Source organism: Pleurodeles waltl, chromosome 7, assembly GCF_031143425.1.
Source record: "Pleurodeles waltl isolate 20211129_DDA chromosome 7, aPleWal1.hap1.20221129, whole genome shotgun sequence".
NCBI classification, from domain to species: domain Eukaryota; kingdom Metazoa; phylum Chordata; class Amphibia; order Caudata; family Salamandridae; genus Pleurodeles; species Pleurodeles waltl.
Genome location: NC_090446.1, coordinates 522,911,873 through 523,056,051, shown reverse-complemented (window position 1 = coordinate 523,056,051; position 144,179 = coordinate 522,911,873).

Below are 144,179 nucleotides of genomic sequence, written 5' to 3'. Positions count from 1 at the left end.
AACAACACCTCATCTACAAAGATCTCCCTGAACATCACACTGCAGTCCGACCAAATAAATTACCCACAATACCAAGTCTGGAAGCACACTTTGTGATGTAGAATACCTACTCATCAACACAAATCCTTGGTGATCGATGTAAACTACCAATGGTGGGTCTCCCAAATGGTGGATACTTACCAAGTTAGCACAGGGGTAGCTGCCATGTTAAACCTCCATTTTCTGTGGTGTGTAGCATAGGACACAAATGTCATAGAAAAACATTCACCTACACTGATGTCAAGGCCATGATCAAGTAGCAGTTAACGCATAATGCAAAGGGTTAACTATATGTTTATTCCTATGTATTCACACCAGAGGCAACTAAGGGAAAAGTCATACCTACACTAATCTAACCTGACTACTCCTAACCTCCAACTGTCCCTAACTAACCTAAGCTAAACTTACTCTACACATATAACGAATCGATCTAAACATCAATCCCCCACCCACCATTATGAGACAGGACACATGCAGGACAACACATACTAACCTGCACACATACTATACTATCCTAAACAATCATATATTTTTTTGTTATTCTTTTTTTTTTTTTTTTTTTTTTTTAAATAACAAACAGGAATCCCAACATTGACCCCCACCCACCCACACAAAAATGAAAAATAGAAAGAATAAGGACCCCCCACCCTCCTCCCTAACACTAACTAAGCTAACAACCTACACTAACCTAACACTAATCCCCAAAACCCAACTATCAGTACAAAAAGGAAAGAGGAGAGAGGGGAGGGGTAAATGTAAAACATGCAATAAAGTCCTAGAGGTTGGCCCTCCGTAGGGTCCGCCTGATGGACTGAACCCTTTTCTTAATATATGCCACATCCTAGCTTAGCTTGTCCACCTTTGAAATAAATTCGTCCATTTTACGGTTTAATGCCAGGAATGCCGCTGGGTCAATAGGAGGGGCTGCTGCAGTCTGTGTGCTGGCCGAGGTGGACGGTGTGGCAGTAGTTGTTTGCCCACTGGACTGTCCTGCGTGTTGGAAATTGCTGGGTCCAGGTCGTGCTGACGAGGCAGGGTCAACTGTCCCCGCCTTTGCTGGGGCCACTTGGGGAGACCTGGTGGATGTGGTGGTGGTGGCTGTTGTGGGCAATGTAGGGCCACCCTGTGGTGAGGCCCACCATGCCCCAGAGGCCCGATCGGCTTGGTATTTTCGGGCCATCCTCCTGAACCCCGACTGCACCTGCAGGATGTGCCGGTATCTCATTGCACGCCGTTCAAACTGATGTCTCTCTGCGGCACTCATGTTTGCAGCTGTGATGAGATATGGCAACTATTTACCATAGGAAATGCATTGGGTGGAATTGCACAATGGGTCAATTGCACATTACTTGTACTGTATTTGTTACAGCGATTGTCACAACATAGTTCATTGAAAGTCTCAGAGGAAGTACATGTGAAGCCTGCATACAAAAGGGCATCTCACACCTAGCATATCCATGTCTCAACATGATGGGTGACATCAGCCTAAACTTCTCATCCAAATAATGGGTGATGCAGCTGACATTATGGTTGAACCTCTTCCGCATACTGACTTCACTACATATGTCACTCTATGTGATAACTATCACAACCCTCACTCAATGCCATTTGTAAATGTTTTTTGCAAATATTGAACTCATGTGCCATAACCGAATGTGTACACTAGGTTCTAAACAAAGTTGCAAAAGGTCACAAGTATGTGTAACATACTGGTTTCTACAGTCCTAGGTACCCTATTCCCAATCACATGGCAGTCTTTGAGGGTGGGTTGGGAAGAACAACCAACAATCCCAGATTCAATGCACACCCAGGAGTGTATAGAAAGGTCAACAAGTATTTGCCTCCACACACAACACCAATGAAGGGCTAGCAACAAGTTGGAGTCAGCCAAACCTTGTCCTATCCAAGGTCCACACATGTCAAAATGCACTGACTTAGGCCAACATCACATACTACCAGTGAGGCATATTTTAACACACACACAGAGGAGCAAGAACACCCATGATCATGAGTAGAATGAACACCTAGGCCATTGCACTCTAGTCCCACACACTTCTAGTTCAACTTGTGGAAGTACATGCCCCCGGAAGATCCAACCTACAGTGTACTCAGTCCATCCTCAACTAGGGAAGCTGCATATTTAAGACAAGCCTTTTGCAGAAGCTATCTGGGAGAATGTCAGTCTGAAATGCAGACTCAGTCCAAGCCAAGTCCCAGAGCAACTTTTACATTAACCAGTGTATTCCACATGACTCATCCCACTCCCCATAGCGGGGCCGACTGGAATGTCCTACAGCCCCTAAATCTGAGAGATGGATAAGCATTGTTCTACTGAAACTGAAGTGATATTTGAAATCCCACTAATGCAACAATACCAATGAATGGGCAGCGCATCAAACCTTGAATTCTGTTGTACACACAGTAGTCCATCATGCATCACTAGCAAACAATAAAAATAGCACTCATGCCACACTCACTGTAGGTGTCGGGGTCCTCAAAATGAGCCACCTCTCCCACGGTGTACGGTGCAGGTCCACCTGTAAAGCATGGAAGGAAGAATATACTCAGACTCCGTGCACTGACAAACAATTGCAGTTACAATGACAATGTGAGAATATGACAGGCGTAATGAAACACTTTCACACATGCTCATACTGCATGGAAGAATTCTTAACCAACATTTACATTGGATGAGTCTCCTGTTACAGTTACACACCCTACTACACACATGCAGTGTCCAGGACAGTCATGTGGTGTCAAAGATACACCTCCATTAGTATGCCCCAACAATATCGGGGTGCATTCATCTCATCATGTGCATCCCAGAGAGACATCCAAAAGCTGGTTACTTGAGGACTGCATGACCCCTCAAACTCAAACAGGCTATGTGGTCATTTTCAACACACACCAACCAGACACACATGTGACATATGTGTGGACAACATAGCTAACTTCAATTGACTTGAAGGCACCACTCATTTATAGCATCATATTGGGTTTACAAATTTCTGTCTAGCTATGGCGTCTACATATGTAGGTATGATGTTTCAACATCCATTTTTCACTGGCTATTATGACCTGTAGAGTTCAAATAGAGGCATTAACGTGTCGCTTGTCTGACACAAAGGCAACACTACATTACACACAGCTACAGGCATCCGGTATGTGTAGAAAACATGAGCTATCTGACTGCTAGCATTTGTCTTCCTACACATTGTGCAACAATCACCCAGTAGGTTTGCCTAGCATTACACACAGTCAGTTACTTATCTAGCAGATTGGGTAACAATCATCACATGTCCCCACACAGCTTTCAATTATTCACATGTAATTGATTTTTACTCACCAACATGGCCACCAATCCTGATTCCCAGGTGGTCCAGCAGATCCTGCTCCCTGGATATCAGATCAGCCCAGCGGTGCTTGAGTTGATGGTCATTCCTCAGGCTACCGTAGACCCGGACCAAGTGATGGCGCACCTTCCCCCACCGGACTTTACGTGCCTCCGTGTGATACCCCTGTATCACACGGCCCCCAGCCTCCAGCATGAGTGGGAGGAAATGGCAAACAAGCCATATAAAACCCCCCAATTCCTCCTCACCCATCCTGGCAAGCCGTGGCCTACCTGACATCTCTGCACTTATAAAGGTGAAAAAGTTGGAACAAAAAGGAAAAGGGGGAAATGGGGAAAGGTAGAGTAGTGAAAAAAAAAGAAAACTTAAGAATAAGAGCCCAACTAACCCCAAATTTAAACTACCCAGAACAGACTCCCACAGACAATAAAAGAAACTCTGGACTTGACAAAAGTATACAAAACAGACTCAGACAATATTCAACAACAAAACAATGATCACAAAAGCACAATAGAGAAGGTACACTGGACACAAAAGCACTAAAACACAGGACAACACTTTCCACACAGCCACGCAGTCTAGAATAATCTGAGACTGCAAAGTGAAAGTGAAAGTACACCCACAGTACAGAATCTATAAACAGGATATCCTATTACATCACATCCTGCATAAAATGGCCGCCGTTTTTATTTTCCGTTATGCGTCATATTTTCACGCATACAGATTGTGCGTCATATTTTTTGACGCATAACAGTGCACATAATGCAGAGTCAAATAATTTTTCGACATTGTTCCCTTATATTTGTGTGAGGCTTATTTTACAGTTCTAGAGTTGAAATTTATGCCGCTGGCAAATATGATGACCAGATATGAAAATTAATTTTGACTCTGCATTATGTGCACTCCTGTATGTCAAAAAATTATGACGCCCAAGCTGTATGCGTGGAAATATGACGCATCATCGAAAATATGGTGGCCATGTAATTCTGCTTATTAATATATTAATTTCTAAATTATATTTTTTGACTCTCCATTATGTGCACTCCTGTACGTCAAAAAATTATGACGCCCAAGCGGTATGCGTGGAAATATGACGCATCATAGAAAATATGGTGGTCATGTAATTCTGCTTATTAATATATTAATTTCTAAATGATATTTTTTGACTCTCCATTATGTGCACTCCTGTACGTCAAAAAATTATGACGCCCAAGCGGTATGCGTGGAAATATGACGCATCATAGAAAATATGGTGCCCATGTAATTCTGCTTATTAATATATTAATTTCTAAATGATATTTTTTGACTCTCCATTATGTGCACTCCTGTGCGTCAAAAAATTATGACGCCCAAGCTGTATGCGTGGAAATATGACGCATCATAGAAAATATGGTGGCCATGTAATTCTGCTTATTAATATATTAATTTCTAAATGATATTTTTTGACTCTCCATTATGTGCACTCCTGTACGTCAAAAAATTATGACGCCCAAGCGGTATGCGTGGAAATATGACGCATCATAGAAAATATGGTGGCCATGTAATTCTGCTTATTAATATATTAATTTCTAAATAATATTTTTTGACTCTCCATTATGTGCACTCCTGTGTGTCAAAAAATTATGACGCCCAAGCTGTATGCGTGGAAATATGACGCATCATAGAAAATATGGTGGCCATGTAATTCTGCTTATTAATATATTAATTTCTAAATGATATTTTTTGACTCTGCATTATGTGCACTCCTGTACGTCAAAAAATTATGACGCCCAAGCTGTATGTTGAAATATGACGCATCATAGAAAATATGGTGGCCATGTAATTCTGCTTATTAATATATTAATTTCTAAATGATATTTTTTGACTCTCCATTATGTGCACTCCTGTACGTCAAAAAATTATGACGCCCAAGCTGTATGCGTGGAAATATGATGCATTTTGAGAAATATGTCTTAAATTTGTCAGATTGTGAAAGGAATTTTGTCATGACCAAACGGTGCTAAGTGATACACATTTGGGTTTAGCTATGACACATGTCCCATATAGGATGTATAGAAGGCATTCACAGTGTAATAGTAATGATTGCTCAAAATGGTTATTACCCATAATTGTACACATATTTTGGGTAATTGCTGATGGCTAATTTCACATGATGAATGGGATACCAGGATGTATTCCTTAGCAACAATGTGTCCACATTTATCACGGTAATCCAATTATCTATAGTCCAAATAGGTTGTGCAATTGTCACTTACACTTTTTATGGGGGTAACCATGTCCTTATTTTGAATTTGTGTATCTTTTTATATGTGTTTTACTTTTGACATGTATGCCACACATGCGCCTTATGCATGTGTGTACTTCACATGTGCATATTTCATGTATATTTGGGGGGCGGTATAGGTGGACTTAGGCCCCCAGCACCCTAGGGTTTGCCCTTCCAGATTTGCTAATTTATCCAAGGGTTTCATTTATTCAGTAATGCTAAACCTGCAGCAGCAGGCTCATGGAAGGCCATAGGGTATTATTCACTGTTTGCCATTCAATAATCCCATTTGCACATTTGACGTTTGCCCTATTGATTATTTGGAGCAATCTGACATACCATTTTGCATTGAAATGTTTTTCTAAATCTCGGCGTTCCTCATGTGCTGATGACAAATAGGTTGTTGATGTATGTGGCCCTTTATGCATTACCTGGTTTAGTGGCATGTTTCATTCTTCCTGCTAGGTTCCAACTGGGACACTACTGTGATCGGCTGCTTGCAAATATTTGGTTGATTGGATGGCACATGTTTATATGTGTGGTCCTATGTAGATCCACTATCAACTGTCTGGGTGTATGTTGTCACTGTAACTTCCAGGTCTCCTCATGAGTTAGTGGCAGCTAATCTTGTTCCAATTGGGCATTGTTTGTAGCAAAAATGGAGAGAAGCCATTGAGGACATCGTCACCTACACATGGATGGTCCCACCCTGTCACTGAACACGTGTAATGAGACTTTCAAATGAGCTACATTTTTGTGCTGAGTGAGAGAATGTCTCAGGTGTCTGGATCAGGCACGTGTCATTGCCACATTTGTACTCCTGTTGGCCTCTGTGGATGGTAATGTATCATGTAACATCATAGCCTCTGTGCAGACATTTGTGGTGTATATTTTTTGTGTGATGAGTGTTATGTCATTATTGCTCAATGAGACGACATTCTTCTTCAGCAATTTCAAACTAAAGGTGGGCAGAAATTAATAGGCCAAACCATGATGTGGTGTTTGTTATCTGTGTTTATTTACAATTGTGCATTAAATGGTGATATAAGAAATTATGAAAAGAAATGATTTACAATCTGTTGGCGCCTACGCAGTCCAGCAGCCGTGTTTGGTTGTTCCCCCTCCTGTTTCAGGCCAGCATCCTCCTCTTTGTCGTCTTCAGGCATGTCTGGGTCTGGTTCAAGGAGGGGAATGTTCCTTTTTACACAAATGTTGTGCAATATGGCACAAGTGAGTATGATCCTACAGACCATCTCTGGGGAATATAGCAGGCTACCGCCAGCGATGTCAAGGCAGCGGAACCTTGACTTTAGGATCCCAAAGGTCCGCTCAACAATGCTGCGTGTCCTCTTATGGGCGTCATTGTATGCCCGCTCTGCAGCAGTAGTCGGGTTCCCAAATGGTGTCATTAGCCAAGGCTGGATGCCATACCCCTGATCAGCTGAAAGAAAAACACAGAATGGGATCATGTAGATGTAGGAGGCACTCTTGTAAAGACCTTTAATGGCAGTAGTTGTCTTGTGTTGTCTGTGACTCTTTTGTGTACTAATGTGACAACCTATACTTGTAGGCTAAAACTTTTGCATTGTGTTTTTTCCTTGGCTGAGCAAGTGTTTGTTAGCTAACCGTTTGTCAGCAGTATGTTTTGGGAATTGCAATAGAGTGTGTCCTCCCTAGCATTGTGACTTGTGATACAGGTGTCCGTGTGTCTTCACTGGGGGTGACATGATAGTTCCATGCAGAGTTAAAATTGAAAGTGTCGTTAACACGTTCATATGAAAGTACCCTGGACATCCCACACCTTTAGACTTATGCAATGTATTGATGTACAGGTTATTGTGACACTTCCAATTTGCAAGGTGACATTTAGGCAACCACACTCATTAATGTCTTCACATTAAGCTGTACAGTAAATTCCAATGTGTGACAGGTTCAATGGTGACTTAAGAAACATGGCTAGTGATGTGAGGACCTCAGTGTGTTCCTGTCGACATGTTGCTGTTGTGGTGTATGTGTTGTGTGTCCTAGAGGGTTGCTGTGCAGTGTGTATATAAGTAGATTTCTGTACTTACCAACAAGTATTCCATTGCCATACCGTCCATCCTGGAAGTGTTGGTTGATGGTAGAGAGACGGAAGATGAAGGAGTCATGTACACTCCCAGGATATTTAGCCACGATGTTGCTGATCAATCCTTGGTGATCGACTATGGCCTGCACGTTGATGGAATGTGTGTGCTTCCTGTTGCGGTAGAGGTGTTCTGTTGCAGCAGGTGGCACAAGGCGTACGTGTGTGCAGTCGATTGCACCAAGGACGTGTGGGAAGCCACTGATGGCGTAGAACCCCTGTTTTGTTTCCTGCTGCTTCTGCAGTGTGTTAGGGAAGCAGATGTGGAGGGGTGTCAGGCGAATGATGGCATCCAGTACTTTTGGCAGAAATGCAGAGAATGATGGTTGTGATATTCCGCCAACCAGGGCACGAGTTGTCTGAAACGAGCCACTTGCCAGCAGGTGAAGTACGGCAAGCAGCTTTGTTTCTGTTGGTATGGTGTGGGGTGTCACTAAAGTGGGGGCCAACTGCTGTTCAATATTTCTCAGCAGCTGCTGGATGGCCTGCCAGTTCAACCGGTACCTCTGTATGATGTCGTGTTCTCTGAGGCCATGCAGGGTTGTTCTTGGGCGGAATATCCTCTTCTGCCTTCTGCGCTGCCTTTGGGGTCCCTGCTGTTGTTGTTGTAGCTGCTGTTGTTGCTGCAGGGCTCTGCGTCTACATGCACGCTGGATAAAAATCACCTCCATGTCTCCCTGTTGCTGCTCTGCTGCTCTGTTGTTTGTTCTGTGTGTTCTGATTAAATACAGGTGTGTTTGCCCCATTTTAACGCCTGCCCTGACCCAGGCGTTAAATTTTGACGCACATCGGGCTTTGCGTCATTTTTTTGCTCCGCCTCCCGGCCGAGAGTCATTTTTGCCCGGAAGCATAAATACGACGCACGCCCGTGTGCGTTGTTTTTTGGACGGGAACGCCTACCCTGCATATCATTAACGCAGGGCGGGTTATCGCATCCAGAAAATGACGCACACTGCGGATTTTTATCGTCCGCGGGCTCGGGCGTCAGGGTTTAAATATGGGGCAACGTTTGCGCTGATTGTGCGTCAAAAATGTTGACGCACATTCGGCACAAACGGAGTATAAATATGCCCCATAGGGTTTTCACTATGAGCATTGGGTGCTGGCTAGCAGGATCCCAGTGAGGCAGTGAAAACACCTGACATATACTCACAAACAGACCTAAAGTGGGGGTAACAAGGCTAGAAAGAGGCTACTTTCTCATAGGCGCCGCCTTGTATGGAGCAGGAGAGCCCAACGAAAATGGTAACGGACCTGTGGGACCAGCCGGTGCACCAGCAGGGGCCATCGTATTGAACATCGAGAACATTTCATTAAAAAATGCCGCTGGATCCGCTCCCGGAGTTGGGAAGACAGGATGCCGCTGATCTCCAGGTTGCACCTGTGCTTGCTGAGCATCGGAATCACGAGCAGGGGGTGAAAATCGAGGACTGTCTGGAGGTGCCACTACCTCGAAGACCGACGGCGCCGGAGAAGCCTCAGGGCTCTGAGGCTGCAGGGTCACCGTCGAAGTCACCTTGCACGTCTCATGGCACCGTCGTGATGGAGACCTTGATCTTGACCGGATCCGAGCCGAACAATGCCGAGAGTCAGGACAACTCAGTTTCTTATGTCTCTTCAAAGAATCGTGGGAAGAGGATCCACAATGGCTCTTGTGCCCCTTCTTCGCCTTGGCCAAAAAGAGTTTGGCCTCTCTTTCCTTCAAAGCCTTAGGATTCATGCTTTGGCAAAAGACACACTCCTCGACGTCATGCTCAGAGCTCAGACATCAAAGGCAATCGTCATGAGGGTCAGTAACTGACATGCGACCCCCGCACTCTCGACATGGCTCAAAACCCGACTTCCTGGGAGAAGACATTGTAACTAGAAACCAATGGAAACTAGCAACAAGATGGAAGATCTCCAACAGTAGCAAGAGCTAGGAGAAAACCGTTAGCGTTGAAGGCACAGAAAAATGGGAACTGAGGTCAGCACGCCGGCGAGGACTTCTTATTGGCACGGTGACATCACACAGAGTCGCGTAGAGCCGTGCAATTGTGACGTCCTCGTCGACGTGGAGAGCTGGGAAGAAGATTTTCCGTCGGATGCTGGCCCATAGGTGAATTCATAAGGTGAGGAATCCACGGTAGTTGTATCCATCAGAAAGGTTACTTACCTTCGATAATACCTCATCTGGTAGAAACAATATCTAGCTCCAGATTCCTTACCATTGAATTCTCCTCAGGCGTCAGACTGAATCCGGAAGATTTTTGGTGAGTACCCTATGCGTCATTCGGTGGCATTCACCTGTGCCTGAAGTGACCTCTGCTTCATCTATAGGCACCACTTCGGCAGTCTGACATCAGTTCTTTTTTTTCTGCGCAGCCTTTTTGCAACTTTTTATTTACACTTTTTGAGGTTATCCTTCTGGTGTGTGAGAATGTCAATGAAGAAGACAGGTTTTAAACTCTGTGGTGCCTGTGATTGATGGACTCACACCGCATGTGTCTTTGGTCCCTGGAGGGCAACCATGACTGCCAGTCGTGCTCAGACTGCTGGGCTATGGGGCCGAAGTATTTGAGGGAGAGGTCCCTAAAGCTGCTAGCAGCCTAGCAGGCGACTCTGCTTCGTGCGACTTCTTGGAGGTATTGGACCTGGTTGAGAGGAAGGTCCTTGGATCAAGTTCTCTGTAGGAAAGTACCATCTTGCCTGGCATGTTACCCCCATTTTTCACTGTATATATGTTGTTTTAGTTGTAGGTGTCACTGGGACCCTGGTAACCCAGGGCCCCAGTGCTCATAAGTGTGCCTGAATGTGTTACCTGTGTAGTGACTAACTGTCTCACTGAGGCTCTGCTAATCAGAACCTCAGTGGTTATGCTCTCTCATTTCTTTCCAAATTGTCACTAACAGGCTAGTGACCATTTTACCAATTTACATTGGCTTACTGGAACACCCTTATAATTCCCTAGTATATGGTACTGAGGTACCCAGGGTATTGGGGTTCCAGGAGATCCCTATGGGCTGCAGCATTTCTTTTGCCACCCATAGGGAGCTCTGACAATTCTTACACAGGCCTGCCACTGCAGCCTGAGTGAAATAACGTCCACGTTATTTCACAGCCATTTTACACTGCACTTAAGTAACTTATAAGTCACCTATATGTCTAACCTTTACCTGGTAAAGGTTAGGTGCAAAGTTACTTAGTGTGAGGGCACCCTGGCACTAGCCAAGGTGCCCCCACATTGTTCAGAGCCAATTCCCTGAACTTTGTGAGTGCGGGGACACCATTACACGCGTGCACTACATATAGGTCACTACCTATATGTAGCTTCACAATGGTAACTCCGAATATGGCCATGTAACATGTCTATGATCATGGAATTGCCCCCTCTATGCCATCCTGGCATAGTTGGCACAATCCCATGATCCCAGTGGTCTGTAGCACAGACCCTGGTACTGCCAAACTGCCCTTCCTGGGGTTTCACTGCAGCTGCTGCTGCTGCCAACCCCTCAGACAGGCATCTGCCCTCCTGGGGTCCAGCCAGGCCTGGCCCAGGATGGCAGAACAAAGAACTTCCTCTGAGAGAGGGTGTGACACCCTCTCCCTTTGGAAAATGGTGTGAAGGCAGGGGAGGAGTAGCCTCCTCCAGCCTCTGGAAATGCTTTGTTGGGCACAGATGTGCCCAATTCTGCATAAGCCAGTCTACACCGGTTCAGGGGACCCCTTAGCCCTGCTCTGGCGTGAAACTGGACAAAGGAAAGGGGAGTGACCACTCCCCTGACCTGCACCTCCCCTGGGAGGTGTCCAGAGCTCCTCCAGTGTGCTCCAAACCTCTGCCATCTTGGAAACAGAGGTGCTGCTGGCACACTGGACTGCTCTGAGTGGCCAGTGCCACCAGGTGACGTCAGAGACTCCCTGTGATAGGCTCCTTCAGGTGTTGCTAGCCTATCCTCTCTCCTAAGTAGCCAAACCCTCTTTTCTGGCTATTTAGGGTCTCTGTCTCTGGGGAAACTTTAGATAACGAATGCAAGAGCTCATTCGAGTTCCTCTGCATCTCTCTCTTCACCTTCTGCCAAGGAATCGACTGCTGACCGCGCTGGAAGCCTGCAACACTGCAACAAAGTAGCAAAGACGACTACTGCAACTCTGTAACGCTGATCCTGCCGCCTTCTCGACTGTTTTCCTGGTGGTGCATGCTGTGGGGGTAGTCTGCCTCCTCTCTGCACTAGAAGCTCCGAAGAAATCTCCCGTGGGTCTACGGAATCTTCCCCCTGCAACCGCAGGCACCAAAAAGCTGCATTACCGGTCCCTGGGGTCTCCTCTCAGCACGACGAGCGAGGTCCCTCGAATCCAGCAACTCTGTCCAAGTGGCCACCACAGTCCAGTGACTCTTCAGTCCAAGTTTGGTGGAGGTAAGTCCTTGCCTCACCTCGCTAGACTGCATTGCTGGGAACCGCGACTTTTGCAACTACTCCGGCCTCCGTGCACTTCCGGCGGAAATCCTTTGTGCACAGTCCAGCCTGGGTCCACGGCACTCTAACCTGCATTGCACGACCTCCTAAGTTGTTCTCCGGCGACGTGGGACTTCTTTGTGCAACTTCGGGTGAGCACCGTTTTATGCATCCTCGTAGTGCCTGTTTCTGGCACTTCTCCGGGTGCTACCAGCTGCTAAGAGGGCTCCTTGTCTTGCTCGACGTCCCCTCTCTCTCCTGGTCCAATTTGCGACCTCCTGGTCCCTCCTGGGCCACAGCAGTATCCAAAAACGCTAACCGCACGATTTGAAGCTAGCAAGGCTTGTTGGCATTCTTTCGGCGGGAAAACACTTTTGCTCGACTCTCCATGGCGAGATGGATCCGTCCACTAAAGGGGAAGTCTCTAGCCCTTTTCGTTCCTGCAGAAACCTCAGCTTCTTATGTCCAGTAGAAGCTTCTTTGCACCCACAGCTGGCATTTCCTGGGCATCTGCCCATCTCCGACTTCCTTGTGACTTTTGGACTTGGTCCCTTTGTTCCACAGGTACCCTAGATTGGAAATCCACAGTTGTTCCATTGTTGGTTTGTGTCTTTCCTGCATTATTCCTCTAACACGACTTCTTTGTCCTTAGGGGAACTTTAGTGCACTTTGCACTCACTTTTCAGGGTCTTGGGGAGGGTTATTTTTCTAACTCTCACTATTTTCTAATAGTCCCAGCGACCCTCTACAAGGTCACATAGGTTTGGGGTCCATTCGTGGTTCGCATTCCACTTTTGGAGTATATGGTTTGTGTTGCCCCTATCCCTATGTTTCCCCATTGCATCCTATTGTAACTATACATTGTGTGCACTTTTTTCTAAGACTATACTGCATATTTTTGCTATTGTGTATATATATCTTGTGTATATTTCCTATCCTCTCACTGAGGGTACACTCTAAGATACTTTGGCATATTGTCATAAAAATAAAGTACCTTTATTTTTAGTATAACTGTGTATTGTGTTTTCCTATGATATTGTGCATATGACACTAGGTGGTACTGTAGTAGCTTCACACGTCTCCTAGTTCAGCCTAAGCTGCTCTGCTAAGCTACCATTATCTATCAGCCTAAGCTGCTAGACACCCTATACACTAATAAGGGATAACTGGGCCTGGTGCAAGGTGCAAGTACCCCTTGGTACTCACTACAAGCCAGTCCAGCCTCCTACATTGGTTGTGCAGTGGTGGGATAAGTGCTTTGAGACTACTTACCACTCTTGTCATTGTACTTTTCATAAGAGAAAAATATACAAAACAAGTTCAGTGTATATACACATAGCCAAAAAGTTTTGCATTTCCTCTTTTCACTCTTTTCTAAGTGCTGAAAAGTACTTCTAAACTTTCTAAAAAGTTCTAAAAAGTTGTAAAAGTTTTTTTCTCTGTCTTTCTAAAAGCTCTGACAAACTTTTTTTCTCTTTTGCTATCACTTTAACTCTCTCTAAAAATGTCTGGCACAGGCCAAAATGTTGATCTGTCCAAACTTGCATATGATCACCTTAGCTGGAAAGGAGCAAGGAGTCTCTGCATAGAGAGAGGTTTGAGTGTAGGGAAGAATCCTTCCTTGGAACTGTTACTTAACATGCTTAGAGAACAAGATAAGGCTAAAAGTGCCCCATCTGTTGAAAAAGTAGCTAATGGTTCTCAATCTGATCCAGGGACTCCCCCAGGTAAATGTTCAGGAAAGAAACTTCTTAGCCTTCCCATTACAAGACAGTCTAGCATAGGTGGTAATGATGAAGAGCCACACCATATAAATAGTTTTGTCTCACATCATAGCAAAAGCATTTATTCACACCACAGTGGTACTGATGTTTCTGTTAGCCAAGCTGCTAGGGTGCCCTCTGTAAGGGACAGGTCTCCTTCTGTTCATTCCCATCATACATCTGTATCTAGAAATGTCCCTCCCACCAACCCTGATGACAGATTGTTAGAAAGGGAACTCAATAAGTTGAGGGTGGAACAAACCAGACTGAAGCTTAAAAAGCAACAGCTGGATTTGGATAGACAGTCTTTAGAATTAGAGAAGGAAAGACAGAAGTTGGGTTTAGAAACCCATGGTGGCAGCAGCAGTATTCCCCATAGTCATCCTGCAAAAGAGCATGATTCCAGGAATCTGCACAAGATAGTTCCCCCTTATAAGGAGGGGGATGACATTAACAAGTGGTTTGCTGCACTTGAGAGGGCCTGTGTTGTACAGGATGTCCCTCAAAGGCAGTGGGCTGCTATCCTATGGCTATCATTTAGTGGAAAAGGTAGGGATAGGCTCCTTACTGTGAAAGAAAGTGAAGCCAATGATTTCAAAATTCTTAAGAATGCACTCCTGGATGGTTATGGCTTAACCACTGAACAATACAGGATAAAGTTCAGAGAGACCAAAAAGGAGTCTTCACAAGACTGGGTTGATTTCATTGACCATTCAGTGAAGGCCTTGGAGGGGTGGTTACATGGCAGTAAAGTTACTGATTATGACAGCCTGTATAACTTGATCCTGAGAGAGCATATTCTTAATAATTGTGTGTCTGATTTGTTGCACCAGTACTTGGTGGACTCTGATCTGACCTCTCCCCAAGAATTGGGAAAGAAGGCAGACAAATGGGTCAGAACAAGGGTGAACAGAAAAGTTCATACAGGGGGTGACAAAGATGGCAACAAAAAGAAGGATGGTAAGTCTTCTGACAAGGGTGGGGACAAATCTAAAAATGAGTCTTCATCAGGCCAACAAAAACACTCTGGTGGGGGTGGTGGGTCCAAATCCTCCTTTAATCAAAACAAAGGAAAGAAACCATGGTGCTATTTATGTAAAGTAAAAGGCCATTGGACAACAGATCCCAGTTGTCCAAAGAAAATCACCAAGCCTCCTACCACTACAACCCCTACTGCTACCCCTAGTGTCCCTACTAATAGCAGTGGTGGTGGGAGCAAACCTACTAATAGCCAATCCAAGGGAGTAGCTGGGCTCACTATTGGTAATTTAGTTGGGGTTGGCCTTGTTAGGGAGGCCACAGAGGCTGTGTTAGTCTCTGAGGGGGCTATTGATTTAGCCACCTTAGTTGCTTGTCCCCTTAATATGGATAAGTACAAGCAGCTACCCCTAATAAATGGTGTTGAGGTTCAGGCCTACAGGGACACTGGAGCCAGTGTGACTATGGTCATAGAGAAACTGGTCCACCCTGAACAACACCTACTTGGTCACCAGTACCAAGTAACCGATGCTCACAACAACACACTTAGCCACCCCATGGCTGTTGTTAATCTCAACTGGGGGGGGGTTACTGGTCCAAAGAAAGTTGTGGTAGCCACAGATTTACCTGTAGACTGTCTACTAGGAAATGATTTGGAGACATCAGCTTGGTCAGATGTGGAGTTGGAGGCCCATGCAGCAATGCTGGGCATCCCAGGGCATATTTTTGCTTTGACAAGGGCTCAGGCCAAAAAGCAAAAAGGTCAGGGAAGCTTGGATCCTGGAACAATGGTCCAAGTGCTCCCTAAAGCTAGGGCTAGTAGAAGCAAACCACTTCCTACTATCCCTCCCTCTACAGTGGATTCAACTTCTGAGGAAGAAGAATTCCCTCCCTGTGCAGAACCTACACCAGAGGAGCTGGAAGCAGACACTGCTGAGCTTTTGGGTGAAGGGGGGCCTGCCAGGGAGGAGCTGAGTGTGGCACAGCAAACCTGTCCCACATTAGAGGGTCTAAGACAGCAAGCTGTCAAACAGGCTAATGGGGATGTCAGTGACTCTCACAGAGTTTACTGGGAGGACAACCTCTTGTACACTGAGCATAGGGATCCTAAACCTGGAGCTGCCAGGAGATTAGTGATTCCTCAGGAGTACAGAAAGTTCCTCCTAACTCTTGCCCACGACATTCCCCTAGCTGGGCACCTGGGTCAAATGAAAACTTGGGACAGACTTGTTCCCTTGTTTCATTGGCCTAGGATGTCTGAGGACACAAAAGATCTTTGTAAGTCCTGTGAAACCTGTCAAGCCAGTGGCAAGACAGGTGGCACCCCAAAGGCACCCCTTATTCCACTGCCCGTGGTTGGGGTTCCCTTTGAAAGGGTAGGGGTTGACATAGTTGGCCCCCTTGACCCTCCTACTGCTTCAGGCAATAGGTTTATCTTGGTGGTAGTGGACCATGCCACAAGATACCCTGAAGCAATCCCTTTAAGGACCACTACAGCACCTGCAGTGGAAAAGGCCCTCCTGGGAATATTTTCCAGAGTGGGCTTCCCAAAGGAAGTAGTATCAGACAGGGGAAGCAATTTCATGTCTGCATACTTAAAGGCCATGTGGAAGGAGTGTGGTGTAACTTACAAGTTCACTACACCCTATCATCCACAAACAAATGGACTGGTGGAGAGATTTAATAAAACTCTCAAAGGCATGATTATGGGTCTCCCTGAAAAACTCCGCAGGAGATGGGATATCCTTCTACCATGCCTCCTTTTTGCCTACAGGGAGGTACCCCAGAAAGGAGTGGGCTTCAGCCCCTTTGAACTTCTTTTTGGACACCCTGTTAGGGGTCCACTCACACTTGTAAAGGAGGGTTGGGAACAACCTTTAAAAGCTCCTAAACAGGATATTGTGGATTATGTACTTGGCCTCAGATCAAGGATGGCTGAGTACATGAAAAAGGCCAGCAAAAACCTTCAGGCCAGCCAAGAGCTCCAGAAGCAATGGCATGATCAGAAGGCTGTTTTGGTTCAGTACAAACCAGGGCAGAAAGTGTGGGTCTTGGAGCCTGTGGCCCCAAGAGCACTCCAAGATAAATGGAGTGGACCCCACACAATTGTTGAAAAGAAGGGAGAAGTCACCTATTTAGTTGACTTAGGCACTGCCAGGAGTCCCCTTAGGGTGCTCCATGTCAACCGCCTGAAACCCTACTATGACAGGGCTGATCTCACCCTGCTCATGGCAACTGATGAGGGACAGGAAGAAGACAGTGATCCTCTACCTGATCTCTTCTCTTCCACAGAACAAGATGCTCGTGTGGAAGGTATAGTTTTGGCTGATTGTCTTACTGCTGAGCAGAAAGACCATTGCATAAATCTCCTAGATCAATTCTCTGAACTCTTCTCTACTGTGCCAGGTACCACTTCTTGGTGTGAGCACACTATAGATACTGGAGACAGTTTACCTGTCAAAAGTAAGATCTATAGGCAGCCTGACCATGTCAGGGACTGCATAAAGCAAGAGGTGCAGAAAATGTTAGAACTAGGAGTGGTTGAGCACTCTGAAAGTCCATGGGCTTCTCCTGTGGTACTTGTACCAAAACCCCATTCCAAAGATGGAAAGAAGGAAATGCGGTTTTGTGTAGACTATAGAGGTCTCAACTTGGTAACCAAAACTGATGCTCACCCTATACCCAGGGCAGATGAGCTCATAGTTACACTGGCATCTGCCAAGTATCTAAGCACTTTTGATTTGACTGCAGGGTATTGGCAGATCAAATTGTCAGAAGATGCTAAACCTAAAACTGCATTTTCAACCATTGGAGGACATTACCAGTTTTCTGTAATGCCTTTTGGTTTGAAAAATGCACCTGCCACTTTTCAAAGGTTGGTGAACACAGTCCTGCAAGGGCTGGAAGCTTTCAGTGCAGCATATTTGGACGATATAGCTGTCTTTAGCTCCAGCTGGGATGATCACCTGGTCCACCTATGGAAAGTTTTGGAGGCCCTGCAGAAGGCAGGCCTCACTATCAAGGCTTCAAAGTGCCAGATAGGGCAGGGGAAGGTGGTTTATCTGGGACACCTTGTTGGTGGGGAACAGATTGCACCACTTCAGGGGAAAATCCAAACAATTATTTATTGGGTTCCCCCTAACACTCAGACTCAGGTGAGAGCCTTCCTAGGCCTCACTGGGTATTAAGGAGGTTCATTAAGAACTATGGCTCCATTGCAGCCCCTCTTAATGACCTCACATCCAAGAAAATGCCTAAAAAGGTATTATGGACAGCAAACTGTCAGAAAGCTTTTGAGGAGCTGAAGCAGGCCATGTGCTCTGCACCTGTCCTGAAAAGCCCTTGTTACTCTAAAAAATTCTATGTCCAAACTGATGCATCTGAATTAGGAGTAGGGGCAGTCCTATCACAACTTAATTCTGAGGGCCAGGATCAACCTGTTGCTTTTATTAGTAGGAGGTTGACCCCTAGAGAAAAGCGTTGGTCTGCCATTGAGAGGGAGGCCTTTGCTGTGGTCTGGGCTCTGAAGAAGTTGAGGCCATACCTGTTTGGCACTCACTTCATTGTTCAGACAGACCACAAACCTCTACTTTGGCTAAAACAAATGAAAGGTGAAAATCCTAAATTTTTGAGGTGGTCCATATCCCTACAGGGAATGGACTATACAGTGGAACATAGACCTGGGAGTAGCCACTCCAATGCAGATGGACTCTCCAGATATTTCCACTTAGACAATGAAGACTCATCAGGTCATGGCTAGTCTTATTGTCCTTCGTTTGGGGGGGGGGTTGTGTAGGAAAGTACCATCTTGCCTGGCATGTTACCCCCATTTTTCACTGTATATATGTTGTTTTAGTTGTATGTGTCACTGGGACCCTGGTAACCCAGGGCCCCAGTGCTCATAAGTGTGCCTGAATGTGTTACCTGTGTAGTGACTAACTGTCTCACTGAGGCTCTGCTAATCAGAACCTCAGTGGTTATGCTCTCTCATTTCTTTCCAAATTGTCACTAACAGGCTAGTGACCATTTTACCAATTTACATTGGCTTACTGGAACACCCTTATAATTCCCTAGTATATGGTACTGAGGTACCCAGGGTATTGGGGTTCCAGGAGATCCCTATGGGCTGCAGCATTTCTTTTGCCACCCATAGGGAGCTCTGACAATTCTTACACAGGCCTGCCACTGCAGCCTGAGTGAAATAACATCCACGTTATTTCACAGCCATTTTACACTGCACTTAAGTAACTTATAAGTCACCTATATGTCTAACCTTTACCTGGTAAAGGTTAGGTGCAAAGTTACTTAGTGTGAGGGCACCCTGGCACTAGCCAAGGTGCCCCCACATTGTTCAGAGCCAATTCCCTGAACTTTGTGAGTGTGGGGACACCATTACACGCGTGCACTACATATAGGTCACTACCTATATGTAGCTTCACAATGGTAACTCCGAATATGGCCATGTAACATGTCTATGATCATGGAATTGCCCCCTCTATGCCATCCTGGCATAGTTGGCACAATCCCCTGATCCCAGTGGTCTGTAGCACAGACCCTGGTACTGCCAAACTGCCCTTCCTGGGGTTTCACTGCAGCTGCTGCTGCTGCCAACCCCTCAGACAGGCATCTGCCCTCCTGGGGTCCAGCCAGGCATGGCCCAGGATGGCAGAACAAAGAACTTCCTCTGAGAGAGGGTGTGACACCCTCTCCCTTTGGAAAATGGTGTGAAGGCAGGGGAGGAGTAGCCTCCCCCAGCCTCTGGAAATGCTTTGTTGGGCACAGATGTGCCCAATTCTGCATAAGCCAGTCTACACCGGTTCAGGGGACCCCTTAGCCCTGCTCTGGCGCGAAACTGGACAAAGGAAAGGGGAGTGACCACTCCCCTGACCTGCACCTCCCCTGGGAGGTGTCCAGAGCTCCTCCAGTGTGCTCCAGACCTCTGCCATCTTGAAAACAGAGGTGCTGCTGGCACCGTGGACTGCTCTGAGTGGCCAGTGCCACCAGGTGACGTCAGAGACTCCCTGTGATAGGCTCCTTCAGGTGTTGCTAGCCTATCCTCTCTCCTAAGTAGCAAACCCTCTTTTCTGGCTATTTAGGGTCTCTGTCTCTGGGGAAACTTTAGATAACGAATGCAAGAGCTCATCCGAGTTCCTCTGCATCTCTCTCTTCACCTTCTGCCAAGGAATCGACTGCTGACCGCGCTGGAAGCCTGCAACACTGCAACAAAGTAGCAAATACGACTACTGCAACTCTGTAACGCTGATCCTGCCGCCTTCTCGACTGTTTTCCTGGTGGTGCATGCTGTGGGGGTAGTCTGCCTCCTCTCTGCACTAGAAGCTCCGAAGAAATCTCCTGTGGGTCGACGGAATCTTCCCCCTGCAACCGCAGGCACCAAAAAGCTGCATTACCGGTCCCTTGGGTCTCCTCTCAGCACGACGAGCGAGGTCCCTCGAATCCAGCAACTCTGTCCAAGTGGCCCCCACAGTCCAGTGACTCTTCAGTCCAAGTTTGGTGGAGGTAAGTCCTTGCCTCATCTCGCTAGACTGCATTGCTGGGAACCGCGACTTTTGCAGCTACTCCGGCCTCCGTGCACTTCCGGCAGAAATCCTTTGTGCACAGTCCAGCCTGGGTCCACGGCACTCTAACCTGCATTGCACGACCTCCTAAGTTGTTCTCCGGCGACGTGGGACTTCTTTGTGCGACTTCGGGTGAGCACTGTTTCACGCATCCTCGTAGTGCCTGTTTCTGGCACTTCTCCGGGTGCTACCTGCTGCTAAGAGGGCTCCTTGTCTTGCTCGACGTCCCCTCTCTCTCCTGGTCCAATTTGCGACCTCCTGGTCCTTCCTGGGCCACAGCAGCATCCAAAAACGCTAACCGCATGATTTGCAGCTAGCAAGGATGTTGGCATTCTTTTGGCGGGAAAACACTTCTGCTCCACTCTCCACGGCAATTGGAATCTGTCCACCAAAGGGGAAGTCTTTAGTCTTTTTCGTTCCTGCAGAAACCTCAGCTTCTTCTGTCCAGTAGAAGCTTCTTTGCACCCACAGCTGGCATTTCCTGGGCATCTGCCCATCTCCGACTTGCTTGTGACTTTTGGACTTGGTCCACTTGTTCCACAGGTACCCTAGATTGGAAATCCACAGTTGTTGCATTGTTGGTTTGTGTCTTTCCTGCATTATTCCTCTAACACGACTTCTTTGTCCTTAGGGGAACTTTAGTGCACTTTGCACTCACTTTTCAGGGTCTTGGGGAGGGTTATTTTTCTAACTCTCACTATTTTCTAATAGTCCCAGCGACCCTCTACAAGGTCACATAGGTTTGGGGTCCATTCGTGGTTCGCATTCCACTTTTGGAGTATATGGTTTGTGTTGCCCCTATCCCTATGTTTCCCCATTGGATCCTATTGTAACTATACATTGTTTGCACTGTTTTCTAAGACTATACTGCATATTTTTGCTATTGTGTATATATATCTTGTGTATATTTCCTATCCTCTCACTGAGGGTACACTCTAAGATACTTTGGCATATTGTCATAAAAATAAAGTACCTTTATTTTTAGTATAACTGTGTATTGTGTTTTCTTATGATATTGTGCATATGACACTAGGTGGTACTGTAGTAGCTTCACCCGTCTCCTAGTTCAGCCTAAGCTGCTCTGCTAAGCTACCATTATCTATCAGCCTAAGCTGCTAGACACCCTATACACTAATAAGGGATAACTGGGCCTGGTGCAAGGTGCAAGTACCCCTTGGTACTCACTACAAGCCAGTCCAGCCTCCTACATTCTCTTTGTCCCATTCCAAGGCATCAAAACAATCAGGTAAGAGGCACAAAACCACAAGAAGTCGAAGCGCGATTCGACTGCTCCTCGTCTATCGGCTGATGCAATGAAGGAACATTGGTGTTCGAGGCATGGGTCTTCGGAGCCCACGTCAGGGCTGATGCCACACCTCCCTACCTTTCCAGGAGCCAAATGTACCTTTTGATATACTTTATATACATCATTTCCCCAGGGTATTGAGGTTCCAGAAGATTCCTATGGGCTGCAGCATTTCTTTTGCCACCCATAGGGAACTCAGACAATTCTTACACAGGACTGCCACTGCAGCCTGAGTGAAATAACGTCCACGTTATTTCACAGCCATTTTACACTGCACTTAAGTAACTTATAAGTCACCTATATGTCTAACCCTCACTTAGTGAAGGTTAGGTGCAAAGATACTTAGTGTGAGGGCACCCTGGCACTAGCCAAGATGCCCCCACATTGTTCAGGGCTATTTCCCCGGACTTTGTGAGTGCAGGGACACCATTACACGTGTGCACTACATATAGGTCAATACCTATATGTAGCGTCACCATGGTAACTCTGAACATGGCCATGTAACATGTCTAGGATCATGGAATTGTCACCCCAATAGTGGGGACAATTCCATGCATCCCCGGGTCTCCAGCATAGAGCCCGGGTACTGCCAAACTAACTTTCCAGGGTTTCTCTGCAGCTACTGCTGCTGCCAACCCTCAGACAGGTTTCTGCCCCCCTGGGGCCTGGGCAGCCCAGTCCCAGGAAGGCAGAACAAAGGATTTCCTCTGAGAGAGGGTGTTACACCTTCTCCCTCTGGAAATAGGTGTGAAGGGCCTGGGAGGAGTAGCCTCTCCTGGCCTCTGGAAATGCTATGAAGGGCACAGATGGTGCCCTCCTTGCATAAGCTAGTCTACACCCGTTCAGGGATCACCCCAGCCCTGCTCTGGCACGAAACTGAACAAAGCAAAGGGGCCAGTGCCAGCAAGTGATGTCAGAGACCCCTCCTGACAGGTGTTTACCTTTCTCTGTAGCCAATCCTCCTCTGTGGGCTATTTAGTGTCTCTCCTGTGGGTATCTCACCGGATAACGAATGCAAGAGCTCACCAGAGTTCCCCTGCACTTCCCTCTTCGACTTCTGCCAAGGATCGACCGCTGACTACTCCAGGATGCCTGCATAACCGCAACAAAGTAGCAAGACGACTACCAGCAACATTGTAGCACCTCATCCTGCTGGCTTTCTCGACTGTTTCCTGTGGTGCATGATCTGAGGGCTGTCTCCCTTCAATCTGCACTGGAAGCCAAGAAGTAATCTCCCGTGGGTCGACGGAATCTTCCCCCTGCTAACGCAGGCACCAAACATCTGCATCACCGGTCCTCTGGGTCTCCTCTCATCCTGACGAGCGTGGTCCAAGTGTCTTTGACAGACCAGTGTCCCTTCTGTCCAAATTTGGTGGAGGTAAGTCCTTGCCTCCCCACACCAGACAGTAATCCTGTGTATGCGTGAACTGCAGCTGCTCGGGCTTCTGTGCACTTCTGCAAGACTTCCTTTGTTCACAGCCTAGCCCAGGTCCCCAGCATTCTGTCCCGCATTGCCCAACTCGCTGAGTTGGACTCCGACGTCGTCGGGCCCTCCTTTGTTGCTCTGAGTCGACCGTCATCCTCAGATCTTCTATGTGCCTGTTCAGGTGCTTCTGCGGGTGCTGCCTGCTTCTGCATTGGCTCTCCGTATTGCTGAGCACCCCCTCTGTCTCCTCCCCCAAGGGGCGACATCCTGGTCCTTCCTGGGCCCTAGAGCACCCAAAATCCTCAACCCTGACTCTTGCAGCTAGCAAGGCTTGTTTGTGGTGTTTCTGAGTGGAAACAACTCTGCATCCTCCAGCACGCCATGGGACATCTTCTGACCAAAGGAGAAGTTCCTGGCACCTTCCGTTCTTGCATAATCTTTGGCTTCTTCCACCCAGAGGCAGCCCTTTTGCACCTTCATCTGGGGTTTAGTGGGCTCCTGCCCCCCCTGAACACTTCAGTGACTTTTGGACTTGGTCCCCTTTCTTTACAGGTCCTCAGGTCCAGGAATCCGTCTTCAGTGCTTTGCAGTCAGTTGTTGTCCTTGCAGAATCCCCTATCTCGACTTTACTGTCTTTCTGGGGTAGTAGGGTAACTTTACTCCTACTTTTCAGGGTCTTGGGGTGGGGTATCTTGGACACCCTTAGTGTTTTCTTACACTCCCAGCGACCCTCTACACACTACACTAGGCCTGGGGTCCATTAGCAGTTCGCATTCCACTTTTGGATTATATGGTTTCTGTAGCCCCTAGGCCTATTTCTCCCTATTGCATTCTATTGTGTTCTACAGTGTTTGCACTACTTTACTAACTGTTTACTTACCTGATTTGGTTTGTGTGTGTATATTTTGTGTATATTACTTACCTCCTAAGGGAGTATATCCTCTGAGATACTTTTTGCATAATGTCACTAAAATAAAGTACCTTTATTTTTTGTAACTCTGAGTATTGTGTTTTCTTATGATATAGTACTAAGTGTTACAAGTGGTATAGTAGGAGCTTTGCATGTCTCCTAGTTCAACCTAAGCCGCTCTGCTATAGCTACCTCTATCAGCCTAAGCTGCTAGAACACCTCTAACCTGCTAATAAGGGATAACTGGACCTGGCACAAGGTGTAAGTACCACAAGGTACCCACTATAAGCCAGGTCAGCATCCTACACTAACCAATTCCAGATCATTTGTGCTTCCATAGATAGAGGTCTGAATCTTGCACCTCCTTGCTTGTTGAGATAATGCATGGTTGTTATACTGTCTGTTTGACTCAAAAAGGAGTTTGTCCTGAAGGACAAGAGGAAAGCTTTGATAGCTAGGAGCACTGCTCTTAACTTCAGTAGGTTGATGTGGTAAGACTGTTCCTTTGAAAACCAGCTGCCTTGAACTTGAGGATGGTCCATGTGAGCATCCCAACCTGAGAGGGGAGAATCTGCTTCTATCATTTGTGGGGGATGTATTGATGGAAATTCATGCCTCTCAGAATGTTCTCTGAGCAACACCACCAGTTGAGTGATTATTTTACATGGGTCGGATCACTTTGTCCTCCCATCTCCCTGATAGTTGATCCCATTGATCTTCCAGAAACTGGTGCCGTGGCCTCATGTGGAGGGGTGCCCACGGAACCAGAAAGTGCATGCTGCTATTGATCCTACAAGAGAGAATATTAGCCTTACCATAGGACGGGCCGTTGTCTTCAGTACAATATTTCTGACAGACAGATAATCGTCTCTACTCTGAATGAAACACTCTTGTGTGCATTGTGTCTAGGACTGGACCCAGCCCTAGACGAATGAGGGTCAAGACCGTTGTTTGATAATGTTGACTTGCTCTTGATACAAAGATGCCTTGATGAGCCATTCATTGAGTTATAGATAGACAAACCACTTCATTTTCCTGAGTTGAGCTGCCACAACCATCAAACATTTGGAAAATGTATGAGGGGCAGATTTGTGACCTAAAAGAAGAACCTTGTATCGGTAATAGTCTCTTCCTACTGTGAACCTCTAGAATATTCAATGTTTTTTGGCTATCGATATGTGAATATAGGCATATTGCAATTCTACTGAACATAGCCAGTCCCACTGATAAAGTTCATGGTAGATTTGATGAAGCACCAACATTCTGAACTTTTCTTTGCAAATCCACTTGTTTGGTTTTTTTTCAGGATCAAAATGGGTCTGTATTCATTTTTGGTCCCTTCTTCTTGACCAGAAAGTAACAGGAATACATTTCCATGCCTTTGAGAGGAGTGGGGACCTTGTCCACTGCATGTTTTTGCAAGAGGATGGAGACTTGTTGCAGTTGTCCTGATCAAACAGGGATGATTTCATCAGTGAAATGGATAGTGGATCTGAGACAATATCCATGTTCTACAATATTTAGCACCTGTTTTCAATAGTTTTTTTCCCCACTCTTCTAGGAAAGATTTTATGGTTCCCCCTACCTCAGTGGGTAATGAAGAAGGGGAAAGAAGGCACTCATTGCTTGCCACTGGCAGTTGGTTTAGTGGCTTGTGCAGATGCTCACTTCCTCTGCGCCTTGACACACATATGTGCTGTTCATGTTGTTGTGGCTATTGGTGTTGCTGTTGCCCCTGGAGCCAATGTGGGGTCTGAGCCCTCTGATGGAAGTATCGGTGGTCATAGGGCCTAAAGGAATGCTTCTTATATTTCTTAATTTTCTCCAATTCAACAGCTCTTAAAAAGCTGAGTTCAGTATTCATGCAAAATATCTCATCATCAGAATAAGAACTAAATAAAGTAGTCCCTGAAAAAAAGGAGATCTAAAATTCAGTGTTGAGCTTTGGGTTTCAACCCTGTGAGACTGAGCCAAGAAGTGTGACAGAGAGCTAGACCATGACAATATCCATATGCTGTTTCCATGTGCTGCTATTGTGGAGTTATTAGCTTCAGAACTGATGATCTGATTTGACACCATCATGCCCTCATTGACGATTACCTGAAAGTCTTGACTTCCGTCTCTAGGAAGGTCCTTTATGAATTGCTGAATAGAGTCCCAAAGAGATATAGCATATTGCCCCGTAACAGCAGAAGTGATAGCAGCCTTCATAGTGATGGCAGAAGTACCACACACTTTTCTTCCCACAGAATGCAACTTTTTACTTTCCTTCTCAGGAGGAACAGTAGATGAAGGGGCTGTGGTATGCAATTTCGGGTAGCCGAAATGATGATGGAGACTGGGGTGTAGAATCCATGCAAAGAAAAGAGGGGTCCTGATCTTCTGATCTGGAGGTTTGTGTTTGTTGCTGTAGGAGGAATGAAGCAGCCTTAACAGATGCCAGTGTAAAAAATGGTTCTATAACTGTTTTTACAAGACCTGGTACTAAAGGTAGCAATGGTCTAGAGGTGGATCTTTGATGAAGTCGTTGAAAGATTATCAACGTGGTGGCCGTTGTAGTCGGCAACTCAATATTCAAATTGTTGGCACCCTTGATATGAACTTCCTGGAAGGTGTTGATATCATCTATAGGAGATATTCTCACAGGGCATGAGTATGATAAAGTAGGCGAATACAGATCTGAAAAGGAAGTCCTATGATTAGATTATGAGGATCTCGATCAGGATGAAGAGCCCACCTTTGCTGTCAGTATAATTGCCTTGGAGATCTTGAATGAAGATTATGATGGCAAGATCTTGATCTTGTCCTTGACCTAAACCTGTTGCTTTGAGGTCTAGTATGAGGTCTAGTATGACAGAGCACTATCTATGACGTCTTGGTGGAGATATCACTGGTACAGGAGACTGAGGTGGTACAGAAGGAGTGGCTGGCGGAATTGATGGCAGAATGCCTGCTGGAGGAGGTGTAGAACAAGGAGACTCAGTTGGACCCTGAGGAGCCATTGCTGAATCCAAAATGATGCCTGCAGAAGCCGGTCTGAGCGGCGAGTAGGCTTTGGTCTGAAAGTTTCCATGTGGGAAAGCCATTCCATTGTCTTAGTCTGGGAAGTAGAATAATGTCTCATTGTCGAACAATGTCTAGAAACTCAAATCCTCAATGTTGATGGGTGTCTCAACATCGAAGTTTTTCTTGACATTGATGCTGCCCTCCTTCTCAACATTGTGTAGAGTAATTGAAGATGAACTGGCCCTTGATGGCTAGCAAGTAGGTACTTTACCTCTTCTCGACGTTGATCTCCTCCTTTTGGATCTCCTATGGAACAGTCATTCCTCGCTCTTCAGAGGTCTGTTCAGCCATAGATTCTTACCTTTTCCAGTGCTCTACTTAGCCATGCAGGCAAATCTTCTCTCTCCCTCTCAAAGTTCATCTGTAGAGGGTCTTGCAGTGGCAACATGTCTTAGGGTTACGAGAGTATGGCAAACAAAGGATACAGATCCTGTGTGGGTATGTTTTTGCCATTTATCTACCACATTCTGAGCATTTTGCAAAAAGAGATGGCAATTAAAAAAAAAATATGTATTTTCTGTCAGAATACTCTTCTCCATAAAGGATGTTGAGTGAATTACTTTTGGTAAGAAAAAAGGAAACATTTTGAGTGAAAAAGCCTTAAAAAGGCAGCACGGTGCCCCAGGATCCTGTCAGTAGGAGCTGTAAAAAAGAAGTGCCTAAACTGAAATCTACAGGGCATGATGGGATGATGGGATGATGGGTCAGAGGGCCGTTAAAGATGCAGCATTGTTTTCTAAGGGCCATATGTACCAACAAATTTTCCCATAGACACAGAATGGGTAAAACCGTTTGATACATCTGGCCCTAAGTGTTTTCACTTCTGCAAACTTTCCAGCTACATTGCCCTATTCTTTGTCCCATTAACTTTGAAAGAATGTGAAAAGACTTGGTGACATTTTAAAATGGCACAGTTTTTATTTTTAGGGACTTTTTGAAGGCTGAAGGTATTTTTTCTCCATCTTTTAAAGCAAATTAAAGGAATTTGGCAAAATAGCCCACCTTAAGGCTGCAAATTGTACACTTTGTCACATATACCTACTTCCCTACCTGATGTAATGTGAGGATATGGTAAGAATGTGACTTTGAAAGAACCGCTGCGGGATCCCCGCACGTCGATCAAACTATTTAGTGCTTATAATTATCATTGGAAATCCCCTGAAACAGAATTGGTATGAAACACTATCCAAAAGCTGACATATATTACAATACAATATAACACTCTGAGCTGGTCTTTAACCCCCTGAAGTAGGCCAGCACTCTGTCCCTCTCTCCAGCACATTAGGGGTAGAAGTGCGCATCAACAGGCTTTTATCTCCCATTACCTGCTACAAACACTGTTGGGTTAGAAAGTTGTCATAGTAGGCATTGACCTACACTGTTGAATTCTTCTGCCTGTGCTACACCTGTTCTGATTGTGAGGTAAGCATGTACTGCTGCTGCCTATGCTGTGGCTGTTTTGTGTGTGAGTGAAGCTAGATCTCCTGCTACCTCTGCTGTTCCTTGTGTGTGCCTGAACTAAAACTCATATTAGTTCTGCCAGTACCGCGTCTGTTCTTTGTGTGTTACGGAAACTTCTACTCTGCTGTCATGTGGTTGTGCATGCTTCTTGGAACATCTTGTTCTTTGTGATATTTTTTCATTTTAGCTCCAAACACCACTACCTTCTAACACTCTATCCAGGCAGTATTCAACATTCACTTTTAATGATTTTAGAAAAATTAGCTGCTCCCACGTTTTCAAAGGGATTAGTGACAAATAGAAAAGGTCTCTTTGGGCTGTAGATTTTCTCCTGAGGGGGACTAGTACTTAAGACAACATTCTGAACTGATGAGTGTAGGAAAGTACCCTCTTGCCTGGCATGTTACCCCCATATTTCACTGTATATATGTTGTTTTAGTTGTATGTGTCACTGGGACCCTGCCAGCCAGGGCCCCAGTGCTCATAAGTGTGCCCTGTATGTGTTACCTGTGTTATGACTAACTGTCTCACTGAGGCTCTGCTATCCAGAACCTCAGTGGTTATGCTCTCTCACTTCTTTCCAAATTGTCACTAACAGGCTAGTGACCAATTTCACCAATTTACATTGGCATACTGGAACACCCTTATAATTCCCTAGTATATGGTACTGAGGTACCCAGGGTATTGGGGTTCCAGGAGATCCCTATGGGCTGCAGCATTTCTTTTGCCACCCATAGGGAGCTCTGACAATTCTTACACAGGCCTGCCACTGCAGCCTGAGTGAAATAACGTCCACGTTATTTCACAGCCATTTACCACTGCACTTAAGTAACTTATAAGTCACCTATATGTCTAACCTTTACCTGGTAAAGGTTGGGTGCTAAGTTACTTAGTGTGAGGGCACCCTGGCACTAGCCAAGGTGCCCCCACATTGTTCAGGGCAAATTCCCCTGACTTTGTGAGTGCGGGGACACCATTACACGCGTGCACTACACATAGGTCACTACCTATGTGTAGCTTCACAATGGTAACTCCGAATATGGCCATGTAACATGTCTAAGATCATGGAATTGCCCCCTCTATGCCATCCTGGCATTGTTGGCACAATCCCATGATCCCACGGGTCCCTAGCACAGACCCGGGTACTGCTAGCACAGACCCGGGTACTGCCAAACTGCCTTTTTAGGGGTTTCACTGCAGCTGCTGCTGCTGCCAACCCCTCAGACAGGTTTCTGCCCTCCTGGGGTCCAGCCAGGCTTGGCCCAGGAAGGCAGAACAAAGGACTTCCTCAGAGAGAGGGTGTTCCACCCTCTCCCTTTGGAAAAAGGTGTTAAGGCAGGGGAGGAGTAGCCTCCCACAAGCCTCTGGAAATGCTTTCATGGGCCCAGATGGTGCCCATTTCTGCATAAGCCAGTCTACACCGGTTCAGGGACCCCTCAGCCCTGCTCTGGCGCGAAACTGGACAAAGGAAAGGGGAGTGACCACTCCCCTGACCTGCACCTCCCCTGGGAGGTGCCCAGAGCTGCTCCAGTGTGCTCCAGACCTCTGCCATCTTGGAAACAGAGGTGCTGCTGGCACACTGGACTGCTCTGAGTGGCCAGGGCCAGCAGGTGACGTCAGAGACTCCTTCTAATAGGCTCCTTCAGGTGTTGCTAGCCTATCCTCTCTCCTAAGTAGCCAAACCATCTTTTCTGGCTATTTAGGGTCTCTGCTTTGGGGAATTCCTTAGATAACGAATGCAAGAGCTCATCAGAGTTCCTCTGCATCTCTCTCTTCACCTTCTGCCAAGGAATCGACTGCTGACCGTGCTGGAAGCCTGCAAAACTGCAACAAAGTAGCAAAGTCGACTACTGCGACACTGTAACGCCGATCCAGCCGCCTTCTCGACTGTTTTCCTGGTGGTGCATGCTGTGGGGGTAGTCTGCCTCCTCTCTGCACTAGAAGCTCCGAAGAAATCTCCTGTGGGTCGACGGAATCTTCCCCCTGCAACCGCAGGCACCAAAGAACTGCATTACCGGTCCTCTGGGTGTCCTCTCAGCACGACGAGCGAGGTCCCTTGAACTCAGCAACTCTGTCCAAGTGACTCCCACAGTCCTGTGACTCTTCAGTCCAAGTTTGGTGGAGGTAATTCCTTGCCTCCCAACGCCAGACTGCATTGCTGGGAACCGCGTCTTTTGCAGCTACTCCGGCTCCTGTGCACTTTTCCAGGATTTCCTTTGTGCACAGCCAAGCCTGGGTCCACGGCACTCTAACCTGCAATGCACGACCTCCTGAGCTGTCCTCCGGCGGCGTGGGACTCTCTTGTGCAACTTCGGGTGAGCACCGTTTCACGCCACTTTGTAGTGCCTGTTCCGGCACTTCTGCGGGTGCTGCCTGCTTGTAAAAGGGCTCCTTGTCTTGATGGACACCCCCTCTGTCCCCTCACACAATTGACAATATTCTGGTCCCTTCTGGGCCACAGCAGCATCCAAAAACCCTAAACTGCAAGCTTGCAACTAGCAAGGCTTGTTTGCGGTCTTTCGGCGAGAAAACACTTCTGCACGACTCTTCACGATGTGGGACATCCATCCTCCAAAGGGTAAGTTTCTAGCCCTTGTCGTTCCTGCTGAATCCTCAGCTTCTACCTCCTAGTAGCAGCTTCTTTGCACCCACAGCTGGCATTTCCTGGGCATCAGCCCACTCTCGACTTGATCTTGACTTTTGGACTTGGTCCCCTTGTTCCACAGGTACTCTAGTCTGGAAATCCATCGTTGTTGCATTGCTGGTGTTGGTCTTTCCTGCAGAATTCCCCTATCACGACTTCTGTGCTCTTTGGGGAACTTCAGTGCACTTTGCACTCACTTTTCAGGGTCTTGGGGTGGGCTATTTTTCTAACCCTCACTGTTTTCTTACAGTCCCAGCGACTCTCTACAAGGTCACATAGGTTTGGGGTCCATTCGTGGTTCGCATTCCACTTTTGGAGTATATGGTTTGTGTTGCCCCTATCCCTATGTGTCCCCATTGCATCCTATTGTAACTATACATTGTTTGCACTGTTTTCTATTGCTATACTGCATATTTTTGGTATTGTGTACATATATCTTGTGTATATTTGCTATCCTCATACTGAGGGTACTCACTGAGATACTTTGGCATATTGTCATAAAAATAAAGTACCTTTATTTTTAGTATATCTGTGTATTGTGTTTTCTTATGATATTGTGCAAGAGACACTAGTGGTACTGTAGGAGCTTCACTCGTCTCCTAGTTCAGCCTAAGCTGCTCTGCTAAGCTACCATTATCTATCAGCCTAAGCTGCTAGACACCCTATACACTAATAAGGGATACCTGGGCCTGGTGCAAAGTGTAAGTACCCCTTGGTACTCACTACAAGCCAGTCCAGCCTCCTACAATGAGACACCAGAATAATTGGAAACAGCATTTCAAAGTATACCTCCAGTGTCCCTAGAATCATTCCTCCATAGTTAGATACCTAAGATTGTGGCAACATCTCAATGGAGAAAAAGAGCTTGCTCTTTCCGCCCAGGGCCTGATTTAGAGTTGAGTGGATCGGTTACTCTGTTTGCCTTTTTACAAGTGCATATATCCTATGGCACTTGTAATAAGTGAAACAGGACATCTGTCACATTTGTGATCGAGTCACCCGGCCATTAAACTCTAAATCAGGCCTATAGTGCCTTCCTCACATTTTGTATGTTCACTGAGATCCTAACTGTTTAGAGTTTTTTTGTGAGAGAAGAGAAATTATGGGAAAACATTTACAGTAGACTATTTTACCTCATAGTTATAGCCATAGCACACACACTGAGGTCATAATATTACAGTTGAAATATTAATCTGCAACAATATTGAATCCAAAGTATCGACTAACAAGTTATGATGAAGGTAAGCAGATATGGAGTTAAGAGTGGTAAATCAATATTTCCCTATGCATACCTAACATGACAATATAGTTGTAGTCGACAAGTTAGATGCAACATTTGTGCTAGTCAATATTATTTACCTTGATATTGTGACATATACTATGACACACAACCAATTAGCGCTTTAATCTTTATGTCGATGTCATATTGTTCATAATTTTAAAATATCCACATGCTAGTCTTAACTGAAATGTCATTTTTTTCATGTACTGGCTTCTAAAATTCAATTGAAAGATTTCTGAGAATTCACAAAATGCCACATCCTATTATACCTTCCAATATAAAGCAGCCAAAAATGATCCCCCAAAACTCTCTTCCCTGACAGCACTACTTCCAGTACTCACTGAAAGCAGCTGGCCGCTGAGACAACCCATCTCTGTGAGATCAGAGTCCCTCCGCACATGTGGACTTCATAGTACTGTAGACTGACCTCCCAAGGCCACTTTCCTGGGTGGACACCTCTTCTGCTATCTTTCAATTCAGGAACACCACAGACTGAAAATAGAAAAAGATAATGCAGGTAAGATGAGGCCTTATTGGAGATTAAATAAAATCTTAATAAAAAGTTGTGCAGAGATTGTTATCTGAAAGGCTTGAATCTTGTGTCTGTTGGGTTTAGTCATCACTCGTGTGTGGTGCTTGTGCCTGGGTAGATAAAGAGTAGCAAGCTAGGAAAGCATATTTCAACCAAGCTGCACTGATAAAAATCCTATACTTCCTGAAGATACTCAGGGGCATATTTATACTCCATTTGCGCCGGAATTGCGTCGTTTTTTTTTTACGCAATTCCGACGCAAAACTAACTCCATATTTATACTTTGGCGTTAGACGCGTCTAGCGCCAAAGTCCATGGAGTTTGCGTCATTTTTTAGCGTGGACACCTACTTTGCGTTAATGATATGCAAGGTAGGCTTACCGTCTAAAAAATTGACTCCGAGGCATGTGCGCCGTATTTACACTCCCGGGCAAAATTCACGCCCGGGAGTGGGCGGGTCAAAAAAAATGACGTCCGGCCGCTTTTGCGCCGTTTTTTAGCGCCTGGAAAAGGCAGGCGTTAAGGGACCTGTGGGCTCTGAAGGAGCCCAGAGGTGCCCTCCCATGCCCCCAGGGACACCCCCTGTCACCCTTGCTCACCCCAGGAGGACACCCAAGGCTGGAGGGACCCATCCCAGGGACATTAAGGTAAGTTCAGGTAAGTCATTTTTATTTTTTATTTTTTGTGGCATAGGGGGGCCTGATTTGTGCCCCCCTACATGCCACTATGCCCAATGACCATGCCCAGGGGACAGAAGTCCCCTGGGCATGGCCATTGGGCAAGGGGGCATGACTCCTGTCTTTGCTAAGACAGGAGTCATTTCTATGGGGGTTGGGAGTCGAAAAAAATGGCGCAAATCGGGTTGAGGCGAAAAATTTGCCTCAGCCTGACTTGCCCCATTTTTTGGCACCCAAGCTCCATATCCCCCTACGCCGCCGCTGCCTGGTGTACGTCGTTTTTTTCCACGCACACCAGGCAGCGCCGGCGGCTAACGCCGGCTAACGTCATTGATTAAATACGGCGCCCGCATGGCGTTTCAGAATGGCGTTAGCCGGCGCTAATTTTGTTGACGCAAAACTGCGTTAGCGCAGTTTTGCGTCAAAAAGTATAAATTTGGCCCTCAATGTTTTATGTCTGTGCAATTTTCAGGGAAATAATTTAAGCAAAAATTGATTTTATCCAGATCTGTTTCCAAACAAAATAATTGTATTGCTGCTTAATCGCAAATGCTACTTTTGTTTCCTTTTCAATTGTTTTCAGGAGTTTAACTCATAAGATTATCACTATCTGGTTTCCAAATAGCTTGTGCAACGTTCTCATCAACTTCTTAAAACATTTTAAAAGTTCAAAAAACACTTTCAAGAACGAACTGGTTGTATTTTTTTACATTTCTAAACACATTTCCTAATCTTGAAATGACCAGTCCTTAACAACATATTTTGCTTTATAACTAGTAATCTCAGCTTGTAAAACATTCCTGCAAAATCTTTAATAAACCATTTCAACATGTCAACGCTTCGAAACCTTTAACATTTACTTATGAACAATTTAAACGTTTTCATGGCTATAACTCTAAATAACTTGTTTTACTTTTTACCACATAATTATGAGTGGAGTAGAGTGGTAAACATTTTGAAAACTCTACAATGCAACAAAACGGCTATATTGTTATTTCTGTATTTAATAGATATTGGCTACAGACAGCTTTAGCAGTCTGTTGGCAGGCCTACTGTATCCAGAACAGGACACATACTGTAGTGAATCCTAGTTTGTTTTAATGGGATAACAGGAGTTAGCTTAGCCTTTGGCTTGCAGACTCATGCCCCCATCACCTAGTAACTTTTAACCTACTTAGCTTGCTCTGTCTTAGCCCATTTATTTAATTAATTCTTCTAAGATGGCTGCATTGTTTATAGTTAGGCCATTTGTTTAAGTTTATGTTATCAGTGCCACCGCGCTAAGGCGTCAAAACAAGCGACAAAGACAAATAAACTGTAGGTGTTCACATTAGGCGCTTTCCCTCTTCACGTTTTTGAAGGGAATGTTTATATTAATTACCGTCCCAAGCATGCTGTGTTATCTATTGTTTGGGAACAACTTACGTCAGGGGTCCAAGTAGATCTGTATAAATACACTTCACTTTAGACAGATAATCAGAGGGATTCCGACAAGATACCATCGCAACTATTGATGCTGCACGTCGCCTTGATGCTGACCCGGACTTCGTGTTCCTACGGAGTCTGAGCTAGAGACCTCATTCCAAGGTAATAAGGGTTGGGGGCTCTTCTCAGGGACATGGCATTGGCAGATTAGGTTTAACATACCCAGCTGTCCTTTGGGTAGAAGGTTAGTTAATAGGACATATTATGCACTCTATGGTGGTCATTACGACCCTGGTGGACGGTGTTAAAGCTGCGGAAATACCGCAAACAGGCCGGCGGACAAAAAAAGGGAATTACGACCCTAGCGGTAACCGCCAACAAAGACAGCCACTTTAACACTTCGCCCGCCTTTGGTGCAAAGTGTAAGTACCCCTTGGTACTCACTACAAGCCAGTCCAGCCTCCTACATTGGTTGTGCAGTGGTGGGATAAGTGCTTGAGACTACTTACCACTCTTGTCATTGTACTTTTCATAAGAGAAAAATATACAAAACAAGGTCAGTGTATATACACATAGCCAAAAAGTTTTGCATTTTCTCTTTTCACTCTTTTCTAAGTGCTGAAAAGTACTTCTAAACTTTCAAAAAGTTCTTAAAAGTTTAAAAAGTTTTTTTTCTGTCTTTCCAAAAAGTTCTAAAAACTTTTTTTCTCTTTTTCTATCACTTTAACTCTCTCTAAAAATGTCTGGCACAGGCCAAAGTGTTGATCTGTCCAAACTTGCATATGACAACCTTAGCTGGAAAAGAGCAAGGAGTCTCTGTATAGAGAGAGGTTTGAGTGTAGGGAAGAATCCTTCCTTGGAACTGTTACTAAACATGCTTAGAGAACAGGATAAGGCCATAGGTGCCCCATCTGTTGAAAAAGTACCTAATAGTTCCCAATCTGATTCAGGGACTCCCCCAGGAAAAGATTCAGGAAAGAAACTTCCTAGCCTGCCCATTACTAGACAATCTAGCATAGATGGTAATGATGATGAGCCACACCAAATAAATAGTGTTGTCTCACATCATAGCAAAAGCATTTATTCTCACCATACTGGTAGTAATGTTTCTGTAAACCAAGCTGTTAGGGTGCCTTCTGTAAGGGACAGGTCTCCTTCTGTTCATTCCCATCATACCTCTGTTTCTAGAAATGTCCCTCCCACCAACCCTGATGACAGAATGTTAGAGAGGGAACTCAATAAGTTGAGGGTGGAACAAACCAGACTGAAGCTTAAAAAGCAACAGCTGGATTTGGATAGACAGTCTTTTGAATTAGAGAAGGAAAGACAGAAGTTGGGTTTAGATACCCATGGTGGTAGCAGCAGTATTCCCCATAGTCATCCTGCAAAAGAGCATGATTCCAGGAATCTGCACAAGATAGTTCCCCCTTATAAGGAGGGGGATGACATTAACAAGTGGTTTGCTGCACTTGAGAGGGCCTGTGTTGTACAGGATGTCCCTCAAAGGCAGTGGGCTGCTATCCTATGGCTATCATTTAGTGGAAAAGGTAGGGATAGGCTCCTTACTGTGAAAGAAAATGATGCTAATAATTTCCAAGTTCTTAAGAATGCACTCCTGGATGGTTATGGCTTAACCACTGAACAGTACAGGATAAAGTTCAGAGAGACGAAAAAGGAGTCTTCACAAGACTGGGTTGATTTCATTGACCATTCAGTGAAGGCCTTGGAGGGGTGGTTACATGGCAGTAAAGTTACTGATTATGAAAGCCTGTAAAACACAATCCTGAGAGAGCATATACTTAATAATTGTGTGTCTGATTTGTTGCACCAGTACCTGGTAGACTCTGATCTGACCTCTCCCCAAGAATTGGGAAAGAAGGCAGACAAATGGGTCAGAACAAGGGTGAACAGAAAAGTTCATACAGGGGGTGACAAAGATGGCAATAAGAAGAAAGATGGTGAAAAATCTCAAGATAAGCATGGGGATAAGGGTAAAACCAAAGATCCCACTTCAAATCTTAAACACTCTTCAGAGGGTGGGGATAAAACTAATTCTTCCTCTTCTTCTCAACCTGCACACATTAAAAAGCCTTGGTGCTTTGTGTGTAAAAACAGAGGCCATAGGCCAGGGGATAAGTCCTGTCCAGGTAAACCCCCTGAGCCTACCACCACTAATACATCAAGCTCTAGTGCCCCTAGCAGTAGTGGTACTAGTGGTGGGACTGCTGGCAACAGTCAAGTTAAGGGTGTAGTTGGGTTCACTTTTGGGTCCATAGTAGAAACTGGGGTAGTCACTCCCAAGACAGTTTCTGTCACACCTAGTGGCATTGGCCTTGCCACACTGGCTGCTTGTCCCCTTACAATGGATAAGTACAGGCAGACAGTTTCAATAAATGGTGTTGAGGCCTTGGCCTACAGGGACACAGGTGCCAGTTTCACTTTGGTGACTGAAAACCTAGTGCACCCTGATCAACCCATCATTGGACAACAGTATAAGATTATTGATGTCCATAACTCCACTAAGTTTCTTCCCTTAGCTATAATTCAGTTTAGTTGGGGTGGAGTTACTGGCCCTAAGCAGGTGGTGGTATCACCTAGCTTACCTGTAGTCTGTCTCTTAGGTAATGACCTAGAGGCCTCAGGTTGGGCTGATGTAGAGTTTTATGCCCATGCAGCCATGCTGGGCATCCCTGAGGAATTGTTCCCTCTCATTTCTACTGAAATGAAAAAGCAAAGGAGAGAAGGCCTGAAAACTCAGGAACCCTCTCCATCAACAGGTAAAAAGGGTATCACAGTATCCCCTAACCACCCTACCATTCAGGATACCATTCCTGTGGTGGGAGAAACCTCTCCTGGGGTGGCACCTGTTCCAAGGGAATCATCCGTTGGCAAAACTGTACTCCCTGAGGTGGAAGTACCTCTCTGTGGGATAACTAAAATTGGTGAGAAAAAGAGCACCATTTTAGTTAACATGGAGCATCCCTCCCACCCTCCCAGAGAAACTTTAGTGCAGAAACTCTGCACTGCCTCACAACACTTAGGACAGCATCCCTGCCCTAGTGTGGAGCTGATAGGACAGCATCCCTGCCCTGCTCCAACCCAAGAGAAACAGCATCCTTGTTCTCTCTTCCAGCCATATGGACAAAGTTTTTGCCCAGCTATGGCTTTTCTGAGACAGCATCCCTGTCTGGCATTTCCATCACTACAAATAGGTTCAGTGGACAATTCCCACTGCTCTAAACTAAAACTTACTGATAGAAACTCTGAAAATACATCTTCACATTGTTGCTTAGCTAAAAAACTTCAAACAGGGTGGTTTACATCCCCACAGGGAAGTAACCATATAGTGCAGTGGTTCCCAAACATTTTCGACCCACGGCTCCCTTGATCTATTGGCCACTGGCTGCGGCTCCCCATTATGTTACTTTTTGTTGGCGGGTGGGGGATGTAAGCCTGGCCTAGGGAGTACATCCATTTTTCTCCCTGAAAAGAATTGGGATGACGCCAATGAAGGTATTGTAATTCTATATATAACTGTAAAAAATAAAAATGTAACAGTTGTTTAATTACAGCATGCATAGGGTTTTTTAGTAAGGGGAAAATATTGGTTGACGGTAACCCTAGTAAAATGGGCAGGTCTCATTTTTATGTAGTTATAACATAACTGTATAAATATTGTGAAATGTAGAATCCCTTTAGTTGTGTTTAACCACCAGAGGGCGCTCAAGGACAAAATTAAAAAAGAGCTGCTACAACTGAGTAGTTTTATTTTGTACGAACTGGCCCAAGGGCTATAAATAGCTCAGTGGTTCCCAAACTGTGTGCGGCGCCCCTGGCTAGTTTTGATGGCGCACCAGCGAGCCGCGGCGCACAGATTGGGAACCACTGATATAGTGGATGATAAAGGGAGTAACCAGTCTATTGCAGAGCTACTCTCTACTTATCACCACTTAGACAATAAAGTCTCAACTGGCCAAGGTTAGCCTTATTGTCCTTCGTTTGGGGGGGTTGTGTGAGAAGGTAGCCTCTTTCTAGCCTTGTTACCCCCACTTTTGGCCTGTTTGTGAGTGTATGTCAGGGTGTTTGTCACTGTTTTCACTGTCTCACTGGGATCCTGATAGCCAGGCCTCAGTGCTCATAGTGAAAACACTATGTTTTCAGTATGTTTGTTATGTGTCACTGGGATCCTGCTGGTCAGGACCCCAGTGCTCATAGGTTCGTGGCCTATATGTATGTGTCACTGGGACCCTGTCACACAGGGCCCCAGTGCTCATAGGTGTGCATGTATATGTTCCCTGTGTGGTGCCTAACTGTCTCACTGAGGCTCTGCTAACCAGAACCTCAGTGGTTATGCTCTCTCATTACTTTCAAATTGTCACTAACAGGCTAGTGACCAATTTTACCAATTTACATTGGCTTACTGGAACACCCTTATAATTCCCTAGTATATGGTACTGAGGTACCCAGGGTATTGGGGTTCCAGGAGATCCCTATGGGCTGCAGCATTTCTTTTGCCACCCATAGGGAGCTCTGACAATTCTTACACAGGCCTGCCACTGCAGCCTGAGTGAAATAACGTCCACGTTATTTCACAGCCATTTTACACTGCACTAAAGTAACTTATAAGTCACCTATATGTCTAACCTTTACCTGGTAAAGGTTAGGTGCAAAGTTACTTAGTGTGTGGGCACCCTGGCACTAGCCAAGGTGCCCCCACATTGTTCAGAGCCAATTCACTGAACTTTGTGAGTGCGGGGACACCATTACACGCGTGCACTACATATAGGTCACTACCTATATGTAGCTTCACAATGGTAACTCCGAAAATGGCCATGTAACATGTCTATGATCATGGAATTGCCCCCTCTATGCCATCCTGGCATAGTTGGCACAATCCCATGATCCCAGTGGTCTGTAGCACAGACCCTGGTACTGCCAAACTGCCCTTCCTGGGGTTTCACTGCAGCTGCTGCTGCTGCCAACCCCTCAGACAGGCATCTGCCCTCCTGGGGTCCAGCCAGGCCTGGCCCAGGATGGCAGAACAAAGAACTTCCTCTGAGAGAGGGTGTGACACCCTCTCCCTTTGGAAAATGGTGTGAAGGCAGGGGAGGAGTAGCCTTCCCCAGCCTCTGGAAATGCTTTGTTGGGCACAGAGGTGCCCAATTCTGCATAAGCCAGTCTACACCGGTTCAGGGACCCCTTAGCCCCTGCTCTGGCGCAAAACTGGACAAAGGAAAGGGGAGTGACCACTCCCCTGACCTGCACCTCCCCTGGGAGGTGTCCAGAGCTCCTCCAGTGTGCTCCAGACCTCTGCTATCTTGGAAACAGAGGTGCTGCTGGCACACTGGACTGCTCTGAGTGGCCAGTGCCACCAGGTGACGTCAGAGACTCCTGCTGATAGGCTCCTTCAGGTGTTAGTAGCCTATCCTCTCTCCTAGGTAGCCAAACCCTCTTTTCTGGCTATTTAGGGTCTCTGTCTCTGGGGAAACTTCAGATAACGAATGCATGAGCTCAGCCGAGTTCCTCTGCATCTCTCTCTTCACCTTCTGATAAGGAAACGACCGCTGACCGCGCTGGAAGCCTGCAAACCTGCAACATAGTAGCAAAGACGACTACTGCAACTCTGTAACGCTGATCCTGCCGCCTTCTCGACTGTTTTCCTGCTTGTGCATGCTGTGGGGGTAGCCTGCCTCCTCTCTGCACCAGAAGCTCCGAAGAAATCTCCCGTGGGTCGACGGAATCTTCCCCCTGCAACCGCAGGCACCAAAAAGCTGCATTACCGGTCCCTTGGGTCTCCTCTCAGCACGACGAGCGAGGTCCCTCGAATCCAGGGACTCTGTCCAAGCGACCCCCACAGTCCAGTGACTCTTCAGCCCAAGTTTGGTGGAGGTAAGTCCTTGCCTCACCTCGCTGGGCTGCATTGCTGGGAACCGCGACTTTGCAGCTACTCCGGCCCCTGTGCACTTCCGGCGGAAATCCTTTGTGCACAGCCAAGCCTGGTTCGACGGCACTCTAACCTGCATTGCACGACTTTCTAAGTTGGTCTCCGGCGACGTGGGACTCCTTTGTGCAACTTCGGCAAGCACTGTTTCACGCATCCTCGTAGTGCCTGTTTCTGGCACTTCTCCGGGTGCTACCTGCTTCAGTGAGGGCTCTTTGTCTTGCACGACATCTCCTCTCTCTTCAGGTCCAATTTGCGACCTCCTGGTCCCTCCTGGGCCCCAGCAGCGTCCAAAAACGCCAAACGCACGATTTGCAGCTAGCAAGGCTTGTTGGCGTTCTTCCGGCGGGAAAACACTTCTGCACGACTCTCCAAGGCAAGAGGGATCCGTCCACCAAAGGGGAAGTCTCTAGCCTTTTTCGTTCCTGCAGAAACCTCAGCTTCTTCTGTCCAGTCGAAGCTTCTTTGCACCCGCAGCTGGCATTTCCTGGGCATCTGCCCATCTCCGACTTGCTTGTGACTTTTGGACTTGGTCCCCTTGTTCCACAGGTACCCTAGATTGGAAACCCACAGTTGTTGCATTGCTGGTTTGTGTCTTTCCTGCATTATTCCTCTAACACGACTATTTTGTCCTTAGGGGAACTTTAGTGCACTTTGCACTCACTTTTCAGGGTCTTGGGGAGGGTTATTTTTCTAACTCTCACTATTTTCTAATAGTCCCAGCGACCCTCTACAAGGTCACATAGGTTTGGGGTCCATTCGTGGTTCGCATTCCACTTTTGGAGTATATGGTTTGTGTTGCCCCTATCCCTATGTTTCCCCGTTGCATCCTATTGTAACTATACATTGTTTGCACTGTTTTCTAAGACTATACTGCATATTTTTGCTATTGTGTATATATATCTTGTGTATATTTCCTATCCTCTCACTGAAGTTACACTCTAAGATACTTTGGCATATTGTCATAAAAATAAAGTACCTTTATTTTTAGTATAACTGTGTATTGTGTTTTCTTATGATATTGTGCATATGACACTAAGTGGTACTGTAGTAGCTTCACACGTCTCCTAGTTCAGCCTAAGCTGCTCTGCTAAGCTACCATTATCTATCAGCCTAAGCTGCTAGACACCCTATACACTAATAAGGGATAACTGGGCCTGGTGCAAGGTGCAAGTACCCCTTGGTACTCACTACAAGCCAGTCCAGCCTCCTACACAAAGCCGCAGTCTCTCAAGTCTTTACAGTGGGTGGGTTACCCACTGGACAATCCTGGGGAGTGCAAAGCCACATTGACGCAAGTAGATGCAGTTCTCAACTGGTACTGGGTGGGACTGGTGGCCAGACTGGATGAGTCTCCCCGTGAAAGTTCCTGTCCTGTCACTGTCCCAGCTGCACATGGGAGAAGGATGCCTGATGTGGCGGCCTATTCATACCCACACGGTGTTTGCCCTGATCAGCGGTCTTCACCATGGCGGTCTTGGCCTTATTCAGAGGTGCTTTGCCATGGCTGGCTATGGACTGTTCAGCGGTCTTCACCATGGCGGTCTTGGCCTTGTTCAGCAGTGCTTTGCCATGGCTGGCTATGGACTATTCAGCGGTGCTTTGCCATGGCGGTCTTGGCCTTGTTCAGCGGTCTTCACCATGGCGGTCTTGGCCTTGTTCAGCGGTGCTTTGCCATGGCTGGCTATGGACTGTTCAGCGGTGCCTTGCCATGGCAGTCTTGGCCTTGTTCAGCGGTCTTCACCATGGCGGTCTTGGCCTTGTTCAGCGGTGCTTTGCCATGGCTGGCTATGGACTGTTCAGCGGTCTTCGCCATGGCGATCTTGGCCTTGTTCAGCGGTGCTTTGCCATGGCTGGCTATGGACTGTTCAGCGGTGCTTTGCCATGGCGGTCTTGGCCTTGTTCAGCGGTCTTCACCATGGCGGTCTTGGCCTTGTTCAGCGGTGCTTTGCCATGGCTGGCTATGGACTGTTCAGCGGTGCTTTGCCATGGCGGTCTTGGCCTTGTTCAGCGGTCTTCACCATGGCGGTCTTGGCCTTGTTCAGCGGTGCTTTGCCATGGCTGGCTATGGACTGTTCAGCGGTGCTTTGCCATGGCGGCCTTGGCCTTGTTCAGCGGTCTTCACCTTGGCGGTCTTGGCCTTGTTCAGCGGTGCTTTGCCATGGCTGGCTATGGACTGTTCAGCGGTGCCTTGCCATGGCAGTCTTGGCCTTGTTCAGCGGTCTTCACCATGGCGGTCTTGGCCTTGTTCAGCGGTGCTTTGCCATGGCTGGCTATGGACTGTTCAGCTGTCTTCACCATGGCGATCTTGGCCTTGTTCAGCGGTGCTTTGCCATGGCTGGCTATGGACTGTTCAGCTGTCTTCACCATGGCGATCTTGGCCTTGTTCAGCGGTGCGTTGCCATGGCGGTCTTGGCCTTGTTCAGCGGTCTTCACCATGGCGGTCTTGGCCTTGTTCAGCGGTGCTTTGCCGTGGCTGGCTATGGACTGTTCAGCGGTGCTTTGCCATGGCGGTCTTGGCCTTGTTCAGCGGTCTTCACCATGGCGGTCTTGGCCTTGTTCAGCGGTGCTTTGCCAATGCGGTCTTGGCATTGTTCAGTGGTGCTTTGCCATGGCTGGCTATGGACTGTTCAGCGGTAGCCTGAGATGGCGGTTCAGATACTGACATTGGTGTGTGGCATGACGAACTCCACACTGGACATTGGTGTGTGGCATGACAAACTCCACACTGGACATTGGGGTGTGGCATGACGAACTCCACACTGGACATTGGGGTGTGGCTTGACGTTCCATCATCGCCCAGCGGGGCTGTGGGATACTGGTCCCTCCTGGGCACTGACTCCGGCGGTGGTCTCCTGACCAGTGACGATACTTTGGCCCTCCTGGGCACTGACTCTGGTGGTGGTCTCCTGACCAGTGACGATACTTGGGCCCTCCTGGGCACTGACACTGGCGGTGGTCTCCTGACCAGTAACGATACTTGGGCCCTCCTGGGCAATGACTCCGGCGGTGGTCTCCTGACCAGTAACGATACTTGGGCCCTCCTGGGCACTGACTCCGGCAGTGGTCTCCTGACCAGTAACGATACTTGGGCCCTCCTGGGCACTGACTCCGGCGGTGGTCTCCTGACCAGTAACGATACTTGGGCCCTCCTGGGCAATGACTCCGGCGGTGGTCTCCTGACCAGTAACGATACCTGGGCCCTCCTGGGCAATGACTCCAGCGGTGGTCTCCTGACCAGTAACAATACTTGGGCCCTCCTGGGCAATGACTCTGGCGGTGGTCTCTGGACCAGTAACGACAGTACTGGCGGTTGTGTCTGGACCGCCGGACACTCACAACAGGCTGGGCAGACTTCCTCGGAACCTTCCCCACCTTCTTTGGAGTTACAGCTGACTCACCAATCGCCTTCGATCCCATTTCACTTGTTGTCCCACCAGGAGTCTTGACACGGTCCCGTCGCCCACTCTCCAATTTCGGTGCCTTTACAGGGGGTGGGCTGACAGTGCCTTGGCTCCGGGTCCTACTGCCTGCCCTGGTGGACGGTGCACTCCAAAAACCTGGAACACGCACCACTGGTATAGGAGGCTTTTTGGCTGAGGCGCTACGATGGGACTGATGAACTGGAGGGGGAGGGGGTGGGGGCAAACAGATCAATTTGACAGAGGGACAGTTTCTGATGGACACTGGGATGGGTAGTTGGAGGGGGTCTGGGAGTGGAGGTGGTTGTAGGAGGTGTCACTTTAGGTGTTTTGGGTGCAGGTACTGGAGGCTGTCGTGAGGTGGATGGATGTTGGGTGAGTGATTGCCGGCGTTTGTGTAGTTTGGGAGGGGGCGTCACAGAAACACTGGGAGAGGACACAGGGGTCGTGTAAATGGCAGTGGAGGTGGTGAGTGCAGGTGAGCGGCTTGTGGTGTTGGGTGTTCTGGTGCGAGTCCTAGTGCCTGTAGATGTGGTGCATGCAGGTGTGTGTGTAGACGACACTGGGAGGGAGGAGGGAGAAGAGGAGGAGGGGGACACAGTGGAGTGCTGTGTCTGTATGGGTGTGATGCTTGTGTGAGTGCCTGTGGTGTGTGTGGTGCCTATGTTTGCTTGAGCTACTTTTGGGTGTTGACTTGTGTGCCTGCTGGTCTGTAGGGGTGCTTGGGATGGGCTGGGTGTGAGAAAGTAGCCTCTTTTTGAGCCTTGTTACCCCCACTTTTGGCCTGTTTGTGAGTGTATGTCAGGGTGTTTTCACTGTCTCACTGGGATCCTGCCAGCCAGGGCCCAGTGCTCATAGTGAAAACACTATGGCCCTCATTCTAACTCTGGCGGGCGGCGGTCGCCGCCCGCCTGGCGGGAACCGCCATATGGCAGCTCCGCAGTCGAAAGACCGCTGGGGCCATTCCGACCTTCCCGCTGGGCCGGCGGGCGCTAACATTGTTAGCGCCCGCCGGCCCAGCGGGAAGGCGGCCTGCAACATTGAAGCCGGCTCCGAATGGAGCCGGCGGTGTTGCAGGTGTGCGACGGGTGCAGTTGCACCCGTCGCGCTTTTCACTGTCTCCTAGGCAGACAGTGAAAAGCAGGCTGGGGCCCTGTTAGGGGGCCCCTGCACTGCCCATGCCTTTGGCATGGGCAGTGCAGGGGCCCCCAGGGGCCCCAGGACACCTGTTCCCGTCATCCTGTTCCTGGCGGTAAAAAACGCCAGAAACAGGCTGGCGGGAAGGGGGTCAGAATCCCCATGGCGGCGCTGCTTGCAGCGCCGCCATGGCGGATTCGCCCAGCCGGGGGAAATCCGGCAGGAAACCGCCGGACCCGGTTTTCTGACCGCGGTTTTACCGCCGCGGTCAGAATGGGCAGGGAAGCACCGCCAGCCTGTTGGCGGTGCTTCCGTCATCTGCGGCACTGGCGGTCTTTGACCGCCAGGGTCGGAATGACTCCCTATGTTTTCAGTATGTTTGTTATGTGTCACTGGGACCCTGCTAGCCAGGACCCCAGTGCTCATATGTTTGTGACCTATATGTATGTGTTCCCTGTGTGGTGCCTAACTGTCTCACTGAGGCTCTGCTATTCAGAACCTCAGTGGTTATGCTCTCTCATTTCTTTCAAAATTGTCACTAACAGGCTAGTGACCAATTTCAACAATTTACATTGGCATACTGGAACACCCTTATAATTCCCTAGTATATGGTACTGAGGTACCCAGGGTATTGGGGTTCCAGGAGATCCCTATGGGCTGCAGCATTTCTTGTGCCACCCATGGGGAGATCTGACAATTCTTACACAGGCCTGCCCTTGCAGCCTGAGTGAAATAACATCCACGTTATTTCACAGCCATTTACCACTGCACTTAAGTAACTTATAAGTCACCTATATGTCTAACCTTTACCTGGTAAAGGTTGGGTGCAAAGTTACTTAGTGTGTGGGCACCCTGGCACTAGCCAAGGTGCTTTCACATTGTTCAGGGCAAATTCCCCGGACTTTGTGAGTGCGGGGACACCATTACACGCGTGCACTATACATATGTCACGACATATGTATAGCGTCACAATGGTAACTCCGAACATGGCCATGTAACATGTCTAAGATCATGGAATTGTCACCCCAATGCCATTGGCATTGGGGAGACAATTCCATGATCCCCCGAGTCTCTAGCCCAGACCCGGGTACTGCCAAACTACCTTTCCCGGGGTTTCACTACAGCTGCTGCTGCTGCCAACCCCTCAGACAGGTTTCTGCCCTCCTGGGGTCCAGCCAGGCTTGGCCCAGGAAGGCAGAACAAAGGACGTCCTCAGAGAGAGGGTGTTACACCCTCTCCCTTTGGAAAAAGGTGTCAGGGCTGGGGAGGAGTAGCCTCCCCCAGCCTCTGGAAATGCTTTGATGGGCACAGATGGTGCCCATCTCTGCATAAGCCAGTCTGCACTGGTTCAGGGATCCCTCAGCCCTGCTCTGGCGCGAAACTGGACAAAGGAAAGGGGAGTGACCACTCCCCTGACCTGCACCTCCCTTGGGAGGTGCCCAGAGCTCCTCCAGTGTGCTCCAGACCTCTGCCATCTTGGAAACAGAGGTGCTGCTAGCAAACTGGACTGCTCTGAGTGGCCAGTGCCAGCAGGTGACGTCAGAGACTCCTTCTGATAGGCTCCTTCAGGTGTTGCTAGCCTATCCTCTCTCCTAAGTAGCCAAACCCTCTTTTCTGGCTATTTAGGGTCTCTGCTTTGGGGAATTCCTTAGATAACGAATGCAAGAGCTCATCAGAGTTCCTCTGCATCTCTCTCTTCACCTTCTGCCAAGGAACCGACTGCTGACCACGCTGGAAGCCTGCAAAACTGCAACAAAGTAGCAAAGACAACTACTGCGACCTTGTAACGCTGATCCTGCCGCCTTCTCGACTGTTTTCCTGGTGGTGCATGCTGTGGGGGTAGTCTGCCTCCTCTCTGCACTAGAAGCTCCGAAGAAATCTCCCGTGGGTCGACGGAATCTTCCCACTGCAACTGCAGGCACCAAAGAACTGCATCACCGGTCCTCTGGGTCTCCTCTCAGCACGACGAGCGAGGTCCCTTGAACTCAGCAACTCTGTCCAAGTGACTCCAACAGTCCAGTGACTCTTCAGTCCAAGTTTGGTGGAGGTAAGTCCTTGCCTCCCCACGCTAGACTGCATTGCTGGGAACCGCGTGTTTTGCAGCTACTCCGGCTCCTGTGCACTCTCCGAGGATTTCCTTTGTGCACAGCCAAGCCTGTGTCCCCGGCACTCTAACCTGCATTGCACAACCTCCTGAGTTGTCCTCCGGCGTCGTGGGATTCTCTTGTGCAACTTCGGGTGAGCACCGATTCATTCCACTTTGTAGTGCCTGTTCAGGCACTTTTGAGGGTGCTGCTTGCTTCTGAGTGGGCTCTTTGTCTTGCTGGACACCCTCTCCGTCTCCTCACGCAATTGGCGACATCCTGGTCCCTCCTGGGCCACAGCAGCATCCAAAATCCCTAACCAAGACCCTTGCAGCTAGCAAGGCTTGTTTACGGTCTTTCTGTGGGAAAACACTTCTGCACGACTCTCCATAACGTGTGACATCCATCCTCCAAAGGGGAAGTTTCTAGCCCATGTCGTTCTTGCAGAATCGTCAGCTTCTACCATCCGGTGCCAGCTTCTTTGCACCCACAGCTGGCATTTCCTGGGCATCTGCCCACTCCCGACTTGATCGTGACTTTTGGACTTGGTCCCCTTGTTCCACAGGTACTCTCGTCTGGAAATCCATTGTTCTTGCATTGCTGGTGTTGGTCTTTCCTGCAGAATTCACCTATTACGACTTCTGTGCTCTTTGGGGAACTTAGGTGCACTTTGCACCCACTTTTCAGGGTCTTGGGGTGGGCTATTTTTCTAACCCTCACTGTTTCCTTTCAGTCCCAGTGACCCTCTACAAGGTCACATAGGTTTGGGGTCCATTCGTGGTTCGCATTCCACTTCTAGAGTATATGGTTTGTGTTGCCCCTATCCCTATGTGCCCCCATTGCATTCTATTGTGACTATACATTGTTTGCACTGTTTTCTATTGCTATTACTGCATATTTTGGTATTGTGTACATATATCTTGTGTATATTTGCTATCCTCATACTGAGGGTACTCACTGAGATACTTTGGCAAATTGTCATAAAAATAAAGTACCTTTATTTTTAGTATATCTGTGTGTTGTGTTTTCTTATGATATTGTGCATATGACACTAGTGGTACTGTAGGAGCTTCACTCGTCTCCTAGTTCAGCCTTAGCTGCTCTGCTAAGCTACCTTTTCTATCAGCCTAAGCTGCTAGACACCCCTCTACACTAATAAGGGAAACCTGGGCCTGGTGCAAGGTGTGAGTACCCCTTGGTACTCACTACAAGCCAGTCCAGCCTCCTACATTGGTTGTGCAGCGGTGGGATAAGTACTTTGCAACTACTTACCACTTTTGTCATTGTACTTTTCATAAGAGAAAAATATACAAAATAAGTTCAGTGTATGTACACCTAACCAAAAAGTTTTGCTTTTCTTCTCTCACTCCTTTATTAAGTGCTGAAAAGTACCTCTAAACTTTCTAAAAAGTTCTTAAAAAGTTTTAAAAGTTTTTTTCTGTCTTTCAAAAAGTTCTGAAAAACTTTTTTTCTCACTTTTTCTATCCCTTAAACACTGTCTAAAATGTCTGGTACAGGCCAAACTCTTGATCTGTTCAACATAGCTTATGATAACCTTAGCTGGAAGGAAGCAAGGAGTCTCTGCATAGATAGAGGTTTAGGGGTAGGGAAGAATCCCTCAAGACAACTGTTAGTTAATATGCTCATTGAACAAGATAAGACCTTAGGTGGCACTTCTGGTGAGAAATTAACTGATGGTTCCTAATCTGATCCTGGGGCACCCCTAGCAAAAGATTTGGGAGGGACTCTTCTCAACCTGCCCATTAGCAGACCACCTAGCATAACTGGGACTGATGTGATTTCACATCACAGTAAGAGTGTTCCTTCTCATCATAGTAGGAGTGTTACTTCTGTTAGCCAGGTTGTTAGAGTGCCATCTGTTAGGGCCAGGTCTCCTTCTGTTCATTCTCAGCATACTTCTGTTTCAAGACATGCCTCACCCACCCACCCTGATGACAGAGTGTTAGAAAGGGAGCTCAATAGATTGAGAGTGGAACAATCCAGACTGAAGCTCAAGAAGCAACAGCTGGATTTAGATAGGCAGTCCTTGGAGATTGAAAGAGACAGACAGAAACTGGGGTGTGAACCCCATGGTGGCAGCAGCAGTATTCCCAATAGTCATCCTGCAAGAGAGCATGATTCTAGGAATCTGCACAAGATAGTTCCCCCTTACAAGGAGGGGGATGACATTAACAAGTGGTTTGCTGCACTTGAGAGGGCCTGTGTTGTACAGGAGGTCCCTCAAAGGCAGTGGGCTGCTATTGTATGGCTATCTTTCAGTGGAAAGGGTAGGGATAGGCTCCTTACTGTTAAAGAAAGTGATGCCAATAATTTTACAGTTCTTAAGAATGCACTCCTTGATGGTTATGGCTTAACCACTGAACAGTACAGGATGAAGTTCAGAGAAACCAAAAAGGAGTCTTCACAAGACTGGGTAGACTTTGTTGACCAATTCAGTGAAGGCCTTGGAGGGGTGGTTACATGGCAGTAAAGTTTCTGACTATGAAAGCCTGTATAACTTAATCCTGAGAGAGCATATTCTTAATAATTGTGTGTCTGATTTGTGTCACCAGTACCTAGTGGACTCTGATCTGACCTATCCCCAAGAATTGGGAAAGAAGGCAGACAAATGGGTCAGAACAAGAGTGAACAGAAAAGTTCATACAGGTGGTGACAAGGATGGCAAGAAGAAAGATGGTGAAAAATCTCAAGATAAGCATGGGGATAAGGGTAAAACCAAAGATCCTTCTTCAAATCTTAAACACTCTTCAGGGGGTGGGGATAAAACAAATACTTCCTCTTCTTCACAACCTACACAATTTAAAAAGCCTTGGTGCTTTGTGTGTAAAAACAGAGGCCATAGGCCAGGGGATAAGTCCTGTCCAGGTAAACCCCCTGAGCCTACCACCACTAATACATCAAGCTCTAGTGCCCCTAGCAGTAGTGGTACTAGTGGTGGGACGGCTGGCAACAGTCAAGTTAAGGGTGTAGTTGGGTTCACTTATGGGTGCATAATAGAAATTGGGGTAGTTAGTCCCAAGACAGTTTCTGTCACACCTAGTGGCATTGGCCTTGCCACACTGGCTGCTTGTCCCCTTACAATGGATAAGTACAGGCAGACAGTTTCAATAAATGGTGTTGAGGCCTTGGCCTACAGGGACACAGGTGCCAGTATCACTTTGGTGACCGAGAACCTAGTGCATCCTGAACAACACATCATTGGACAACAGTATAAGATTATTGATGTCCATAACTGCACTAAGTTTCTTCCCTTAGCTATAATTCAGTTTAGTTGGGGTGGAGTTACTGGCCCTAAGCAGGTGGTAGTATCACCTAGCTTACCTGTAGACTGTCTCTTAGGTAATGACCTAGAGGCCTCAGGTTGGGCTGATGTAGAGTTTTATGCCCATGCAGCCATGCTGGGCATCCCTGAGGAATTGTTCCCTCTCATTTCTACTGAAATGAAAAAGCAAAGGAGAGAAGGCCTGAAAACTCAGGATCCCTCTCCAACAACACGTAAAAAAGGGTATCACAGTATCCCCTAACCACCCTACCAATCAGGATATCATTCCTGTGGTGGGAGAAACCTCTCCTGGGGTGGCACCTGTTCCAAGGGAATCATCAGCTGGCAAAGCTGTACTCCCTGAGGTAGAAGTACCTCTCTGTGGGATAACTAACACTGGTGACAAAAAGAGCACCATTTTGGTTAACATGGAGCATCCCTCCAACCCTCCCAGAGAAACTTTAGTGCAGAAACCCTGCACTGCCTCACAACACTTAGGACAGCATCCCTGCCCTAGTGTGAAGCTCATAGGACAGCATCCATGCCCTGCTCCAAATCAAGAGAAACAGAATCCCTGTTCTCTCTTCCAGCCATATGGACAAAGTTTTTGCCCAGCTATGGCTTTACTGGGACAGCATCCCTGTCTGGCATTCTCATCACTAGAAATAGGTTCAGTGGATAATTCCCACTGCTCCAAAGTAAAACTTACTGATAGAAACTTTGAAAATACATCTTCACATTGTTGCTTAGCTAAAAAACGTCAAACAGGGTGGTTTACATCCCCACAGGGAAGTAACCATATAGTGGAGGATAAAGGGAGTAACCAGTTGTAGGAAAGTACCATCTTGCCTGGCATGTTACCCCCATTTTTCACTGTATATATGTTGTTTTAGTTGTATGTGTCACTGGGACCCTGGTAACCCAGGGCCCCAGTGCTCATAAGTGTGCCTGAATGTGTTACCTGTGTAGTGACTAACTGTCTCACTGAGGCTCTGCTAATCAGAACCTCAGTGGTTATGCTCCCTCATTTCTTTCCAAATTGTCACTAACAGGCTAGTGACCATTTTTACCAATTTACATTGGCTTACTGGAACACCCTTATAATTCCCTAGTATATGGTACTGAGGTACCCAGGGTATTGGGGTTCCAGGAGATCCCTATGGGCTGCAGCATTTCTTTTGCCACCCATAGGGAGCTCTGACAAATCTTACACAGGCCTGCCACTGCAGCCTGAGTGAAATAACGTCCACGTTATTTCACAGCCATTTTACACTGCACTTAAGTAACTTATAAGTCACCTATATGTCTAACCTTTACCTGGTAAAGGTTAGGTGCAAAGTTACTTAGTGTGAGGGCACCCTGGCACTAGCCAACGTGCCCCCACATTGTTCAGAGCCAATTCCCTGAACTTTGTGAGTGCGGGGACACCATTACACGCGTGCACTACATATAGGTCACTACCTATATGTAGCTTCACAATGGTAACTCCGAATATGGCCATGTAACATGTCTATGATCATGGAATTGCCCCCTCTATGCCATCCTGGCATAGTTGGCACAATCCCATGATCCCAGTGGTCTGTAGCACAGACCCTGGTACTGCCAAACTGCCCTTCCTGGGGTTTCACTGCAGCTGCTGCTGCTGCCAACCCCTCAGACAGGCAGCTGCCCTCCTGGGGTCCAGCCAGCCCTGGCCCAGGATGGCAGAACAAAGAACTTCCTCTGAGAGAGGGTGTGACACCCTCTCCCTTTGGAAAATGGTGTGAAGGCAGGGGAGGAGTAGCCTCCCCCAGCCTCTGGAAATGCTTTCTTGGGCACAGATGTGCCCAATTCTGCATAAGCCAGTCTACACCGGTTCAGGGACCCCTTAGCCCCTGCTCTGGCGCGAAACTGGACAAAGGAAAGGGGAGTGACCACTCCCCTGACCTGCACCTCCCCTGGGAGGTGTCCAGAGCTCCTCCAGTGTGCTCCAGACCTCTGCCATCTTGGAAACAGAGGTGCTGCTGGCACACTGGACTGCTCTGAGTGGCCAGTGCCACCAGGTGACGTCAGAGACTCCTGCTGATAGGCTCCTTCAGGTGTTAGTAGCCTATCCTCTCTCCTAGGTAGCCAAACCCTCTTTTCTGGCTATTTAGGGTCTCTGTCTCTGGGGAAACTTCAGATAACGAATGCAAGAGCTCATCCGAGTTCCTCTGCATCTCTCTCTTCACCTTCTGATAAGGAAACGACTGCTGACCGCGCTGGAAGCCTGCAAACCTGCAACATAGTAGCAAAGACGACTACTGCAACTCTGTAACGCTGATCCTGCCGCCTTCTCAACTGTTTTCCTGCTTGTGCATGCTGTGGGGGTAGCCTGCCTCCTCTCTGCACCAGAAGTTCTGAAGAAATCTCCCGTGGGTCGACGGAATCTTCCCCCTGCAACCGCAGGCACCAAAAAGCTGCATTACCGGTCCCTTGGGTCTCCTCTCAGCACGACGAGCGAGGTCCCTCGAATCAAGCAACTCTGTCCAAGTGACCCCCACAGTCCAGTGACTCTTCAGCCCAAGTTTGGTGGAGGTAAGTCCTTGCCTCACCTCGCTGGGCTGCATTGCTGGGAACTGCGACTTTGCAGCTACTCCGGCCCGTGTGCACTTCCAGCGTAAATCCTTTGTGCACAGCCAAGCCTGGGTCCACGGCACTCTAACCTGCATTGCACGACTTTCTAAGTTGGTCTCCGGCGACGTGGGACTCCTTTGTGCAACTTCGGCGAGCACTGTTTCATGCATCCTTGTAGTGCCTGTTTCTGGCACTTCTCCGGGAGCTACCTGCTTTAGTGTGGGCTCTTTGTCTTGCTCGACGTCCCTTCTCTCTTCAGGTCCAATTTGCAACCTCCTGGTCCCTCCTGGGCCTCAGCAGCATCCAAAAACGCTAACCGTACGATTTGCAGCTAGCAAGGCTTGTTGGCATTTTTTTCGGCGGGAAAACACTTCTGCACGACTCTCCACGGCGAGAGGAATCAGTCCACCAAAGGGAAAGTCTCTATCCCTTTTCGTTCTTGCAGAAACCTCAGCTTCTTCTATCCAGTCGAAGCTTCTTTGCACCCGCAGCTGGCATTTCCTGGACATCTGCCCATCTCCGACTTGCTTGTTACTTTTGGACTTGGTCCCCTTGTTCCACAGGTACCCTAGATTGGAAATCCACAGTTGTTGCATTGCTGGTTTGTGTCTTTCCTGCATTATTCCTCTAACACGACTACTTGGTCCTTAGGGGAACTTTAGTGCACTTTGCACTCACTTTTCAGGGTCTTGGGGAGGGTTATTTTTCTAACTCTCACTATTTTCTAATAGTCCCAGCGACCCTCTACAAGGTCACATAGGTTTGGGGTCCATTCGTGGTTCGCATTCCACTTTTGGAGTATATGGTTTGTGTTGCCTCTATCCCTATGTTTCCCCATTGCATCCTATTGTAACTATACATTGTTTGCACTGTTTTCTAAGACTATACTGCATATTTTTGCTATTGTGTATATATATCTTGTGTATATTTCCTATCCTCTCACTGAGGGTACACTCTAAGATACTTTGGCATATTGTCATAAAAATAAAGTACCTTTATTTTTAGTATAACTGTGTATTGTGTTTTCTTATGATATTGTGCATATGACACTAAGTGGTACTGTAGTAGCTTCACACGTCTCCTAGTTCAGACTAAGCTGCTCTGCTAAGCTACCATTATCTATCAGCCTAAGCTGCTAGACACCCTATACACTAATAAGGGATAACTGGGCCTGGTGCAAGGTGCAAGTACCCCTTGGTACTCACTACAAGCCAGTCCAGCCTCCTACATTGGTTGTGCAGTGGTGGGATAAGTGCTTGAGACTACTTACCACTCTTGTCATTGTACTTTTCATAAGAGAAAAATATACAAAACAAGGTCAGTGTATATACACATAGCCAAAAAGTTTTGCATTTCCTCTTTTCACTCTTTTCTAAGTGCTGAAAAGTACTTCTAAACTTTCAAAAAGTTCTTAAAAGTTTAAAAAGTTTTTTTCTGTCTTTCCAAAAAGTTCTGAATACTTTTTTCTCTTTTTCTATCACTTTAACTCTCTCTAAAAAATGTCTGGCACAGGCCAAAGTGTTGATCTGTCCAAACTTGCATATGACAACCTTAGCTGGAAAAGAGCAAGGAGTCTCTGTATAGAGAGAGGTTTGAGTGTAGGGAAAAATCCTTCCTTGGAACTGTTACTTAACATGCTTAGAGAACAGGATAAGGCCATAGGTGCCCCATCTGTTGAAAAAGTACCTAATAGTTCCCAATCTGATTCAGGGACTCCCCCAGGAAAAGATTCAGGAAAGAAACTTCCTAGCCTGCCCATTACTAGACAATCTAGCATAGATGGTAATGATGATGAGCCACACCAAATAAATAGTGTTGTCTCACATCATAGCAAAAGCATTTATTCTCACCATACTGGTAGTAATGTTTCTGTAAACCAAGCTGTTAGGGTGGCTTCTGTAAGGGACAGGTCTCCTTCTGTTCATTCCCATCATAGCTCTGTTTCTAGAAATGTCCCTCCCACCAACCCTGATGACAGAATGTTAGAGAGGGAACTCAATAAGTTGAGGGTGGAACAAACCAGACTGAAGCTTAAAAAGCAACAGCTGGATTTGGATAGATAGTCTTTTGAATTAGAGAAGGAAAGACAGAAGTTGGGTTTAGATACCCATGGTGGCAGCAGCAGTATTCCCCATAGTCATCCTGCAAAAGAGCATGATTCCAGGAATCTGCACAAGATAGTTCCCCCTTATAAGGAGGGGGATGACATTAACAAGTGGTTTGCTGCACTTGAGAGGGCCTGTGTTGTACAGGATGTCCCTCAAAGGCAGTGGGCTGCTATCCTATGGCTATCATTTAGTGGAAAAGGTAGGGATAGGCTCCTTACTGTGAAAGAAAATGATGCTAATAATTTCCAAGTTCTTAAGAATGCACTACTGGATGGTTATGGCTTAACCACTGAACAGTACAGGATAAAGTTCAGAGAGACCAAAAAGGAGTCTTCACAAGACTGGGTTGATTTCATTGACCATTCAGTGAAGGCCTTGGAGGGGTGGTTACATGGCAGTAAAGTTACTGATTATGACAGCCTGTATAACCTAATCCTGAGAGAGCATATTCTTAATAATTGTGTGTCTGATTTGTTGCACCAGTACTTGGTGGACTCTGATCTGACCTCTCCCCAAGAATTGGGAAAGAAGGCAGACAAATGGGTCAGAACAAGAGTGAACAGAAAAGTTCATACAGGGGGTGACAAAGATGGCAACAAAAAGAAGGATGGTAAGTCTTCTGACAAAGGTGGGGACAAATCTAAAAATGAGTCTTCATCAGGCCCACAAAAACACTCTGGTGGGGGTGGTGGGTCCAAATCCTCCTTTAATCAGAACAAGGAAAAGAAACCATGGTGCTATTTATGTAAAATAAAAGGCCATTGGACAACAGATCCCAGTTGTCCAAAGAAAGGCACCACTGCTGCTACCACTACAACCCCTACTGCTACACCTAGTGTCCCTACTAATAGCAGTGGTGGTGGGAGAAAACCTACTAATAGCCAATCCAAGGGAGTAGCTGGGCTCACTTTTGGTAACTTAGTTGGGGTTGGTCTGATTAGGGAGACCACAGAGGCTACTTTAGTCTCTGAAGGGGCTATTGATTTAGCCACTTTGGTTGCTTGCCCCCATAACTTGGAGAAGTACAAGCAACTAACCCTAATAAATGGTGTTGAGGTCCAGGCCTACAGGGACACAGGTGCCAGTGTCACAATGGTGATTGAGAAACTGGTGCACCCTGAACAACACATACTTGGACACCAGTACCAAGTAACCGACGCTCACAACATAACACAAAGCCACCCCATGGCTGTTGTAAATCTCAACTGGGGGGGGTAACTGGTCCAAAGAAAGTTGTGGTAGCTTCAGATTTACCTGTAGACTGTCTATTAGGGAATGATTTGGAGACATCAGCTTGGTCAGATGTGGAGTTGGAGGCCCATGCAGCAATGCTGGGCATCCCAGGGCATATTTTTGCTTTGACAAGGGCTCAGGCCAAAAAGCAAAAAGGACAGGGAAGCTTGGATCCTGGAACAATGGACCAAGTGCTCCCTAAAGCTAGGGCTAGTAGAAGCAAACCACTTCCTACTATCCCTCCCTCTACAGTGGATTCTACTTCTGAGGAAGAAGAATTCCCTCCCAGTGCAGAACCTACACCAGAGGAGCTGGAAGCAGACACTGCTGAGCTTTTGGGTGAAGGGGGGCCTGCCAGAGAGGAGCTGAGTGTGACACAGCAAACCTGTCCCACATTAGAGGGTCTCAGACAGCAAGCTGTCAAACAGGCTAATGGGGAGGTCAGTGACTCTCACAGAGTTTACTGGGAGGACAACCTCTTGTACACTGAGCATAGGGATCCTAAACCTGGAGCTGCCAGGAGATTAGTGATTCCTCAGGAGTACAGAAAGTTCCTCCTAACACTGGCACATGACATTCCCCTAGCTGGGCACCTGGGTCAAATGAAAACTTGGGACAGATTGGTTCCATTGTTTCATTGGCCTAGGATGTCTGAGGACACAAAGGAATTGTGTAAGTCCTGTGAAACCTGTCAAGCCAGTGGCAAGACAGGTGGCACCCCAAAGGCACCCCTTATCCCACTGCCTGTGGTTGGGGTTCCCTTTGAAAGGGTAGGGGTTGACATAGTTGGCCCCCTTGACCCTCCTACTGCTTCAGGCAATAGGTTTATCTTGGTGGTAGTGGACCATGCCACAAGATATCCTGAAGCAATTCCTTTAAGGACCACTACAGCTCCTGCAGTGGCAATGGCCCTCCTGGGAATATTTTCCAGGGTGGGCTTCCCAAAGGAAGTAGTATCAGACAGAGGAAGCAATTTCATGTCTGCATACTTAAAGGCCATGTGGAAGGAGTGTGGTGTAACTTACAAGTTCACAACACCCTATCATCCACAAACAAATGGACTGGTGGAGAGATTTAATAAAACTCTCAAAGGCATGATTATGGGACTCCCTGAAAAACTCCGCAGGAGATGGGATATCCTTCTACCATGCCTCCTTTTTGCCTACAGGGAGGTACCCCAGAAAGGAGTGGGCTTCAGCCCCTTTGAACTTCTTTGTGGCCACCCTGTTAGGGGTCCACTCACACTTGTAAAGGAGGGTTGGGAACAACCTTTAAAAGCTCCTAAACAGGATTTGGTGGAATATGTACTTGGCCTCAGATCAAGGATGGCTGAGTACATGAAAAAGGCCAGTAAAAACCTTCAAGCCAGCCAAGAGCTCCAGAAGCAATGGCATGATCAGAAGGCTGTTTTGGTTCAGTACCAACCAGGGCAGAAAGTGTGGGTCTTGGAACCTGTGGCCCCAAGAGCACTCCAAGATAAATGGAGTGGACCCCACACAATTGTTGAAAAGAAGGGTGAAGTCACCTACTTGGTTGACTTAGGCACTGCCAGGAGTCCCCTTAGGGTGCTCCATGTCAACCGCCTGAAACCCTACTATGACAGGGCTGATCTCACCCTGCTCATGGCAACTGATGAGGGACAGGAAGAAGACAGTGATCCTCTACCTGATCTCTTCTCTTCCACAGAACAAGATGCTCTTGTGGAAGGTGTAGTTTTGGCTGATTGTCTTACTGCTGAGCAGAAAGATAATTGCATAAATCTCCTAGATCAATTCTCTGAACTCTTCTCTACTGTGCCAGGTACCACTTCTTGGTGTGAGCACACTATAGATACTGGAGACAGTTTACCTGTCAAAAGTAAGATCTATAGGCAGCCTGACCATGTCAGGGACTGCATAAAGCAAGAAGTTCAGAAAATGTTGGAACTAGGAGTGGTTGAGCACTCTGACAGTCCATGGGCTTCTCCTGTGGTACTGGTACCAAAACCCAATTCTAAAGATGGAAAGAAGGAAATGCGGTTTTGTGTAGACTATAGAGGTCTCAACTTGGTAACCAAAACTGATGCTCACCCTATACCCAGGGCAGATGAGCTTATAGATACACTGGCATCTGCCAAGTATCTAAGCACTTTTGATTTGACTGCAGGGTATTGGCAGATCAAATTATCAGAAGATGCTAAACCTAAGACTGCATTTTCTACCATTGGAGGACATTACCAGTTTACTGTAATGCCTTTTGGTTTGAAAAATGCACCTGCCACTTTTCAAAGGTTGGTGAACACAGTCCTGCAAGGGCTGGAAGCTTTCAGTGCAGCATATTTGGACGATATAGCTGTCTTTAGCTCCAGCTGGGATGATCACCTGGTCCACCTATGGAAAGTTTTGGAGGCCCTGCAAAAGGCAGGCCTCACTATCAAGGCTTCAAAGTGCCAGATAGGGCAGGGTAAGGTGGTTTATCTGGGACAACTTGTTGGTGGGGAACAGATTGCACCACTTCAGGGGAAAATCCAAACAATTATTGATTGGGTTCCCCCTACCACTCAGACTCAGGTGAGAGCCTTCCTAGGCCTCACTGGGTACTACAGGAGGTTCATTAAGAACTATGGCTCCATTGCAGCCCCTCTTAATGACCTCACATCCAAGAAAATGCCTAAAAAGGTATTATGGACAGCAAACTGTCAGAAAGCTTTTGAGGAGCTGAAGCAGGCCATGTGCTCTGCACCTGTCCTGAAAAGCCCTTGTTACTCTAAAAAATTCTATGTCCAAACTGATGCATCTGAATTAGGAGTAGGGGCAGTCCTATCTCAACTTAATTCTGAGGGCCAGGATCAACCTGTTGCTTTTATTAGTAGGAGGTTGACCCCTAGAGAAAAGCGTTGGTCTGCCATTGAGAGGGAGGCCTTTGCTGTGGTCTGGGCTCTGAAGAAGTTGAGGCCATACCTGTTTGGCACTCACTTCATTGTTCAGACAGACCACAAACCTCTACTTTGGCTAAAACAAATGAAAGGTGAAAATCCTAAATTGTTGAGGTGGTCCATATCCCTACAGGGAATGGACTATACAGTGGAACATAGACCTGGGAGTAGCCACTCCAATGCAGATGGACTCTCCAGATATTTCCACTTAGACAATGAAGACTCATCAGGTCATGGCTAGTCTTATTGTCCTTCGTTTGGGGGGGGGGGTTGTGTAGGAAAGTACCATCTTGCCTGGCATGTTACCCCCATTTTTCACTGTATATATGTTGTTTTAGTTGTATGTGTCACTGGGACCCTGGTAACCCAGGGCCCCAGTGCTCATAAGTGTGCCTGAATGTGTTACCTGTGTAGTGACTAACTGTCTCACTGAGGCTCTGCTAATCAGAACCTCAGTGGTTATGCTCTCTCATTTCTTTCCAAATTGTCACTAACAGGCTAGTGACCATTTTTACCAATTTACATTGGCTTACTGGAACACCCTTATAATTCCCTAGTATATGGTACTGAGGTACCCAGGGTATTGGGGTTCCAGGAGATCCCTATGGGCTGCAGCATTTTTTTTGCCACCCATAGGGAGCTCTGACAAATCTTACACAGGCCTGCCACTGCAGCCTGAGTGAAATAACGTCCACGTTATTTCACAGCCATTTTACACTGCACTTAAGTAACTTATAAGTCACCTATATGTCTAACCTTTACCTGGTAAAGGTTAGGTGCAAAGTTACTTAGTGTGAGGGCACCCTGGCACTAGCCAAGGTGCCCCCACATTGTTCAGGGCCAATTCCTCGGACTTTGTGAGTGCGGGGACACCATTACACGCGTGCACTACATATAGGTCACTACCTATATGTAGCTTCACAATGGTAACTCCGAATATGGCCATGTAACATGTCTATGATCATGGAATTGCCCCCTCTATGCCATCCTGGCATAGTTGGCACAATCCCATGATCCCAGTGGTCTGTAGCACAGACCCTGGTACTGCCAAACTGCCCTTCTGGGGTTTCACTGCAGCTGCTGCTGCTGCCAACCCCTCAGACAGGCAGCTGCCCTCCTGGGGTCCAGCCAGGCCTGGCCCAGGATGGCAGAACAAAGAACTTCCTCTGAGAGAGGGTGTGACACCCTCTCCCTTTGGAAAATGGTGTGAAGGCAGGGGAGGAGTAGCCTCCCCCAGCCTCTGGAAATGCTTTCTTGGGCACAGATGTGCCCAATTCTGCATAAGCCAGTCTACACCGGTTCAGGGACCCCTTAGCCCCTGCTCTGGCGCGAAACTGGACAAAGGAAAGGGGAGTGACCACTCCCCTGACCTGCACCTCCCCTGGGAGGTGTCCAGAGCTCCTCCAGTGTGCTCCAGACCTCTGCCATCTTGGAAACAGAGGTGCTGCTGGCACACTGGACTGCTCTGAGTGGCCAGTGCCACCAGGTGACGTCAGAGACTCCTGCTGATAGGCTCCTTCAGGTGTTAGTAGCCTATCCTCTCTCCTAGGTAGCCAAACCCTCTTTTCTGGCTATTTAGGGTCTCTGTCTCTGGGGAAACTTCAGATAACGAATACAAGAGCTCATCCGAGTTCCTCTGCATCTCTCTCTTCACCTTCTGATAAGGAAACGACTGCTGACCGCGCTGGAAGCCTGCAAACCTTCAACATAGTAGCAAAGACGACTACTGCAACTCTGTAACGCTGATCCTGCCGCCTTCTCGACTGTTTTCCTGCTTGTGCATGCTGTGGGGGTAGCCTGCCTCCTCTCTGCACCAGAAGTTCCGAAGAAATCTCCCGTGGGTCGACGGAATCTTCCCCCTGCAACCGCAGGCGCCAAAAAGCTGCATTACCGGGACCTTGGGTCTCCTCTCAGCACGACGAGCGAGGTCCCTCGAATCCAGCGACTCTGTCCATGTGACCCCCACAGTCCAGTGACTCTTCAGCCCAAGTTTGGTGGAGGTAAGTCCTTGCCTCACCTCGCTGGGCTGCATTGCTGGGAACCGCGACTTTGCAGCTACTCCGGCCCCTGTGCACTTCCGGCGGAAATCCTTTGTGCACAGCCAAGCCTGGGTCCACAGCACTCTAACCTGCATTGCACGACTTTCTAAGTTGGTCTCCGGCGACGTGGGACTCCTTTGTGCAACTTCGGCGAGCACTGTTTCATGCATCCTTGTAGTGCCTGTTTCTGGCACTTCTCCGGGAGCTACCTGCTTTAGTGAGGGCTCTTTGTCTTGCTCCACGTGCCCTCTCTTTTCAGGTCCAATTTGCGTCCTCCTGGTCCCTCCTGGGCCTCAGCAGCGTCCAAAAACGCTAACCGCACGATTTGCAGCTAGCAAGGCTTGTTGGCGTTCTTTCGGCGGGAAAACACTTCTGCACGACTCTCCACGGCAAGAGATATCCGTCCACCAAAGGGAAAGTCTCTAGCCCTTTTCGTTCCTGCAGAAACCTCAGCTTCTTCTGTCCAGTCGAAGCTTCTTTGCACCCGCAGCTGGCATTTCCTGGGCATCTGCCCATCTCCGACTTGCTTGTGACTTTTGGACTTGGTCCCCTTGTTCCACAGGTACCCTAGATTGGAAATCCACAGTTGTTGCATTGCTGGTTTGTGTCTTTCCTGCATTATTCCTCTAACACGACTACTTGGTCCTTAGGGGAACTTTAGTGCACTTTGCACTCACTTTTCAGGGTCTTGGGGAGGGTTATTTTTCTAACTCTCACTATTTTCTAATAGTCCCAGCGACCCTCTACAAGGTCACATAGGTTTGGGGTCCATTCGTGGTTCGCATTCCACTTTTGGAGTATATGGTTTGTGTTGCCCCTATCCCTATGTTTCCCCATTGCATCCTATTGTAACTATACATTGTTTGCACTGTTTTCTAAGACTATACTGCATATTTTTGCTATTGTGTATATATATCTTGTGTATATTTCCTATCCTCTCACTGAGGGTACACTCTAAGATACTTTGGCATATTGTCATAAAAATAAAGTACCTTTATTTTTAGTATAACTGTGTATTGTGTTTTCTTATGATATTGTGCATATGACACTAAGTGGTACTGTAGTAGCTTCACACGTCTCCTAGTTCAGCCTAAGCTGCTCTGCTAAGCTACCATTATCTATCAGCCTAAGCTGCTAGACACCCTATACAATAATAAGGGATAACTGGGCCTGGTGCAAGGTGCAAGTACCCCTTGGTACTCACTACAAGCCAGTCCAGCCTTCTACACCAGTCTATTGCAGAGCTACTCTCTACTTATCACCACTTAGACAATAAAGTCTCAACTGGCCAAGGTTAGCCTTATTGTCCTTCGTTTGGGGGGGGGGGGTTGTGTGAGAAAGTAGCCTCTTTTTAGCCTTGTTACCCCCACTTTTGGCCTGTTTGTGAGTGTATGTCAGGGTGTTTTCACTGTCTCACTGGGATCCTGCCAGCCAGGGCCCAGTGCTCATAGTGAAAACACTATGTTTTCAGTATGTTTGTTATGTGTCACTGGGACCCTGCTAGCCAGGACCCCAGTGCTCATAAGTTTGTGACCTATATGTATGTGTTCCCTGTGTGGTGCCTAACTGTCTCACTGAGGCTCTGCTATTCAGAACCTCAGTGGTTATGCTCTCTCATTTCTTTCCAAATTGTCACTAACAGGCTAGTGACCAATTTTACCAATTTACATTGGCATACTGGAACACCCTTATAATTCCCTAGTATATGGTACTGAGGTACCCAGGGTATTGGGGTTCCAGGAGATCCCTATTGGCTGCAGCATTTCTTGTGCCACCCATAGGGAGATCTGACAATACTTACACAGGCCTGCCCTTGCAGCCTGAGTGAAATAACGACCACATTATTTCACAGCCATTTACCATTGCACTTAAGTAACTTATAAGTCACCTATATGTCTAACCTTTACCTGGTAAAGGTTGGGTGCTAAGTTACTTAGTGTGTGGGCACCCTGGCACTAGCCAAGGTGCTCCCACATTGTTCAGGGCAAATTCCCCGGACTTTGTGAGTGAGGGGACACCATTACACGCGTGCACTATACATATGTCACGACATATGTATAGCGTCACAATGGATGGCCATGTAACATGTCTAAGATCATGGAATTGTCACCCCAATGCCATTCTGGCATTGGGGAGACAATTCCATGATCCCCCGAGTCTCTAGCCCAGACCCGGGTACTGCCAAACTACCTTTCCCGGGGTTTCACTGCAGCTGCTGCCAACCCCTCAGACAGGTTTCTGCCCTCCTGGGGTCCAGCCAGGCTTGGCCCAGGAAGGCAGAACAAAGGACGTCCTCAGAGAGAGGGTGTTACACCCTCTCCCTTTGGAAAAAGGTGTCAGGGCTGGGGAGGAGTAGCCTCCCCCAGCCTCTGGAAATGCTTTGATGGGCACAGATGGTGCCCATCTCTGCATAAGCCAGTCTACACCGGTTCAGGGATACCCCAGCACTGCTCTGGCGCGAAACTGGACAAAGGAAAGGGGAGTGACCACTCCCTTGACCTGCACCTCCCCTGGGAGGTGCCCAGAGCTCCTCCAGTGTGCTCCAGACCTCTGCCATCTTGGAAACAGAGGTGCTGCTGGCACACTGGACTGCTCTGAGTGGCCAGTGCCAGCAGGTGACGTCAGAGACTCCTTCTGATAGGCTCCTTCAGGTGTTGCTAGCCTATCCTCTCTCCTAAGTAGCCAAACCCTCTTTTCTGGCTATTTAGGGTCTCTGCTTTGGGGAATTCCTTAGATAACAAATGCAAGAGCTCATCAGAGTTCCTCTGCATCTCTCTCTTCACCTTCTGCCAAGCAACCGACTGCTGACCGTGCTGAAAGCCTGCAAAACTGCAACAAAGTAGCAAAGACGACTACTGCGACCTTGTAACGCTGATCCTGCCGCCTTCTTCACTGTTTTCCTGGTGGTGCATGCTGTGGGGGTAGTCTGCCTCCTCTCTGCACTAGAAGCTCCGAAGAAATCTCCCGGGGGTCGACGGAATCTTCCCCCTGCAGCCGCAGGCACCAAAGAACTGCATCACTGTTCCTCTGGGTCTCCTCTCAGCCCGACGAGCGAGGTCCCTTGAACTCAGCAACTCTGTCCAAGTGACTCCAACAGTCCAGTGACTCTTCAGTCCAAGTTTGGTAGAGGTAAGTCCTTGCCTCCCCACACTAGACTGCATTGCTGGGAACCGCGTGTTTTGCAGCTACTCCAGCTCCTGTGCACTCTTCCAGGATTTCCTTTGTGCACAGCCAAGCCTGGGTCCCCGGCATTCTAACCTGCATTGCACGACCTCCTGAGTTGTCCTCCGGCGTCGTGGGACTCTCTTGTGCAACTTCGGGTGAGCACTGATTCACTCCACTTCGTAGTGCCTGTTCCGGCACTTCTGTGGGTGGTGCTTGCTTCTGAGTGGGCTCTTTGTCTTGATGGACACCCCTTCTGTCTCCTCACGCAATTGGCGACATCCTGGTCCCTCCTGGGCCACAGCAGCATCCAAAAACCCTAACCATAACCCTTGCAGCTAGCAAGGCTTGTTTGCGGTCTTTCTGCAGGAAAGCACTTCTGCACGACTCTTCACGACGTGGGACATCGATCCTCCAAAGGAGAAGTTTCTAGCCCTTGTCGTTCTTGCAGAATCGTCAGCTTCTTCCATCCGGTGGCAGCTTCTTTGCACCCACAGCTGGCATTTCCTTGGCATCTGCCCACTCCCGACTTGATCGTGACTTTTGGACTTGGTCCCCTTGTTCCACAGGTACTCTCGTCTGGAAATCCATCGTTCTTGCATTGCTGGTGTTGGTCTTTCCTGCAGAATTCCCCTATCACGACTTCTGTGCTCTTTGGGGAACTTAGGTGCACTTTGCACCCACTTTTCAGGGTCTTGGGGTGGGCTATTTTTCTAACCCTCACTGTTTCCTTACAGTCCCAGCGACCCTCTACAAGGTCACATAGATTTGGGGTCCATTCGTGGTTCGCATTCCACTTCTAGAGTATATGGTTTGTGTTGCCCCTATCCCTATGTGCCCCCATTGCATTCTATTTGGACTATACATTGTTTGCACTGTTTTCTATTGCTATTACTGTATATTTTGGTATTGTGTACATATATCTTGTGTATATTTGCTATCCTCATACTGAGGGTACTCACTGAGATACTTTGGCATATTGTCATAAAAATAAAGTACCTTTATTTTTAGTATATCTGTGTATTATGTTTTCTTATGATATTGTGCATATGGCACTAGTGGTACTGTAGGAGCTTCACTCGTCTCCTAGTTCAGCCTAAGCTGCTCTGCTAAGCTACCTTTTCTATCAGCCTAAGCTGCTAGACACCCCTCTACACTAATAAGGGATACCTGGGCCTGGTGCAAGGTGTAAGTACCCCTTGGTACTCACTACAAGCCAGTCCAGCCTCCTACACTGGGGTACAGGGGATTGGGTCTGGGTGGAAGAAGTTGGATGGGGGAGGCTGGACACAGGGACAATGGCTTCCATCAGTGCTGAAGCCAGAGATTGCAGGGTTCGCTGAAGGACAACCTGACCAGAATGAATACCTTCCAGGAATGCATTACCGTGTTTCAACTCTCGTTCTACACCCTGGCTGGCATTCACAATGGTAGACTGCCCAACAGTGAGTGACCTGAGGAGGTCAATGGCCTCCTCACTGAGGGCAGCAGGGGTGACTGGGGCAGGGCCTGAGGTGCCTGGGGCGAAGGTGATGCCCACCCTCCTGGGTGAGCGGGCACGGGACACACGCTGAGGGGCTGCTGGGAGGGCTGTGCTGGTATGGGAGGTGGCGGCTGTACCTGTAGAAGTGGGGCGCACAGATAGTGCCACCACCACAGGGGAGCTCCCATCGGCGGACGAGTCCGTGTCGCTGGTTGGTGATCTGGTGGCTGACGTGAAGGTCCCCTCGCCCTATGTCCCACTGGTGAATTCAGAGTCTGTGGTGTGGCCCTCCATGGCCATGTGGGATGCAGCTCCCTCGTGTTTCGGTGCCACTGTACCTCCGCCTGTTGATGCTGATGTACAAAAGGACAGGGAGAGCAGGAAAAGGGGGGAGACAGAAGAAAGAGAGTTTTAGTGCATGGCATACCGCTACCGTTGGCGGACAAGACAGACGCAGCAGCCCCATGCATTACGCCGTGCTCCTGCCCTCTGCACATGCTATTTCTGGGATATGGCCTACATGGCAATGGTAGTAATTTGCCCACATGGATGGCAAAGGGGCAACTATACATCAACTTGCCTCTGTTTTGAGCTGGGGTAGAGTGCCACATGGCCTACATAACGGAGGGGCCTTGCCTACCTAACTCGACCTGGCCTAGGGACACCCACAGCCCACCACCCCCACCCAGACACCTCCACTGCACGCAAAGTCCATATGATGAGGTACTACTCACCCCCTTGTGTCTGCTGTGATGTCCTTAAGCGCCCATCCAACTCCGGGTAGGCCACCACCAGGATCCGGAACATCAGGGGGGTCATGGTGCGACGGGCACCCCTCCCACGTTGCGAGGCCATCCCCAGCTGAGCCTCTGCCGTCTTCTTGCTGCAGCGGCGATGTCCTCCCATCTCTTACGGCAGTGGGTGCCCCGTCTCTGGTGGGCCCCCAGGGTCCGGACTTCCTTGTCGATGGCACGCCAAATGTCCCTCTTCAGGTGGGCGCTGACCTACATGACATGCACAAGGAAAGAGGACAGTCATTACCTACTGCACCGTCGTTGTGATTGGCCCCCTCCCAACTCTATCCCTGTGGCCCATTCATCCCCATGCATAACTGTTCTATATACTCTGCCCCCTTCCCTCATCCACCCAGCCCTCTCCACCCAAGCCTAGCCCATACAACGTGCTCCCTGTGTACTAACCTGTTGGTCTGGAGGACCGTAGAGTAGCATGTACTGGGGGAGGACCCCATCCACAAGTTTCTCCAACTCCTGTGCAGTGAAGGCAGGGGCCCTTTCCCCAGACGCAGCAGCCATTGTTGCTTCCAGACCGAGGTCACAGCAGCACTAGCAGTGTAGGTCCTCTCCTGTCGAAGGTCAGGTATCTAGTGATTGAAGAGATAGAAAATGGTGGTGACGTCCGCGGCGGTGACGTCCGCGGCAGGGCGCAGCATCACCGCCAGCGCACCTGTTCATTGGCTCCTGGGACCCACAGGGTCCAATGTTAACCAATGCAGCATTGCGCCGCGCTCTACGACCGCCTACCGCGACGGTGTCCAACGCCAGCGCAGTTACCCCACAATTCCATTGTCCCAGTTTAGAGGTCAGGCAGCCGCCATTTCAGGGGCCCACATGGCTTCAATTACTACTGCGTCACACATACCGAGGCCTACACTCAAAACCTTTCCCAGATGGGTTAATTGTCTGTTGTAGTCTTGTGTGTGACTGTGGGTACATACCTGGAGGAATGCTGACAGTTTCTTCACTATTGTCCTTCTTAGGCACCGTCAGCTGGGACATATTGGAAGATGGCGGAATCCGCCGGTGTACCGACCGCTGGTGGACCTGTTGACAATGGAAGAGCGACATGTCATCGTGACCTACCGGTTTGACCGTGCCACAATCCAGGAACTATGTACCCAGTTGGAGCCAGACCTGATGTCACCAATCCGCCATCCGACTGGAATCCCCCCTGACGTGCAGGTGCTGTCAGTGCTCCATTTCCTTGCAAGTGGGTCATTTCAGACAACAGTGGCCATGGCATTAGGGATGTCCCAGCCTATGTTTTCCAACGTCTTGTCCAGAGTGTTTTCTGCCCTGCTGAAACACGTAAGCAGATACATCATTTTCCCTGAGGTGGAGGATTTGCCTACAGTGAAAGGTGACTTCTATGCCCTTGGACATATCCCCAACATCATAGGTGCCATTGATGGGACCCATGTAGCTCTGGTCCCCCCCGCAGGAATGAACAGGTGTACAGTAACAGGAAGAGTTATCATTCTATGAATGTCCAGATGGTCTGCTTGGCAGACCAGTACATCTCGCAGGTAAATGCTATGTTCCCTGGCTCAGTGCATGACGCCTACATCCTGCGGAATAGCAGCATCCCTGATATGGTGGGTGAACTCCAGAGGCACCGTGTATGGCTATTGGGGGACTCTGGTCACCCCAACCTGTCATGGCTACTGACCCCAGTGAGGAATCCCAGGACCAGGGCAGAGGAACGGTACAATGAGGCCCATGGGCGGACTAGGAGGGTGATCGAGCGGACCTTCGGCCTCCTGAAGGCCAGGTTCAGGTGCCTCCATATGACTGGTGGATCCCTATTCTACTCACCGAAGAAGGTGTGCGACATCATCATCGCCTGCTCCATGCTCCATAACTTGGCATTGCGACGCCAGGTGCCTTTTCTGCAGGAGGATGATCCAGATGACGGTGTTGTTGCAGCGGGGGAGCCTGTGGAGCCTGTGGACAGTGATGAGGATGAAGCTGATGAAGATGAAAACGACAACAGGGAGTCAGTCATACAGCAATATTTTCAGTGAGACACAGGTGAGTACATTTTCATGTTTCACATAATATTAACTTTCACACGTCTACCTCTATCCTGTACCTACATTTCACTCCCTATTTGTTAACTGAGTTGTCCCCTTCCATTTCAGTTTCACTAATGTGGTAATCTACGAGTCAACAGCTTGCACCCTTGAAAGGCTTGTGATGTGTGACATTGGTATGTTGGCCTTCCAATGGGTAACCTTTTTTAACACTGTAATTGACAATACAAAGTTCACAATCATTGACTGACTCCAGTTTTATTAGTGTTTCAAGGATGTTTATGTAAGTGCATAACAATGAAGGGGGGTTGTGAAATGGGGATGGGTGATGGTGGAGGAATGTCCATGGCAGAGTCCAGTCTATTAGTCTCACAGGTTCATTGCACATCTGGCCATTGGAAGTGGAGCTGGGGCAGTTCCGATTTGCACGGGGTAACAAAGTGGGACAGTGGGAGGACGATCAGGCTGGTCTTATTTCCTGGCGGGGTCTTGCCATCTTGCTCTGTCCTGTTCCTGGATCTCAGGGCCCGCTTGCGTGGTGGTTGTCCGTCTGTAGGGTATGGGGTGCTGGTGTGTTGATCCTGTGGCGGTGCCTCCTGTCCACTAGCGCCGGCGGAGGTGGTGGGCATTTCATCGTCCTGGCTAGTGTCAGGGGCCCCTTGGAGTGCCACGTGTCCCTCAAGGTCTTTTGAATGTCCGTCAGCACCCCTACAATGGTGCCCAGGGCGGAGCCGATGGTCCTGAGCTCAACCCTGAACCCCAAATACTGTTCCTCCTGCAGACGCAGGGTCTCCTGCAACTTGGCCAGTACCGTTGCCATCGTCTCCTGGGAATGGTGGTATGCTCCCATGATGGAGGAGAGGGCCTCGTTGAGAGTAGGTTCCCTTGGCCTGTCCTCCCTCTGTCGCACAGCAGCCCTCCCAGTTCCCCTGTGTTCCTGTGCCTCCGTCCCCTGGACCGTGTGCCCACTACCACTGCCCCCAGGTCCCTGTTGTTGTTGGGGTGTTGGGTTTAGCCTGGGTGCCCTGTAGTGGTGGACACACCGTTGATTGACCTGTCCTGGGTAGGGAGGTTTGGGCCTGCTGGGTGGGTGCTGTGCTGGTGTTCCCAGAGGGTGGCAGTTCGGTGTTGGGCTGTGGCTGGGCAAGGGGAACCCACTGTACTGAGGCCCACGATGGTCCGGGCTGGTCATCAAGATCCAGTGGGGCAGAGCTGCTGTCGTCACTGTGGGCCTCTTCTGGGGGTGGAGTGGTGTTGTCTGGACCCTCTGGTGTGGTGACGTTCCTTCGGGTTCCTGCGGGGGTATAAGTACATGATTATTGCATGTGTGTGTTTCATGATGTGCAATGTTTGGGTGTGCGTGTACCCCAGTGCAGGCATTCCTGTGTGGGGGCTTGTGTGGTGATAGTTGGGGGGTGTTGGGGGTTTGTGCAGTGGGCATGCTTTAGTGATGGGTATCCATGCTTAGTTATGTCATGCAGGTTTTGGGGTTGGGATGGGTGGTTGGTGTCATGGGTAGATAGGTGAGGATTTGGAGTGATAGGGGAGGGTGTGAGGGTGGGGGTGTGTGATAGCATGCAGGTAGGGTGGGGGATATGATAGTTAAAATTTGACTTACCAGTGTCCGTTCCTCCAACGACTCCTGCGAGGCCCTCAGGATGCAAAATGGACAAGACTTGCTCCTCCCATGTTGTTAGTTGTGGGGGAGGAGGTGGGGGTCCGCCGCCAGTCCGCTGTACCACGATGTGGTGTCTGGATACCGTGGAACGCACCTTCCCCCGTAGGTTGTTCCACCTCTTCCTGATGTCCTCCCTATTTCTTGGGTGCTGTCCCACAGCGTTGACGCTGTCGACTATTCTTTGCCATAGCTCCATCTTCCTGGCTATTGATGTGTGCTGTACCTGTGATCCACATAGCTGTGGCTCTACCCGTAGGATTTCCTCGACCATGACCCTGAGCTCCTCCTCGGAGAAGTGGGGGTGTCTTTGGCGTGCCATGGGGTGGTGTGTGTGATGTGTGGGGTGGTGTATGTGTTGATGAGTGTGGTGAGTGTTGTGGTATGTGGTGTTTTGTGCGTGGGTGTTGTGTGGGTGATGGTGTAGTGTGCCTCTGTGTGATGGGGTTCTCTATTCTGTGCTGTCTGTCTCTGGCCTTCTCTCAGAAATTGTGGTCATAGGGGTTTGTGTGTGATGTGGGTGTGTCTTTTATATTGTGTTGGGTGTGTGGGAGTGGTGTGTGTATGTGTATCAGGTGTGTGTATTTCGAAATGTCCAATGTGGCGGTGTATTGTAGATGTGTGTGTATTTTGAGCGCGGCGGTGTGTACCGCCAATGGAATACCGCGTTTGAAAGACCGCCGCGTGGATTCGTGGGTCGTAATAGCATGGGCGTGTTTCTGTTGGCGTGGAGGTGGAGGATTTGTTTCCGCATGTTTATCGCTGACCTTTGCTGTGGCGGTCTTGTGTGGGTGTCTGAATTTCGGCGGATTCCGAGATGTGTGTCATAATAGCTGTGGCGGAATTCTGCGGCTGCGGCGGTGTATTGGCGGTCTTCTGCACGGCGGTAAGCGCCCTTTACCGCCAAGGTCGTAATGACCCCCTATGTCTTTCCATGCTACTGCAAGATGGTGGGGGTCTTTATAATCATGACTCTTGTTTTTACAGTTCTGTCTCTTGCACTGTTCATTATCCTAATCATTGGAGCCCATGCAATTTACCGCAGATTGCAGATTGTGTTGAATAAAAACTATTGAAACATTACTGCATCTTGTTATAGCCTTTGTTTGGTTGAGACATGATGTATCTGTGAGAAAGGGGAGATCTCTGTTTTACCACAACACTCCCTGAGATGTCATACTCTTGAGTCCATGCGTAAAGGCTGCCACAAATCACCTTTAACTGTTTGGGTTGTTGGTGAGGTACTGCTAGTGAGCCGGAAGGGTTGGGACAACAGTTGCGACTTGTTGTATGATAAGCACAGTCACCTACAAACATAAGTACTGTCATCCTTAAACCAGCAGTCTTGCCTAGAGCAAGAGTCCAACTACGACATGGCACCACCAACGATGGTGTTTAGGCACTCATTTACGGACACCCCGACTATCACTGTCTCACAGACAACAGGTACCCTAAGTACCATTATATGGAGACATCCATGGTCTTTGGGAAGATCACCCTCAGCTGAACAGGGAACGCCTAATTAGGCTGTAGGTTGTTCGAGCTCGAACTCATAAAAAGGACTATACTCCCCACTTGGTGTTCCATCCCTTATACCGATCTCGTCAAATATGGCAAACACCATGGACATTCCTGAGAATGCTATACAAGCATTAACATTACATCTAGTAACGCATGGCTTAACAGATGAGGGCGGGGATGTTACATTCATAGAAGAAGCTAATGAAGTTTACCAAACAGAACAATTCTACTCCTGGGTCACCTTTCCTGAGGAAGACCGCAAGTCAGTCACTATCCACACATACAAAATTGCTAATGTACCTCAACGGTACCAAGCATACCAGTATAATGAAATACCGCTCACTAATCAAGAGCATCAGGACTGGTTCGAAGGCGCCTACCACATGTAATACAACGCATGAGATTAGGTCCTTTAGGTAATGATGGACCAACGTGGCCTATGTTTGCCACATACACACCTCACCCAGGTATATAAAATAAGCAAGCAGCAGATCTGCAAAATTTATACGATGAAATAGTAACACTACATAGACGGCTTGTTCAGTTCGTAATGAGGACTTTGAACACAACACCAGCACGTCCAGCACCACCAGCACCTGCTGGATACCAATTGGCTACTGGGCTTAATCCACAAACAGTGCATACTATTATGGGTAAAGTACCCACAGAACGGGAGAAAATAACGTTCTGGATAGCCCAGAAAACAAATCAGCTGGAAGCTGTATTTCCCCATAACAGACCACAGGAGAAACATAGAATTCTCACAATGTGCTTGCCCTTCGGGATGGTGCCCTCGGTAGATGACTGTGCCACATGGGGTACAGTCTTCGCTGCAATTTATACCACAACACATGGTACCCTGACACTTGCCAATTTACCAGAAGTGTTAAAACAAATACAGAATGAGCATGGGGCAGTACCTGCCCTAGATAAGGGGATGAAATTAATGCATAACTTCGACGCAGTTTCCTCAATAATACTATACGCCAGCATCTCAGAGAAACTCCACATTTGGAACAGGAGAGACAGCTACCGAAAATTATTTCTGATACCTATACTAGTATAGGACGGGATAGTCTGGTAGACAAGCCGAAGATGCTAGAATTGCAGAGTACCGCCCCTAAGGAAGGTACAAAATAGGCACAGGAGGGTTCTAAAAAGTGCTGGGATAAGCCAAGACAATTTAAAGATAGACAGAAGCAGACAGCATACTCTCCACATCCGGAGGACTCTGAAAGAAGGTACACTCTCAGAAATAGGGAGAATATAAAAACTCCTGCCAGATATACTGATTCACGTCCCTCTCGTTCCTTTCAGGACGCACCGGATAGATGTAGCAAGAGAGGGGGCCGTCCATACTGACCTCCGGAATATGTGAAATAAAAGACTCAATACAGTCTACAGTCAAAAAAGAAGAAAAAAATTCACAACAAAAGCCACAGTTTAAAAAGAAAAAGGTGGCAGCACTGTCAATTTAAAATGGCAGTACACTTGAGAACACTGCTGAAGAACATGAAGTGGGCAGTGACACTGTTAGACAGTGCAGCAGAGATCACGATATGTCGCCAGAGTCTGAAAGATCATCTGGATGCGACAGCAACTAGCGATTATATTGCAGTTGAAACGGTGGGCGGGCGCGTACTCCCACCCAATAGAGTTTATGACTTGAAGATTCAAATTGAGGGAGACGTAGAGCGCACCATCGGTGTGATATTTTGGGACAAACTTAATTGCAATATCCTATTGGCCGAAAGAGGTTGGCCACCTGAACGCGCCCGCAAGCGTCCACATGGGGAAGATGTAATTTTGCCTTCTTTCTCTAATATTGTTCCAGAAGCAGAAAAAGAAGCCTACACTGTCAAATGGGCTTTAGCGCAGGCACCTGCATTATACCGCAATCATGTAGGTTGGGATGAGGACTCTCCTTGTCATGTAATACCTATCAGGTCTACACCCCAACCTCAGACACAATATCCTGTTAAACATGAAGCAAAAGCTCAGGTGAGGGAGATCCTCACTCAGCTAGAGTGTCAGGGAGTGGTTGAGCCCTGTGCTTCTGCAATGAATAATCCATTATTTCCAGTTGCGAAGCCAGACCATTCCTAAAGGATAGTCTTAGATTACAAACATTTAAACAGTCATACACGTACATATGCTATACAAAATTCACATAGCACGGCACTACTAAACAATATAGTGTGCAAGAAATATAAAACAACATTGGATATTTCCAATGGGTTTTTCTGCCAGAATTTAGCGGAAGAAAGTCAGGACCTAAGTGCATTCTCATTTGGCTCACAAAAAAGGTTTTGCCGTTTACCCAGGGTTATAAGAATAGCCCAGGGCTGGTCTCAGCCCGAGTAACATCAATTTTAAATGATATTGATCCCAAGCCGTTATCCTATGTGGATGACATTTATCTCACAGACGACAACCTCAACATTCATCTTGTCAGGGTTGATCGAATAATATTGCGGTTTGCAAAGGTCGGTTATAAATTCAACTTTAAGAAAAATAGGATTGCCTTTCTCAGTGTATTGTTCCTGTGATATGAGCTATGGAACAAGGGGATGAGCCTGGCCTGCACTTTCTAGAGAAATGTGTACAACTGCACCCACCAAACACTCTAAAGAAACTACAGTCTTTACTTGGTTTCTTCAATTTTGGCAGAACATACATTCCTGACTATGCACAACGTATCAAGCCACTTTATGACTTAATACGTCCAGATTTTTCTAGCAGACACTGGACAGTTGGACACACACGCATCCTTAGGGAATTACAACAGGACATGCTGAAAGCTAAACACTTACACACATGTGATACTAAAACAAATTAAGTCATCAGAATATTTGCTGGTGCTATTGGGCTTACTTATGTCAGCTTCAATGAAGATGACCTGGTGTCTATAGCATATAACTCACACTTATACTCCAATGCAGAACAATGTTTTGCACCTACAGAAAAAATTCTAACTGCAGTTCAGATGGCTGTCATAAAGGAGAGGCCCCTTTCCCAAGGGAAACACATCATTGTCGTTACCCCGGTGCCAGCCTTAGAGGCCGTCACCAAAGCAATTGTTCCAAATGCTAAAGCACCACATCCATGATGGATTCAGTGGGCAACCTCTCTGACCACTACTGATGTTGATTATATCTTTGATCCTAAAATTCAGACACAAGAATTTCTCCAGTACGAACAGGGATGTCCCGCTCCTCTAAATATTTTGCCTTTAGACAACTACCATACTGTCATTTATACTGATGGTTCAGCGCAACCAGCTGTAGGTACCAAATATCAATTCTCAGCCGCTTGCGCAGCCGTGAGTGGAACAATGAAGGATGGAGTCTTTCACCCTCACAATACCTACATGCAGACCCTAGGGGACTGCACAGCTCAGTTGGCTGAACTCAAAGCCCTTATTTTAGCGTTAGAACACACAGAGATAGGAAAAATGACTTTAATAGTCTGTGACTCATATTATTGTGTCCAGTCCTATAATGTTTATTTTAATCATTAGATGCGGAACAGGTTTAGAGATTCTAAAGGGAACACCATAAAACACAAGACATTGTGGGGGAGAGAGGTCGATCTTAAGGATAAGCTACCGTGTGTCCATGTAGGACATACATTGGGCCACCAACGTGTAGGAGTACATGTTATCAGCAACACTTTGGCTGACGAAGCACCCAAATCCGCAGTAGCTACGGCTTCTGTGGCTGCAGTGACTTTCCCATACGAGATTGGATAATGAAATTATGGCTGCCGTGAAGGCTTCGGCTGATGGCAAGCCCCCCCCGAATGGGTACCTTACAAAATATTCTTACAACATCAGTACTCAGAATGTTGCCTATGCAACACTTTCTGTGGTTGGAGATCGAGCAATATCCAACAAAGACCAGAGATTAGATCTAGTGAAAGCAGCACATGAGGGTGTCGCTTCTGCTCATGCTGGTATATCGGCCACAGTAACACTCTTGCAGAAAAGATTCTGGTGGCCAGGTCTCTACAAACAAGCAAAGCAATACGTCCTTTATTGTGACATTTGCCAGCAGATAAAGGGCTCCAATGTCAAACGCCCACCACAGACATCCCTCGTAGTGTCCAGTAGGCCATTACAATGTATGTACCTGGACCATTGTGGTCCACTCTAGCCTGATGGTGCATACAGATACATCTTAGTAGCTGTAGATTCTTGTTCTAGATTCCTGTGGGTATGGTCTCAACGGTCGGCTGACACTCGAACTGTCATAAAAGACTTGCTGATCTTTATCGGTACATATGTGGTTGCATCGTTCCATTCGGACCAGGGCCGTGCATTTGCTTTCAAGGCATTCAGGGACACCATGGGGATGATGGGTGTTGAACTCCATTACTCCCCACGATACCATCCCAAGGGAAATTCGGTTGTGGACAGGCAGAACCGTGATCTAAAGCAGTCCTTAACAGCTAGAGTATTAGGTTCTGGTCACAGCTGGCTTCATCACCTATATGGGGCCCAGAGAGCACTGAATAATCTGCCAAGACGGTCCTTGGGGGGACGCACTCCAAATAAGGTTCTCTTTGGGATACCTATGTATGTCCCAGATCTTGATGGCTCTGGTATGGTGGCAGCAGAAACACCTTTTGACATAAATGAATGTCTCATTGTCTTGCAGGTGCTTCAGCAATTTCATGATGATAAATCAACCACCAGTGCTGCCACCTTAGGAATGAGGGATATACCAACAACTTCCACTGGCTGGATTCCAAAAGTTGGGGATCTGGTTTGTGGAAAGATCACTGTGAAGAAGGAAGTCGGTCCATCCTACAGAGCACCGGTCTAAGTCCTCGGAGTACAAGGTAACAGAACTATTATCTTGCCACCGCTTCCTGGTTCACGAGGAAACAGATTAATTTCCATTGACAACGTCAAACTTTACCATGTGGCCGATCCTGCACAGTAGACCCAGAGGTCCCTTGGGTTGTTCCCGATCCCCTCTCACTACCCAACAGGACATACCTCTTCAAAATAGAATGAACAACACTACTATGGACTATGCAACAATGTCCAATAATGCTACAAATTTCTCCTCGATCATGGGGAGGGCGGAAAACGAACTCTTGCTGGTTCCTGTTACCACTTCAATGACAACTCCTGTCTAAGATTTGGTTGTTTTATACACCCAATACAACACAGACTGATGGCACCATCTACTATGAGCCTCCACGTGAAGTAGACCCATCTACAAGTACTGCACTTGTTCCCGTGTTTGCAGAGACTGCCTCTGGTTACTTCATCAAAATTGATGACTTTTCTTCAGAGTCGTCCACCCCAGTGACTGAAAATGTTTCAAAGATACGTAAGCTATATCTATGGCTTAAAACTAATTACTTGATATACCCCTGGAACTATCTATGGGTAAGCCTGTCATTTTCTGCCTTAATTTTATGGATTGTTTTTGTGACTATTTTCTTTTTGCTCATAAATGGTCATTACATTTCTGAACGCTCCTCTGTAGAGCCTGTGGATGAAGTCTTAACTCCATATCATTCCTCACAAAAGGACCGCAGAGACTTATTCCCAGTGAACGTTTCAGCTGTATCAGTTTCTGATGGGATTGTGTGGGACAAAGTTCCATTTGAAATATACAGGCCAACTGAGGTTATTCAAATTCCATATGTATTTAAAATATCTATGACAGATGTTATTACACCTGGGGGGTCATTACAACCCTGGCGGACGGTGTTAAAGCGGCAGTAAGACCGCAAACAGGCCGGCAGAACAAAAAAGGAAATTATGACCGTGGCGGAAACCGCCAACATAGACAGCCACTTTAACACTCCGACCGCCACGGCAGTACAGACAAGCAGCGCGGCGGTGACCGCCAACAAACAGGCGGAAGACAAAGTACCGCGCACAGTATTACAACAGGCCAATCCGCCACCCTTTCCGGGGCGGATTCACCGTGGATAAAAACACGGCAGAAACAGCTTTTGCAATGGGAAAACGCTCACCTTAACACACTCCACGAGGAAGGAGGGCACCATGGAGCCGGAACTCCAAATACTCCCTGCGCTTGTCTTCCTGCTCCTCCACGAACATCAGCAACAGCGGCGCCGAAGACAACGGTGAGTACTGCACCTACGACATAGGGGAGGGTGGAGGCAAAAGTCAGGGATACACACATGCAACACCCCTACCCCCACCCCGACCCTCGCACACTACAACACACACACCAATGCATTTCCAAACATCACAGTAACAACCCACAACCCCCCCGGAAGAATGCAAAGACAAAAAGGAAGTTAGTACAACCATTGTAATGTATCAAAATACAGTAAGCTCATATATACATAAATATATACACATTCCAAATATATACATCATGATTAGTAGTGCAGGTATGCACATTTCAATGTCCGTGGACCACTGGGCCCAAAATGCATGGGCGAGGCCCACACACAATACCTGTCCTGAAACGGAGAGAACACTGCTGGGGCATCAGATCGAAATACAACAGGCACCTCAGGGGGAAGGGAAGGGGGGGCACCTCAGCCGGATGACAGCACCATGCCAGATCCACGACGGGGCTCCATGCCCATTGATGTATCCTGGGGAGTGCAAAGCCACAGTCTCTCAAGTCTTTTCATTGGGTGGTTTGCCCACTGTACCATCCTGGGGAGTGCAAAGCCACAGTCTCACAAGTCATTTCAGTGGGTGGTTTGCCCACTGTACCATCCTGGGGAGTGCAAAGCCACAGTCTCTCAAGTCTTTTCAGTGGGTGGTTTGCCCACTGTACCATCCTGGGGAGTGCAAAGCCACAGTCTCTCAAGTCTTTTCAGTGGGTGGTTTGCCCACTGTACCATCCTGGGGAGTGCAAAGCCACAGTCTCACAAGTCTTTTCAGTGGGTGGTTTGCCCACTGTACCATCCTGGGGAGTGCAAAGCCACAGTCTCACAAGTCTTTTCAGTGGGTGGTTTGCCCACTGTACCATTCTGGGGAGTGCAAAGCCACAGTCTCTCAAGTGGATAACAGTCTCCACTGGTTCTGGAGGGGGACTGGTGCCCAGAGTGCATCACACTCCCCGTGACGGTCCCAGTTCCGTCACTGCCCCTGCCGCTCATGGGCAAACGATGCTTGAGTTGGCGGTGCTTGCCCTGTTCAGCAGTGCTGTCCATGGCGGTCTTTGCCCTGATCAGCGGAGCTTGCCCTGTTCAGCGGTGCTTGCCATGGCGGTCTTTGCCCTGTTCAGCGGTGCTTGCCCTGTTCAGCGGTGCTTGCCATGGCGGTCTTTGCCCTGTTCAGCGGTGCTTGCCCTGTTCAGCGGAGCTTTCCATGGCGGTCTTTGCCCTGTTCAGCTGTGCTTTCCCTATTCAGCGGTGCTTGCCATGGCGGTCTTTGCCCTGTTCAGTGGTGCTTGTCCTGTTCAGTGGTGCTTGACTTTGCTGTCTCTGACCTGTGCAGCGGTGTGTGCCATGGCGGTCCCTCATTGCCCAGCGGAGCTGTGGCTGCCGGGGCCCTCCTGGGCACTGAATCTGGCGGTGGTCTCCTAACCACTGACGATTGTGCTGCCTTCCGCCGGGTCACTGACTCTGGCGGTGGTCTCCGGACCAGTGACGATTGTGCTGCCCCCCTGGGCACTGACTCTGGCGGTGGTCTCCGGACCAGTGACGATTGTGCTGCCCTCCTGGGCACTGACTCTGGCGGTGGTCTCCTGACCAGTGACGAATGTGCTGCCCTCCTGGGCACTGCCTCTGGCGGTGGTCTCCGGACCAGTGACGATTGTGCTGCCCTCCTGGGCACTGACTCAGGCGGTGGTCTCCTGACCAGTGACGAATGTGCTGCCCTCCTGGGCACTGACTCTGGCGGCGGTCTCCGGACCAGTGACGATTGTGCTGCCCTCCTGGGCACTGACTCTGGCGGCGGTCTCCTGACCAGTGACGATTGTGCTGCCCTCCTGGGCACTGACTCTGGCGGTAGTCTCCTGACCAGTGACGATTGTACTGCCCTCCTGGGCACTGACTCTGGCGGTGGTCTCCGGACCAGTGACGATTGTGCTGCCCTCTTGGGCACTGACTCTGGCGGTGGTCTCCGGACCAGTGACGATGGGGCTGGCGGTTGCGTCTTGGGCGGTGAGGATGACGGCCTTCTCCGCGGTGCTGCTCTTCCCAGACTTTGGAGACTTCTTCTGCCCCTTCACCACCTTGGGAGGAGTCACAGCTGACTCGACAGTCCCCCCGGGACCCTTGTGGGCGGCTTTGCCGGCAGGAGTCTTCCCCCTCTCCCGTCGGGCACTGTCCAACTTCTGGTGCTTCACAGGGGGTGGACTGGCAGTGCTTTGGCTCCGTGTCACACTGGCTGCCCTGGTGCCCGGTGCACTCCACATACCTGTAACAGGCACCACTGGTACCAGAATCTTTTTGGCTGAGGTGCTACTGCGGGACCTATGAATTGGAGGGGGGGTGATGGGACAGAGGTCAAGGTTGCTCAGGAAAAGTTTCTGACGAACACTGGGACGGGTAGCTGGAGGGGGGCTGGGAGTGGAGGAAGAGGAGGTGGTTGTAGGAGGTGTAACTTTTGATGCTTTGGGTGCAAGGTGCATGTTCTGGAAGCTGTCGTGAGGTGGATGGATGTTGGGTGTGTGTGTGCCCGCGTTTGTGTACTTTGGGAGGGGGCGTCATAGACACACTGGGAGAGGACACAGGGGACATGTAAATGGTAGTGGGGGTGGTGAGTGCAGGTGAGCGGGGTGTGGTGCTGGGTGTTCTGGTGCGAGTCCTAGTGGCTGTAGTGGTAGTGCATGCAGGTGAGAGTGTAGACGACACTGGAAGGGAGGAGGGAGACGAGGAGGAGGGGGACACAGTGGAGGCAGTGGATGTTGCTGTGTCTGTATGTGGGTGATGCTTATGTGAGTGCCTGTGGGATGTGTGGTGCCTATGTTTGCCTGAGCTGCCCTTGTGTGTTGACGTGTGTGCAGGCTGGTCTGATGGTGTGCTTGGGATAGGCAGAGGTACAGGGGATTGGGCCTTGGTGGAGGAAGTTGGAGGGGGGAGGCTAGACACAGGGACAATGGCTGCCATCAGTGCTGAGGCCAGAGATTGCAGGGTTCGATGATGGGCAGCCTGACCAGAATGAATGCCCTCCAGGAATGCATTAGTGTGCTGCAACTCCCTTTCTACACACTGGATGGCATTCACAATGGTAGACTGCCCAACAGTGAGTGACCTGAGGAGGTCAACGGCCTCCTCACTGAGTGCAGCAGGGGTGACAGGGGCAGGGGCTGAGGTGCCTGGGACGAAGGTGATGCCCACCCTCCTGGATGAGCGGGCACGGGGCGAAGGCTGAGGGGCTGCTGGGAGGGCGGTGCTGGTGGGGGGGTGGCGGCTGTACCTGTAGAAGTGGGGGCACAGATTGTGCCACCACCACAAGGGAGCTCCCATCGGAGGACGAGTCTGTGTCGCTGGTTGCTGATCCGGTGACCGCCGTGAAGCTCCTCTCGCTCTCCGTCCCACTGGTGTATTCCGAGTCCGTGGTGTGGCCCTCCATGGCCATGTGGGACGCAGCCCCCTCATGCTCCGGTGCCCCTGTACCTCCGCCGGATGATGCTGATGCACAAAAGAACAGGGAAAGCCCAAAAAGGGGTGGGGAACAGAAGAAAGACAGGTTGAGTGCATGGCTTACCGCTACCGTTGGCGGACAATACAGACACAGCAGCCCCCTGCACTACGCCGTGCCCTTGGCCTCTACAGATGAAGTTCCTGGGATATGGCCTACATGGCTATGAGTGTTATCTGCCCACATAGATGACACAGGGGCATGTATACCTGTACTTGGCACTCTACAGAGGTGGGGTTGAGTGGCACATGGCCTGCATTACGGAGGGGCCTAGCCTACGGAACTTGCCCTGGCCTAGGGAAACCCACAGCCCTCCTCCCCCACCCAGACCCCTCCACTGCGCGCAAAGTTATGTTAATGTGAGTGTACTCACCCCCTTGTGTCTGCTGTGATGCCCTCATGCGCACATCCAACTCAGGGTAGGCCACCGCCAGGATCCGGAACATCAGGGGGGTCATGGTGCGACGGGCACCCCTCCCACGTTGGGAGGCCATCCCCAGCTGAGCCTCTGCTGTCTTCTTGCTCCAGCGGCGAATGTCCTCCCATCTTTTACGGCAGTGGGTGCTCCGTCTCTGGTGGACCACCAGGGTCCGGACGTCCTTGGTGATGGCACGCCAAATATCCTTCTTCTGGTGGGCGCTGACCTACATGACATGTACAGGGGAAGAAGAGAAGTCATTACCAACTGCACCGTCGTAGTGAGTGGCCCACATCAATGCCCTTGCCATGTGGCACATGCATTCACACTCCTTCATGCTTGCATAACTCTGCCCCCTTCCTACTTACATCCAGCCCTCTCCACCCAGGCATAGCCAATACAACTTGCACCCTATGTACTCACCTGTTGGTCTGGAGGACAGTAGAGTAGTGTGTACTGGGGGAGGACCCCATCCACAAGCTTCTCCAACTCCTGTGCAGTGAAGGCAGGGGCCCTTTCCCCAGACGCACGTGCCATTGTCTCTTCCAGACCGAGGTCACAGCAGCACTTGCAGTGTAGGTCCTCTCCTGTCGAAGATCAGGTATTGAGTGATTGAACAGATAGAAAATGGTGGTCACATCTGCGGCGGTGACGTCCGCGGCGGTGCGTATCATCACCGCCGGCGCACTTCGTCATTGGCTCCTGGGACCCATGGGGTCCAATGTTAACCAATGCAGCATTGCGCCGCGGACTACGACCGCCTACCGCGACGGTGTACAACGCCAGCGCAGTTACCTCACATCCCATTGTCCCACTTTAGAGGTCAGGCAGCCGCCATTTCAGGGGCCCACATGGCTTCATTTACAACTGCGTCACACATACCTAGGCCTGGACTCAACACACATACAGGAAGATTTTTGCATTTTGTGTCGTGTTCTGTGTAGCTGTGGGTACATACCTCAGAATTGGTTGACTCTGTGGTCGCTGTTGTCCTTCCTAGGCACCGTCAGCTGGGACATGTGAGGAGATGGCGGAATCCTCTGGTGTACCGACCGCTGATGGACCTGTTGACAAGGGAGGAGCGACATTTAATCATCACCTACAGGTTTGACCGTGCCACAATCCAGGAACTGTGTACCCAGTTGGAGCCAGACCTGATGTCACCAATCCGCCATCCCACAGGAATACCCCCTCAAGTGCAGGTGCTATCAATGCTCCATTTCCTAGCAAGTGGGTCATTTCAAACAACAGTGGCCATTGCATCAGGGATGTCCCAGCCTATGTTTTCCAACGTGTTGTCCAGAGTGTTGTCTGCCCTGCTGAAACACGTGAGGAGCTACATCGTTTTCCCTCAGGTGGAGGAGTTGGCTACAGTTAAAGGTGACTTCTATGCCCTGGGATATATCCCTAACATCATAGGTGCCATTGATGGGACCCATGTGGCTTTTGTCCCCCCCCACAGGAGTGAACAGGTGTACAGGAACCGGAAGAGTTATCATTCGATGAATGTAAAGATGAACGAGTTACTTACCTTCGGTAACGACTTTTCTGGTGGATACATTAGCTACCTGTGGATTCCTCACCTAGTGAATACTCCCATGGCACCAGCATTCGATGGAAATCTTCTTCCTAGCTTCTGCACGTCGACGAGGACGTCACATTTGCCAACGCGACGCCGCCTGACGTCATACAGGCAATAAGAGGTCCTCGCCGACGTGCCGATGTCAGTACCAACATTTTTTACGTGCCTGAGAACAATAATTCCATGTAATGAAAAATAAAGGCATCATTTCATAACATCGCAAACTACACATCATTGCAAGAAGATGGCTATAGATTTAATAAAACCTTTTTTTTTTTTTTTTTAAACAATACATATATACACTAAATATGTATATAGACAAATAAATATATATATATACAAATATCCATATATACATAATCTACACCCGTCCTCAAAACCAAGAGGAGCACACTCAAGGATTACTTGGTAAGACCAAAAAGGCAACGGGGAGGCGGGTGGGACCGTGAGGAATCCACAGGTAGCTAATGAATCCGCCAGAAAAGTCGTTACCGAAGGTAAGTAACTCGTTCTTCTGATGGATACAACTACCTGTGGATTCCTCACCTAATGAATAGAGTCCCAAAGCAGTACCACGCCCGGTGGTGGGTGCCTGTATGGTCAAACCAAGAAATCCTGCAGCACTGACCGTGCAAAATGGCCGTCCCTTCTGACCTCAGAGTCCAAGCAGTAATGCTTCGCAAAAGTGTGAAGGGACGACCAAGTTGTGGCCTTGCAGATGTCGACCACAGGAACACCCCTAGCCAAGGCCGAAGTGGCCGACTTAGCCCTGGTGGAATGAGCTCTAATACCATCAGGAGGATCCTTCTTTGCTAAAGAGTAACAAATTTTAATGCAAAGAACAACCCACCTGGAGAGTGTTCTCTTGTGGACTGCCTTTCCTCTCCTCTTGCCCACGTATCCGATGAAAAGCTGATCATCCAGCCTGAAATCCTTCGATCTGTCTATGAAGAAGCTTAATGCCCTCTTTGGGTCCAAGCGATGAAGTCTCTCTTCTTCCTTTGAAGGATGAGGCGGAGGATAGAACGTGGACAGAGTAATTGTTTGAGCCAAATGGAAGGGTGAAACAACCTTCGGAAGGAAAGCAGCCTTGGTCCTCAACACCACCTTATCCCCATAAAAAGTTGTATAAGGGGGTTTTAGCGATAAAGCCTTCAAATCACTCACTCTCCTTGCAGATGTTATGGCCACCAGGAAAACTGTTTTAATAACTAATAACCTTAATGGGCAAGAATGCATAGGCTCAAAAGGGGACCCCATAAGGAAAGTCAGGACCAAGGATAAATCCCATTGAGGCATAACGAAAGGTTTTGGAGGGTATTTATTCATAAGGCCCTTCAAGAATCTAAGTACTATAGGAGATTTAAATAACGAAGGTTGGTCTGGAAGACAAATGAAGGTTGACAGGGCAGACAAGTAACCTTTAATAGTAGCCACTGGACAACCTTTCTGCGCTAAAGACAAAGCAAAAGATAAAACATCTGACAAATGAGCACATAAGGGATCAATCTGTCTCTCTCCACACCATGCCACAAATTTAGACCACCTATTAGCGTAGATAGTTTTAGTGGAGTGTCGCCTGGCCGCTAAGATAACATCCACTACATCAGGCGGGAGAGAGAAGGAACTCAGGTTGCCCCGTTCAATCTCCAGGCATGTAGGTGCAGACTCTGGAGGTTGGGGTGTAAAACCTGCCCCTGCGATTGCGAGAGGAGGTCTGCCCTGAGAGGGAGACGAAGCGGAGGGCACAGTGAGAGTTGGAGAAGGTCGGAATACCACACCCTCCTTGGCCAATCCGGAGCTATTAAGATTACTTGGGCCCGGTCCTGGTGAATTTTCCTCAATACTCGAGGAATCAAGGGTATGGGGGGAAACGCGTAAAGCAACTGGTCGCACCAGGTCCTCTGAAACGCGTCCCCCAACGCTCCTTGCACCTGATACTGGAGGCTGCAGAATAACGGGCAGTGCGAGTTTTCCCGGGTGGCAAACAGATCTATCCGAGGAAACCCCCACAACTGGAAGATTAGACGGACTTGATCTGGATGGAGACGCCACTCGTGGTCGGCCGAGAAGTGGCGACTGAGACTGTCCGCACGTACATTCAAGACTCTGGCCAGATGATTTTCTACCAAGCAAATCCGATGGTCCTTCGCCCAGGACCATAGCCGAAGAGCTTCTCTCCAGAGAAGGTACGACCCCACTCCTCCCTGTTTGTTTATATACCACATTGCGGTAGTATTGTCCGTCAGGACCTGAACCGACTGACCGCAAAGGGATGGGAGGAAGGCCTTGAGAGCCAGACGTACAGCCTGCAACTCCAACAGATTGATATGAAAAATCTTTTCCTCTGGAGACCAAAGCCCTTTGATCTCCAGATCCCCCAGATGAGCTCCCCACCCTAGAGTGGAAGCATCCGTTATGACCGTGGTCACTGGTGGCGACTGCGTGAACGGCCTTCCTTGGGAAAGATTGTCGCCCGCAATCCACCACTTCAAGTCCGTAGCAGCATCTCTGGAGATCTTGACAGAACCTTCGAGATCTCCTTTGTGTTGAGACCACTGCCTTCGGAGGCACCACTGAAGAGCTCTCATGTGCCAGCGAGCATGCGTGACCAACAGTATGCAAGAGGCAAACAGACCGAGCAGACGAAGGACCTTGAGGACTGGAACGACCGCTCCACTTCGAAACATTGGAACCAACTCCTGAATATCTTGAATCCGCTGAGGCGGTGGAAAGGCTCAATCCAATGTTGTATCCAATACTGCCCCTATGAACAGGAGGCGTTGAGAGGGCTCTAGGTGAGATTTGGGCACGTTCACTGAAAAGCCCAGATCGAACAACAACTGGGTTGCCGACTGCAGATGATGCAACACAAGCTCCGGGGACTCGGCTTTGATCAACCAGTCGTCCAGGTAAGGGAATACTGCTATCCCCTTCCTTCTGAGCTCTGCCGCAACCACCGACATCACCTTCGTGAAGACTCGAGGTGCTGAAGTAAGACCAAACGGGAGGACCGCAAACTGATAGTGCTGCGACCCCACCACAAACCGGAGATACTTCCTGTGCAACTTGAGAATCGGGATGGGAAAATAAGCATCCTGCAAGTCGACAGACACCATCCAATCTCCCTTGTTCAACGCCAAAAGTACCTGAGCTAGGGTCAGCATCTTGAACTTTTCCTGTTTGAGGAACCAATTCAAAATCCTCAGGTCCAGGATTGGTCGCAATCGACCATCCTTCTTGGGAATCAGGAAGTACCTCGAGTAACAACCTTGACCCCTTTCCTGCTCTGGAACCAACTCCACCGCGCCCTTTGAAAGGAGGACTTGAACCTCCTGTTCTAACAACAGGAGGTGTTCTTTTGGACAATAAGATGGGCGGGGCGGGATGGGGGGCAGAAACTCCCGAAAGGGAAGGGTGTAGCCTTTTCCCACAATGCTGATAACCCAAGTGTCTGATGTAATAGCTTCCCACTTGTGAAGAAAATGCAGTAACCTTCCCCCTACAGGAGAGGAGTGAGTGGGAATTAGTGGAAGCCTAAGGCTGCTTCCCCTGCTGCAACCCTCCAGAGGACGAGGAAGAGGCAGAGTGCTGCTGAGAGGCTCCCCTGGTGCGGACCCTACCCCTCCCTCTAATTGATCTAAAGGAGAGAGAAGAGGCAGGTTGTTGGAATCCCCCCGAAAGGAAGAGGAGGAAGAGCCACGTCCAAATCCACGAAACCTCCTAAAAAATCTGGATGAGGCAGAAGAAGCGGCTTGCAGCCCTAAAGACTTGGCTGTGGCCCTGCTTTCTTTAAACCTTTCCAAGGCTGAATCCACTTTGGCCCCAAAAAGTTTGTCCCCATCAAACGGGAGGTCCAACAGGGTCGACTGCACGTCCGAAGAGAACCCTGAGTTGAGAAGCCAAGCCAGTCTCCTCGCAACCACAGCCGTGCCCATCGCTCTAGCCACTGAGTCAGTTGTGTCCAACCCAGATTGGATAACCTGGGTTGCAGCAGCCTGGGCATCCGAGACCATATTCAAGAGCCCTTGGGGAAGCTCCGTATGCGATGATGTTATTTCGTCCATAAGGGCATAGATGTACCTCCCCAAGATACATGTAGCGTTGGTGGACTTCAACGCCATGCTACAGGCCGAAAATATTTTATTGGATTGTGAGTCCAACTTCTTGGAGTCTCTGTCCCCCGGCACCGTCGGAAAAGATCCAGGCGCAGAGCTAGAAGAACAGGAAGCCTGGACCACCAAGCTCTCCGGCGTAGGGTGTCTGGACAGAAAGCCAGGGTCAGATGGTGCAGCCCGATACCTCCTGGCCACAGCCCTATGAACCGCCGAGGAAGATACCGGCTTCTTCCAAACCTCCAATACCGGATCAAGCAAAGCCTCGTTGAATGGTAAAAGAGGCTCTGCTGCAGTAGAGGCCGGATGTAGGACCTCAGTTAACAAATTCTGTTTCGCCTCCGCTACCGGCAAAGGCAGTTCGAGGAAGTTAGCTGCCTTTCTTACTACAGCGTGAAAAGTGGCTGCCTCCTCAGTATACTCCCCTGGAGATGACAAGTCCCACTCAGGGGAAGTATCCAGCCCACTAGCTGTATCCAGTCCATGAAGACCCTCGCCAGAATCCTCAATTTCTCCTTCCTCCAAGACCAGTTGGTATTCCTGTTCCTCCAAGAGACGGAGAGCACGTCTCCTAGAATGTAGCCTCTCTTCAATACGCGGCGTCGACATGGCATCTGCCGAATTTGAGAAACGACGCCGATCGCCGGATCCATCCGACGCCATGTCCGGCGCCACAAGAAGCTTCGACGCCGAGCTCGGAGCCGGATGAAGAGAGGTTCGTCTCGGAGTCTCAGATGGTCCTGTCGGGGTCACTGGCCGAAACCCCGAAGTCGACGGGATGGAAACCTCCGGGGCCGAAACCTCTGGAGCCACCGGAGCGGACACCGGAGCTGACACCGGCGCCGAGCCCACATTCCCCAAGGGGAGAAAGGGCATGAAGGGTGCTGGCTGTAACGGCGCCGGAGCCCCCAAGGTGAAAGCCAACGGCCCCGAAGGACCGGTCGGAGCACCGCCTGGAGCCATCTGCTGGAAGATGGTAAACATCGCATTCAGAAACGCAGAATTATCGACTCCAGGGGCAGGAAAAGCCGGATACTGGGGTGCCTGGATCGAAGGCGACCCCGACGCCAGCCTCGACGTCTGCGACGCCGGAGAGAACACCTGAGGTTGCGTCACTTCAATCACTGAAGATGTCTGCCCAGGCGAAGTCGGCGAAGCCAGAGAAGGCGACCTCGATCGAGACCTCTCCTTGCTGGAATGGCGCCGTGAATCCCTACGGCGCCGGGAGTCTCGATGACGCCGATGAGACCTCGGCGAGGAGGACTTCCTATGATGTTTCTTCTCCTTCCTTTTTGACTTCTCCATGAAGAGCTTGGCTTCTCGCTCTTTTAGGGCTTTCGGATTCATGCGTTGACATGAATCACATGTTGCGACGTCGTGGTCGGAGCTTAAACACCATAAGCAGTCCGAATGTGGGTCAGTAACGGACATCTTGCCCCCACACTCCCGACAGGGCTTGAAACCAGACTTCCTCTGAGACATAGTAACCTCAGAGAAAAAACACGATGCCGAAAAACACACTGTAACTTCGAAAGCAACAGTAGCTCCCTCGAAGATAACCGTTTGGAACGCACGGAAAAAAGGGAACTGATGTCGGCACGTCGGCGAGGACCTCTTATTGCCTGTATGACGTCAGACGGCGTCGCGTGGGCAAATGTGACGTCCTCGTCGACGTGCAGAAGCTAGGAAGAAGATTTCCGTTGAATGCTGGCGCTATGGGAGTATTCATTAGGTGAGGAATCCACAGGTAGTTGTATCCATCAGAAGGTATGTTTGGCAGACCAGTACATCTCGCAGGTAAATGCTATGTTCCCTGGCTCAGTGCATGACGCCTACATCCTGCGGAATAGCAGCATCCCTTATGTGATGGGTCAACTCCAGAGGCACCGGGTGTGGCTATTAGGGGACTCTGGTTACCCCAACCTGTCATGGCTATTGACCCCAGTGAGGAATCCCAGGACCAGGGCAGAGGAACGCTACAATGAGGCCCATGGGCGGACTTGGAGGGTGATCGAACGCACTTTCGGCCTCCTGAAGACCAGGTTCAGGTGCCTCCATATGACAGGTGGTTCCCTATTCTACTCACCAAGGAAGGTGTGCCAGATCATCATCGCCTGCTCTATGCTTCACTATCTTGCTTTGCGACGCCAGGTGCCTTTTCTGCAGGAGGATGGTCCAGATGACGGTGTTGTGCCAGCTGTATAGCCTGTGGACAGTGATGAGGAGGAAGCAGAGGAAGAAGACATTGATAACAGGGACTCTGTCATACAGCAATATTTCCAGTGACACACAGGTGAGAACAATATTTTTACTATTACATTTACTTTCACACTTCTACCTCTATCCTGTCTGTCAGTTTGAAGCAGTATTTGCTAACTGAGTGGTACATTTCCATTACGGTTTCACAGGTGTGGTTACCAACGTGTGTCATCTGCTTGCATCCTTCATGGGCTTGTGATGTGTGACATAGGTATGTTGACATTACATTTTCAAACAGATTTTGGCATTGTCATAGATAATACACATTTTCAAAATCACAGACTGACTCCAGATTGTTTTGTGGTTCAAGGGTGTTTATTGAAGTGCTAGTTATTGGAGGGGGTGGCAAAATGGTGATGGGTGATGGTGGAGGAATGTCCATGGCAGAGTCCAGTCTATTAGTCTCACAGGTGCACTGCCCATATGGGCATAGGAAGTGGAGCTGGGACAGTTCCAATCTAGACAGTGGGATGACAATCAGGGTGGTCTCATTTCCTGGCGGGGGTCTTGCCATCTTGCTCTGTCCGGTTCCTGGATCTCAGGGACTGCGTGCGGGGTGGTTGTCCGTCTACAGGGGGTGGGTTGCTAGTGTTGTGGTCCTGTGGCGGGGCGTCCTGTCCACTAGTGCCGGCGGAGGTGGTGGACAGTTCATCGTCCAGGCTAGTGTCAGGGGCCACTTGGAGTGCCACGGTGTCCCTCATAAAATAAGATAAAATAAGATAAAATCTTAATAAAAAGTTGTGCAGAGATTGTTATCTGAAAGGCTTGAAACTTGTGTCTTTTGGGTTTAGTCATCACTCGTGTGTGGTACTTGTGCCTTGGTAGATAAAGAGTAGCAAGCTAGGAAAGCATATTTCAACCAAGCTGCACTGATAAAAATCCTATACTTCCTGAAGATACTCAATGTTTTATGTCTGTGCAATTTTCAGGGAAATAATTTAAGCAAAAATTTATTTTATCCAGATCTGTTTCCCCAAAAAATAATTGTATTGCTGCTTAATCGCAAATGCTACTTTTGTTTCCTTTTCAATTGTTTTCAGGAGTTTAACTCATAAGATTATCACTATCTGGTTTCCAAATACCTTGTGCAACGTTCTCATCAACTTCTTAAAACATTTTAAAAGTTCAAAAAACACTTTCAAGAACGAACTGATTGTATTTTTTTACATTTCTAAACACATTTCCTAATCTTGAAATGACCAGTCCTTAACAACATGTTTTGCTTTATAACTAGTAATCTCAGCTTGTAAAACATTCCTGCAAAGTCTTTAATGAACCATTTCAAAATGTCAACGCTTCGAAACCTTTAACATTTACTTATGAACAATTTAAACGTTTTCATAGCTATAACTCTAAATAACTTGTTTTACTTTTTACCACATAATTATGAGTGGAGTAGAGTGGTAAACATTTTGAAAACTCTACAATGCAACAAAACGGCTATATTGTTATTTCTGTATTTAATAGATATTGGCTACAGACAGCTTTAGCAGTCTGTTGGCAGGCCTACTGTATCCAGAACAGGACACATACTGTAGTGAATCCTAGTTTGTTTTAATGGGATAACAGGAGTTAGCTTAGCCTTTGGCTTGCAGACTCATGCCCCCATCACCTAGTAACTTTTAACCTACTTAGCTTGCTCTGTCTTAGCCCATTTATTTAATTAATTCTTCTAAGATGGCTGCATTGTTTATAGTTAGGCCATTTGTTTAAGTTTATGTTATCAGTGCCACCGCGCTAAGGCGTCAAATCAAGCGACAAAGACAAACAAACTGTAGGTGTTCACATTAGGCGCTTTCCCTCTTCACGCTTTTGAGGGAGTTTATATTAATTACCGTCCCAAGCATGCTGTGTTATCTATTGTTTGGGAACAACCTATGTCAGGGGTCCAAGTAGAGCTGTATAAATACACTTCACTTTAGACAGATAATCAGAGGGATTCTGACAAGATACCTTCGCAACTATTGATGCTGCACGTTGCCTTGACGCTGACCCGGACTTCGTGTTCCTACGGAGTCTGAGCTAGAGACCTCATTCCAAGGTAATGAGGGTTGGGGGCTCTTCTCAGGGACATGGCATTGGCAGATTAGGTTTAACATACCCAGCTGTCCTTTAGGTAGAAGGTTAGTTAATAGGACATATTATGCACTCTATGGTGGTCACTCTGACCGCGGCGGGCGGCGGTAGCCGCCCGCCATGCGGTTACCGCCATTTGGCCGCTCAGCGGGCAAAAGACCGCGGCGGCCATTCTGGTTTTCCCGCTGGGCCGGCAGGCGACCGCCAAAAGGGCGCCCGCCGGCCCAGCGGGAAAGACCCTGCAACAAGGAAGCCGGCTCCGAATGGAGCCGGCGGAGTTACAGGGGTGCGACGGGTGCAGTGGCACCCGTCGCGATTTTCACTGTCTGCAAAGCATACAGTGAAAATCTGTATGGGGCCCTGTTAGGGGGCCCCTGCACTGCCCATGCCAGTGGCATGGGCAGTGCAGGGACCCCCAGGGGCCCCACGACACCCGTTCCCGCCATCCTGGTTCTGGTGGTGAAAACCGCCAGAAACAGGCTGGCGGGAAGGGGGTCGGAATCCCCATGGCGGCGCTGCAAGCAGCGCCGCATGGAGGATTCCCTGGGCCAGGGGAAAACCGGCGGTAAACCGCCGGTTCCCCTTTTCTGACCGCGGCTTTACCGCCGCGGTCAGAATAGCCCTGTAAGCACCGCCAGCCTGTTGGCGGTGCTTCCGCTGCCCTCCGCCCTGGCGGTCAGAGACCGCCAGGGTTGGAATGAGGGCCTATGTCTTTCCATGTTACTGCAAGATGGTGGGGGTCTTTATAATCATGACTCTTGTTTTCACAGTTCTGTCTCTTGCACTGTTCATTATCCTAATCATTGGAGCCCATGCAATTTACCGCAGATTGCAGATTGTGTTGAATAAAAACTATTGAAACATTACTGCATCTCGTTATAGCCTTTGTTTGGTTGAGACATGATGTATCTGTGAGAAAGGGGAGATCTCCGTTTTACCACAACACTCCCTGAGATGTCATACTCTTGAGTCCATGCGTAAAGGCTGCCAGAAATCACCTTTAACTGTTTGGGTTGTTGGTGAGGTACTGCTAGTGAGCCGGAAGGGTTGGGACAACAGTTGCGACTTGTTGTAGGATAAGCACAGTCACCTACAAACATAAGTACTGTCATCCTTAAACCAGCAGTCTTGCCTAGAGCAAGAGTCCAACTACGACATGGCGCCACCAACGATGGTGTTCAGGCACTCATTTACGGACACACCGACTATCACTGTCTCACAGACAACAGGTACCCTAAGTACCATTATATAGAGATGTCCATGGTCTTTGGGAAGATCACCCTCAGCTGAACAGGGAACGCCTAAATAGGCTGTAGGTTGTTCGAGCTCGAACTCATAAAAAGGACTTTACTCCCCACTTGGTGTTCCATCCCTTATACCGATCTCGCCAAATATGGCAAACGCCATGGACATTCCTGAGAATGCTAGACAAGCATTAACATTACATCTAGTAACGCCTGGCGTAACAGATGAGGGCGGGGATGTTACATTCATAGTAGAAGCTAATGAAGTTTACCAAACAGAACAATTCTACTCCTGGGTCACCTTTCCTGAGGAAGACCGCAAGTCAGTCACATTCCACACATACAGAATTGCTAATGTACCTCAACGGTACCAAGCATACCAGTGTAATGAAATACCGCTCACTAATCAAGAGCATCAGGACTGGTTCGAAGGCACCTACCACATGTAATACAACGCATGAGATTAGGTCCTTTAGGTAATGATGGACCAACGTGGCCTATGTTTGCCACATACACACCTCACCCAGGTATATAAAATAAGCAAGCAGCAGATCTGCAAAATTTATACGATGAAATAGTAACACTACATAGACGGCTTGTTCAGTTCGTAATGAGGACTTTGAACACAACACCAGCACGTCCAGCACCACCAGCACCTGCTGGATACCAATTGGCTACTGGGCTTAATCCACAAACAGTGCATACTATTATGGGTAAAGTACCCACAGAACGTGAGAAAATACCGTTCTGGATAGCCAAGAAAACAAATCAGCTGGAAGCTGTGTTTTCCCATAACAGACCACAGGAGAAACATAGAATTCTCACAATGTGCTTGCCCTTCGGGATGGTGCCCTCGGTAGATGACTGTGCCACATGGGGTACAGTCTTCGCTGCAATTTATACCACCACACATGGTACCCCGACACTTGCCAATTTACCAGAAGTGTTAAAACAAATACAGAATGAGCATGGGGCAGTACCTGCCCTAGATATGGGGATGAAATCAATGCATAACTTCGACGCAGTTTCCTCAATAATATTATACGCCAGCATCTCCGAGAAACTCCACATTTGGAACAGGAGAGACAGCTACTGAAAATTATTTCTGATACCTATACTAGTATAGGACGGTATAGTCTGGGAGACAAGCCGAAGAAGCTAGAATTGCAGAGTACCGCCCCTAAGGAAGGTACAAAATAGGCACAGGAGGGTTCTAAAAAGTGCTGGGATAAGCCAAGACAATTTAAAGATAGACAGAAGCAGACAGCATACTCTCCACATCCGGAGAACTCTGAAAGGAGGTACACTCTCAGAAATAGGGAGAATATAAAAACTCCTGCCTGATATACTGATTCACGTCCCTCTCATTCCTTTCAGGACGCACCGGATAGATGTAGCAAGAGAGGGGGCCGTCCATACCGACCTCCGGAATATGTGAAATAAAAGACTCAATACAGTCTACAGTCAAAAAAGAAGAAAAAATTAACAACAAAAGCCACAGTTTAAAAAGAAAAAGGTGGCAGCACTGTCAATTAAAAATGTCAGTACACTTGAGAACACTGCTAAAGAACATGAAGTGGGCAGTGACACTGTTAGACAGTGCAGCAGAGATCACGATATGTCGCCAGAGTCTGAAAGATCATCTGTATGCGACAGCAACTAGCGATTATATTGCAGTTGAAACGGTGGGCGGGCGCTGTAGGAAAGTACCATCTTGCCTGGCATGTTACCCCCATTTTTCACTGTATATATGTTGTTTTAGTTGTATGTGTCACTGGGACCCTGGTATCCCAGGGCCCCAGTGCTCATAAGTGTGCCTGAATGTGTTACCTGTGTAGTGACTAACTGTCTCACTGAGGCTCTGCTAATCAGAACCTCAGTGGTTATGCTCTCTCATTTCTTTCCAAATTGTCACTAACAGGCTAGTGACCAATTTTACCAATCTACATTGGCTTACTGGAACACCCTTATAATTCCCTAGTATATGGTACTGAGGTACCCAGGGTATTGGGGTTCCAGGAGATCCCTATGGGCTGCAGCATTTCTTTTGCCACCCATAGGGAGCTCTGACAATTCTTACACAGGCCTGCCACTGCAGCCTGAGTGAAATAACGTCCACGTTATTTCACAGCCATTTTACACTGCACTTAAGTAACTTATAAGTCACATATATGTCTAACCTTTACCTGGTAAAGGTTAGGTGCAAAGTTACTTAGTGTGAGGGCACCCTGGCACTAGCCAAGGTGCCCCCTACATTGTTCAGGGCCAATTTCCCTGACTTTGTGAGTGCGGGGACACCATTACAAGTGTGCACTACATATAGGTCACTACCTATATGTAGCTTCACCATGGTAACTCCGAATATGGCCATGTAACATGTCTATGATCATGGAATTGCCCCCTCTATACCATCCTGGCATAGTTGGCACAATCCCATGATCCCAGTGGTCTGTAGCACAGACCCTGCTACTGCCAAACTGCCTTTCCTGGGGTTTCACTGCAGCTGCTGCTGCTGCCAACCCCTCAGACAGGCATCTGCCCTCCTGGGGTCCAGCCAGGCCTGGCCCAGGATGGCAGAACAAAGAACTTCCTCTGAGAGAGGGTGTTACACCCTCTCACTTTGGAAAATGGTGTGAAGGCAGGGGAGGAGTAGCCTCCCCCAGCCTCTGGAAATACTTTCTTGGGCACAGATGTGCCCAATTCTACATAAACCAGTCTACACCGGTTCAGGGGACCCCTTAGCCCTGCTCTGGCGCAAAACTGGACAAAGGAAAGGGGAGTGACCACTCCCCTGACCTGCACCTCCCCTGGGAGGTGTCCAGAGCTCCTCCAGTGTGCTCCAGACCTCTGCCATCTTGGAAACAGAGGTGCTGCTGGCACACCGGACTGCTCTGAGTGGCCAGTGCCACCAGGTGACGTCAGAGACTCCTTGTGATAGGCTCCTTCAGGTGTTGCTAGCCTATCCTCTCTCCTAGGTAGCCAAACCCTCTTTTCTGGCTATTTAGGGTCTCTGTCTCTTGGGATTCCTTAGATAACGAATGCAAGAGCTCATCCGAGTTCCTCTGCATCTCTCTCTTCACCTTCTGCCAAGGAATCGACTGCTGACCGGGCAGGAAGCCTGCAAAACTGCAACATAGTAGCAAAGACGACTACTGCAACTCTGTATAGCTGATCCTGCCGCCTTCTCGACTGGTTTTCCTGGTGGTGCATGCTGTGGGGGTAGTCTGCCTCCTCTCTGCACTAGAAGCTCCGAAGAAATCTCCCGTGGGTCGACGGAATCTTCCCCCTGCAACCGCAGGCACCAAAAAGCTGCATTACCGGTCCCTTGGGTCTCCTCTCAGCACGACGAGCGAGGTCCCTCGAATCCAGCAACTCTGTCCAAGTGACCCTCACAGTCCAGTGACTCTTCAGTCCAAGTTTGGTGGAGGTAAGTCCTTGCCTCACCTCGCTAGACTGCATTGCTGGGAACCGCGACTTTTGCAGCTACTCCGGCCCCTGTGCACTGTAGGAGGCTGGACTGGCTTGTAGTGAGTACCAAGGGGTACTTGCACCTTGCACCAGGCCCAGTTATCCCTTATTAGTGTATAGGGTGTCTAGCAGATTAGGCTGATAGATAATGGTAGCTTAGCAGAGCAGCTTAGGCTGAACTAGGAGACGTGTGAAGCTACTACAGTACCACTTAGTGTCATATGCACAATATCATAAGAAAACACAATACACAGTTATACTAAAAATAAAGGTACTTTATTTTTATGACAATATGCCAAAGTATCTTAGAGTGTACCCTCAGTGAGAGGATAGGAAAGATACACAAGATATATATACACAATAGCAAAAATATGCAGTATAGTCTTAGAAAACAGTGCAAACAATGTATAGTTACAATAGGATGCAATGGGGAAACATAGGGATAGGGGCAACACAAACCATATACTCCAAAAGTGGAATGCGAACCACGAATGGACCCCAAACCTATGTGACCTTGTAGAGGGTCGCTGGGACTATTAGAAAATAGTGAGAGTTAGCAAAATAACCCTCCCCAAGACCCTGAAAAGTGAGTGCAAAGTGCACTAAAGTTCCCCTAAGGACAAAGAAGTCGTGTTAGAGGAATAATGCAGGAAAGACACAAACCAGCAATGCAACAACTGTGGATTTCCAATCTAGGGTACCTGTGGAACAAGGGGACCAAGTCCAAAAGTCACAAGCAAGTCGGAGATGGGCAGATGCCCAGGAAATGCCAGCTGCGGGTGCAAAGAAGCTTCGACTGGACAGAAGAAGCTGAGGTTTCTGCAGGAACGAAAAGGGCTAGAGACTTCCCCTTTGGTGGACGGATCCCACTCGCCGTGGAGAGTCGTGCAGAAGTGTTTTCCTGCTGAAAAAACACCAACAAGCCTTGCTAGCTGCAAATCGTGCGTTTGGCGTTTTTGGACGCTGCTGGGGCCCAGGAGGGACCAGGAGGTCGCAAATTGGACCTGAAGAGAGAGGGGACGTCGAGCAAGACAGAGAGCCCTCACTGAAGCAGATAGCTCCCGGACAAGTGCCAGGAACAGGCACTACAAGGATGCGTGAAACAGTGCTCGCCGAAGTTGCACAAAGGAGTCCCACGTCGCCGGAGACCAACTTAGAGAGTCGTGCAATGCAGGTTAGAGTGCCGTGGACCCAGGCTTGGCTGTGCACAAAGGATTTCCGCCGGAAGTGCACAGGGGCCGGAGTAGCTGCAAAGTCGCGGTTCCCAGCAATGCAGCCCAGCGAGGTGAGGCAAGGACTTACCTCCACCAAACTTGGGCTGAAGAGTCACTGGACTGTGGGGGTCACTTGGACAGAGTCGCTGGATTCGAGGGACCTCGCTCGTCGTGCTGAGAGGAGTCCCAAGGGACCGGTAATGCAGCTTTTTGGTGCCTGCGGTTGCAGGGGGAAGATTCCGTCGACCCACGGGAGATTTCTTCGGAGCTTCTGGTGCAGAGAGGAGGCAGACTACCCCCACAGCATGCACAAGCAGGAAAACAGTCGAGAAGGCGGCAGGATCAGCGTTACAGAGTTGCAGTAGTCGTCTTTGCTACTATGTTGCAGGTTTGCAGGCTTCCAGCGCGGTCAGCAGTCGATTCCTTATCAGAAGGTGAAGAGAGAGATGCAGAGGAACTCGACTGTGCTCATGCATTCGTTATCTAAAGTTTCCCCAGAGACAGAGACCCTAAATAGCCAGAAAAGAGGGTTTGGCTACCTAGGAGAGAGGATAGGCAAGCAACACCTGAAGGAGCCTATCACTAGGAGTCTCTGACGTCACCTGGTGGCACTGGCCACTCAGAGCAGTCCAGTGTGCCAGCAGCACCTCTGTTTCCAAGATGGCAGAGGTCTGGAGCACACTGGAGGAGCTCTGGACACCTCCCAGGGGAGGTGCAGGTCAGGGGAGTGGTCACTCCCCTTTCCTTTGTCCAGTTTCGCGCCAGAGCAGGGCTAAGGGGACCCCTGAACCGGTGTAGACTGGCTTATGCAGAATTGGGTACATCTGTGCCCAAGAAAGCATTTCCAGAGGCTGGGGGAGGCTACTTCTCCCCTGCCTTCACACCATTTTCCAAAGGGAGAGGGTGTCACACCCTCTCTCAGAGGAAGTTCTTTGTTCTGCCATCCTGGGCCAGGCCTGGCTGGACCCCAGGAGGGCAGATGCCTGTCTGAGGGGTTGGCAGCAGCAGCAGCTGGAGTGAAACCCCAGGAAAGGCAGTTTGGCAGTACCAGGGTCTGTGCTACAGACCACTGGGATCATGGGATTGTGCCAACAATGCCAGGATGGCATAGAGGGGGCAATTCCATGATCTTAGACATGTTACATGGCCATATTCGGAGTTACCATTGTGAAGCTACATATAGGTAGTGACCTATATGTAGTGCACGCGTGTAATGGTGTCCCCGCACTCACAAAGTTCAAGGAATTGGCTCTGAACAATGTGGGGGCACCTTGGCTAGTGCCAGGGTGCCCTCACACTAAGTAACTTTGCACCTAACCTTTACCAGGTAAAGGTTAGACATATAGGTGACTTATAAGTTACTTAAGTGCAGTGTAAAATGGCTGTGAAATAACGTGGATGTTATTTCACTCAGGCTGCAGTGGCAGGCCTGTGTAAGAATTGTCAGAGCTCCCTATGGGTGGCAAAAGAATTGCTGCAGCCCATAGGGATCTCCTGGAACCCCAATACCCTGGGTACCTCAGTACCATATACTAGGGAATTATAAGGGTGTTCCAGTAAGCCAATGTAAATTGGTAAAAATGGTCACTAGCCTGTTAGTGACAATTTGGAAAGAAATGAGAGAGCATAACCACTGAGGTTCTGATTAGCAGAGCCTCAGTGAGACAGTTAGTCACTACACAGGTAACACAATCAGGCACACTTATGAGCACTGGGGCCCTGGGTTACCAGGGTCCCAGTGACACATACAACTAAAACAACATATATACAGTGAAAAATGGGGGTCTATGGACTATGCAACAATGTCCAATAATGCTACAAATTTCTCCTTGATCATGGGGAGGGCGGAAAACGAACTCTTGCTGGTTCCTGTTACCACTTCAATGACAACTCCTGTCTAAGATTTGGTTGTTTTATACACCAATACAACACAGACTGATGGCACCATCTACTATGAGCCTCCACGTGAAGTAGACCCATCTACAAGTACTGCACTTGTTCCCGTGTTTGCAGAGACTGCCTCTGGTTACTTCATCGAAATTGATGACTTTTCTTCAGAGTCGTCCACCCCAGTGACTGAAAATGTTTCAAAGATACGTAAGCTATATCTATGGCTTAAAACTAATTACTTGATATACCCCTGGAACTATCTACGGGTGAGCCTGTCATTTTCTGCCTTAATTTTATGGATTGGTTTTGTGACTATTTTCTTTTTGCTCATAAATGGTCATTACATTTCTGAACGCTCCTCTGTAGAGCCTGTGGATGAAGTCTTAACTCCATATCAGTCCTCACAAAAGGACCGCCTAGACTTATCCCCAGTGAACGTTTCAGCTGTATCAATTTCTGACGGGACTGTGTGGGACAAAGTTCCATTTGAAATATACAGGCCAACTGAGGTTATTCAAATTCCATGTGTATTTAAAATATCTATGACAGATGTTATTACACCTGGGGGGTCATTACAACCCTGGCGGACGGTGTTAAAGCGGCGGTAAGACCGCAAACAGGCCGGCGAAACAAAAAAGGAAATTATGACCGTGGCGGAAACCGCCAACATAGACAGCCACTTTAAAACTCCGACCGCCACAGCAGTACAGACAAGCAGCTCAGCGGTGACCGCCAACAGACAGGCGGAAGACAAAGTACCGCCCACAGTATTACAACAGGCTAATCCGCCACCCTTTCCGGGGCGGATTCACCGTGGATAAAAACACAGTGGAAACAGCTTTTGCAATGGGAAAACGCTCACCTTAACACACTCCACGAGGAAGGAGGGCACCATGGAGCCGGAACTCCAAATACTCCCTGCGCTTGTCTTCCTGCTCCTCTACGAACATCAGCAACGGCGGCGCCGAAGACAACGGTGAGTACTGCACCTACGACATAGGGGAGGGGGAGGCAAAAGTCAGGGACACACACACGCAACACCCCTACCCCCACCCCGACCCTCGCACACTACAACACACACACCAATGCATTTCCAAACATCACAGTAACAACCCACAACCCCCCCGGAAGAATACAAAGACAAAAAGGAAGTCAGTACAACCATTGTAATGTATCAAAATACAGTAAGCTCATATATACATAAATATATACTCATTCCAGATATATACATCACGATGAGTAGTGCAGGTATGCACATTTCAATGTCCGTGGACCACTGGGCCCAAAATGCATGGGCGAGGCCCACACACGATACCTGTCCTGAAACGGAGAGAACACTGCTGGGGCATCAGATCGAAATACAACAGGCACCTCAGGGGGAAGGGAAGGGGGGGCACCTCAGCCGGATGACAGCACCACGCCAGATCCACGACGGGGCTCCATGCCCATTGATGTATCCTGGGGAGTGCAAAGCCACAGTCTCTCAAGTCTTTTCAGTGGGTGGTTTGTCCACTGTACCATCCTGGGGAGTGCAAAGCCACAGTCTCACAAGTCATTTCAGTGGGTGGTTTGCCCACCGTACCATCCTGGGGAGTGCAAAGCCACAGTCTCTCAAGTCTTTTCAGTGGGTGGTTTGCCCACTGTACCATCCTGGGGAGTGCAAAGCCACAGTCTCTCAAGTCTTTTCAGTGGGTGGTTTGCCCACTGTACCATCCTGGGGAGTGCAAAGCCACAGTCTCACAAGTCATTTCAGTGGGTGGTTTGCCCACTGTACCATCCTGGGGAGTGCAAAGCCACAGTCTCTCAAGTCTTTTCAGTGGGTGGTTTGCCCACTGTACCATCCTGGGGAGTGCAAAGCCACAGTCTCTCAAGTCTTTTCAGTGGGTGGTTTGCCCACTGTACCATACTGGGGAGTGCAAAGCCACAGTCTCACAAGTCTTTTCAGTGGGTGGTTTGCCCACTGTACCATCCTGGGGAGTGCAAAGCCACAGTCTCTCAAGTGGATAACAGTCTCCACTGGTTCTGGAGGGGGACTGGTGCCCAAAGTGCATCACGCTCCCCGTGACGGTCCCAGTTCCGTCACTGCCCCTGCCGCTCATGGGCAAACGATGCTTGAGTTGGAGGTGCTTGCCCTGTTCAGCAGTGCTTGCCCTGTTCTGAGGTGCTGTCCATGGCGGTCTTTGCCCTGTTCAGCGGTGCTTGCCCTGTTCAGCGGTGCTTGCCATGGCGGTCTTTGCCCTGTTCAGCGGTGCTTGCCCTGTTCAGCGGTGCTTTCCAGGGCGGTCTTTGCCCTGTTCAGCTGTGCTTGCCCTGTTCAGCAGTGCTTGCCATGGCGGTCTTTGCCCTGTTCAGTGGTGCTTGCCCTGTTCAGTGGTGCTTGACTTTGCTGTCTCTGACCTGTGCAGCGGTGTGTGCCATGGCGGTCCCTCATTGCCCAGCGGGGCTGTGGCTGCCGGGGCCCTCCTGGGCACTGAATCTGGCGGTGGTCTCCTGACCACTGACGATTGTGCTGCCCTCCGGGGCACTGACTCTGGCGGTGGTCTCTGGACCAGTGACGAATGTGCTGCCCTCCTGGGCACTGACTCTGGCGGTGGTCTCCTGACCAGTGACAAATGTGCTGCCCTCCTGGGCACTGACTCTGGCGGTGGTCTCCGGACCAGTGACGATTGTGCTGCCCTCCTGGGCACTGACTCTGGCGGTGGTCTCCTGACCAGTGACGATTGTGCTGCCCTCCTGGGCACTGACTCTGGCGGTGGTCTCCGGACCAGTGACGATTGTGCTGCCCTCCTGGGCATTGACTCTGGTGGTGGTCTCCGGACCAGTGACGATGGGGCGTCTTGGGCAGCGGTGAGGATGGCGGCCTTCTCCGCCGTGCTGCTCTTCCCAGACTTTGGAGACTTCTTCTGCCCCTTCACCACCTTGGGAGGAGTCACAGCTGACTCGACAGTCGCCCCGGGACCCTTGTGGGCGGCTTTGCCGGCAGGAGTCTTCCCCCTCTCCCGTTGGGCACTGTCCAACTTCTGGTGCTTCACAGGGGGTGGACTGGCAGTGCTTTGGCTCCGTGTCACACTGGCTGCCCTGGTGCCCGGTGCACTCCACATACCTCTAACAGGCACCACTGGTACCGGAATCTTTTTGGCTGAGGTGCTACTACGGGACCTATGAATTGGAGGGGGGGGGGGTGATGGGACAGAGGTCAAGGTTGCTCAGGAAAAGTTTCTGACGAACACTGGGACGGGTAGCTGGAGGGGGTCTGGGAGTGGAGGAATAGGAGGTGGTTGTAGGAGGTGTAACTTTTGATGCTTTGGGTGCAGGTGCATGTTCTGGAGGCTGTCGTGAGGTGGATGGATGTTGGGTGTGTGTGTGCCCGCGTTTGTATACTTTGGGAGGGGGCGTCACAGACACACTGGGAGAGGACACAGGGGACGTGTAAATGGTAGTGGGGGTGGTGAGTGCAGGTGAGCGGGGTGTGGTGCTGGGTGTTCTGGTGCGAGTCCTAGTGGCTGTAGTGGTAGTGCATGCAGGTGAGAGTGTAGACGACACTGGGAGGGAGGAGGGAGACGAAGAGGAGGGGGACACAGTGGAGGCAGTGGATGTTGCTGTGTCTGTATGTGGGTGATGCTTGTGTGAGTGCCTATGGGATGTGTGGTGCCTATGTTTGCCTGAGCTGCCCTTGTGTGTTGACGTGTGTGCAGGCTGGTCTGATGGTGTGCTTGGGATAGGCAGAGGTACAGGGGATTGGGCCTGGGTGGAGAAAGTTGGAGGGGGGAGGCTAGACACAGGGACAATGGCTGCCATCAGTGCTGAGGCCAGAGATTGCAGGGTTCGATGATGGGCAGCCTGACCAGAATGAATGCCCTCCAGGAATGCATTAGTGTGTTGCAACTCCCTTTCTACAACCTGGATGGCATTCACAATGGTAGGCTGCCCAACAGTGAGTGACCTGAGGAGGTCAATGGCCTCCTCACTGAGGGCAGCAGGGGTGACAGGGGCAGGGGCTGAGGTGCCTGGGACAAAGGTGATGCCCACCCTCCTGGATGAGCGGGCACGGGGTGAAGGCTGAGGGGCTGCTGGGAGGGCGGTGCTGGTGGGGGGGGGTGGCGGCTGTACCTGTAGAAGAGGGGGGCACAGATGGTGCCACCACCACAAGGGAGCTCCCATCGGAGGATGAGTCCGTGTCGCTGGTTGCTGATCCGGTGACCGCCGTGAAGCTCCTCTTGCCCTCCGTCCCACTGGTGTATTCCGAGTCCGTGGTGTGGCCCTCCATGGCCATGTGGGACGCAGCCCCCTCGTGCTCCGGTGCCCCTGTACCTCCGCCGGATGGTGCTGATGCACAAAAGAACAGGGAAAGCACAAAAAGGGGTGGGGAAACAGAAGAAAGACAGGTTGAATGCATGGCTTACCGCTACCGTTGGCGGACAATACAGACACAGCAGCCCCCTGCACTACGCCGTGCCCTTGGCCTCTACAAATGCAGTTCCTGGGATATGGCTATGAGTGTTATCTGCCCACATAGATGACACAGGGGCATGTATACCTGTACTTGGCACTCTACAGAGGTGGGGTGGAGTGGCACATGACCTGCATTACGGAGGGGCCTAGCCTACGGAACTCACCCTGGCCTAGGGAAACCCACAGCCCTCCTCCCCCACCCAGACCCCTCCACTGCGCGCAAAGTCATGTTAATGTGAGTGTACTCACCCCCTTGTGTCTGCTGTGATGCCCTCATGCGCCCATCCAACTCAGGGTAGTCCACCGCCAGGATCCGGAACATCAGGGGGGTCATGGTGCGACGGGCACCCCTCCCACGTTGGGAGGCCATCCCCAGCTGAGCCTCCGCTGACTTCTTGCTCCAGCGGCGAATGTCCTCCCATCTTTTACGGCAGTGGGTGCTCCGTCTCTGGTGGACCCCCAGGGTTCGGACGTCCTTGGCGATGGCACGCCAAATATCCTTCTTCTGGTGGGCGCTGACCTACATGACATGTACAGGGGAAGAAGAGAAGTCATTACCAACTGCACCGTCGTAGTGAGTGGCCCACATCCATGCCCTTGCCATGTGGCACATGCATTCACACTCCTTCATGCTTGCATAACTCTGCCCCCTTCCTACTTACATCCAGCCCTCCCCACCCAGGCATAGCCAATACAACTTGCACCCTATGTACTCACCTGTTGGTCTGGAGGACCGTAGAGTAGTTTGTACTGGGGGAGGCCCCATCCACGAGCTTCTCCAACTCCTGTGCAGTGAAGGCAGGGGCCCTTTCCCCAGACGCACGTGCCATTGTCTCTTCCAGACCGAGGTCACAGCAGCACTTGAAGTGTAGGTCCTCTCCTGTAGAAGATCAGGTATCGAGTGATTGAACAGATAGAAAATGATGGTCACGTCCGCGGCGGTGACGTCCGCGGCGGTGCGTATCATCACCACCGCCGCACTTCGTCATTGGCTCCTGGAACCCATAGGGCCCAATGTTAACCAATGCAGCATTGCGCCGCGGACTACGACCGCCTACCGCGACGGTGTACAACGCCAGCGCAGTTACCTCACATCCCATTGTCCCACTTTAGAGGTCAGGCAGCCGCCATTTCAGGGGCCCACATGGCTTCATTTACAACTGCGTCACACATACCTAGGCCTGGACTCAACACACATACAGGAAGATTTTTGCATTTTGTGTCGTGTTCTGTGTAGCTGTGGGTACATACCTCAGAATTGGTTGACTCTGTGGTCGCTGTTGTCCTTCCTAGGCACCGTCAGCTGGGACATGTGAGGAGATGGCGGAATCCTCTGGTGTACCGACCGCAGGAGTGAACAGGTGTACAGGAACCGGAAGAGTTATCATTCGATGAATGTACAGATGGTATGTTTGGCAGACCAGTACATCTCGCAGGTAAATGCTATGTTCCCTGGCTCAGTGCATGACGCCTACATCCTGCGGAATAGCAGCATCCCTTATGTGATGGGTCAACTCCAGAGGCACCAGGTGTGGCTATTAGGGGACTCTGGTTACCCCAACCTGTCATGGCTATTGACCCCAGTGAGGAATCCCAGGACCAGGGCAGAGGAATGCTACAATGAGGCCCATGGGCGGACTAGGAGGGTGATCGAACGCACCTTCGGCCTCCTGAAGGCCAGGTTCAGGTGCCTCCATATGACAGGTGGTTCCCTATTCTACTCACCAAAGAAGGTGTGCCAGATCATCATTGCCTGCTCTATGCTTCACAATCTTGGTTTGCAACGCCAGGTGCCTTTTCTGCAGGAGGATGGTCCAGATGACGGTGTTGTGCCAGCTGTATAGCTTGTGGTGATGAGGAGGAAGCAGAGGAAGAAGACATTGATAACAGGGACTCTGTCATACAGCAATATTTCCAGTGACACACAGGTGAGAACAATATTTTTACTATTACATTTACTTTCACACTTCTACCTCTATCCTGTCTGTCAGTTTGAAGCAGTATTTGCTAACTGAGTGGTACATTTCCATTACGGTTTCACAGGTGTGGTTACCAACGTGTGTCATCTGCTTGCATCCTTCATGGGCTTGTGATGTGTGACATAGGTATGTTGACATTACATTTTCGAACGGATTTTGGCATTGTCATAGATAATACACATTTTCAAAATCACAGACTGACTCCAGATTGTGTTGTGGTTCAAGGGTGTTTATTGAAGTGCTAGGTATTGGAGGGGGTGGCAAAATGGTGATGGGTGATGGTGGAGGAATGTCCATGGCAGAGTCCAGTCTATTAGTCTCACAGGTGCACTGCCCATATGGGCATAGGAAGTGGAGCTGGGACAGTTTCAATCTAGACAGGGTAACAAAGTGGGACAGTGGGATGACAATCAGGGTGGTCTCATTTCCTGGTGGGGGTCTTGCCATCTTGCTCTGTCCTGTTCCTGGATCTCAGGTACTGCTTGCGGGGTGGTTGTCCGTCTGCAGGGGGTGGGGTGCTGGTGTTGTGGTCCTGTGGCGGGGCGTCCTGTCCACTAGCGCCGGGCGGAGGTGGTGGGCAGTTCATCGTCCAGGCTAGTGTCAGGGGCCCCTTGGAGTGCCACGGTGTCCCTCATGGTCTTCTGTATGTCCCTACGATGGTGCCCAGGGCGGAGCTGATGGTTCTGAGCTCATCCCTGAACCCCAAATACTGTTCATCCTGCATGCGCTGGGTCTCCTGAAACTTGGCCAGGACCGTTGCCATCGTCTCCTGGGAGTGGTGGTATGCTCCCATGATGGAGGAGAGGGCCTCGTGGAGAGTGGGTTCCCTAGGCCTGTCCGCCCCCTGTCGCACAGCAGCCCTCCCAGTTCCCCTGTGTTCCTGTGCCTCCGTCCCCTGGACCGTGTGCCCACTACCACTGCCCCCAGGTCCCTGTTGTTGTTGGGGTGGTGGGTTATCCTGGGTTCCCTGTAGTGGTGGACACACAGCTGATTGACGTGTCCTGGGTACGGAGGTATGGGCCCGCTAGGTCGGTGCTGTGCTGGTGTTACCAGAGGGTGGAAGGTCAGTGTTGGGCTGTGCCTGTGCTAGGGGAACCGACTGTCCCGAGGCCCACGATGGTCCGGGCTGGTCATCTGTATCCAGTTGGCCAGAGCTGCTGTCATCACTGTGGGCCTCTTCTGTGGGTGGGGTAGAGGTGTCCGGACCCTCCTGTCTGGTGACGTTACATAGTGGCCCTGCAGGGGTATAAAAGCATGGTTATTGCATCTGTGTGTGTCATGGTGTGCAATGGGTGGGTGAGCGTGTACCCCAGTGCTAGCATTCGTGTGTGCTGGCTTGTGTGATGATGGTTAGGGGTTGTTATAGATATGTGCAGTGGGCATGCTTTAGTGATGGGTGTCCATGCTTTGTTGTGTCATGCAGGGCTTGGTGTTGGGATGTGTGGTTTGTGATATTGGGACATGTGTGAGGAGTTGGAGTGATAGGGGAGGGTGTGAGGGTGGGGGTGTGTGATAGCATGCAGGTAGGGTGGGGGATATGATAGTTAAGATTTGACTTACCAGTGTCCATTCCTCCACCGACTCCTCCGTGGCCTTCTGGATGCATAATGGCAAAGACCTGCTCCTCCCATGTTGTTAGTTGTGGGGGAGGAGGTGGAGGTCCGCCGCCAGTTCGCTGAATCGCGATGTTGTGCCTGGAGACCAGGGAACGCACCTTCCCCCGTAGGTCGTTCCACCTCTTCCTGATGTCCTCCCGATTTCTTGGCTGCTGTCCCACTGCGTTGACCCTGTCGACTATTCTTCGCCATAGATCCATCTTCCTAGCTATAGAGGTGTGCTGCACCTGTGATCCAAATAGCTGTGGCTCTACCCGTACGATTTCCTCCACCATAACCCTGAGCTCCTCCTCCGAAAACCTGGGGTGTCTTTGGCGTGCCATGGGGTGGTGTAGGTGATGTGTGTGGGGTGTATGTGGTGATGAGTGTGGTGATGTATAGTGGTGTGTGGTGTTTTGTGCGTGGATGTTGTGTGGGTGATGGTGTTGTGTGCCTCTGTGTGGTGGGGTTGTCTATTGCTGTGCTCTCTCTCCATCGCCTTCGTCTCTAATTTTGGGTCGTAGGGGTTTGTGGGTGATGTGGTGTGTGCTTTATATTGTGTTGGGTGTGTGGGAGTGGTGTTTGTATTTGTATCAGGTGTGTGTATTTTAAATTGTCCAATGTGGCGGTGTTTTGGAGATGTGTGTGTATTTTGAGCGCGGCGGTGTGTACTGCCAATGGAATACCGCGGTTGAAAGACCTCTGCGTGGATTCGTGGGTCGTAATAGCATGGGCGTGTTTCTGTTGGCGTGACGGTGGAGGATTTGTTTTCGCCAGTTTATCACTGACCTTTGGTGTGGCGGATTTGTGTGGGTGTCTGAATTTTGGCGGATTCCGAGATGTGGGTCATAATAGCTGTGGCGGAATTCCGCAGCGGTGTATTGGCGGTCTTCTGCACGGCGGTAAGCGGCTTTTACCGCCAATGTTGTAATGACACCCCTGGTGTTGTATCTGATGATTGGGATGTCCAGACAGTTGATTCTATGTTAACTGAAATGAAGGACTATTCAGTATTTGACAGTGATGATGTATATGTGAATACACTGAATTATGGGGACATGTTCTGCTATAATAATTGGGGACATTACCACCTGCACCATGCAACTAGACACAGACCAGTTTTTCAAATTACCTCCTTAAAAAATTAGGAACATTTTGCTAACAGACACAAAACTGATTTATTCAGACTCCTTCATGTCCCGCCTTGCAGTTGAAGGTTACGATCACTGGAAGAACACTATTGATTTGAAAAGTGCATGGGGAACACTAGATTGGAAAATTCATGATAGTGAAGCTTTATTTAGAGCATGCCTGATTCCTGTGCAAATGATCTTTTTAAATGCCACGATCCAACAGACGTCCTGCCTAGGGTTAGCAAAAATAAAAGACATGAATACGTACAGTATTCCCACACTGGCGAAGTTTACTGATTGGCAATTCTTCCTGAATAGCACAGAGGAAGAGCTAGATGCAAAGTGTGAGAAAGTAGCCTCTTTCTAGCCTTGTTACCCCCACTTTTGGCCTGTTTGTGAGTGTATGTCAGGATGTTTGTCACTGTTTTCACTGTCTCACTGGGATCCTGACAGCCAGGCCTCAGTGATCATAGTGAAAACTCTATGTTTTCAGTATGTTTGTTATGTGTCACTGGGATCCTGCTGGTCAGGACCCCAGTGCTCATAGGGTTGTGGCCTATATGTATGTGTCACTGGGACCCTGTCACACAGGGCCCCAGTGCTCATAGGTGTGCATGTATATGTTCCCTGTGTGGTGCCTAACTGTCTCACTGAGGCTCTGCTAACCAGAACCTCAGTGGTTATGCTCTCTCATTACTTCCAAATTGTCACTAACAGGCTAGTGACCAATTTTACCAATTTACATTGGCTTACTGGAACACCCTTATAATTCCCTAGTATATGGTACTGAGGTACCCAGGGTATTGGGGTTCCAGGAGATCCCTATGGGCTGCAGCATTTCTTTTGCCACTCATAGGGAGCTCTGACAATTCTTACACAGGCCTGCCACTGCAGCCTGAGTGAAATAACGTCCACGTTATTTCACAGCCATTTTACACTGCACTTAAGTAACTTATAAGTCACCTATATGTCTAACCTTTACCTGGTAAAGGTTAGGTGCAAAGTTACTTAGTGTGAGGGCACCCTGGCACTAGCCAAGGTGCCCCCACATTGTTCAGGGCCAATTCCCTGAACTTTGTGAGTGCGGGGACACCATTACACGCGTGCACTACATATAGGTCACTACCTATATGTAGCTTCACAATGGTAACTCCGAATATGGCCATGTAACATGTCTATGATCATGGAATTGCCCCCTCTATGCCATCCTGGCATAGTTGGCACAATCCCATGATCCCAGTGGTCTGTAGCACAGACCCTGGTACTGCCAAACTGCCCTTCCTGGGGTTTCACTGCAGCTGCTGCTGCTGCCAACCCCTCAGACAGGCATCTGCCCTCCTGGGGTCCAGCCAGGCCTGGCCCAGGATGGCAGAACAAAGAACTTCCTCTGAGAGAGGGTGTGACACCCTCTCCCTTTGGAAAATGGTGTGAAGGCAGGGGAGGAGTAGCCTCCCCCAGCCTCTGGAAATGCTTTGTTGGGCACAGATGTGCCCAATTCTGCATAAACCAGTCTACACCGGTTCAGGGACCCCTTAGCCCCTGCTCTGGTGCGAAACTGGACAAAGGAAAGGGGAGTGACCACTCCCCTGACCTGCACCTCCCCTGGGAGGTGTCCAGAGCTCATCCAGTGTGCTCCAGACCTCTGCCATCTTGGAGAGGTGCTGCTGGCACACTGGACTGCTCTGAGTGGCCAGTGCCACCAGGTGACGTCAGAGACTCCTGCTGATAGGCTCCTTCAGGTGTTAGTAGCCTTTCCTCTCTCCTAGGTAGCCAAACCCTCTTTTCTGGCTATTTAGGGTCTCTGTCTCTGGGGAAACTTTAGATAACGAATGCATGAGCTCAGCCGCGTTCCTCTGCATCTCTCTCTTCACCTTCTGATAAGGAAACGACCGCTGACCGCGCTGGAAGCCTGCAAACCTGCAACATAGTAGCAAAGACGACTACTGCAACTCTGTAACGCTGATCCTGCCGCCTTCTCGACTGTTTTCCTGCTTGTGCATGCTGTGGGGGTAGCCTGCCTCCTCTCTGCACCAGAAGCTCCGAAGAAATCTCCCGTGGGTCGACGGAATCTTCCCCCTGCAACCGCAGGCACCAAAAAGCTGCATCACCGGTCCCTTGGGTCTCCTCTCAGCACGACGAGCGAGGTCCCTCGAATCCAGCGACTCTGTCCAAGTGACCCCCACAGTCCAGTGACTCTTCAGCCCATGTTTGGTGGAGGTAAGTCCTTGCCTCACCTCGCTGGGCTGCATTGCTGGGAACCGCGACTTTGCAGCTACTCCGGCCCCTGTGCACTTCCGGTGGAAATCCTTTGTGCACAGCCAAGCCTGCATCCACGGCACTCTAACCTGCATTGCACGACTTTCTAAGTTGGTCTCCGGCGACGTGGGACTCCTTTGTGCAACTTCGGCGAGCACCGTTTCACGCATCCTCGTAGTGCCTGTTTCTGGTACTTTTCAGGGTGCTACCTGCTTCAGTGAGGGCTCTTTGTATTGCTCGACGTCCCTTCTCTCTGCAGGTCCAATTTGCGACCTCCTGGTCCCTCCTGGGCCCCAGCAGCGTCCAAAAACGCCAAACGCACGATTTGCGTGTAGCAAGGCTTGTTGGCATCCTTCCGGCGGGAAAACACTTCTGCACGACTCTCCAAGGCGAGAGGGATCCGTCCACCAAAGGGGAAGTCTCTAGCCCTTTTCGTTCCTGCAGAAACCTCAGCTTCTTCTGTCCAGTCGAAGCTTCTTTGCACCCGCAGCTGGCATTTCCTGGGCATCTGCCCATCTTCGACTTGCTTGTGACTTTTGGACTTGGTCCCCTTGTTCCACAGGTACCCTAGATTGGAAATCCACAGTTGTTGCATTGCTGGTTTGTGTCTTTCCTGCATTATTCCTCTAACACGACTCTTTTGTCCTTAGGGGAACTTTAGTGCACTTTGCACTCACTTTTCAGGGTCTTGGGGAGGGTTATTTTTCTAACTCTCACTATTTTCTAATAGTCCCGGCGACCCTCTACAAGGTCACATAGGTTTGGGGTCCATTCGTGGTTCACATTCCACTTTTGGAGTATATGGTTTGTGTTGCCCCTATCCCTATGTTTCCCCATTGCATCCTATTGTAACTATACATTGTTTGCACTGTTTTCTAAGACTATACTGCATATTTTTGCTATTGTGTATATATATCTTGTGTATATTTCCTATCCTCTCACTGAGGGTACACTCTAAGATACTTTGGCATATTGTCATAAAAATAAAGTACCTTTATTTTTAGTATAACTGTGTATTGTGTTTTCTTATGATATTGTGCATATGACACTAAGTGGTACTGTAGTAGCTTCACACGTCTCCTAGTTCAGCCTAAGCTGCTCTGCTAAGCTACCATTATCTATCAGCCTAAGCTGCTAGACACCCTATACACTAATAAGGGATAACTGGGCCTGGTGCAAGGTGCAAGTACCCCTTGGTACTCACTACAAGCCAGTCCAGCCTCCTACATTGGTTGTGCAGTGGTGGGATAAGTGCTTGAGACTACTTACCACTCTTGTCATTGTACTTTTCATAAGAGAAAAATATACAAAACAAGGTCAGTGTATATACACATAGCCAAAAAGTTTTGCATTTCCTCTTTTCACTCTTTTCTAAGTGCTGAAAAGTACTTCTAAATTTTCAAAAAGTTCTTAAAAGTTTAAAACAGTTTTTGCTGTCTTTCCAAAAAGTTCTGAAACCTTTTTTCTCTTTTTCTATCACTTTAACTCTCTCTAAAAAATGTCTGGCACAGGAAAAAATGTTGAACTGTCCAAACTTGCATATGATCACCTTAGCTGGAAAGGAGCAAGGAGTCTCTGCATAGAGAGAGGTTTGAGTGTAGGGAAGAATCCTTCCTTAGAACTGTTAATTAATATGCTTAGAGTACAGGATAAGGCCATAAGTGCCCAATCTGGTGAAAAAGTAGCTAATGGTTCTCAATCTGATCCAGGGACTCCCCCAGGAAAAGGTTCAGGAAAGAAACTTCTCAGCCTGCCCATTACTAGACAGTCTAGCATAGTTGGTACAGAGGTTGAATCACACCGTACTGATGGTGTGCTCTCACATTATACTGGTAGCCAAGCTGTTAGGGTGCCCTCTGTAAGGGACAGGTCTCCTTCTGTTCATTCCCATCATACCTCTGTATCTAGAAATGTCCCTCCCACCCACCCTGATGACAGATTGTTAGAAAGGGAGCTCAATAGATTGAGAGTGGAACAAACCAGACTGAAGCTCAAGAAGCAACAGCTGGATTTGGATAGACAGTCTTTAGAATTAGAGAAGGAAAGACAGAAGTTGGGTTTAGATACCCATGGTGGCAGCAGCAGTATTCCCCATAGTCATCCTGCAAAAGAGCATGATTCCAGGAATCTGCACAAGATAGTTCCCCCTTATAAGGAGGGGGATGACATTAACAAGTGGTTTGCTGCACTTGAGAGGGCCTGTGCTGTACAGGATGTCCCTCAAAAGCAGTGGGCTGCTATCCTATGGCTATCATTTAGTGGAAAAGGTAGGGATAGGCTCCTTACAGTGCAAGAAAATGATGCCAATAATTTCCAAGTTCTTAAGAATGCACTCCTGGATGGTTATGGCTTAACCACTGAACAGTACAGGATAAAGTTCAGAGAGACCACAAAGGAGTCTTCACAAGACTGGGTTGATTTCATTGACCATTCAGTGAAGGCCTTGGAGGGGTGGTTACATGGCAGTAAAGTTACTGATTATGAAAGCCTGTATAACACAATCCTGAGAGAGCATATACTTAATAATTGTGTGTCTGATTTGTTGCACCAGTACCTGGTAGACTCTGATCTGACCTCTCCCCAAGAATTGGGAAAGAAGGCAGACAAATGGGTCAGAACAAGGGTGAACAGAAAAGTTCATACAGGGGGTGACAAAGATGGCAATAAGAAGAAAGATGGTGAAAAATCTCAAGATAAGCATGGGGATAAGGGTAAAACCAAAGATCCCACTTCAAATCTTAAACACTCTTCAGAGGGTGGGGATAAAACAAATTCTTCCTCTTCTTCACAACCTGCACACATTAAAAAGCCTTGGTGCTTTGTGTGTAAAAACAGAGGCCATAGGCCAGGGGATAAGTCCTGTCCAGGTAAACCCCCTGAGCCTACCACCACTAATACATCAAGCTCTAGTGCCCCTAGCAGTAGTGGTACTAGTGGTGGGACTGCTGGCAACAGTCAAGCAAAGGGTGTAGTTGGGTTCACTTATGGGTCCATAGTGGAAACTGATGTAATCAGTCCCAAGACAGTTTCTGTCACACCTAGTGGCATTGGCCTTGCCACACTGGCTGCTTGTCCCCTTACAATGGATAAGTACAGGCAGACAGTTTCAATAAATGGTGTTGAGGCCTTGGCCTACAGGGACACAGGTGCCAGTTTCACTTTGGTGACTGAAAACCTAGTGCCTCCTGAACAACACATCATTGGACAACAGTATAAGATTATTGATGTCCATAACTCCACTAAGTTTCTTCCCTTAGCTATAATTCAGTTTAGTTGGGGTGGAGTTACTGGCCCTAAGCAGGTGGTGGTATCACCTAGCTTACCTGTAGACTGTCTCTTAGGTAATGACCTAGAGGCCTCAGGTTGGGCTGATGTAGAGTTTTATGCCCATGCAGCCATGCTGGGCATCCCTGAGGAATTGTTCCCTCTCATTTCAAGTGAAATGAAAAAGCAAAGGAGAGAAGGCCCGAAAACTCAGGATCCCTCTCCATCAACAGGTAAAAAGGGTATCACAGTATCCCCTAACCACCCTACCATTCAGGATACCATTCCTGTGGTGGGAGAAACCTCTCCTGGGGTGGCACCTGTTCCAAGGGAATCATCAGCTGGCATAGCTGGACTCCCTGAGGTAGAAGTACCTCTCTGTGGGATAACTAACATTGGTGACAAAAAGAGCACCATTTTAGTTAACATGGAGCATCCCTCCAACCCTCCCAGAGAAACTTTAGTGCAGAAACCCTGCACTGCCTCACAACACTTAGGGCAGCATCCCTGCCCTAGTGTGGAGCTCATAGGACAGCATCCCTGCCCTGCTCCAACTCAAGAGAAACAGCATCCCTGTTCTCTCTTCCAGCCAAATGGACAAAGTTTTTGCCCAGCTATGGCTTTACTGAGACAGCATCCCTGTCTGGCATTTCCATCATTACAAATAGGTTCAGTGGATAATTCCCACTGCTCTAAACTAAAACTTACTGATAGAAACTCTGAAAATACATCTTCACATTGTTGGTTAGCCAAAAAACTTCAAACAGGGTGGTTTACATCCCCACAGGGAAGTAACCATATAGTGGATGATAAAGGGAGTAACCAGTCTATTGCAGAGCTACTCTCTACTTATCACCACTTAGACAATAAAGTCTCAACTGGCCAAGGTTAGCCTTATTGTCCTTCGTTTGGGGGGGGGTTGTGTGAGAAAGTAGCCTCTTTCTAGCCTTGTTACCCCCACTTTTGGCCTGTTTGTGAGTGTATGTCAGGATGTTTGTCACTGTTTTCACTGTCTCACTGGGATCCTGACAGCCAGGCCTCAGTGATCATAGTGAAAACACTATGTTTTCAGTATGTTTGTTATGTGTCACTGGGATCCTGCTGGTCAGGACCCCAGTGCTCATAGGGTTGTGGCCTATATGTATGTGTCACTGGGACCCTGTCACACAGGGCCCCAGTGCTCATAGGTGTGCATGTATATGTTCCCTGTGTGGTGCCTAACTGTCTCACTGAGGCTCTGCTAACCAGAACCTCAGTGGTTATGCTCTCTCATTACTTCCAAATTGTCACTAACAGGCTAGTGACCAATTTTACCAATTTACATTGGCTTACTGGAACACCCTTATAATTCCCTAGTATATGGTACTGAGGTACCCAGGGTATTGGGGTTCCAGGAGATCCCTATGGGCTGCAGCATTTCTTTTGCCACTCATAGGGAGCTCTGACAATTCTTACACAGGCCTGCCACTGCAGCCTGAGTGAAATAACGTCCACGTTATTTCACAGCCATTTTACACTGCACTTAAGTAACTTATAAGTCACCTATATGTCTAACCTTTACCTGGTAAAGGTTAGGTGCAAAGTTACTTAGTGTGAGGGCACCCTGGCACTAGCCAAGGTGCCCCCACATTGTTCAGGGCCAATTCCCTGAACTTTGTGAGTGCGGGGACACCATTACACGCGTGCACTACATATAGGTCACTACCTATATGTAGCTTCACAATGGTAACTCCGAATATGGCCATGTAACATGTCTATGATCATGGAATTGCCCCCTCTATGCCATCCTGGCATAGTTGGCACAATCCCATGATCCCAGTGGTCTGTAGCACAGACCCTGGTACTGCCAAACTGCCCTTCCTGGGGTTTCACTGCAGCTGCTGCTGCTGCCAACCCCTCAGACAGGCATCTGCCCTCCTGGGGTCCAGCCAGGCCTGGCCCAGGATGGCAGAACAAAGAACTTCCTCTGAGAGAGGGTGTGACACCCTCTCCCTTTGGAAAATGGTGTGAAGGCAGGGGAGGAGTAGCCTCCCCCAGCCTCTGGAAATGCTTTGTTGGGCACAGATGTGCCCAATTCTGCATAAGCCAGTCTACACCGGTTCAGGGACCCCTTAGCCCCTGCTCTGGCGCGAAACTGGACAAAGGAAAGGGGAGTGACCACTCCCCTGACCTGCACCTCCCCTGGGAGGTGTCCAGAGCTCCTCCAGTGTGCTCCAGACCTCTGCCATCTTGGAAACAGAGGTGCTGCTGGCACACTGGACTGCTCTGAGTGGCCAGTGCCACCAGGTGACGTCAGAGACTCCTGCTGATAGGCTCCTTCAGGTGTTAGTAGCCTTTCCTCTCTCCTAGGTAGCCAAACCCTCTTTTCTGGCTATTTAGGGTCTCTGTCTCTGGGGAAACTTTAGATAACGAATGCATGAGCTCAGCCGAGTTCCTCTGCATCTCTCTCTTCACCTTCTGATAAGGAAACGACCGCTGACCGCGCTGGAAGCCTGCAAACCTGCAACATAGTAGCAAAGACGACTACTGCAACTCTGTAACGCTGATCCTGCCGCCTTCTCGACTGTTTTCCTGCTTGTGCATGCTGTGGGGGTAGCCTGCCTCCTCTCTGCACCAGAAGCTCCGAAGAAATCTCCCGTGGGTCGACGGAATCTTCCCCCTGCAACCGCAGGCACCAAAAAGCTGCATCACCGGTCCCTTGGGTCTCCTCTCAGCACGACGAGCGAGGTCCCTCGAATCCAGCAACTCTGTCCAAGTGACCCCCACAGTCCAGTGACTCTTCAGCCCCAGTTTGGTGGAGGTAAGTCCTTGCCTCACCTCGCTGGGCTGCATTGCTGGGAACCGCGACTTTGCAGCTACTCCGGCCCCTGTGCACTTCTGGCGGAAATCCTTTGTGCACAGCCAAGCCTGGGTCCACGGCACTCTAACCTGCATTGCACGACTTTCTAAGTTGGTCTCCGGCGACGTGGGACTCCTTTGTGCAACTTCGGCGAGCACCGTTTCACGCATCCTCGTAGTGCCTGTTTCTGGTACTTTTCAGGGTGCTACCTGCTTCAGTGAGAGCTCTTTGTCTTGCTCGACGTCCCTTCTCTCTGCAGGTCCAATTTGCGACCTCCTGGTCCCTCCTGGGCCCCAGCAGCGTCCAAAAACGCTAAACGCATGATTTGCGTGTAGCAAGGCTTGTTGGCGTCCTTCCGGCGGGAAAAGACTTCTGCACGACTCTCCAAGGCGAGAGGGATCCGTTCACCAAAGGGGAAGTCTCTAGCCCTTTTTGTTCCTGCAGAAACCTCAGCTTCTTCTGTCCAGTCGAAGCTTCTTTGCACCCGCAGCTGGCATTTCCTGGGCATCTGCCCATCTTCGACTTGCTTGTGACTTTTGGGCTTGGTCCCCTTGTTCCACAGGTACCCTAGATTGGAAATCCACAGTTGTTGCATTGCTGGTTTGTGTCTTTCCTGCATTATTCCTCTAACACGACTCTTTTGTCCTTAGGGGAACTTTAGTGCACTTTGCACTCACTTTTCAGGGTCTTGGGGAGGGTTATTTTTCTAACTCTCACTATTTTCTAACAGTCCCAGCGACCCTCTACAAGGTCACATAGGTTTGGGGTCCATTCGTGGTTCACATTCCACTTTTGGAGTATATGGTTTGTGTTGCCCCTATCCCTATGTTTCCCCATTGCATCCTATTGTAACTATACATTGTTTGCACTGTTTTCTAAGACTATACTGCATATTTTTGCTATTGTGTATATATATCTTGTGTATATTTCCTATCCTCTCACTGAGGGTACACTCTAAGATACTTTGGCATATTGTCATAAAAATAAAGTACCTTTATTTTTAGTATAACTGTGTATTGTGTTTTCTTATGATATTGTGCATATGACACTAAGTGGTACTGTAGTAGCTTCACACGTCTCCTAGTTCAGCCTAAGCTGCTCTGCTAAGCTACCATTATCTATCAGCCTAAGCTGCTAGACACCCTATACACTAATAAGGGATAACTGGGCCTGGTGCAAGGTGCAAGTACCCCTTGGTACTCACTACAAGCCAGTCCAGCCTCCTACACAAAGGTTCAGGTTAGTACCTATAATTCTTCACTTTGCAGTCCCGCCGGGTGGTTAATTTGGACAATAGACACCAATGGATCTCAGGCGCGTTTTTTAAATTCCTCAAGGGGTTTCAGGATTAGCCGGCCAGATACTCGCTTTATCACAGGTCAACACACGGGGATAGTAACTACATACAGTGTGGGTAAACTGTGCCAACAATTGGTACAGTCTAACACGTTAGTCGCAGTTAAAGAACACCTTAACACACATTCTGAAGATATAGACTTGCAGGGCTTTTTGTTAGGTCGTAGGAAACAGCGCTCTAAAAGATTCATCTATGCTATGTATAATGAAATATGGAAACTTTCTCAGATAGAAGCTGCTGCGCGTTTAAGGCAAATAGATAAGGAAAACTGCACGAACACTCTGTCCAACAGAATTTATTCACTAACAAACATAGGCCCTCATTACAACTTCGGCGGTCTTTGGTAAAGACCGCCGAAGCTGCGGGAGCCAGTATACCGCCAGTGCTGGCAGTATTTCTGGCTCCCTATTTCGACTTTTCCGCTGGCCAAGCGGAAAAGTCACATCAACATTGCAGCCGGCGGCAATGCTGATGTGCAGCGGGTGCAGTAGCACCAGTCAAGCATTTCACTGCCTGAAATTCGGGCAGTGAAATGCGCAATGGGGCTGTGCCTGGGGGCCCCTGCACTGCCCATGCCAAGTGCATGGGCAGTGCAGTGGCCCCCAGGGGCACCCAGAGTGCCCCTTACTGCCAGCTTTTCCATAGCGGTGTTTAACGCCATGGCAAGGCTGGTGGTCAGGGACTCCGCTGCCCTCTGGATTATGACCACCAGGCGAAACCCTGGTGGTGTAGTGGAGGGGCCAGCGGTATGGCCGTGTCTATTGCACTTCGATCATTATAGCTGGCGGAACACCGCCAGCCTGTTGGCAGTGTTACCACCAGCTTACCGCCACCCGCCAGGGTCGTAATGAGGCCCATAGTGTCTTCTACGATAGACATCATTCAGACAGACATGTCCCGTTTGTGCCAAGGACAAAGTCGGCTGTGTTCCATTATGCAGCTTGGTTGGACGTTACAAACACTGAAAAATTGCCGTATTCCATGGAGATACATTAATGGTAGTGAATTATTCACTACTTTTAATTTATCCAGGGAACAGAAGACAATGGCTAAAAGGGAAGCGAGTTTCACCATGCTGCATATAGAAAGGTTAGAAAAGTTGCCTTTTACAATCGGAGATAGTCCTTCGACAATATGGCTCCTACATGGCATCATCAATCTGCCTATTTCCACTTTTCATTTTTCAAAATGCCTGAAATGTCTTGCCGTGGGCAGGTATGAGAGTCTGGGCGATAGCTATATTACGGAAGAGTGGGAGTTGCCCTTTGATTACAGATGTCTGAATGGCGAAACAGAGGTCTTTCTTAGCGGAAGTGAATATGGGACTACTGTTAGTCATTCAATAATCTGCAAGCCGGTGTCCCTTCACAGCCATTGAAATGCGGAAGTCACAAACTTGGCCTGTTTTGTAAACGGTACTCCCGTCTCTTTGATTCGACCAGCATTTCATGTACTTTCCAATGGCAGTTATGTGGTGCTGAGCGATCAAAGCTGTTGCAGTATGCGACCAGGAATTGCCTACACAATTTCAGTCTCTAAGGTTGTTACGTGTTGTGGACATGTTTTATTCCCCCCCACACGAGAGATAAAGGTATAAAAAATGTGGCCTCACATTGGTACTATTAATGTAAATTATGACAAGCTGAGCAGACTAAAGGCACTACTATTTCAAAAACAGGTAGCGTTGACATCAGCTAGAGAGACGTATGCTCTCCAGATTACAAGATCATCAGCCGAGATACAATCCCTATTAAATACCAACTTCCCCAAGCATTTTGGTAAACTGGTATTCAGAATTTTCAACACCTCGAGCACTATTGGGATTGTCCATTTCTTTAAGGCTGTCGGGACTGGATTTGTAGCAATCTTCCAGACTATCATCGAAGTCATCCTGTCGATCATTCATTCACTCTTTTCAAGTGTGTTTGGTGGCTTTCCTATTATTTTGGCATTGATAGGCAGAATACTGCTGCTATTTTTTCTGATTCGCAGTGGTTGTTTCTTTACTGCTACACAGAGCGATGGAGCAGCTACCACCAGCACAACTGTGCCGTGAACGCATGGTTCAGATCTTAAATGTTTCCTTGCTGGAGGAACTAGAGTGGGATTGGTCATTGTCATTCTGACCACTCCTCTGGTGTGTGCAGCCGGTCTTTCGCTGCATATGGTGCTTCTTCGAACATTTGCCAACAGTGTATCTTGCCGTCATGCCAGAGCCTCCTGTGGACCAAGAACTGTTGACGTCCCCGTAAGGGTTCATACACAGTAGTGCCCCCTGAGACTAAGGCTGATCCGCGAGGCCACGTACGAACACTCTGTATTGGATGAGTTGGCTCTTCACTCTACGGAACTTGGCACTAATGCAGGTGGACCTGCACAAGAGACTACTGTGCACTTTTGCTCTGTGAATCCATCCGCCCATGTGATCGATCTGACATCTGGTGATTTGGACTCATTTTTTGATGACTTCCTAGTTGATGACTTCGGAGCTACTCTTCAAGAGCAGGACACTATTGTTCCACAAATTAGTGACTGTTTTTTTTTTACAGAACAAAATTTTAAGTCTTTACTTTGACCTGCTGTGCTTGTCATGGTCAACATTAGGTCTCTTCGTATGTTTTTTAAAGCTATTGATTTTAACTATGTCTTTTAACTTGTTTTTATGCTTTTAGCTTTTAGTTCAGAGCATTTTTTTAGCTTTTGGATTCACTCACCTTCGGTGGCGTACTGTTATGGCGAGGTCTGGTATCAGGGGTCTGTATCAATTTGTAAGGACTATTACCAACACAGAGTATGTTAGAAAGTTAACATTTTTTCTCTCTGAGTATCGAAGAATGGCTCATGGGTAATCTGTTGAATTTCAGTATTCAAATTTACATTGACACTGAGAGTTTTGATATCACATATCAGCTAAACCACAATAGCTTTTAAAGGTGTGTTGATATCACTTGACTAGTGTTTATACTTTGTTTTCCAGCCACTTGTTCCTATGGGTCAGATTGAACAAAGATCATGTCCGAGCTGATTTTTTATAGATATCCTTAACCTCTTCAGTGTGGAGGACGAGATGTTCACATCCTCCGCACTGCCTTCTCAGTGCGAAGGTTTTTAACATTGCATCCTCCAACTGAAGTCAGAAAATGCCTCTGGTGCTCACACAAAAGAATACCGCTCCCCGTGGGCTCGTGCTCTAGGATGACAGCAGGATGCGGGGGTCTGGCAAATCGTGGTGTTGGGGCACACCACTGCCTCTAGCAATCTTTCTGTCCCCAGTGCAGCAGTAGTTATCCTTAATCTGCACTGGGGAGGGAAGAGGGTAAAAGGACACTGGATGCCAGAGATACATGTATTTTATTTTTGTTTTAAATGGGTGGGAGTCGGTCAGTTCTGTCATCAGGACACACTCCTTCACCCTTAAAGTAGGAACAGTCTTGCTAGAGAAAGGCAGGTTGTGTGAATTACTCCCAATTAGCCCATCCCCGCAGGGGAAGAAACACCACTACTGGGGAGGGGTAGATTTTAAAAACAGGGTGGGAGTAGACCCAACCTGCCAATCGGCTGCACGCCAACTCCTAAAGCTTCAGCAGTCTTTTTGTTCCCCTGGAGCCTCCAAAAAACACATTCCATTGACAAGGAGAGTACATTTAGAATCTTTTGGACATAGGTTTGATGCACGTGATGACAGAGAAGGGGTTGGACCCCCCATTTTGCCTCCACTAGGTAGCAGAGAGATTGTCTAATGCTTTGGGGATGCAGTGCAGTGCCAAGACGGGCAAACCCCACAAACCAGTCTGTTTCTCACATTTTCCCTGATTGTCTGAGAGGGGGCTTTCTAATTCCCCTCCTCCCCCCAAGAGGGCTGATAGGCGGTCAACACTCCACCCTATCTGCCTAGCGTGGAAGCTGAACCCCACCAGAAAATAAGGGGGGGGAGTGAGAAAAGGAATGGGATGTAGTGTTGGACCATCTTGACATTAGGCGCCAAGCACCAGACTGTACTTCAACCCCCTCCAGGCCCCTCAAGAGGTAGAAGAGGTTTTTATTTCCTCTGTGACAGGACAGGCCATTTTTCAAAACTACACCTAAACAAATCCAGTTTCCTGTCACTTTATTAGCTGACTGGCTGCACTGTTCATGCTCTGGATCAGCCGGCAACAAAGGAACCCTACCAACCAAAGGAACTCTGAAACCTAGAGACTTAGGGAAATCCATGGTGGTGCATATATCCAAGCACATTTTCATACTCAGCCATATGTATGCCAATGTATCAGTCACAAAAGGCTATCATTCCAACATTTATGTGATGGAAAATGCTGGCACTTCGAGCCAATGGCGAAAACCTTACCCCCCCCAGCATTCCTACACTTGCCCTGACTGATTTGCTGCCTTCCAGATATGCGTGGACCAAAAGCATGTCATAGGAATGGACCAAAACCATAACCATGGGAAGACCTCATGGATGCCTCATTGACCTTACATGGCCCATGTTTTGACCTGTTTCTGTTGCAGGTGAAAAGCCCACTCACATAAGTGAGTATCATTTTTCGGGTGAAGGCTGGGAATACAAGGTGGTAAACATTATATGGGTCCCCACAGATTCCAATGTATTCACAGCAATTTGAGGAAAATCCATGATTTTAGCCAAAGCTTGATATGTGCAAGTCATTCAGGTGACAGTCATAGTGGGATCCACGCTGATCATACCACTCTGGACTTCACTGGATTTTTAGAAATATCTGGGTTTTATAAGTTTTCCTGGGTGGCTCCTGGGCCTAGGTAATGGAGCAACCAACATTGCCAGAATGGGTGAATTTAAAAGGGAAAATCTTGATGTTCTCCTGTTGCTCTTTTGGGGACTTTCCTGTCACAGGTGTGATGCCTAGCATCACAGGTGTGATGCCTAGCATCACAAATGGTATTGTTTTCATAGAGAGAAGTGTGGGAAAGCTGGATGGAAGGAATTTTCAGGATCCCTTTAGATTCAAGAATATTCCTGCACAGAAATTACAGGACAATTGACTTTTGCATGGCAAAAAAATAGCATTCTGGGTAATTAAAGATAGTGGGATCCATGCAAGTCACACCACACTAGACTTGCTTAGGGTCTAGTTTTTAGAAATGTTTGGATTTGGGAGGTTTCTCTGGATTCCAGGCGAATCACACAGGTGGAGTACTATTTTATCACACAATGTGGGAAAGCTTAGTGGTTGAAATTTTGTGAATCTCCACAGATTTCAGAACTTTCCCTCACAGAAATTCTGGCAAAGCATTCTGGGGAAGAAACATAACTGGATTCACAAAAGTCACATAACCCTGAACTCTCCTGGGCATCTAGTTTTAAGAAATGTCTGGGTTTGGTTGGTTTTAGTGTAGGCCCAAATAGCACAGTTATCACATCACCAGAACATCACCAGAACAGGTGAACTTGAAAGCAACAATATTGATGTTTCCTTGCATTTTGGGGTCTTTGTTCTTCGGAGCGTCAGGCTCAGCCATATAAGTGAGGTATCATTTTTATCAGGAGATGCGCACAAATGTTTGGCGCTAATTTTGTGGGTCGTTGCAGATTTTAGAGCCTTCCCTCTAGAAATGTGATAAATGATTTAAGCCAAAGTTCGACATGTTCATAGCATTCTGGGTGAAAAAACACAGTGGGATTCATGCAAGCTAGCCTGTCATCGACTCCACTGGCTATCTAGTTCTCAGAAATGTATGGGTTTGGTAGGTTTCCCTGGGTGCCAATAGAGACTGGGCCCAAATACACAGCTACACGTTATCATCATAATGGATGGAGTTGAATGGCAAAATCTTGATGTTTTCTTCTTACGTTTTGGGTCCTTTTTTATCACTAGCAGGTGACCCTGACACCCAAATTAGGGTCCATTTTTATCAGGAGAAGGGAGGAGCCTCAGCACATCAGAGGTTCATCTCTCCAATCTGAGCAGCCCGTTGTTGACATTTGGTTGAGATAACCCGGGGTGTAAATTTGTGTATTGGTGTAGTTCTTAAAAGTTATACTAATATTGCAGTGGCAGAAAATATAGTTAAATAATGAAGACAGAGAAGCCCCCTGTAAGAGTCCTTGCTCAACCCTACAACACTCTCAAGCCCAGAGACATCTGTAGTTTTCTTTTTCCGAAAGGCATATTCCAGCAACTTACTAGCTATCTCAGTCACCTTAACAAGCAGCACGTACTGATCTAAATGATGAAACGCTGTAGAGAATGAACTCTTTAAAGTGTTTATGTGTTTATGTGTATGGCTTAGGCTCCAGAGAAAATAAGGCCGAAATTTAAGAAAAAGTGGTGCATCAGCTATAATGCGCCACTTTTCTTGTGCCCCCTAACGGCACCTAACAATACCATGGTTGTGCCGTATTTATAATACAGTGCACAGTGGTGGTTGTTAGCACTATAGCATCAATATTTTTGACGTTATTATGGTGCTTTAATACACTAGCTTCAATAATGTTGACGATAGTGCAGAAAAGTGCAAGAAGGCCCACAGGTTACTATGGGAGCGTCATTTTAACACTTGCTGTGAGCAGGCATTAAAAATCACACCAAAAATAGCGCAGTGAAATCTTTTAAATTTCACTGTGCCATTTTTGCAGGCCTCCTAGCGCCAGAGCTGCCCCCTTGCATACATCATGCCTGGCACAGGCATAATGTGGCGCAAGGGGTTATAAAGTGGTGCAATGCATGCATTGTGTCACTTCATAAATTTGGCGCGGCAGAAAAGCCACTTTAGCACCATCTTGGCGTAAAAAATGTACACTATGGTGGTGCTAAAGTCAGGCTAGGGGTTCTTAAATATGCCCCTATCATTTTAAATCATATATAGTTAACAGAATGTGGGAGATCGTAATATTATCGCCATATTAGCGTTAACAAAAATAACAGAAACACAGCAGTGTGGAAACGTCAATTTCCCTGTTGAACAAACTGCATGTAAGTGATAAAGTCATCTGAACGCGCATGCTTCAGATTTAAAAGGAATAAATAAATAGAGGTGGATAAATTTGCTTGCATTTGAATGCGTCTCTGACTGAGAAATTATTTGTTGTGGAGAGTGAAAATAAGATAAACGTCACAGCAACTTTCCCCTCTTCTCTCCACAGAGAAACACTGGAGAAAAAAGTGTAAAAAGAGATGAGAATTTGGGAGGAGCAGACACGACGACAGGTTGTTTGAGGGGAAATGTTGAAGTGCCACTGCAGCCTCAACAGTTTTCTAACATATGGGGAGATAAGTACATGGCCTGGCATAAACTAGAGGAATTAATAATCATTCGGCCAATATTATAACAATAATTCTGGTAATAAATGTATAGAGATGTTCGTTAGGAATTAGAATAAACTTTTACTAGTCAGCATGTGTGATGTAAAATGCGTTTTGTTTTTCCTGATGTTCACCTTATTATATATAAAGATTTCTGAGAATATCATCAAAATGATTGCTATTCCGATAAATAAGGTGCATGTACAGACACATAATAAATACCCTCGTATTGTAAAATGTCAGTGTCGGTGAGTGTTTAATCTTTCCAGGGTATGAGGTGAGGGTTCATACATCTACAAATAACCCCTGCATATAGGACTTTCTCTGGTGTAGTTGTCTGACTGATAACATTGTGAATATGAATAAGCGCAACTTGAAGAGTAGAAGACACCTATCTATACCCCTTTTCTCTGATAGCGACTTGACATGAATAATCTCTTGGGGGTAAGCTAGCCTTGTGACCCCATGCCAAAAAGTGAGATTCACTTTATGGTACCCGTCTGCATTGGATGAATTTTTTGGGGTTTTTGAGGCCTTGGAAAACAGAAATACATTATAGAAACCACAATTTAACCACAGATCCCTGGAGGAATTTTATGATTCGCCTCAGAGTTGGGAGAGGTATTCTCTACTCCATCTAGGGTTTGTAAGTGTCTAAGGATACAAAAGATTAGCCTGTATCATGATTAAGGGCCTGAGTTAGACTTTGGTTGAGGGGTTACACCATCACAAACATGACAGATATCCCATCCACCGTATTACTATTTCCATAGGCTATAACTGAATCATAATATGGCTGATGGGATTTCCGTCACGTTTTGTGACAGAGTAACCCCCTCTGCCAAACTCTAAATCAGGCCCTGAGTTTTTGTGAACAATAGCTAGAGATGCAGAGGCGGTTGAATGGAGGCATTAGTGATCATAGAAATGTTTGCTTTGCCCTTACTACCCACTAAAAGCAAAAATACAAAAGGTGCCATAAGAATTCCCTGCTCAGTCCGTTTATGACTGGGCTTTTCCCTGGAAGGCCACTTGATGACCCCAAGAAAACTCTTACCTAGTTGTCTGAGTGCAGAGTGACTAGGATCCTCAAGAAGGTGGTGGGCACTGAGGGCAGCACATTTACGCCACAATAAAGGTGGACCAAACTTATCAAAGACTGTTGAAAAATCTTTAGCACAGGCATAAACCTTCTGACTTTTATCAATCATGTAATTTTCAACTCTTAACTGCAGTGCAGCATTATGGCAAAAACAGAGTTGTCCCGTTGGGAGAACCTCCTTTTCCATTACCCACACTTGGAGACGTTCTACAAATAAGGAAACAAAGATCTTGAGCCTGGAATCCAGCAGAGTAATCAGGTGATTAAATTGGGATTCTAAACGAAACCCTTCATTATATATGGGTAATGTGCTTGTGCCCTTCCAGGAATCATGGACCTTATCTTGAATGTTGAAGGCTAAAACAAGGGGTTCTCAATAATCAAGGTATGCCTGCAGGACCACAATTGGAAGTCCATTTGGGTCCTGGGCTTTATGGATCAAATCTGTTTATTATTTTAAACACTAAAACATGCAGATACAGAATACGAAATTTAAGGCCAGGACATCACAGTACAATAAATGATATACATCTCTGCTGCAGGAGCTCTAAGTCTACTGACAAGAGTCTTTCTAGACTGTCTCTGATTCTTGCTCAAAGGAGCCTCACTATAAGTCTCTTCTTAGCGACACAGTTAGCATGCGGAGCTCGTTTAAAGGTCTTCCAGACTGCGAGTCCTGCATATAAAACTAAACACACAGACAAATAAAATAAATCATATCAATAATGCTTCCCCTCAGCGTCCGTGTCATCCTCCTGTCTCTCCCCCACTCCATCCCTCCTCCCACCATATCGCCACCCTCTGAAATCTCTCAATCAAGCATTCTAGTCAAGGTTCAGGTCAATCTCAGGACTCTCAAATAAGCCGGGCATTTCAACTCTGTAAATTCTGCAGATAGAATCTGCAGGAATGGCTTCCATAATTCACTAAATGTTCCCATCTGCTGCTGCGAGGCCAGTGTGAGTTTCTCCATAGCAAGGATAAACCAAAGCTTCTGGAGCCACACGTTACGCGTCGGGACAATATCCGTACCCCACATAGCTAGGATCAGCTGTAAGGCTGCGTTAAATGCCAGGGCCATCTGTCTCCCTTTTAGGGACCTCAAAGGAAAGGTAAGGGGATTGGGCAGCATGAGTAAGATTTATGATGGAAATCTGGGGATCTTAGAGTGGAACGCTGTAGGAGGCTGGCCTGGCTTATAGTGGGTACCAAGGGGTACTTACACTCTGTACCAGGTCCAGTTATCCCTTACTAGTGTAGAAGAGGTGTTTCTAGCAGCTTAGGCTGATAGAAGGTAGCTATAGCAGAGCAGCTTAGGCTGAACTAGGAGACAAGCAAAGCTCCTACTATACCACTGGTGTCATTTGCACAATATTATAAGAAAACACAATACACAGATGTACTAAAAATAAAGGTACTTTATTTTTATGACAATATGCCAAAAGTATCTCAGTGAGTACCCTCAGTATGAGGATGCCAAATATACACAAGATATATGTACACAAACCAAAATTATGTAGATAATATCAAAAGGAAGTAATGCAAGCAATGTAAAGTTACAGTAGATTGCAATAGGAGCACATAGGTATAGGGGCAACACAAACCATATACTCCAAAAGTGGAATGCGAACCATGAATGGACCCCAAACCTATGTGAGCTTGTAGAGGGTCGCTGGGACTGTAAGAAAACAGTGAGGGTTAGAAAAATATCCCACCCCAAGACCCTGAAAAGTGAGTGCAAAGTGCACTAAAGTTCCCCAAAGGACACAGAAGTCGTGATAGGGGAATTCTGCAGGAAAGACACAAACCAGCAATGCAACAACAATGGATTTCCAGTGGATTTCTGGACCTGAGTACCTGTGAAACAAGGGGACCAAGATCAAGAATTGCGACAATGTCGAGAGTGGGCAGATGCCCAGGAAATGCCAGCTGAGGGTGCAAAGAAGCTGCCACCGGATGGAAGAAGCTTTGGTTTCTGCAAGAACGAAGAGGACTAGGTACTTCCCCTTTGGAGGATGGATGTCCCACATCGCGAAGACACTTGCAGAGGTATTCCCACGCAGAAAGACAGCAAACAAGCCTTGCTAGCTGCAAGGGTCGCGGTTAGGGTTTTTGGATGCTGCTGTGGCCCAGGAGGGACCAGGATATCTCCACTTGGATGAGGAGACAGAGGGGGTGCCCAGCAAGTCAGGGAGCCCTCACAGAAGCAGGCAGCACCCGCAAAAGTACCAGAACAGGCACTTGTAAGAGGAGTGAACTGGAGTCCACCCGAAGACACAAAAGGGAGTCCCACGATGCCGGAGGACAACTTAGAAGGTTGTGCACTGCAGGTTAGAGTGTTGGGGACCCAGGCTTGGCTGTGCACGAAGGAAATCCTGGAAGAGTGCACAGGAGCCGGAGCAGCTGCAAATCACGCGGTACCCAGCAATGCAGTCTAGCGTGGGGAGGCAAGGACTTACCTCCACCAAACATGGACTGAAGAGTCACTGGACTGTGGGAGTCACTTGGACAGAGTTGCTGAGTTCCAGGGACCACGCTCGTCGTGCTGAGAGGGGACCCAGAGGACCGGTGATGCAGTCTGTTGTTGCCTGCCGTTGCAGGGGGAAGATTCCGTCTACCTGTAGGAGGCTGGACTGGCTTGTAGTGAGTACCAAGGGGTACTTACACCTTGCACCAGGCCCAGTTATCCCTTATTAGTGTATAGGGTGTCTAGCAGCTTAGGCTGACAGATAATGGTAGCTTAGCAGAGCAGCTTAGGCTGAACTAGGAGACGAGTGAAGCTCCTACAGTACCACTAGTGTCATATGCACAATATCATAAGAAAACACAATACACAGATATACTAAAAATAAAGGTACTTTATTTTTATGACAATATGCCAAAAGTATCTCAGTGAGTACCCTCAGTATGAGGATAGCAAATATACACAAGATATATGTACACAATCCCAAAAATATGCTGTATAGTATTAGAAAACAGTGCAAACAATGTATAGTTACAATAGGATGCAATGGGGACACATAGGGATAGGGGCAACACAAACCATATACTTCAAAAGTGGAATGCGAACCACGAATGGACCCCAAACCTATGTGACCTTGTAGAGGGTCACTGGGACTGTAAGAAAACAGTGAGGGTTAGAAAAATAGCCCACCCCAAGACCCTGAAAAGTGAGTGCAAAGTGCACTAAAGTTCCCCAAAGGACATAGAAGTCGTGATAGGGGAATTCTGCAGGAAAGACACAAACCAGCAATGCAACAACGATGGATTTCCAGTCGAGGGTACCTGTGGAACAAGGGGACCAAGTCCAAAAGTCACAAGCAAGTCGGAGATGGGCAGATGCCCAGGAAATGCCAGCTGTGTGTGCAAAGAAGCTGCTACTGGACAGTAGAAGCTGAGGATTCTGCAGGAACAACAACGGCTAGGAACTTCCCCTTTGGAGGACGGATCCCTCACACAATGGAGAGTCGTGCAGAAGTGTTTTCCTGAAGAAAGACCGCAAACACGCCTTGCTAGCTGCAAGTCGTGCAGTTAGAGTTTTTGGATGCTGCTGTGGCCCAGGACGGACCAGGATGTCGCCAATTGCGTCTGGGGACAGAGGGGGTGTCGAGCAAGACAAGGAGCCCTCTCAGACGCAGGCAGCACCCGCAGAAGTGCCGGAACAGGCACTACGAAGAGGAGTGAAATGGTGCTCACCCGAAGTTGCACAAAGGAGTCCCACGCCGCCGGAGGACAACTTAGAAAGTCGTGCAATGCAGGTTAGAGTGTCGTGGACTCAGGCTTGGCTATGCACAAAGGATTTCCGCCGGAAGTGCACAGAGGCCGGAGTAGCTGCAAAAGTTGCGGTTCCCAGCAATGCAGTCTGGCGTGGGGAGGCAAGGACTTACCTCCACCAAACTTGGACTGAAGAGTCACTGGACTGTGGGAGTCACATGGAGAGAGTTGCTGGATTCAAGGGACCTCGCTCGTCGTGCTGAGAGGAGAGCCAGGGTACCGGTGATGCAGTTCTTTGGTGCCTGCGGTAGCAGGGGGACGATTCCGTCGACCCGCGGGAGATTTCTTCGGAGCTTCTAGTGCAGAGAGGAGGCAGACTACCCCCACAGCATGCACCACCAGGAAAGCAGTCGAGAAGGCGGCAGGATCAGCGTTACAGAGTTGCAGTAGTCGTCTTCGCTACTTTGTTGCAGTTTTGCAGGCTTCCAGAGCGGTCAGCAGTCGATTCCTTGGCAGAAGGTGAAGAGAGAGATGCAGAGGAACTCAGATGAGCTCTTGCATTCGTTATCTAAGGAATTCCCCAAAGCAGAGACCCTAAATAGCCAGAAAAGAGGGTTTGGCTACTTAGGAGAGAAGATAGGCTAGCAACACCTGAAGGAGCCTATCAGAAGGAGTCTCTGACATCACCTGCTGGCCCTGGCCACTCAGAGCAGTCCAGTGTGCCAGCAGCACCTCTGTTTCCAAGATGGCAGAGGTCTGGAGCACACTGGAGGAGCTCTGGGCACCTCCCAGGGGAGGTGCAGGTCAGGGGAGTAGTCACTCCCCTTTCCTTTGTCCAGTTTCGCGCCAGAGCAGGGCTGAGGGGTCCCTGAACCGGTGTAGACTGGCTTATGCAGAAATGGGCACCATGTGTGCCCATGAAAGCATTTCCAGAGGCTGGGGGAGGCTACTCCTCCCCTGCCTTCACACCATTTTCCAAAGGGAGAGGGTGTAACACCCTCTCTCTGAGGAAGTCCTTTGTTCTGCCATCCTGGGCCAAGCCTGGATGGACCCCAGGAGGGCAGAAACCTGTCTGAGGGGTTGGCAGCAGCAGCAGCTGCAGTGAAACCCCGGGAAAGGCAGTTTGGCAGTACCAGGGTCTGTGCTAGAGACCCGTGGGATCATGGGATTGTGCCAACTATGCCAGGATGGCATAGAGGGGGCAATTCCATGATCATAGACATGTTACATGGCCATATTCGGAGTTACCATTGTGAAGCTACATATAGGTAGTGACCTATATGTAGTGCACGTGTGTAATGGTGTCCCCGCACTCACAAAGTCCGGGGAATTGGCCCTTAACAATGTGGGGGCACCTTGGCTAGTGCCAGGGTGCCCACACACTAAGTAACTTAGCACCCAACCTACACTAGGTAAAGGTTAGACATATAGGTGACTTATAAGTTACTTAAGTGCAGTGTAAAATGGCTGTGAAATAACGTGGACGTTATTTCACTCAGGCTGCAGTGGCAGGCCTGTGTAAGAAGTGTCAGAGCTCCCTATGGGTGGCAAAAGAAATGCTGCAGCCCATAGGGCTCTCGTGGAACCCCAATACCCTGGGTACCTCAGTACCATATACTAGGGAAAATTGGTAAAATTGGTCACTAGCCTGTTAGTGACAATTTGAAAGAAATGAGAGAGCATAACCACTGAGGTTCTGGATAGCAGAGCCTCAGTGAGACAGTTAGTCATAACACAGGTAACACATTCAGGCACACTTATGAGCACTGGGGCCCTGGCTGGCAGGGTCCCAGTGACACATACAACTAAAACAACATATATACAGTGAAAAATGGGGGTAACATGCCAGGCAAGATGGTACTTTCCTACACAACCCCCCCCCCCAACGAAGGACAATGAGACTAGCCATGACCTGATGAGTCTTCATTGTCTAAGTGGAAATATCTGGAGAGTCCATCTGCATTGGAGTGGGAACTCCCAGGTCTATGTTCCACTGTATAGTCCATTCCCTGTAGGGATATAGACCACCTCAACAATTTAGGATTTTCACCTTTCATTTCTTTTAGCCAAAGTAGAGGTTTGTGGTCTGTCTGAACAATGAAGTGAGTGCCAAACAGGTATGGCCTCAACTTCTTCAGTGCCCAGCCCACAGCAAAGGCCTCCCTCTCTATGGCAGACCAAAGCTTTTCTCTAGGGGTCAACCTCCTAGTAATAAAAGCAACAGGTTGATCCTGGCCCTCAGAATTAAGTTGTGAAAGGACTGCCCCTACCCCTAATTCAGATGCATCAGTTTGGACAATGAATTTCTTGGAGTAACAGGGGCTTTTCAGGACAGGTGCAGAGCACATGGCCTGCTTCAGCTCATCAAAAGCTTTCTGACAGTTTGCTGTCCATAATACCTTCTTAGGCATTTTCTTTGAAGTGAGGTCATTAAGAGGGGCTGCAATGGAGCCATAGTTCTTAATGAACCTCCTGTAATACCCAATGAGGCCTAGGAAGGCTCTCACTTGAGTCTGAGTGGTAGGGGGAACCCAATCAATAATTGTTTGGATTTTCCCCTGAAGTGGTGCAATCTGTTCTCCACCAACCAGGTGTCCCAGATAAACCACCTTCCCCTGCCCTATCTGGCACTTTGAAGCCTTGATAGTGAGGCCTGCCTTTTGCAGGGCCTCCAAAACTTTCCATAGGTGGACCAGGTGATCATCCCAGCTGGAGCTAAAGACAGCTATATCGTCCAAATATGCTGCACGAAAAGCTTCCAGCCCTTGCAGGACTTGTGAGAAAGTAGCCTCTTTCTAGTCTTGTTACCCCCACTTTTGGCCTGTTTGTGAGTGTATGTCAGGGTGTTTTCACTGTCTCACTGGGATCCTGCTAGCCAGGGACCAGTGCTCATAGTGAAGACCCTATGTTTTCAGTATGTTTGTTATGTGTCACTGGGACCCTGCTAGTCCGGACCCCAGTGCTCATAAGTTTGTGACCTATATGTATGTGTTCCCTGTGTGGTGCCTAACTGTCTCACTGAGGCTCTGCTAACCAGAACCTCAGTGGTTATGCTCTCTCACTTCTCTCAAATTGTCACTAACAGGCTAGTGACCAATTTTACCAATTTACATTGGCTTACTGGAACACCCTTATAATTCCCTAGTATATGGTACTAAGGTACCCAGGGTATTGGGGTTCCAGGAGATCCCTCTGGGCTGCAGCATTTCTTTTGCCACCCATAGGGAGCTCTGACAATTCTTACACAGGCCTGCCACTGCAGCCTGAGTGAAATAACGTCCACGTTATTTCACAGCCATTTTACACTGCACTTAAGTAACTTATAAGTCACCTATATGTCTAACCTTTACCTGGTAAAGGTTAGGTGCAAAGTTACTTAGTGTGAGGGCACCCTGGCACTAGCCAAGGTGCCCCCCCATTGTTCAGGGCCAATTCCCCGGACTTTGTGAGTGCGGGGACACCATTACACGCGTGCACTACATATAGGTCACTACCTATATGTAGCTTCACAATGGTAACTCCGAAAATGGCCATGTAACATGTCTATGATCATGGAATTGCCCCCTCTATGCCATACTGGCATTGTTGGCACAATCCCATGATCCCAGTGGTCTGTAGCACAGACCCTGGTACTGCCAAACTGCCTTTCTTGGGGTTGCACTGCAGCTGCTGCTGCTGCCAACCCCTCAGACAGGCATCTGCCCTCCTGGGGTCCAGCCAGGCCTGGCCCAGGATGGCAGAACAAAGGACTTCCTCTGAGAGAGGGTGTTACACCCTCTCCCTTTGGAAAATGGTGTGAAGGCAGGGGAGGAGTAGCCTCCCCCAGCCTCTGGAAATGGTTTCTTGGGCACAGATGTGCCCAATTCTGCATAAGCCAGTCTGCACCGGTTCAGGGGACCCCTTAGCCCTGCTCTGGCGCGAAACTGGACAAAGAAAAGGGGAGTGACCACTCCCCTGACCTGCACCTCCCCTGGGAGGCGTCCAGAGCTCCTCCAGTGTGCTCCAGACCTCTGCCATCTTGGAAACAGAGGTGCTGCTGGCACACTGGACTGCTCTGAGTGGCCAGTGCCACCAGGTGACATCAGAGACTCCTTGTGATAGGCTCCTTCAGGTGTTGCTAGCCTATCCTCTCTCCTAGGTAGCCAAACCCTCTTTTCTGGCTATTTAGGGTCTCTGTCTCTGGGGAAACTTTAGATAACGAATGCAAGAGCTCATCCGAGTTCCTCTGCATCTCTCTCTTCACCTTCTGCCAAGGAATCGACTGCTGACCGCGCTGGAAGCCTGCAAAACTGCAACATAGTAGCAAAGACGACTACTGCAACTCTGTAACGCTGATCCTGCCGCCTTCTCGACTGTTTTCCTGGTGGTACATGCTGTGGGGGTAGTCTGCCTCCTCTCTGCACTAGAAGCTCTGAAGCAATCTCCCGTGGGTCGACGGAATCTTCCCCCTGCAACCGCAGGCACCAAAAAGCTGCATTACCGGCCCCTTGGGTCTCCTCTCAGCATGACGAGCGAGGTCCCTCGAATCCAGCAACTGTGTCCAAGTGACTCCCACAGTCCAGTGACTCTTCAGTCCAAGTTTGGTGGAGGTAAGTCCTTGCCTCACCTCGCTAGACTGCATTGCTGGGAACCGCGACTTTTGCAGCTACTCCGGCCCCTGTGCACTTCCGGCGGAAATCCTTTGTGACCAGCCAAGCCTGGGTCCACGGCACTCTAACCTGCATTGCACGACTTTCTAAGTTGTTCTCCGGCGACGTGGGACTCCTTTGTGTAACTTCGGGTGAGCACCGTTTCACGCATCCTTGTAGTGCCTGTTTCTGGCACTTCTAAGGGTGCTATCTGCTGATAAGAGGGCTCCGTGTCTTGCTCGACGTCCCCTCTACCTCCTGGTCCAATTTGCGACCTCCTGGTCCCTCCTGGGCCACAGCAGTTTCCAAAAACGCTAACCGCACGATTTGCAGCTAGCAAGGCTTGTTGGCGTTCTTTCGGCGGGAAAACACTTCTGCACGACTTTCCAAGGCAAGAGGGATCTGTCCACAAAAGGGGAAGTCTCTAGCCCTTTTCGTTCCTGCAGAAACCTCAGCTTCTTCTGTCCAGTAGAAGCTTCTTTGCACCCGCAGCTTGCATTTCCTGGGCATCTGCCCATCTCCGACTTGCTTGTGACTTTTGGACTTGGTCCCCTTGTTCCACAGGTACCCTCGACTGGAAATCCATCGTTGTTGCATTGTTGGTTTGTGTCTTTCCTGCCTTATTCCCCTATCACGACTTCTTTGTCCTTTGGGGAACTTTAGTGCACTTTGCACTCACTTTTCAGGGTCTTGGGGAGGGTTATTTTTCTAACTCTCACTATTTTCTAATAGACCCAGCGACCCTCTACAAGGTCACATAGGTTTGGGGTCCATTTGTGGTTCGCATTCCACTTTTGGGGTATATGGTTTGTGTTGCCCCTATGTGTCCCCATTGCATCCTATTGTAACTATACATTGTTTGCACTGTTTTCTAATACTATACTGCATATTTTTGGTATTGTGTATATATATCTTGTGTATATTTCCTATCCTCTCACTGAGGGTACACTCTAAGATACTTTGGCATATTGTCATAAAAATAAAGTACCTTTATTTTTAGTATAACTGTGTATTGTGTTTTCTTATGATATTGTGCATATGACACTAAGTGGTACTGTAGTAGCTTCACACGTCTCCTAGTTCAGCCTAAGCTGCTCTGCTAAGCTACCATTATCTATCAGCCTAAGCTGCTAGACACCCTATACACTAATAAGGGATAACTGGGCCTGGTGCAAGGTGCAAGTACCCCTTGGTACTCACTACAAGCCAGTCCAGCCTCCTACAGAGGGATAGTAGGAAGTGCTTTACTTCTACTAGCCCTAGCTTTAGGGAGCACTTGGTCCATTGTTCCAGGATCCAAGCTTCCCTGTCCTTTTTGCTTTTTGGCCTGAGCCCTTGTTAAAGCAAAAATATGCCCTGGGATGCCCAGCATTGCTGCATGGGCCTCCAACTCCACATCTGACCAAGCTGATGTCTCCAAATCATTCCCTAATAGACAGTCTACAGGTAAATCTGAAGCTACCACAACTTTCTTTGGACCAGTAACCCCCCCCCCAGTTGAGATTTACAACAGCCATGGGGTGGCTAAGTGTGTTGTAGTGAGCATCGGTTACTTGGTACTGGTGACCAAGTAGGTGTTGTTCAGGGTGGACCAGTTTCTCTATCACCATAGTTACACTGGCTCCAGTGTCCCTGTAGGCCTGAACCTCAACACCATTTTTTAGGGGTAGTTGCTTGTACTTATCCATGTTAAGGGGACAAGCAGCCAAGGTGGCTAAATCAATAGCCCCCTCAGAGACTAACACAGCCTCTGTGGTCTCCCTAATCAGACCAACCCCAACTAAGTTACCAAAAGTGAGCCCAGCTACTCCCTTGGATTGGCTTTTAGTAGGTTTGCTCCCACCACCTCTACTATTAGTAGGGACACTAGGTGTAGCAGTAGGGGTTGTAGTGGTAGGAGGCTTGGTGCTTTTCTTTGGACAACTGGGATCTGTTGTCCAATGGCCTTTTATTTACATAAATAGCACCATGGTTTATTTTCTTTGTTTTGATTTGAAGAGGATTTGGGCCCACCACCCCCACCAGAGTGTTTTTGTGGGCCTGATGAAGACTCATTTTTAGATTTGTCCCCACCCTTGTAAGAAGACTTACCATCCTTCTTCTTGTTGCCATCTTTGTCACCCCCTGTATGAACTTTTCTGTTCACCCTTGTTCTGACCCATTTGTCTGCCTTCTTTCCCAATTCTTGGGGAGAGGTCAGATCAGAGTCCACCAAGTACTGGTGCAACAAATCAGACACACAATTATTAAGAATATGCTCTCTCAGGATCAAGTTATACAGGCTGTCATAATCAGTAACTTTACTGCCATGTAACCACCCCTCCAAGGCCTTCACTGAATGGTCAATGAAATCAACCCAGTCTTGTGAAGACTCCTTTTTGGTCTCTCTGAACTTTATCCTGTATTGTTCAGTGGTTAAGCCATAACCATCCAGGAGTGCATTCTTAAGAACTTTGTAATCATTAGCTTCATTTTCTTTAACAGTAAGGAACCTATCCTTACCTTTTCCACTAAATGATAGCCATAGGATAGCAGCCCACTGCCTTTGAGCGACATCCTGTACAACACAGGCCCTCTCAAGTGCAGCAAACCACTTGTTAATGTCATCCCCCTCCTTATAAGGGGGAACTATCTTGTGCAGATTCCTAGAATCATGCTCTTTTTCAGGATGACTATTGGGAATACTGCTGCTGCCACCATGGGTTTCTAACCCCAGTTTCTGTCTCTCCTTCTCTACTTCTAAGGACTGTCTATCCAAATCCAGCTGTTGCTTCTTGAGCTTCAGTCTGGTTTGTTCCACTCTCAATCTATTGAGCTCCCTTTCTAACAATCTGTCATCAGGGTGGGTGGGAGGGACATTCCTAGACACAGAAGTATGATGAGAATGAACAGAAGGAGACCTGTCCCTTACAGAGGGCACCCTAACAGCTTGGCTGACAGTGTAATGTGAGAGCACACCATCTGTATAATGTGACTCCACCTCAGTACCAACTATGCTAGACTGTCTAGTAATGGGCAGGCTAAGAAGTTTCTTTCCTGAATCATTTCCTGGGGGAGTCCCTGGATCAGATTGGGAACCATTAGCTACTTTTTCAACAGATGGGGCACTTTTAGCCTTATCTTGTTCTCTAAGCATGTTAAGTAACAATTCCAAGGAAGGATTCTTCCCTACACTCAAACCTCTCTCTATGCAGAGACTCCTTGCTCCTTTCCAGCTAAGGTGATCATATGCAAGTTTGGACAGATCAACATTTTGGCCTGTGCCAGACATTTTTAGAGAGAGTTAAAGTGATAGAAAAAGAGAAAAAAGTTTGTCAGAGCTTTTAGAAAGACAGAGAAAAAAAACTTGTAAAACTTTTTAGAACTTTATGAAAGTTTAGAAGTACTTTTCAGCACTTTAGAAAAGAGTGAAAAGAGGAAATGCAAAACTTTTTAGTTATGTGTACACACACTGAACTTGTTTTGTATATTTTTCTCTTATGAAAAGTACAATGACAAGAGTGGTAAGTAGTCTCAAAGCACTTATCCCACCGCTGCACAACCAATGTAGGAGGCTGGACTGGCTTGTAGTGAGTACCTAGGGGTACTTGCACCTTGCACCAGGCCCAGTTATCCCTTATTAGTGTATAGGGTGTCTAGCAGCATAGGCTGATAGATAATGGTAGCTTAGCAGAGCAGCTTAGGCTGAACTAGGAAACGAGTGAAGCTCCTACAGTACCACTTAGGGGGTGATTCCAAGCTTGGCGGGCGGCAGGAGCCGCCCGCCAAGCGGGAACCGCCAGAAGACCGTACCGCGGTCAAAAGACCGCGGCGGTCATTCTGGGTTTCCCACTGGGCTGGCGGGCGACCGCTAAAAGGCCGCCCACCAGCCCAGCGGGAAACACCCTTCCACGAGGAAGCCGGCTCCGAATGGAGCCGGCGGAGTATAAGGGGTGCGACGGGTGCAGTAGCACCCGTCGCGAATTTCATTGTCTGCTAAGCAGACACTGAAATTCTAAGTGGGGCCCTCTTTCGGGGGCCCCACGACACCCCATACCACCATCCTGTTCCTGGCGGCCGAAACCGCCAGGAACAGGATGGCGGTATGGGGGTCGGAATCCCCATGGCGGCGCAGCAAGCTGCGCCGCCATGGAGGATTCCCCTGGGCAGCGGAAAGCCGGCGGTACACCGCCGACTTTCCGTTTCTGGCCGCGGCTGTACCGCCGCGGTCAGAATGCCCAAAGGAGCACCGCCAGCCTGTTGGCAGTGCTCCCGCGGACCACGGCCCTGGCGGTTTTTACCACCAGGGTCGTAATCAGGCCCTTAGTGTCATATGCACAATAACATAAGAAAACACAATACACAGATATACTAAAAATAAAGGTACTTTATTTTTATGACAATATGCCAAAAGTATCTCAGTGAGTCCCCTCAGTATGAGGATAGCAAATATACACAAGATATATGTACACAATACCAAAATATGCAGTAATAGTATTAGAAAACAGTGCAAACAATTTATAGTTACAATAGGATGCAATGGAGACACATAGGGATAGGGGCAACACAAACCATATACTCCAAAAGTGGAATGCGAACCACGAATGGACCCCAAACCTATGTGACCTTGTAGAGGGTCGCTGGGACTATTAGAAAATAGTAAGGGTTAGAAAAATAGCCCACCCCAAGACCCTGAAAAGTGAGTGCAAAGTGCACTAAAGTTCCCCAAAGGACATAGAAGTCGTGATAGGGGAATTCTGCAGGAAAGACATAAACCAACAATGCAACAACGATGGATTTCCAGTCGAGGGTACCTGTGGAACAAGGGGACCAAGTCCAAAAGTCACAAGCAAGTCGGAGATGGGCAGATGCCCAGGAAATGCCAGCTGTGGGTGCAAAGGAGCTGCTACTGGTAGTCAGTGTATCCACCAGAAAAAGCGTTACCGAAGGTAAGTAACTTGTTCTTCTGATGGATACAACTACCTGTGGATTCCTCACCTTATGAATAGAGTCCCAAGCAGTACCGCACTCGGTGGTGGGTGCCCACCTGATTACACTAAGAAATCTTGCAATACTGAGCGAGCAAAGTGACCGTTTTACATATTTCTACCAATGGAACTCCCCTCGCTAGAGCCGAGGATGCAGATTTAGCTCTAGTAGAGTGGGCCCTGATACCTTCAGGAGGGACCTTTTTTGCCAAAGAGTAACAGATCTTGATACACAAGATGACCCACCTGGAGAGTGTCCTTTTCTGTACAGCTCTGCCTTTTTGTTGACCAGCATACCCAACAAACAGTTGCTCATCCAAACGAAAGTCTTTAGTTCTTTCGAGATAAAAACTCATGGCCCTCCTAGGATCCAACCTATGGAGTCTCTCTTCTTCTTTAGACGGGTGGGGAGGAGGGTAAAAAGCAGGAAGAGTGATATTCTGCCCTAAATGAAAAGGAGTGACAACTTTTGGCAAAAAAGCAGCCCTGGTTTTTAGAACCACCTTATCAGGGAAAAACACAGTGAAAGGAGGCTTAACGGAGAGCGTCTGAAGCTCACCAATCCTTCTAGCAGAAGTAATCGCGATCAAGAAAACAGTCTTGAAGGCTAAATATCTCAATGGACATGAATGCATGGGCTCGAAAGGCCAACGCATTAAAAATGTTAAAACAAGATTTAAGTCCCACTGAGGCATGTGAAAAGGAGTAGGAGGAAATCTATTCACCAAACCCTTAAGGAACCTATGTACAATGGGAGACTTGAATAAAGATGGCTGATCCGGAAGGCAAAGAAACGCTGACAGAGCTGCCAAATAACCCTTAACTGTAGCTATAGCACAGCCTTTCTTCGCCAAACTGAGAACAAACAAGAGTACATCTGAAAGATGGGCCTTTAAAGGATCTTTTTGGTTCTCTCAACACCACAGCAAAATTTTTGCACACCTTCCGGCATAAATAGATTTAGTGGAGTGTCGCCTGGACGATAGTATAACATCCATTACATCCGGTGGGAGAGAAAAAGAACTCAGGTTGCCCCGTTCAATCTCCAGGCATGAAGGTGCAGGCTCTGGAGGTGGGGGTGTAGATCCTGCCCCTGCGATTGAGAGAGGAGATCTGCCCTGAGCGGGAGACGGAGCGGAGGGCACTGAGAGAGTTGAAGTAGGTCTGTATACCATACCCTTCTCGGCCAGTCCGGTGCTACCAATATGATTTGGGCCCGGTCTTGACGAACCTTCCTCAAAACCCGAGGAATCAAGGGTATGGGGGGAAACGCGTAAAGCAACTGGCCGTTCCAGGACATCTGAAACGCATCCCCCAACGTCCCTTGCATCGGATACTGGAGGCTGCCGAATAACGGGCATTGCGCGTTCTCCCGAGTGGCAAATAAATCCACCTGAGGAGTACCCCACATCTCGAAGATGTGGAGGACTACATCCGGATGGAGACGCCACTCGTGATCTAATGAGAAGTGACGACTGAGAACGTCCGCACGTACATTCAACACTCCGGCCAAATGATTTGCTATCAAGGAAATCTGATGGTCCTGAGCCCAGGACCAGAGTCGTAGGGCTTCTCGGCAAAGAAGATACGACCCCACTCCTCCTTGCTTGTTTATATACCACATCGCGGTAGTGTTGTCCGTCAGGATCTGAACTGACTGACCGCGAAGGGAAGGGAGGAAGGCCTTGAGCGCCAAACGTACAGCCAGCAATTCCAACAGATTGATATGCAACATTTGTTCCACTGGAGACCAACGACCCTTGATCTCCAGGTCCCCCCCAGATGAGCTCCCCACCCTAGAGTGGAAGCATCCCATATCACTGTGGCCACCGGAGGTGGTAGTGAAAACGGTTTCCCTTGGGAAAGGTTGCCGTCCGCTGACCACCAATGAAGATCCGCTACAGCGTCCCTGGAGATCTTTATTGAATCCCTGAGATCCCCTTTGTGCTGGAACCACTGTCTGCGGAGACACCACTTAAGAGCCCTCATATGCCAGCGAGCATGAGTGACCAACAGAATGCAAGAAGCAAACAGACCTAGCAGGCGTAAGACTTTGAGGACTGGAACTGCCGCTCCTCTTTGAAACCAAGGAATCAGTGCCTGAATGTCCCGCACCCGCTGAGGCGGGGGGTAGGCCCGAAACCTTCTCGTGTCCAATACTGCCCCTATGAACAGGAGGCGTTGAGAGGGCTCCAGGTGAGATTTGGGTACGTTCACCGAAAAACCCAGATCGAACAACAACTGCGTTGTCATTCGCAGATGAGACAACACAATCTCTGGAGGCTTTGATCAACCAATCGTCCAGGTAGGGAAAAACTGCTACCTCCCTCTTTCTGAGATGTGCTGCAACAACTGCCATCACCTTTGTGAAGACCCGGGGTGCTGAAGTAAGACCAAACGGGAGGACCGTGAACTGGTAATGCTGCGATCCGACCACAAAACGGAGATACTTCCTGTGCGACTTGACTATGGGAACATGAAAGTACGCGTCCTGCAAATCGACAGACACCATCCAGTCTCCTTCGTTCAACGCCAACAGCACCTGCGCTAGGGTCAGCATTTTGAATTTTTCCTGCTTGAGGAACAAATTCAAAATCCTCAAGTCTAGGATCGGCCTTAGATGACCGTCCACCTTGGGAATCAGGAAATACCTTGAATAACACCCCTGACCCCTTTCCTGCAACGGTACCAACTCTATAGCGCCCTTTGCCAACATGACTACCACCTCCTGTTGCAACAACAGAAGATGTTCTTCTGAACAAAAGGAGGGACGGGGAGGGAAGGGAGGAGGAAACTCCTGAAAGGGGAGAGCAAAGCCCTTTTCCACAATTCCTAGCACCCACAAGTCTGTTGTAATTGACCTCCATTGCTGCAGAAAAAGACTCAATCTTCCTCCTACACGAGAAGTGTGACTGATAAAGTGGGGAAAACTAGGGCTGCTTCTGCTGCTGTCCACCCGAGGAGGATGAAGAAGAAGAAGAGAGCTGCTGGGCTGGACCTCTAGCCCTACCTCTACCTCGCCCTCTGAAGGCACGATAGGGCGGGTTGGCAGGTTGTTGG